Here is a 144,179-nt window from a genome sequence, read left to right on the forward strand (position 1 = left end):
AGCAAATGCAGATTGCACAGCTTTCGCTGAAGCCAGGAGAGCAAGAGGGATCGGTGTGCACTGATCCCTCTTGCTCTCCTGGCTTTGATTTGCTGGAGAGGCACTGCGCAGCTTTCCCTCTCTGCACAGCGCCCCTTCAACAAAGCGGGAGGAGAAATGGAGCCCCTTCCATTTCTCGCTTTGCTGGAGAGGCGCTGCACAGAGAGGGAAAGAATTTTTTTTTCTTGTTCTCCTCCTCTAAAACTAGGTGCGTTTTATGGTTGGGTGCGTTTTATAGAGCGAAAAATATGGTAATGCAGCAGAGGATGCAATGTTGAGATTAGGACATGATTCAGGGCTTTCAGGGCTTTTCGTTGCTTCTGTTCTCTGCTCCCCAAAGTAATTCTGTGTGCCAATTACTGATAGAGGGTGCAGGGAACTGAACAAGGAAGGGTTTTAGATTGTCAAAGGGTAGTGCAGCCATGCTTCTCTGTCCTAGTTGACTCGGGTGCAATCAGATTTTAAAATATATTTTGCACTGGCATGCTCTTTTTCTATTTTTTTTATCTTTTTTAAAAAAATAAACAGCATTACAAAGACAGAGAAAAGCAAAAACAATAAGGACCCATGGGGATAAAGAACAGCACAAATCATATATCTTATTCTGTGGCAAAAACCCAAAACCAATAAAGTTAACTCAAGAGTTCCAGATCTCACAAGGAGCCAGTGTTAAGTTGCTGCTGTTGGTGTTCATTTGAACTCAAGGTTAAAATCCTGCAAGTATCCAGCCTAAAAAAGTACACAGTGTAGTTGTGCCTTGCAATGTTCAAAGATGGAGTGTAACTTTTTCCAGAACAGCAATGTTCCAAACATTATTGCTCCAGAGCAAAAGTTTAGAGAATCAGAAACTGTAGATCTGGAAGGGAGCCCAAGGGTCATCGAGTCCTGTAATATTTTCCATTTGGGCACACAATAAGGGACACAGTTGATGAGGGTAGGGTTTGGGTTGGTTCATATGGATAAAAGCAGTTCTTGGTGTATCATCACCACCATCTCATATGTAAAGCAAAGCAAAAAACTTAATATATAACATATCCTGATAACTTTTCTGTAAATGTCAGATTTATGGATGGGTGCCATTTTTTAAAAGGGGGTAAGGAGCAACAAGTTTTCATCGTTTCATGATATTTCATGATACATGAAGCTGAGACTGCATACACATCACACATTTAATACACCCCCACCCCTCCCTATAAAGAATACCGTGAATTGGACCTCTTACAGAACTACAGTTTCCAGCACTCTTAACAAACTACAGTTTCCAGGATTATTAGAGGGTGTTTTAAATATATGGTGCGTAATAATGAATAGAGTTGGGGCAATAACACAACCCTGTTTAACACCTGATCCCACGTGCTAGGAGGAAGGCACGCTTGGCAAATCCACACCGTGATCAACTCCCGCCTGGAAACCAATGTCCCCACTGTGGAAGGATGTGTGGATCCAGAATTAGCCTCCACAGTCACTTACGGACTCGTTGTTAAAACCGTGTTTATGGAAGACAATCTTACTCAGCTACGAGTGATCATCCAGGAAGAAGAAAGAAAGAAGAATGGTGCATATCTCTATTTCTGGAGGCAAATGTTTCCGATCAGAAAATTGTTAGGTATTCTCTAAGACATTTTTCATCCTATTTTCCCCTCTCTCTCCCCCTTGCAAGATAGCCAAACATAATACAATCCCCAATTCGTGTTGTCTGCATCTGCCATTAGATTTCGTGCAGCCCCTGACCCGAAAGCACTGCCACCTAGCGGCAAGAAAACGCCTTGCTTGCTTTCCTCTCCACAGTGGTAAGGCAAACACGCAAAGAGGATGGGAAGCAACACTCTGGTCATTGGACTACAAGTCCATCACACCTGGCCATTGGTTATGCTGTGTGCAGCGGATGGGAGTTGAAGTCCAACAATATGTGGGAGGCCAGAGATTCCTTCTGCTATAATCTTTGTAGACAGACTTGGAAAGTATTATTTCAGCGGTGTTCTGCGATCAGCTCCTGGTGCTACCAGAATGCTTCTGCACCTGCTATAACCACTCTTGTTACATATAGAAGAAGGGTCTCTGTTTTCATTTACTCTGAAGTAGCCTGAACTCATAAAGGATATTATATAGTCAAAAAAGTTTCAGGGAAAAAGGCAATCAAAATGATCAAGGAGATGGAGCAAGTCCCCTATGAAGAAAGTTTGGGACTTTTTAGCTTAGAAGTAAAATGGTCCCCTGGACAGTTAAGTCCAGTCAAAGGTGACTATGGGGTTGCTTTCAGGCCGAGGGAGCCGGCTCATCTTGCTTTCAGGCCGAGGGAGCCGGCGTTTGTCCACAGACAGCTTTCCAGGTCATGTGGCCAGTACGACTAAACTGCTTCTGACGCAACGGAACACCGTGACAGAAACCAAAGCGCACGGAAACACTATTTACCTTCCCGCCACAGCTGTGCCTATTTATCTACCTGCACTGGTGTGCTTTCGAACTGCTAGGTTGGCAGGAGCTGGGACAGAGCAACGGGAGCTCACCCCGTCGCGGGGATTCAAATCGCTGACCTTCTGATCGGCAAGCCCAAGAGGCTCTGTGGTTTAGACCACTTAGAGAAAAGGCAAGTGACATGATAGATGTTTATAAAATTATGCATGGTGTGCAGAAAATGGATAGAGACACTTTCTCCCTCTACCATAACATTTGGAGGGAGTGGGAGAATTGAGGCTCTTCTTCTCAGCATCCTTAACAAACTCCACTTCCCAGGATTCTTTGGGGTAAGCCATGACCATGGAAGCCAACTCCTAGGGACTGAGGAGTCTTTGCCGCCCCCGCCCCCCAATAAAAGATGGTGGGAATTGCCAGTGCTTTTTTTCTAAAAAAACGTTTAGGAGTACTCTCATTTTGACTCAAGAAAATCACCATTTTATAGTTCAAATTGGGTAAAATAAATACAGTAAATGGACAAAAGTACAACGATTCACAGAATGTTTAGGTGTACGTGTACCCCTGCGTCCCCCCAGAAAAGAAGCACTGCACATTGCCATTCAAATGGTGTGTGTGCACTGCATCATGTGATCAGTTATGCAAAGCGGGGCTTACTTCCCCCCTCCCCAATATTTTAATTCAAGTTGGCAACCCTGGCCATGACTGTTTAAAAGGGTGCAGCTGGTGGGGCGTTGTGAGAGTGGGTGGGGCTCACGTGCCTTGTGTTTGAAGCAGTTTGTTTTAAGAAACTGAAGGTTTGTGGAACAATCCCATCCACCTGCCCGCCCACCTCTTCACCCCCTTTTCATCCTTAAGCATTATGGTATTTATATTTTGTAATGTTCCTTGTTTATTTATGTAGGTGATGATTTATTCACTGCATTTTACACAAGCCACATGGCACTATACAACTAGATAAAATTACAAAAATTGATAAAAACAACACAATGCACAAGAACGAACAACTAACAATTACTAATAGCACAGCAATTCTATCATCTATGTTCCTACTGCAAGTATTCCTATGATGTGTTTTCTCAGAAGCCCTTGTGTGTGGGAAACAAAAACAGACCATTGGGGACTGAGCATCCCCAGAGGCCACAGAATCCTAACTGCCTGTTGGGTGCAAGGAGAAGGAATGAAATGGAGTATCCTGAAAAGGGGCATAGGTGACTGGAACTCCAGACAACAAATCATGAGACTCTCAATCTCAGGGTTGTAGGTTTGAGCCCCACATTGGACAAAAAGATTCCTGCATTGCAGAGGGGTGGACTAGAAGACCTTCGTGGTCCCTTCCATTTCTACAATTCTGTGATTCTATGATACTTAAACATTTTGTTGCAGGTCCTACTTCTACATTGTTGTTTCCCAACTGTGCAGAAATGAAGCTATGAAGTGTATTTTTTTTTAAAAAATGGGGAAATATTTTTAAAATTACAAACAACACCACAGTTTCCATTCTTAGACTCTTTCCTTTTAAATGCTTGTTAAAAGATGACAGCTACATTGTGAAAAGTTCAGGGGCTGAAGAAAGCAAGTACCAGCTTCAAGCACATTGCCACAAGAGAGAATCACAATGGCATGTGGGGGGAATATATATTTTAAAATAATTCATCTTGCATCAGCCACTTAGACTTACAAAAAAATAATGATGATGATTATGTTGATGACAATGACAATTATAATCATCTCCAAATAATTCACTCCATTTGATTTCATACAAATACAAATTAAGATTTCACTTGTTTAATAGGATTGTGCCCATTTTAAGCAATCTTTCCCATTCTTCTCTCTCTTTCTCTCTCTCTATCTCTCCCTCTCTCTCCCTCTCTTTTGAAAGCATGCCTTGAAAAATCTAACTTCTGCAGTAGGGAAGTCTCAGCAGTTCTGTCAAAGTACAAACACTTTGCACAGGAAGAAAAAAAAAACCCCTATCAGATAAATCTCATGCACTTCAAATCAGAAGTCAGCTTCACAGAGCTCAGAGGGACATGCTCTTAAGTAAGCATGCACAAGATGGTAATTTCAATAGAAAAGATGCATTTCTTGAGCCACTCATTCACATTTCACTAACTGCTATGTGAAACATTTCTTTTTTAAAGTCAGGAACAACAGTGACCAAATAATATCCGTGTTTGTGATCACACCTATACCACACATTTAATGCACATGGATTTCCCCAAAGAATCCTGGAGCTAGAATTTACTTCTCGCTGAACTACAGTTCCCAGCACCATTAACAAATTATTGTTCCCAGGAATATTTGGGGGAAGCCATGTACTGGTCTAGACTCACATCAACATCCATACATTTAATGCAACCTTATGCCACTTTTGACGGGGTGAGCTCCCGTTGCTCGGTCCCTGCTCCTGCCAACCTAGCAGTTTGAAAGCATGTCAAAGTGCAAGTAGATAAATAGGTACCACTCCGCCGGGAAGGTAAACGGCGTTTCTGTGCGCTGCTCTGGTTCGCCAGAAGCGGCTTAGTCATGCTGCCCACATGACCCGGAAGCTGTACGCCGGCTCCCTCGGCCAGTAAAGCGAGATGAGCGCCGCAACCCCAGAGTCGGTCACGACTGGACCAAATGGTCAGGGGTCCCTTTACCTTTATCTTTATGCCACTTTAACAGTAACGGCCTCCCCCACAGAATCGAAGGGACTGTGGTTTACTATGGGTCTCATAACAACAACAACAACAACAACAACAACAACAACAACAACAACAACAACAACAACGTCAACGTTATTATTTATATCCCATCCATCCGGCTGGGTTTCCTCAGCCACTCTGGGTGGCTTACAGCACATAAAAAATGGTCAAACATTAGACATTAAAAATTTCCCAATACAGGGTTGCCTTAATGCCTTTCAGCATCCTTAACAAACTTTCCCCCAATACACAGTCCTGATCCAAAGTGGGTCTCCTTCTTCTCCACACACAGCTGCTTCTAACAAAAATGCAGAGCAGCCGTTTCCAACCTGGTGTGCTCCAGACATTTTAGAGTACAACTCCCATCAGCCCCAGCCAGCACTGTGCTTGCTTGGGCTAATGTGAGTTGCTGTCCAAAACATCTGGACAGCAACAGGTTAGCAAAGGCTGATGTAGATAGTTAGGGAGGTCCTACATGGTGAAGAGGAGGGGCAGCTGTTGGGTGCCAGCAAGATGTTCCCATTGCTTTCAATGGGGCTTATCCCCAGGGAAGTTGGTATTAGACTGCAGCCCCCGATCTTCTCTGAGATTTCTAAAGAATAAGTAGAAGACCGTGGAATGGAAGCATGTTAGGCAAACTTGAGTACAAAATCCCTGTGCTTGCAGTCTGCTGTGAACGACCCATGCTCATTTAAACAACCGCTTTTTGCAGAGAAATATGCAGAAGCAGTCCCTGGCAAAGGACCAAACTCCTGTGCAGTGATATAGATAGGCAATGTAAGACTCTGGAATTAATGGTCTTCCTTAAATGGTAGTGTGTATCACATCACTTTTTTTTAGCCGTCCTGTGCATTTTGTTGAGCAGTGCCCAAAGTCCTGTGCTGGTGTCACTTGCATTTTCCACAGGAAAAGCAAAGGCGTTCATGCACCATGCATACAAGGGACAAGTATTTTCAGCCCGCATATCCACACGTCAGTACAAAATCTACTGTTCTGGCTCTAACGTAAGCTTCTTCCCAAGAATCTGAGCTTGCAAGAACCCATTTCTTCTGATGCCTTTATAGCTTTTTGTTTATGGTTTCTCTCTTGAAGCCTAAGTTAAAATACTGCATATGAGAGACATCAATTCACTCAACTTTATGGATCACCTTAAACCTTTTTTAATTGTATGATGATATTTATGGTGCGTTTTCTGAAGGAGCTTTTTAGCAGTTTCATAACTTTTTCAGATTAACAAATTCTCAGCTTTTCTCCTTCAACCCCCTTCCTTGTGTTAGAATTTTCTAAGCAAAAGGTTTTCTTTTCAAGGGCTGGCATTTTACGAGCGGTCTTCTGCTGACACGCAGTTGATGCCTCATAGTTTTTATTCCTAGGTACAACAGTGCAAGAAGAATAAGAATACAGAGTTCCACAACTTAAAATCTGTAGCTTTACACATTTCACACCACAGTTATCATAAATTATACATTAGCCATATACCCCACTCTACACTTAACAAGATGGACCGGCAGTACCAAAACTGTGGGGAATTAAATATATGAATCCTGTGGACCCACATGTGTGGGTGAAAAACAAAGGGAAACAACTGGGTGCCTGGATTCAAATTGAAGGACTTGCACACAGACAGAGTATTAAATGCACAAAAATATGCAGCACAGTGAAGCACTAGGACTATCGGTTGTTAGATCTGTCTTATCCCATTCAGCTGCACACAGCAGTTGACCTCTTTTTACCCCTCTTGCAATGAGCAGATTGCACACTGTTAAGTAAGTTCAAAAGGCTTTACTTACAAATTCAAGGTCTTGGTCACGCATTGTTCCATGGAGCAGCCAGCATAACACAAGCAAAATACAATGGGGTAGAAATTACAGAATATAGTTCCAAACACATGCTGTAAACTTGGGAGAAAGCTTACACATGTCCTGCTTGGTGGATTACAGGATGGAGAGCAAGAGACAGTCAAAGAGAAAGGAAGTAAGCTTCACTTCCTCCCTTTAGAGATGAGAGGGGGCATAACCTAGCTGAGTCTATCTAGCAATACAACTCTGTGATCTTTTACCCCTTCATGCACTAACTAGTTCAATGCTTGCTAGTTTGCCTATACTGTATCCCCAAATTCATCACTCCAGGAGAGGGCATCCCACAGATACCACCCTTTCAGGAGATCCATTCCATATGAGGTAGGAATCAGGGCTTTAGAGTTGCTGCACCTGCTCCCTCCCTTTCTGTATCAGATGGGCACCATCTTTGTAGTCTTTTTGGGTGCTTCCTTTTTCAACAAGCCTTTTAAACTAAAATCTATATGCGAATCTGGATTGGATTTGAAATTGTTTTTACATATTTATTTTGTTTTTATTTAACAACATTTATATACCACTTGATTGTAATAAAACGGCTTACAAGAAATATTAAAATCATCAATAAAAACAGTATCCATAAAACATATGCTTAAAATATTTTTAGGCAAACCTATGTAGACATGCAGAAGTTACATGCGTTTTATCACTTTTTGAAATTTTAAATATCAGTATCAACTGTTTTTTTATCAATACATTTAGTATTTTATTTTATATTTCTGTAAACCACTTAGAGGGTGGTCATTGGGTTTTGGGGTGGGCTTTTTTTTGCAATCACGTGGTATGTAAATCATGTTGAATTAAGAATCAAAGTGTTTAACTGTTTTTATAGATAGAATAGATGGGCTCAGAGGAGTCCATGTTAGAAGCACCAGCACAACCAGAACCTCTCCTTCTCTGTAGGACAAAAGAAGCTGATGGGGAAGGCTGCCCACTACTGAGACAGAGAGGAACAATTGCTGAAGCGGTGTCTGAGCTCTGCAGTCATGCGGTGTGTTAAGTTGTGGGTGAACATATCAGACGACACAGCAATTCTTCAAACAGCTCTTGTTTATTCACAGGCCAGAACAGAACTGAACTGAAGGGTTCAGCCAGCCTGCTTATATAGAGCTCCACTAGAGCGCAACAGTAACCATTTTCTGTAACTATCCAATCACTGAACGTCACTTTCAATCCCTTATTTGCATATGTGGACCTGAGTGAAAACTATCTACAGTATCCCCCTGCTGGCCCAGGGTGAGAACTTCAGTACATAACACAGTGTTTAGTCTGAGCGCTTCACAAAGCTGTTCAGGGTACCCTAGCCTCACCTTTGCTGAGGTCAATACTCACATCGAAAACAGAACCTAAACAAGTAAAGCAGGTTTCCTATTGCAGAAGTTCAGCCCCCAATGTGTGAAGGGCTGTGGGAGTGGTAATGGGGATGTGAGGGAAGGGTGGGGCCCACAAATCATGCTCTTCCCCTTGCGTCATGGCAATAATGTGGGTAGAACTAGTGTCTGGAACATGGGAGCCAACTCCTAAGGGCCAAGGTCCCTTTACCCCCCCCCCAATAAAATATTTGAGGGGGTACCCCTCCAAATTTTTTTTGATTGGCATCGCTATTCAGATGGTGTGCATGTGCACATCTTGTAATCAATTATGCAGGGCAGGGAATAACTCCCTCTCCCAATATTGTATCCAAGTTCGCACCCTGGCTTGGAATGAACTAGTATGGCTCAACAAATTGTATTGAATTGGTTCAAGAATCTCTGATTCACATGAAAGCAGTTCCCACAGTTGCCAAGTAAATTGAACATGAATTAAGTTTGTTTGGTGGGTAGAACTTTGAATGATTTCTGGTTCATCTTCAAGTTCATTCTCCTACATGTGTTTTTTGTTTACTCTTTAGAGTCTTCGAGTCTTTAAGCTTCAATATCATAATGGCTGGGAGAAATAAATTAAACAATTCTCATTCCACTCTCAGTGTTGTTATTTAAGTCTTCTTAAGTATATTTTATACTTCAGCACAGCAGCTAATAACATTCTCACTTGCCAATAATTATTTGGATGAACTTGAACCGAATGTGAACTGAATGAAATGAACTGGAATTAGTTCCGCTTTGGATTATGTTAAATATGATATATAACTAGTTCCTTAAAAAAAATAACTTTCCATGCTTCTCCATCATTATTATAATCATTATTATATCCTCTTTTACACACATGCCTCAAGGTAACATGCAAAATTCAATAAAAACAACAAAGAAAATAATGTCCAATAAAATTTTTTAAAAGAACAAGTAGACAGCCATGGTAGAGACCTATCTCTCCAGCTGAGAAAGCTTGTTGGAACAATTGTCTTCAATTTTGTTTCAGGAAAATGCAGACAGTGAGCACCTGTAGTAGCTTGACAGGAATACTATCCCAGGGAGCACTAAAAGCCTTGTTCTGAAGTACTGTGGATCAGGCTTAGGATAATTTCAGAATCTGAAGGATAATCTGAAGGAGAAGCTCTCTCACAGAGCACCACAGTAACCAGCTGAGTTGATAAGGGCTAAGAATGTCTGAAGAGTGCTGCTGTTTCTTGGCCCTGGAGCAATAAGTTAGGCTTGCCATACGTCAGGAGAACTCCTGGCGTGTCCTGTTTTCAGGTGTGAAAATGGCATGGGGGGGTGGAGTTTTGCCAAATTGACAAAATGGAAAAAGCAGCAGAAACAGCTTAAAATCACTATTTTGGGGAAAATTTCCCTTAAAAAGCTCAACAATTTTGGTGGTTTCCTAAATTTTAGGAATTTTACTTTTTGAAATATGGCAACCCTATGTACCGTATTTTTCGCTCTATAAGACGCACCTAGTTTTTGGAGGAGCAAAACAAGAAAAAAAATATTCTGAATCTCAGAAGCCAGAACAACAAGAGGGATCGCTGCGCAGCCTGCATTCGCTCCATAAGTCACACACACATTTTCCCTTACTTTTTAGGAGGGAAAAAGTGAGTCTTATAGAGCAAAAAATACGGTATTTTATTTTTTAAAATAATTCCCACCATGTTACACTGGTACTCCCAAAGGCCGTCAGATATAGAAGTGATAGGAGAGAAAACACCAATCATTTGTGCTTCCTTTTACCCTGTTTCCAAAACAATTTTCTCTCACAGAAATGTCTCAAGAGCAGCCTGGCCTCTGCCGCCCGCTCTAGCTTACCCCTGTTGCCAGCACCAGTACAACTGATTCGAACAATTCTGAGATATTTCAATCTGTCATTGAAAATGGAATAAAATAGTAGAGTAATACTTATTAATAGTACAGCAATACTTATCCTAATAAATCAAGATCTGTGAATTATCCCTGTTCACAAATCTTGATTTATGGCCCAACTTTTACATGCCCTCTGAAGAACGCCACACTTCTCAGACAATTTCATTTTCTGTCTGTGGCTTCCTTCCCTGCCATTTCTGAAGGGAAATGTCATTGCAAAAACACACTGGCTTCGCGATGAAAAGATGGTGTGGAATAGTAATATGTGGATAAGGTGACTAGTAGGACAGAAAAGGGCCAGGCTGAGCTGTCAATTATACCAAGAGAAACAGAAATATACTGCATAGCCCACAGGTTTGCTGAGATCAGCAGCTGGCCCTGTTGTGAGAAGAGATACATTGAACGAGCCAGTGATGTAAGGCACAAGGTCTCAAACCAGGACCTGTAGTGACCAGTGCCTTGTTTCTTGTGCTACCCTTGCTCTGGCTTTTCAACAAAAAGCTCATGGATCAAGGGTGCCTGCTAGACAGTTTTCTGATTGTCAGCTGACTCTACATGGAATCATGGAGGCTATCAGTAGCTTCTTATCATGATGACTATGTTCTACTTTCAGTGTTGGAGGCAGTAGGTCTCTGAAGATGATTTGCTGGGAATCACAGTTGTGGAAGGTGCTGTTGTGGTTGGGCCCATCTGGACTTCCCAAGACGCATCTGGTTGAACACTCTGAAAACAGGATGTTGGACTAGACGGGCCTTTGGCCTGATCCAGCAGGACCCTTCTTATGTTCTTATGACTCATCAGACCCTATAAATTGCCTTCATCATAGTCAGCTCCTCATTCTGAGCAACCTGTCCCCAGGGGAAGTTGCTGAAAAGGCCCAGCCCTCCCCTCCATGCCTACCTGCCCTGGAACCAGAGCACCAACAAAACTACACAATCTGCCACCTGTAGATGATGATTGAGTTTAATTTTAACTTACTTATTTAAGTGCATGTGTATACTGCTTGGTTGTAAGAAAAACAGTTTACAAAAAAATATATAATAAAACCTTTAAGTTCCCAGTTAAAAATCTGTGAAAACTGACATTTAGAAAACATAAAACCAACAATACCTAGAAAGTGATAAGACGCATGTAAACGTCAGCAAGCCTGGATAGTCTTGTCTAAACAAAATGTTTTAAGCAGGCACCGAAAAGAATACAGTGAAGACACCTGCCTGATGTCAATATGCGAGGAGTTCCAACTGTGGGGTGCTGCTATACTTACAAGTATAGGACGAGTATTATGGAGCACCTGTAACTGTGTCACTTTTGCAGACTGAAGTAGTTGACTGGGCATATACAGTGGTACCTCTAGATACGAACAGGATCCGTTCTGGAGCCCCATTCGTATCTAGAGGTAAACGTAACTAGTGACGGCGCGTCTGCGCACGCACGCGTCGCTTTTCGCCGCTTCTGCGCATGTGCGTGACGTCATTTTGAGCGTCTGCGCATGAGCAAGTGGCGAAACCCAGAAGTAACGCACTCCATTACTTCCGGGTTGACGAGGAGCGCAACTCGAACGCACTCAACTCGAAGCATATTTAACCCGGGTGGTGCTGTGGGTAAAACCTCAGTGCCTAGGACTTGCCGATCGCATGGTCGGCGGTTCGAATCGCCGCGGCGGGGTCAGCTCCCGTCTTTCGGTCCCAGCTCCTGCCCACCTAGCAGTTCGAAAGCACCCCTAAGTGCAAGTAGATAAATAGGTACCGCTTTATAGCGGGAAGGTAAACGGCGTTTCCATGTGCTGCGCTGGTGCCGGCTCGCCAGAGCAGCTTCGTCACGCTGGCCACGTGACCCGGAAGTGTCTGCGGACAGCGCTGGCACCCAGCCTCTTAAGTGAGATGGGCGCACAACCCTAGAGTCAGACACGACTGGCCCGTACGGGCAGGGGTACCTTTACCTTTACTTTACCTATGACTGTACAAGGCAAAACTGGACTCAAGCTATTAAGGGCTTTATATATTAATAGTTGGGACGCGGGTGGCGCTGTGGGTTAAACCACAGAGCCTAGGACTTGCTAGTCAGAAGGTCTGCGGTTCGAATCCCCACGACGGGGTGAGCTCCCGTTGCTCGGTCCCTGCTCCTGCCAACCTAGCAGTTCGAAAGCACGTCAAAGTGCAAGTAGATAAATAGGTACCGCTCTGGCGGGAAGGTAAACGGTGTTTCCGTGCGCTGCTTTGGTTCACCAGAAGTGGCTTAGTCATGCTGGCCACATGACCCGGAAACTGTATGCTGGCTCCCTCGGCCAATAAAGCGAGATAAGCGCCACAACCCCAGAGTCAGCCACAACTGGACCTAATGGTCAGGGGTCCCTTTACCTTTACCTATATTAATAGTAACACACTGAATTTGTCCATTAGTGAATGGGTAACCATTGTAGATCTCTGAGCAGAAGTGTTAGATGCAGAAAGGGTCTCAGTCCTGTCGGTGGCTCTGCTGCTGCATTCTGCGCTAGCTGCAGCTTCCAGCTCAAACACTAGGGAAGCCCCACATAGAATGCATTGCAGTATTCCAATCTAGCCCACAAGCTACAGATCCCTATCCCTCTTCTCTTTCAACATCCTTAAGTATTCTCACCTTCTAAAAAATAAACTTGGTCTGTTTAATATACAGCAGATAGAGGAGAGACTTTGGGATCCAGGATCCTCTTAGCGTTTTCCCAAGTTGTCTTTGCGTGACTGCAGGCCTCAGCCATGCAAAACAAGGCACATCCCAGGCACATCAGTTGTGCTGTCTTTTGTCTGTGCCAATATTAACTAGCTGGTGTGTTTTATATTGTGGTTGAAGACCACCAGCTGATGGGAAGAATAGAGTCATAGTTAGCCCTGTCACCTCGCGCTGTCTCATAAATCATCAGCTAAACTCACAAAGTGAAGAGGGTCATGGTGTTTGCCTGTTTCACACGTCTATTGAAAGTAATAAAGAGGGCTTTCCTTTCATTGAGCAATGAGTGGGATGGGTGTGTTTGCGTGTGTTTCAGCGTGACACTTTTGTGCCGAAGTATCACCTACAGTCTGGAGATTAATTTAAAAGCAAAAACAAAAACCCGCATCAGCCATTAATTGGAATGTTGCAGTCTGATTCATCAACTGGTTGAAAGCAAGAGCACTAACCAACTGGAAGATTTACAACGGGTTGCCAACCCTAAGTTAAATAGTACAATGTGGCCTATGAATTTTAAAGTGTGTGAGTAGGTTTTCCTGCCTTATTGTCTGAGAACAATAGCTGACTTGGTATAGGCTTTTATGTGGGTTATGTTGGTTTTCAAATGTGCATTTAATTATAGTATTTTAATTTTTAAAAAATTAGACTGTAATCCTACACACACACTTGTTAGGAAGTAAGCTGCATTGAACCTAGTTGATCTTATGTCTGAGTAAACAGGATTTCACTGTCAATCTATGTTTGCAACTACCGGTGGGCAACAGTGAAACTGGTGAAGTATTCTCCAAAACTACATTTGCAAAAGTCACCTGAGCCACTGTGCAACTTTTGCCTCATAGTGAAATGGAAGTAAAAATATTCAACTAATTTGAGGCACGGGAATGCTGAGTCCCAAATATTACTTCTTTTTAACAATGGCAACAAACAGATATTTATTAGTGTGAGAACTGGAAGGCTCACCCAAAAAATTGTGTTCTGTGATTTCCCCCTGCCCCTATGATCCCTGTAGTTTGCTCAAAGCCATTGCAGTAATGGGAAATCACTTTTAAAGGGAGCCGCTTCTGAATGTAAGAAGAATTTAAAAAATGGAATACTAAATCCAGATTTGCATGTTTTATTATTTCGCTCCTCACCCCCCTCCTCCATACATATTAATTAATTGCACTTAAACGGCTCATTTGTTAAAATGCCATCCACGGATTACAAATGATTCCCAACTTTTGCCGATTAAAAATGTACAAAAGAAAACAAATTAATTTATTGAATGCAAATGGCTGCATTTTGCATTTAATCTTGCTCATTCCTGAATAGGTTTCGGCAATTGTAATTGACTGGGGTGCTTGTTCAATAAAATATAAGGATATTCTTCAATCACGCCATTGAATGTGCTGTTTAATTATGTCGGTGGGCACTTCTATTTGTTTCTAATGCAGAGGATCTATTGGTAAAATGAATGCCCATTTTGTGGTCTGTTATGCAGAAAATGTTTAATCCAGTGTTTGATTTACTCTGTTAAATCTTCTTTATTGAATGCGCTTATTCAGCCGTGCAGAATTGGGTATGCTGCTTTCTGTTACTATGACATTGCAATTAAATAGCAAAGGGGGGGTGGAACAGTGTATGACATTTTTCTAAAGGGCCATGACATTCCCATAAAAATTATTCATACATTGTGTCTCTCTCACCCCCTGCTTCACACTTTCTATTAGATTTTCACCAGTTGATGCTGATACTACAAGCTAATAGTTTTGCACTGTAGAAGATCAACAAATCCTGCCGTTAAGGAACCTAGATAAACATTTGGCTAACTCAGCCGGTACTAAGAAAGGTTTCTGGTTCAGTGACTAATGACTGTCATCATGAAATAGAATTGCATCGACTGCCATCTTATGAATGAACTTAACAGAAACTCGGGGAAGCAGCCAGCCAATAGCATGTTCCGCTAGGATAAATACTCCGATACTTTGGAAACCAGGATATGCTGACAGCAAAATAATTCTCCCTTTGTATATGTTATAAAATAGCTCTCACTTTAAAAACATGCACACATGCACACAACAAATCTTGATGTTTGCAAGCATTCCAGTTTGGTTGTTCTGCATAAGGTAATAACTGTGTCTGCTCTTAGAAACGTGCAAGGTTATGGTTACTAGAGAGGTAACAAGGGGTGGGATCTGCAACAAAATGTTGCAGTGTATTTTTTTTGCCATCAAAGAGGAAGTGCTGCTGCCCAGCCCTCTGTGCACTGTTGTAGGATACAGTGATACCTCGGGTTACAGACGCTTCAGGTTACATACACTTCAGGTCACAGACTCCACTAACCCAAAAATAGTACCTCGGGTTAAGAACTTTGCTTCAGGATGAGAACAGAAATCATGTGGTGGCAGTGGGAGGCCCCATTAGCTAAAGTGGTAGCTCAGGTTAAGAACAGTTTCAGGTTAAGAACGGACCTCCGGAAAGAATTAAGTACTTAACCCGAGGTACCACTGTACTACATTCTGTCCACACCCCACCCCACTTTTCTCTCCCAACTGCCATTCAAAATTCAGGAGTTGTTGAGCATGATTGGCCCTCATTTGGCTTTTTCTCTTTCAAGGGTTGCCCCCTCAGATTTTGGGATTGTGTGTTGTGTGTAATTTGTATTGCAGCAAACTTTGGGGTTCCCATGGGGATGCTGATACCTCCCTCTTGTGGCTCAGTGGCTGGACTGCAACTCTCATATTCCCCTACCACCCTCCAGATGTTGCTGGACTACAACTCTCATCATCTGTGCTCATTGGCTGACGTCGATGGGAGTTGTTGTCCAACAAGACCTGGAGGGCCAGAGGTTTCCACGCCCTTGCAACAAAAGCTTCTTAATCAATCCTGCTCTTTAGTCTGAGCAACAAAGAGACCAATCTTGTTCTGGCCTCTGCCATTGGCTTGTCTTGTCTCTAGCTCAGGGATGGGAATCAAGCAACATCTAGAGGGCCTCAGGTTCCTCATCCCTGAGGAAGAGGCAAGACATATCAGTGGTGGAGGCCTGGAAAAGATTGACCTCTGCTGCTCAGTCCAAAGAGCAAGGCTTAGGGCAGGGCTGTTACTGAACTCTTTACTCCCATCAACTCCACTCAACATGACCAATGGCTAGGGAGAGGGAAGCTGTACTTCAGCAACATCTGGAGGGCCACAGGTTTTCAACCCCCATTTTAAACAACTGAAATCCTTCTAATGGATATTGGCAGTTTTATTGACTGGCTTTGTTACTTTTACCTTTGTGACCTTACTGCTGTTTTGCTATTGTATTTTTATTGTGGTGCACCATTGAAAGCCGCCTCGAGACCATTCATGGCAAACAGAGGGATTTAAATTCAATATAAAGAAATTACTCTGGTGTTAAAAAAAAGTTACTAGCAGTTTGAGGACCAATTGGTATACTTCTGCCATGTGTGCACATGTGCATGGGTATAGTGAACTAAAGTCAGAATAAAACTCCTTTCGCTCGTTCTCCAGAATGGTAGGCTAGTTGTAATTTAAATAGATAAAAAATCCTCTGTACATTTATTTGAGAGTTAAAGCAGTGGTGCTTGCTTCCAAGGAGAGTGGGGTTCTAGACAGGGTAAAAAAGGAAGCACATTCATCTATATTCCAGATTAATAAATCCATGACACTTCTAGTTCTAAGTAGTGCCCTTGCCTCCACTTGCAAATGCTGTCATGGCAGACCTTGGGGCCTCAAATTTAGCGGTGCCCTGTGCAATGCCAAAATTTGGTACCCCCCCCCTGTCTCTCATCTTCCATTCTACATCATAGTTGCAACTGAACCAGTTGTGCTCCCCTAAATCTGCCTTTGATATTGTCCTTGGCAGATAAGAGGTTGCCCACTCCTGCAATAGGTGATGATGCAAAGAGGCCGCTTATATTTCTTATTATCATTACTATGTGTGTGTGTATTTGTGTGCGCACGTATATATAATACATCCCTGATGCCAAAATAGGCTTCTAATCCAGTGACAACTATAAAGTTCAATTGCACAATCATATTTGTCTAATTCCCTTTCTTAAGTGGTGTTGTGTCAGAGAATTTATTCATTAAATAATATGCTGCTAACTGAGCTCCAACCCTCTGGTCATTTTGGTTGGTTACCCTTTTCTACATTATTCTTATTATTATCAAGATGGAAATCCCCTTGTTTTTTTCTGTCTCTGAGGTTTCTAGCCAGCCTGACAACAGGACTGTGCATTAGCCGTACTGTGCCTAACAGATTCCTAAGGCTGAAGTGGTCTCTGGTTTCCATTAGTGGTTTTGTGTTCTCTTGTGAATAAGCAAGGGGCTTATAACAAGGCGTTAATGGGCTGCCAGTCAGGTTATTACCCCTTATGATGTCGGGTGTTAAGACTTGAGTATTTCCTCACACACATTTCGGAGGCCCAGGCCTGCTAAGCCGCAGCTAGCATAACATCCTGCTACTGGCAAGCAAGGCAAGCCTTCAGTCAGGAAAACTTTCCTGACCGTGAACACTGAAGAACATGGACAGCATGAGATGATTAAACAGGGATCATTTTTGATCTGAGATTCCCATAGGAAAACATAGAAAGGTGCCTTAGACTGAGTCACACCATCTACTGGAATGCAATAAGAGTCCTGCTGGATCAGGCCAAAGGTCCACCTAACCCAGCATCCTGTTCTCACAGCTTGCCACCAATGCAAAAAAACCCTCAAGCGTGATCGGAGTCAAATGGCACTTTCCCAGCCTGTGACTCCCAGCAGCTATTAATTGGCACTAATTGGCACTATCGTTGGCACTAACTGGCAGCAGTTCTTCAGGGTCTTGGATAGGGGATGTTTCCTAGCCCTACCAGGAGACACTGGAAGCTTTTGCATGAAAAGCATGTGTTTTTTCTACCGCTGCGCTGTAGCTTAGCTATTCTGAATGCCATTACATTATGCAATGGTAAAGAAAAGCTGATGTAGCACAGGGGTCAGGAGCGTAAGACTGGAATCCTAAGCATACTCCCTAGTAGGGTCGTGGTGGGTCCTACTTTGCAGAGAATAGTCCTCTATTTCAGCCATGTCGAGCTCTTTAGAGACTGCGATCTACTCCCAGTAGAATAAAACTGGCAGTGATCTACCCATTGTAATTGCCCATAATCATTGACCTTTTTCAGGGGGGGAAGCCAGAGTTGTTGAGTTTTTATTTTTAGATTGCTCACTCTACAGTCCGCACCCATTTCTTCTTCCCCCCAACTCTGCCACAGACAAAGGGAATAAAACCTTTAACAGCCACGCCAATGGCGCCGATAGGATGTAGCGCCAGGGGCAACCGGACGATCTCTTTTTTAACTCCTGTAATTGACCTGGAGAACCCTGGCGATCTACTGGTAGGTTGCGATCGATCTGTTGGACATGCCTTATCTATTTGAAGGAGTCCTTTGCTTGAAGGTGTGTCTAGTCTATTGTTCAGTGTAAAGGTAAAGAACACTGAAAAGGGAGAGCTTCAGAGGCCTTAAAGTTGACCATCTATATTCATTAAGCACATAAGCAGCAGCAGCAGAAGGTGCATAGGTTATCTGGGCACATTCTTCCCCATTTTGATAAGATGTCTCTCTTTCAATTATAGAAATTGGAACATAGAATGTTTAAAACCTGCATCTGTACATATAACTTGGCATACACAGTAGAATATTTCTCCACCTGTGGAATTTATTTATTTTGTTGTTGTTTAGTCGTTGAGTTGTGTCCAACTCTTTGTGACCCCATGGACCAGAGCATGCCAGGCACTCCTGTCTTCCACTGCCTCCTGCAGTTTGGTCAGACTCATGTTTGTCGCTTCGAGAACACTGTCCAACCATCTCGTCCTCTGTCGTCCCCTTCTCCTTGTGCCCTCCATCTTTCCCAACATCAGGGTCTTTTCCAGGGAGTCTTCTCTTCTCATGAGGTGGCCAAAGTACTGGAGCCTCAGCTTCAGGATCTGTCCTTCCAGTGAGCACTCAGGGTTAATTCCCTTCAGAATGGATAGGTTTGATCTTCTTGCAGTCCATGGGACTCTCAAGAGTCTCCTCCAGCACCATAATTCAAAAGCATCAATTATTCGGCAATCAGCCTTCTTTATGGTCCAGCTCTCACTTCCATACATCAGTACTGGGAAAACCATAGCTTTAACTATTCGGACCTTTGTTGGCAAGGTGATGTCTCTGCTTTTTAAGATGCTATTTATTTATTTACTTCTGTATAAAAAAGTATACAGAGCTTGATTATTATTATTTTAATAAAAAACCCTTAAAGCCGTTTATGAAAGATAAAACAATACAATCAGGAAAAATTCACAACCATACTTTAAAACATACAAAAGTTAAAATATTAAGACAGATTAAAATTACTTCAACTTTCTAGGCATCCCTATGCTCTCCACTGGGAGGCTCGCCTGGCGCCATCATTATACAGTGGTACCTCTGGTTGTGCACGGGATCCGTTCTGGAGCTCTGGTTGGATCCCGAGGTTTCCGCAACCAGAGGGACTGCTTCTGTGCATGTGCGTGTGGCGGTACACCGCTTTTGTGCATGCGTGCACAGCGAAACCCAGAAAAATACTTCCGGGTTTGCCGTGTGCGTATCGCGAAGGATACGTAACCAGAGGTAAACAAAATTAGAGGTACCACTGTGTATCTTTAGGCACCCAGCAAAAACTCCCCCCCTCCAGCTTTAGCTTTTAATTATCATTAGCTTTTAATTAACATTAGCTTTTAATTAACATTAGCTTTTAATTATCTGCGGCCTCCTTCAGAGGGTCAGATGCTTTGATCTTGTTTTTTTTGAAATATGAATGTTTTCGGTTTTTATTTGTTTCGCTTTAAGCTGGTTTTAATGTATATTATTTATTTACCTTTATAAGTCACTGTGAATTGTTTTTGTAAAAAAGAAGCAACTAATAACCTTAATAATAATGACAATAGACGGGTTGTAAGGGTGGAGTGGGGGGGGAGCTAGTGGAGTCAGACAATAATGAACTGCATAAAAGTTCTGATAATGGCATTTTGTAAGAACGCAGTTGTTTGGTGTGACAGCACCTACACTTTGGAACTCCCTGCCTATTGATATCAAGCGGGTATCTTCACTGCACTCTTTTCAGTGCCTGCTTAAAATGTTTTTGTTCCACAAGCCTACCTAAATGTTCAGGAAGCTGAAGTAATTTTAATCTTTTTGGCATTTTTACTTTTGCATGATTTTCTTGAATTCTTGCTTTATCTTCTTGAAAACTGCTTTGATGGTGATGTTGTTTTTTTAAAAAAATAATAATAATCAAGCACTGTATAAATTTTATGGAACAAATTAATAAAATCAGTAGGGGGAAGTGGGGCACATTGATGCATGAGGCACGTTGATACACTGACAATATTTCAATATCGAGAAATGTTATTCGAGTCGCGACAGCACTAAAACGTGTCTATACAGGTGTGAGTACAACAGTTGCGACTGCACCACCCGCCAGTTAGCTGTTGGCGTTTGATGAGAGTAGGTGTGTTTTTAGCATGGCCAACTAAAAAATTACATGAAATGTAAAAGTGTTCCAACACTGTTTTACGTCATTTAGTTAAGATTTTTAAATACCAAAGGTAATCAGGATTACACATGATTTTTAAATAAGTTCAGTGGTTTTAGTAATAATTGTTAGTTTTTTAAAAAAATGTCTGTTGGGGCACTTTGATACACTAAGACATGGGGCACATTGATACATATAAAAGTGCCCCGCTAGTGTACAATAGTGCCCCGATATACAAGTTTGTATGAAATCTTTCAACTCATTAAATTTGAAAAGAAAAAACCCTGTTGTTTACTACGTGGCCAAAGTCCCTCTCTGGAAAAACCCAGGATCTTGTGTGTTTGTCTTCCCCATTGTAGAAGATAAGGCAAGTGTTGATTTCAAGGATGTTGTTTTGCCTTTGCCAAAACCAAATTTCCCAAAGGGCACATCTTGAACATCATCTCTTTATACTTTTTCTATTGACTTAAGTGGATATAATGTGCAATAGAAGCTAAACGTCAAGTAATTATCTTCTTTTTTATAAGCTTTTTGTTTAAATTACGGTTTTTTGACTACCTAATGTGAGTTTTTATACTTTTTAAGTTTTTCCCAATTTTTTTTTTTGAAAAAATGGATAGGTGTTTGAGGAAAGATTAATATAAGTTTTGATGTTTTGTTAAGAAAACCTGCCATAAAGTCTATGATATATGTGAAACACTGTTAGTTTTGATACATAATTTAGATTTTAGGTAGCAAATTGTAAGGTTGATGATGATCTCTCACAATAAAAATTGTTTTTCATTATTTTTTTGCAAATAACTACCATTCTCATACAATTTACACTTTGTATCAAAGTCTCCCTCCAATGTATCAAAGTGCCCCATAGGTGGGGCAGAATGATACAAAACCCATTTTTTACTGAAGTCATTATATTCTCATTATCTTCTAACTTTAATGGTTCATTTGATTGCTATTATAATATTGATTAGTTATGTCATGTATCAAGCCAAAAATTTTATTATTTGACTCATTTTTGTTACATAAAATATGAGATTGAATTTTTCTGTATCAATCTGCCCCGCTTCCCCCTAAATTCAGTTAAGAACTGAAATGCACACGAACACACTTGGTAACCCTTTGAAACAGCAGTGATGGGTGATAAAACAGCCCATGATTTGAATAGGCATTAACTTTTTTCGTCTACGTATGCATGTATGGAGAAGGCAAAGAAAGGAAGGAACTTTGCTTCTGGCAATATTATTTTCCCCTATACAGTACCATTGAAGGTAAGGAGCGTCAACAAAAGTTGTGTGGTTTGTGACAATCCAGAAATCTGGTGGCTCTAAGATAAAACATTTTTTAAAAAGCAAAGCAAAATTCCATCCAAGAATTTTGAGCAGCATAGTTTTAGTTTATATTAACCGAAGAGAGGTTCAGTTTTCACGCTTTTTTCACGGGCTGCGAACTGATGGTTATTTATAGAGGTATGTATTGTATGCAAAAAAGTTCCCGCCAGACGTTGCTGGACTACAACTCCCATCATCCCTGCCCATTGACCATCTCGGCTGGGGCTGATGGGATTTGGAGGCCAGAGTATCTGGCGCCACATTAATTCATGACATTTGATAGGGGGTGTGTATGTTATTGTTTTTTGTTTCGTTACATTAGTATTGTGTTGTTTTTATACTGTAAAGTTCCCTGTGCTCTTCAGATGAACATTTACATTTAATAAATAATAGTTCCCTCCTCTCTCCCTCCCTTTACCTGGGAGAGGGTTTTTTTTTTACCAGGTAAAACGGTGTTTCGTGAGGCCTAGGCGGACGACTACATCACCCACAATGCACCGCCACCCCCGCCGACAACCTCCGCTCCATAGCGTCCGGTGCCCGAAGCTAGCTCGCAGCTTCACTTCCGCCAGGAGCTGACACGCAAGCGGGGCGGAGGGGCGGGGCGTTGCCGTATGACAGCGGCCGCTTTCCCCCTCCCAAGATGGCGGATAACCTGCCCTCGGAGTTTGATGTGGTGGTCATAGGAACGGGTAAGGGCGGGGTGGGTAGGGTTGCGCGCGTGTATATGTAACGTGGGAATCAGACGTGGCTGGCGGGTGGCTGGTCTTTGGGAAGTGAGAAGCTGAAGTGTGTATGGAGGAGAGATGGGCTTTAGGGCAGCAGCAATGAGGCGCACAGGGGGAGACCCCGGCCCCATTTTACCTGCCCTCCGTTGCCCCTTGCATTTTCCGTACCTCACGTCCCTTTCCCTACCTCACGTGCAGAAGTAAGGGCAACTAGTGGAGGCTCGCTCCAAGGTAAGTGGGGTTAGGATTGCAGCCCCATCTTCCTAAAAACACAGTAACCTGTTTTAAGAAATGCCTGTTCACAGGATTTTAGAGTTGGAAGGAACTCTGAGGGTCATCCAGTCCAACCCTCCATGACCATCCAACCTCTGCTTGAAAACCTCCAAGGAGAGTCCACCACCTTGTGAGGGGGTCTGCTCTACTGTTCATGTAATCGGCTTTGGTAGATTCAGGGAAAGCCCCTTTCAGTTCATTAAATATAGGACTTCTCAAATACTTCAACTTTCCTGCCTGTTTGATATCATTATTGTTACTTATCCAATTTATGCCCCACCCTTCATCCCAAAGTAACAATCAGATAGGAGTATCTGAGAATAAACCTTGGTTTGTTTTTGGCTTGTGGTCCAGCGTTCGGGTGACATGGCAAGCCATAGTATTGGCTTGTTTGTGAAATTATTAAACTTGTTTAATGAATAAATTTTATTAAATACCACCCTTCATTCGCAGATCTCAGGGCAGTTCACAACATAAAAATGCAGTCGTAGAGCCGCACAGGGAGTCACTCTCACAATTAAACCATAGTTACTGTGTTGTTAAGGCCACGTCATAGAATCATGGCATTGGAAGGGACCTTGGAGTTCTCTAGTCCAACCCCTGCATGATGCAGGCATTTAACTACAGCATCTCTTACAGATGGCCAGCCAGCCTCTGCTTAAACACCTCCAGCAAAAGACAGCCATTGCTTGAGGCAAACCTGCTAACTGTCAAACAGCTCTTACTTGGTATAATTCCTATGTTGAATACAGTATAATTATTAGTAGTAAAAATAATAATTTGCACACCACCTTATGAGTTGTGCAGTGAAGTCCTTGTGTTCACTTTCACAAGGTAATTATTGTTTTTGAGGTTTGGTTGTGGTGGTTGTGTGTCCGTGTGTTTCTAAATAGGGTTTTTTAAAACCTTTTCATGATGCAATAAGGCAAAAAGAAACCAATCTAAATAAAAACCTAGACAGAGAAAAGAAAATGCAGAGTCTTCCCTCAAAAGCAATGCTTAACCTTTGTCTCACACAGAAGGTGGTGTAGCCTCCCAGCTCTCACTTGGAGCTTTTTTTTTCTTCTCCCAGTCTCTCACTCTGGGAGTTCTTTGCTTCCCTCCCTCTCACCCAGGGTACCTCCACCAACCATCTGGGTTTTTGTGGTTGTCTTTACAAAGAGGAAATTGAAGCTGAAAACAAGCTGCTTGCTTCCATGTACCCACACATTCTACAGACAAGCAAGGTTTCGAGCTAGTGTTGTCCACCTCCCTTTTTGCAGGGCCTCCAAGTCTTGTTATGAGCAAAAGCAGGTGAAGCTTTTTCCTAGACTGCAGATGAAGTGATGGAAAAGTCTTTACCAGCTGAAATTCTGATTGTTGTGACATTGCATAGGAGTCATGCCAGAAGTAAAATTGGCAATCCCAGTAGTACATGAGACTCTTAATCTCAGGTTTGTAGATCTGAGCCCCATATTGGGCAAAAAGATTTCTGCATTGCAGGGGGTTGGACTAGATTGCCCTCTTGATGCCTTCCAACTCAACAATTTTATGCTTCTATGAATCCCAGTTAACTCTTGCTGACCATGGCCAGAGGTTGTATATGAAGGATGTAGCTTCACCTAGTGTTCACTTCTCCCCTGGCCTCCTCCCCCATGTGTTTTTTTCTTCTGTATCACAGCTGCTTGTGCATCAGACCCTAACAATCTCCTTCCTCTCACCCTGGCTTCTTATTCATTTAAGATTCTCTGTTGGCTCTTGAGAGAATGCATTGTCCCTTATGTACCCGGTAAGCCACTGCAGTCTTCAGGAGAGCTTCTCCTTCAAGTTTCAAAGATATTGGAAGCCCACTCCACAGTAACATGGAGCAGGGCTTTCACTGTGGTTGCCCTGTTCTGTGGCATGACATTCCTGTTGAGATATGACAGGTGTCTCCCATCTGCACTTTCTGGAAACAATTAAAGACATTTTTGCTCTGACAAGCTTTCTCAGCTGAATGAATAGGTATCTGCTATAGGTGTCCACTTTGTATTGTTTCTTTTTGTTTAATCTTCTGTTATTTTTGGTGCTGTTTTTATTATATTTTTGTGCCTCATAATGTGGAAGGTGATTAATGAGTAGCAACAACAATATTCAGTCCATGAAAGCTAATGCCATAATGAATTGAATTTTGTGTATGTGTGTGTGTGTTTGGATGGAGACGTTCTGTTAATACTTGTGCTCTGTGTATATCAAATAACTGCTGTATGCTGAATGTATTTAAAAATAATGTTCCACAGCAGACTTTTCCTCACCTTCCAAATAGTCCTGTGTGGTTGGTAGGTATGTTGGTCATAATGCTTCCCATTTTATGAATTTGGGCCTGAAGTTGGGAGATAAATGACACAAAAGAGACCTTGCATGCCGTCTAGTCCAGCTCCCTGCTCGGTACAGGAAATCCAGAAGTTAGACAGCTGTTATTTGGGGATGCTCTAGCTTTCCCCGAATATTTCTGTGGGGGAGAACCCACCATTCGCCTAGGTCAGCAGTGGAGAACTTTAGCCTAGGGAAGTGAATGCAGCCTTCCAAACGTTCCTCTGTGACCAGTGGTCAAGTATAATGGGAGTTGTAGTCCAACAACATCTGGAGGACCACAAGTTCCTCATCTCTGGGACAAAACATTGGCATTAGACCAGCGCTTTCTCAGGTGCTTCAGCTGCACTGGTTGTATCCAGTTAAGTTCTACTTGGAGTGAACCCATTGAAAGTAATGGACCAAAGTTAGTCCTGTTCATAAATTTCAGTGTGTCTGCTCTGAGTATGATGAACATTAAATATAACCCCAAGTCGTTTAGGACTTTGTTTACTAATAGCAGCATCACAGTTGAGCTTTGCCTCCTACCCAGTCCTCGGCTCCTGGCAGAAAGTAAACAGTGCCAATGAGAAGCCTCCATCCGGCACCTCCAAGCCTTTCTCTCTGACCCTCAGAACTCTCCCCAGGGAATGCCTCCTTTACATATGGAGAGATGTACATGTAGAAGCCTCTGATTTTTGTGTAGTTGGAATGTAGCCTATAGTGTAAAGATAAGAGTCAGATATGTTGCCTCACCCAGCACTGACATGTGGCCCCCAGAAGGATGCCTGCTAGGAAATGTGGCCCTCTTTACCTTCTTGGTACATTGGTACCACCAAAGTTCTTGTTATTCCAGTTTAAATAAGGATGCTTGTATTAGTACAGACTGGTGAATAAGCTGCCAGAAGTAACTAGCCTGCGAAATACAGTGGTACCTTGGTTTAAGAACAGCTTAGTTTATGAACAACTTGGATTAAGAACGCTGCAAACCTGGAAGTAGGTGTCTTGGTTTGTGAACTTTGCTTTGGAATAAGAACATGTTCCGCTTCTTGTTGTGTGTGTTCCATTTGTAAATTGAGTCCCCCGCTGCTATGGGAAAGCACGCCTTGGTTTAAGAACTCTTTGGTTTAAGAACAGACTTCCGGAACGGATTAAGTTCGTAAACCAAGGTACCACTGTATGTATACACTAGTTTGCTGGGGACTGGTAGAGGATGGATGGAGAATTCTGCCCCCTGGCTGCCCTCTGTGTTTCTTGTTTGTTGCAGAGGTAGTGTTCTACCCCTTCCCTCCCAGCCCTTTCACTCTTATATATGGAATTTCATACAGTTGCCTTCACTCAGTTCCTTGTCGCCTATGGCTTAAATACAAGGTAATATTGTGATCAGTGGGCTGATTAGCTCCAGCTGCATGCTTCTGAAAGTGTTTGTGTTTTTCACTATTGAATGCTACTGTCAGATATTGTAGCTCAGGACTAGGGAACTTTTTTTTCAGCCTGAGAGCCACATTCCCTTTCAGGAGCTGAGTGCTGGGGGTAGGCAGGCCCAGAGACAAAAATGGGCAAAACAATGAATGTGAATTTCCCTATGTACAGAAGGTTAGTTTCTACAAATTCACATATCCCTCCTCTGATCCAAGGATGCATTGTAGCCAGGCAGAAAAATTCAAGGAGAGTGCAAGCCAGGGCTCGTGAAGGTTGTGGCTCAGTGTGTGTGTGGCCTGGGGCAGCACTGGGACCTTAAGACTTGAGGTTCCCCATTCCTGTTCTAGCTCACAACACTAGTTGACTTTGGAACATAAATAGATAATTTGGAAGTGCAGCCTTTTAAGTAGAGTTTGATGGGACTCATTGGGGAGTTAAGTTTGGATTCTGAGAGTGCAAAATTTTTAAACTCTAGGGATGTAGGTTGAAAATGAAAGACTTGTCTTCATTCTGTATTTTCCCTGTTTGGTTTTAGCATTGTTTGTTTCTTGTGGTATTAATAAATCACACAACCCCTTCATGAAATTTTGGGTAGTATTCACCATACCATATGGTGAATCATGAGGTAATATGTGGAAAGGGTGAGAGAATGGCAGCATGTGTGATGGCATTCATTGTTGTGTTACTGCTGAAATTTAAGTAGTGTAAGAGGAACACTTGTGTCCTGGTTCTCACTGAATGAAGAACTTGAACTCAGATTGTAGATATGAATACTGCACATAAATTCCTGATTGCTGAAATTGGTACATAGTAAAAAAGAAGAAGAAGCAAGAGTTAGAAGACACAGTAGGTTCCATGCAAAGCCAGTTAAGCTAAGATGTTGATCCAGTAAGTGACATGTCCCCTGCAATTCCATTATATAGGAATGGGGCAGGCACAACTTGGTGCTGCAAATCAGGCTGTTCCTTGGACTGGGCAAGCAAACAAACACTCCTTGGAGAAGGCTGAGCCTGCATTGTCTGGTCATGCCTACTCTGGCTTCTCCATGACCTAGACGACAGAAGAGGCATTAGCAACACTTCTGGAGCAGATGGGGCAGCAGGCTCCTCTTGGGAAAGTAAGCTGGGGGAAGGCCCTCGTAGTTCTAGAGGTAAAGCCAGATTCGGAGTTGAAGTTGGCTTTGAAGCCGCTGACAAGATGAGCACGAAGCACTGAGGTAGATGACAGGGAGACAGAATGGGGCGTGGAGAAGGCATCCCACTGTATCCCTCCCCAGAGCCCTCCTCCCTTGATGACTCCTTAATATTCTGGGACTATGATATGACCAGCTCTGTTCCTCTGGGTCCATCCCCAGTTGTCCATGGTTACGCCTACCCTTCACGCTGATCCGACTGTCTTCTCCACCACAGGAACCACAGCTTGAAATGAGGACAAGAGTTCTAGCATTATAACCAGTAAAACTAAATCGCAAATCTGTTAAGTTATCAGATAAAACACATTCCCTTCTGAAAAGAGTTTGGGTTCTCTTTCTTTGTGCCCGAGTCAATCTATTCCCCCCCTCTTTTTCTGTCTCTGAAAAAGAAGTTATTCTTAAAAAAAAAGAGTCACTGTAAATTTCCTGGTTCCATGCATTTCCCCCCTCTTTTCTTTTTCTAGTCTTCTCTAGTTATAAATAACACATGAAATGACTTTCAAGGTAGAAAGCAGGGATCCATTTTGAAATATTCTATAAAATAAAGAGTGATTTATGGCTCCATATGATTTTGGCTGAAAGCATTTGGGCTTTGCCCAGTCATCAAAGTTCTGTCAGGGGAATCTATTATTTATTGTTCGATATGCCGGGAGTGGTGGTAGTACTTTATTTTATGTTTATCTTATGTAAGTATAGTGTTAAGAAAAATCAATTCCAGATACTAATACAGTTTTAAAAATCTATTGTGGCAAACTAACCAAAAGATGAGGTACAAAGTGAAACATTGGGGGCGCCGGTTTTAGCTCCCTGCAAAACACACACACTCTCACACACACTTTGTCACACATACACAACCTTAAATATTTTGTTTACCACTGAATATTTAGGTGCATGATCTTCCTCAGTTTCATCATAATGCATTTCCTGCTGTAATGTTTTCATAGTTCAAATTTTTGTAAGCAAGTGGGCTTCGTTTTACGCAAGCAAATATTTAAGCATCTGGCACAGGGTGGGGGGTGGGGAACTCTCAAAACTAGATGGTGTGAACTTGTTTTTCATATTGTCATATAGCTATTTTATTCAATGCCATACAGATTTGTGAGCTTCTGAAGTAGGTTATTGGCTTAAGTTCTAGCTCTCCTTGCTTGTGATACAAGGTTAGCTAAAACTCTGTGGAGATGGTTGGCAGGGGTGAGGAAATCTGTGGCTCTTCATTTGTTGCTGGAATACAACTCCCATCAGCCCCAGCCACTGGCCATCCTGACTGGGGCTGATGCGAGTCCAGCAACATCTGGAGAGCCACAACTTCCCCATCCCTGAGCTAGAATTGAGACACATTAATCCTGGAGGCCTGAAAAAGATTTGCCACTTTGTTGTAGGGCTCACCAGGAAGATTTTATAAAAAAGGGTTGAGGAAGCTGTGGCCCTTCAGATGTTGCTAGGTTCCAGCTCCCTTCAGCCCCCGCCAGCAGCACCAATGATATGGGGGGGGGGATATGAGTTGCATTCCAAAAACATCTGGAGGGCCACAGTTTTGCTAACCCTGTGTTACAGAATAATGGAAATGTCTCTGTGGCGCAGTGGTTCAGTGTGTCTGGCTGTTAAGGTTGGTGGTTTGAGCCCACCCAGGGATGGCTGTGGGCAGGAATTTATAGGGAAAAAGGTGCAATCCCAGGTGCTCTGTTGAATTTTGAGCCCCATGTTGGGCAAAAGATTCCTGCATTGTAGGGGGTTGGACTAGATGACCATAGTGACCCCTGCCAACTCTACTGAACTAGGATTCTACTGAACTAAATCATATTAGAGCAGCAAAGGAGTCAGTTCTCTAAAGTTAGCAGGAATATCTCACCTGCAGAGCCACAGTCAGTGTTTTCTTTTGGGGGGCAAGGGGGGTCCATTGTGTAAACCAGTTTTCTTTTTGGCATACTACCTGTCTGCAGGACCCCTTTCTTAATCTACCTTTTGTAGTGTGGGAGATGCTGCAACTTAATGCCTTTTTGGGCTGTGAAAATAACATCTGATGCCCTGAGGCAGCCCTGGTGTGCACTGAACCTGGCACGGGGGCACCCCATTACAGCTCTGTGGGTCAGGAAGAGTGTTTAGTGCAGTGGCCCCCACATTGCTAGGGTGACAAGACAAGGAGAACTCAGGTGGAAAAGGGCTGAGGTCTTATGAACTGCAGTTTGTTAAGTGTTGGGAATTGTAGCTTTATGAGGGGCCCCTAACCTAACAACTCCCAGCACACTTAACAAACTACAGTTTTCTGGGGAAGTATGGTGTAACAGAGCTTTAACTGGTTGTTAGTTAGTGCTCACATTAGTGTGTAAAGCCCTAAATGACTCACGTCCCAAATACTTGAAAGAGCATCTTCTTCCCTACAGATCCTCTTGGGCACTAAGATCTGCAGAGCGTAGTTTCTCTGCCCTCAGAGGCTCAGGGGGTGGTGACCTGGGAAAGGGCCTTCTATGTGGCAGCCCCTAAGCTGTGGAACTTCTTCCCCACACAGGTGCATCTGTCTCTTTCATTATACAGCTTTCAGTGAATGCTGAAGACACACCTGTTCACCCTGGCTTTTGACACTTGAGATGTGTATTTTTTGGACCCACCTTATTTTTGTTCATACAGTGTTATATTATGCTTTAATATTAATGCTGTGTTTTAATTGTTGTAACCTGCCCTGGGATCTTCTGGTGAAGAGTGGGTAATAAATAGTAGTAGTAGTAATGATGATGATGATGTATGGTGTCAGTGTGACGCCTGACCACAACAGGTGCTTTTTGGTTTTTTTGGTCAGGTTGGAGTTGCAGTACCTTGGATAGCTCCAAGCAGACCTTCTATGCTCCTCTGAGGCTCCACCCACTTCCTGATGAGCAATCCTTCAGCCTAGCTCTCAGTTGCCTCTAAGTCAGCTCCTGCATTGTATTGTCTGTGCTGGCAAGCAGGCACTGGGATGCATGGGGCCTCTGGTGTAAAGGGAGCTGGTTCTTCCGGGAATCCCAGTTTAGGTGTCTCTGGCTCAAGATGCTCCTGACTGGCAGGCTCACTGTGAGTGTTTGGACTCAGCACCTTTGGGGCTTCCATCACTGGTGACATGCTCCAGCATGTTGAGAACCTGGCATGCTAAGTAAAGTCATAGCATCTTCTTGCCCACTCACTATGTGGAAAAGCACTCATTGCCCCTTTTCCACATTCACTGTTTGCTTAATCCTTTTCTGTTCATCTAGAGGCCGTGTCCATGGTGAGCAGCTTGCTGCACCAGCATATGGGCATTTAATAAACTTTGTTTTCAGTACCTTGATCATATGTTTGAGTCATACAGTGTTGGCTGCCATTTTGGTTAGGACAGCCTGGTGGAGTGATGCATAAGACCAATCTGAGGCCTGAATTATCAGTTGTTTAAACAATATACCAGTGATATTATGACTAGCTCTTCTCCTCTTGATCAAACTTTGAATCTGCAACTTCCAAGCTCATCGCTAAATATTTAAAATGCTTCTTGGTAATGTTTTAAGTCAAAGCTCTTTAGACGAACTCAAATTTAGTTGGAAGGTTGCCCCATCCCAAATTGGAAAAGGGTAATTTTGCCTCCTTTTCCTTTACAGTTGCATCCAGCATTCATTTCCTAGATTATAAACTGCTAACATTTTATTAATATTACTTTCAAATCTGACAGCAAAAAGCCTTTTATATTAAACCCGTAAAATAGCTCATAGGGATTTCTGGATGAAAGGTAGCAAATGCAAGGTGGTTGTTACTTGATTACAGATGGTGATTTTGAAATCTTGGTATGCATTGCTTTAAGATTTAAAGGTATTTGAAAAGCTCGTGTAGCCAAACAAGCATAAACTACAGGCGTTGTCTGTTGCAATGCACCATTCCGAGATACCGGCAATGTGTCAACGAAAGTAGCTGGAAGCTTCGCCCAAATAGTGTTTCTTCAATGGAAATCAATATGCTAATTGGCTCATAGAACTGGGGACACTTGTGTAAGTTTGAAACACTGCTAAAGGAAAAAGGATCCTGGCCTGTGGTGTGAAACTCCCAATGCCTTCAGAATTGTCTACTAGGCAAAATAAACTTTCATCTATTCCTAGCATAGCAATCCTTTTTCTCCTCCCCACCCTGGGGTAAAACCCAAGTGTTAAAATGGTGTTCCATCACAACAAAACAGCCATTGATGTTGGGAACTTGCATTGAACCTTCATAACTCCCCCCCTCCCTTTTGCCAGCTGAGATTAAATCTTCCACTATCTGTCAAAAAGGTAGGCCTTAAAAATGACTAAAAAGTTGCTGAAAGTCTGAATTTCTACCTTAAGGGCACCTGAAGATATGAAATAGATTAGAATGCTTCCTGGTTTCATACCGATTTCTGATCTTGTTATGGAGTCATTTTGCTGAACTTGCGTAAAGCTCATCTACAAGGCTTCGGCTTGGTCTTCTTTATGGTCTTACATGATAGACAGCTTTGGTGTCGATTTCCATTACAGTGCAGAAGCAAAAGTAACCCTGTTATGTGCACATAGAACAAGGGTGAGGAACCTTGAGCCCTGGGACCAAATGTAGCCCTCTGGACTGCTTTATATAGCCCTTGGGACTCAACTTCCCCATGCAGCACCCTTCCCCACTCCTGCTCTGTGCTCTTCTTGAGTGCTTTTGCCTGGCTGGAATGTGTGCCTAAAGGTGGGGGAGAAGAGGAAAACAGGGATGGAAAAGAGATCTTTAAAATATTAGACCCCCCCCATTAAAAGCTTCATGATTCCTTCCTCTGAATGTAGGGAGGATGTGCCAGAAGGGGCAGCTCTCAGCTGGTCTGGTATAACAGTGGTGCCCATTTCTCTCTCCCTTACAGGTTTGCCTGAATCTATCATAGCAGCCGCATGTTCAAGAAGCGGCCAGCGGGTTCTCCATGTGGATTCGTAAGTCTTCTACCTAATTGCCATCTTTTGTTACATGTTGTGGGACTTAATGCTTGTCTTTTTGGCATAACAGATTGTGATTTCACCTTGTATTAACTGTAGTATAATATCTTTAGGGACATTTATTTTTGTTGTGGTCACTAAACAACATTATATTATCTGAGACACATTCCCCTGGAATGAGTTTAAATATCCCCCTTTTCTGCAGTTTACACTGGAGCTTTTGGGTGAGATTCCCTCACCCCTTTCAATATCTCATTGCTTATATGGGACCTTGTGATGAATGATGAATAAGAAATACTTTAATAAATAAGTAGGAAAACATGGACTCTCATATGTCAGTTGTTCACCTCTTCCAGGAGTGAGAACATTTGCGGGAGAGTGTGTGAGAGTCTGCAAATCTCTCCTTAGCCATGGTATTAGCCTGTGAGGGAATAACAACTGAATATCACCCTTCTCTGAATTGGGATTGGCAGAGGAATGGTAGGAAGGCTCAGACATAGGCAGGACCTAACACTATTTTACATGTTCTTGAATACACTTAAAATTGCCTTCTGATTTCAAAACTGTGCATGTATTTTCAGTGAATAAATCTATTTATATACTGTTATTCCTAAAGAATATCAGAGTGGTTTACAACAATTATACATATAAAGCCATACAGTAAAAACACTATAAAAGGTTACCGTCAAAAACCGGCTAACTATTGTGGAAATATGATGGCTTAATTGCCTGCATAAGCCTGATGGAATAGAGAGGTTTTCAGCAGGTGTTTAAAAGGTGGCTCAGAAGGTGCCTGTTGAATCCCTGTTGGAAGAATATTTCACAGTACTGGGCCAGTAGCACTACAGGTTCATTTTATTATTGTCAATCGAGCCTCAACAACTCAGTGTACAACCAACAATGCTCCTGCAGTGATTGAGCTGGGATAACGGTTAAATCCAGTCAAACACAACTATGGGGTTGCTGCGGTCATCACACTTTTCAGGCCGAGGGAGCTGGCGTTTGTCCACAGACAGCTTTCTGGGTCATGTGGCCACATGACTAAAATGCTACTGGTGTATGGAGGACTGTGATGAGTACCAGAGTGCATGGAAACACCATTTCCCATTCCAGTTGTACCTTTTTATCTACTTGTACTGGTGCGCTTTCAAACTGCTAGGTTGGCAGGAGCTGGGACAGATCAATGAGAGCTCACCCCATCATGTGGATTCGAACTGCCAACCTTCTGATCAGCAAGTCCAAGAGGCTCAGTCGTTTGGACCACAGCACCACCCGAATCCTTTGATTGAGCTGGGATATAAGGATTCAGGCATAACTTGTTCAGGGCTTTGTAAATTGATACAGGGAACTTGAAGCTGGCTGAGTAGTAGATGGGCAGCCAGTGCAGATGCTTTAACAATAGTGTCACATGTTGTTTGCCAGATGCCTCCATCAGCAATCCATATGCTACATTCTGCTCCAGCTGGAGCTTTCAAACCAGGCTGAAGGGCAGCCCCATGTAAAGTGCATTGCAGCAATCCAACTTTGAGGTTACCACCACACGTACTACAATGATCAGGCTATCCCTGTCCAGGAATAGCCGCAGCTAGTGAACCAGGCTAAGTTGGTAAAATGCACTCATACCCACAGAGAATACTTGGGCCTCTAATGACAAAGATGTATCCAGGAGTACACCCCCCCCAAGCTACACTCTTGCTCCTTCAGAGGTAGTGCAACCCTATCCAGAACAAGTGGTTTTCCAATCTCCCGGTAAATGAGAAATGGACCTGGAAAAATGTATTAAGAATTGTCAACTGTCTAAAGCACTGTCTGAACACTTTGAGTAAGTAAAACGTATCTAATAATTCTCATCTTCTATTGAAATGCAGCTTACAATGGGATGTTTCCCCCTCCCGTTACAGTAGCTATGTGTTCTGAGTCCTTCCAGATCAAATTGCATAAAACACATTTCCCACTTTCATTTATACTGGCTGGACAGCTACCTGTTGCTTCTAAGAGCGTTTGCAAGACAGGGATAGGCCTCCATCAATAAATAAAACTAAAATTTGGAGAAATAAAAGATGAAAACTACCAGTTGGATTTGCTCCTCAAAATTTAAATCCATAAATCCTAAACAATATTCTTGGGTGTTATGGCATACGAGAAGGAGGAATGGAATATTGGTCCCACTTGTAAATCTGATCCTCGCTATGCTGTGTAAACTTTAAATCTCTCCTTTCTGATAGGAGTTAGATAGAAAGCATAATGGGAGGGGGGCAGCGAGAAGCTGTGAGTCAAATGAAACTTTTGAAGTACTTTGTGTGCCAGTGCTGCCTGGATTCATTACCCTGGGTGGATCTTATTACTTTTAATCTCCCGCCACTGTTTTGCGTTTATCATAATATACCGCTTATGTGATGATGGTAGATGGTCTGAAGTGGACCATTATAAACCACTGAGTAGCACCTCTGTTGATTTATAAACACTGTCCAAGCATCCCCCATCAAGAACAGCTAATCTTATTCAAAATAGTCACTTCCATTGCAGCCTGGCCATAAATTCCGGTAGTCATGTTTTAAAACCAAAGTTAGCTTCTGCCAAATTGTAATTGAAGGGGGCTCTATTTCTGGGTGCTAGCTATCCGTCTCAATAAAATGTTTTTGGAAAAAAAATGTGGTTCTTTTTCAGAGAGCTACATTTACTGTAGATATTAATGAGCTGTTGACGTGTGAAATTTCAAGGATAGATGCTAAGTGATTTAGAAAAGTAATTTGCAATTCGGAACGTGAGACTTGGCATTGACTTTAAATTTGAAGTTGTGAAAGTTGAGAATTGAATGCAGTTGTGAAAGCGATTTGTTTATGCATGAAGATCTTTCTTCCTAGTGACCTCCCTCCTCCCCTCCCCCCCTCCCCCAAATGTTCTTGTTTTAGGGGACTTTGCTCTTGTTCGTAAATTCTGGATGCATTGGTGGAATAACCAAAGCAAAGGGAAGGCAGCATATTTCTTCAGGTTGTCTATTTCGTGTCTGACAGTAAAATTTGGTTTATGAGTCTAATCATTTTGTCACAGTACAAAGAAATAAGCTGTTGAACTAGGGATGTAAAACCTCCAGAAAATTTGAAGCTTAGGGTGGGGGATTTCTTCCTAGTTCTTTTTGTGGGGGCGCTGGAGATTTTGGGGAAAATATAAACATATGCAACACTTTCTTTCTTATCAAACTTAAACTTATTACTGCTTTGACAACATAAAATGGTTTCTTCATATCTTAGTTGGCATATAAAATTGTCCTGTTTGGCATATTTATGAAATTTACATAGCAGTCTGCAAAATATTGCACGCTTTGTTTAGTGGAGCTTACTCCCAGCTAAGTGCACAAAGGTTTGTAACCACAAAGTAAAAATTGCTTTGGCTCCAACCCTTTATACACTTACCTAAATCTAGTTGGAAAACTGGGGGCAGGTGGGAATAGATAGATCCTCCCCACTTCCCTTCACTGCTCTCTAGTCAGCTTACTTGTTACATTCATAGAATCATAGAATTCTGGAGTTGGAAGGGACCCTGAGGATCTTCTAGTCCATATTCCTGCAATGCAGGAATAGGCAGCTGTCTCACTTTGCTTTTTTAATCAGTTAAACCATTTGACATAAACGTAAGTTTGGGTATTACCAAAACCTCAGTATAGGTGCCTTAGTGAAATACTAGATATAACAGAATAGTTCCAAGCCAAATTTATCCCTCATTCTTGGAAGGAAAGTCCCTCTTTTTAATATTTTTATTTTCAATTCTTACTTATTCAAACCTTTATTAGGCATTATACAAATAAAACGATAAAAGAAAAAGTAACATATAAAAGCCTTGAGATATATACAGAAAGGCAGCAGTTGGCTACATACATATATATTTATATACATATAAAATCAGTGGTTTTCCTTGTTAACCTGCTCCTTGGAGGACTGCTACCAAAAACTCGGCTACCCCCGCCGTTACCCTTTGGTCAACGTCGGATAGGCAGAATCCCACACATTCACCTTGTTGGGGCTCCAGACCACCCAAAAGAGGGGACAGCACGCGTTGACGGAGCGTACTGTACAATGGGCACTGAAAGAGAATGTGCTCTACCGTGTCCGGGACATTCATAAAACATCTGCAGAATCTCTTGTTTCTAGGGATGTTTTGATATCTTCCCCTGACAAATGCTGAGGGAAAAACATTCAAACGGGCCAGCATAAAAGCCCTACGTTGGGCTGGAATTATTAATTTGGTGACGTAATTGGCTCTGCTATCTAAGATATTTAAATCATAGAATATGGGCGAACAAATTTTGTTTACAGCTGCCATAATATTTTGCCTCTCGACATCCTTTAGTCTAGTTAGGATATTATGGAAAATGTATTGCTCATTAGAATTGTACAGGGGCTCCAGCTCGATGCCTAAAGATTCAATCTTTTTTTCGAGGTACTGATACCATCTTGATTTGTAGGAGTCTTTGAGCAAATCAGCGAGCAGACTTGATGGAGGGCAGCGAAAATGGCAGCGTAACCAGTACTTTATTGAGGTGGACCAGGCCCAATATTCCATTGTGTGTATGCCTATTTCTGCACACATTGTTTCATATTTGGTCACAGCTGGGAGTCCAAGAATACGTCTCAGAAAGCTGGAGTGAATCTTTTTTAAATCACTATTATATGCTTGGACCCATAGCGGTATTCCATAGAATATCTGGGATTGCACTTTTGTTTGGAATATCTGATTGGCCGCAGGAATAAATTGATTGCCTTTCTGATAATAAAAACGGGTAACTGCTGATGAGGTGCACTTTGCCTGTTTTATGGCATTTGTGCGATGATTTGCCCACCCTAAATTGCTCTGGAATAAGATTCCCAGATACCTATAGATTTTCACTTGTTGGATTTCCTGCCCTCTTATTTTCCATTTCTCTAATTTCCAACCATTCGAGAAGACCAAAATTTTTGTCTTCTCGTAATTTATAGAGAGCTTGTTACATTCGCAGTAAAGGATCAGAGAAGATATAAGACGTTTCAGACCCAAGCTCGTTAATGATAGTAGAACAGCATCGTCTGCGTATAATAACAGAGAAACTGGTTTCTGATTAAGTTTAGGGGCATGTGATTCTATTTTTTGAAGGTGATCTGGCAAGTCTGATAAAAATAAATTAAATAGGAAGGGGGCAAGAATACACCCTTGTTTTACCCCTTTCGAGTTTGGGATGTCTGATGAAAGGTGACCTTTGGTGTTAAGTTTGACTTGACAGATATTGGAAGAGTATAAATTTTTTATTAGGATCAATAAGCGCTGATCAATTTTTAATTCTGCGAGTTTCCTCCACAGCTTTGGGCGGTCAATTGAGTCAAATGCACCACGAAAATCTACAAAAGCAGCAAATATCTTAGATTGCCTTTGAGATCTGTATTTTTCAACCAAATGCATAAGTATAAGGCAGTGGTCTAATGTAGAGCAACCTTTGGAGAAACCTATTTGTTCTTTCCCTGGTAAATTTAGATTTTTCATCCAGGTAAGGAGTTTAGATAAAAGGTGCTTAGCGTAGATTTTCCCTATCACTGATAATAGGCTTATCGGTCTATAATTCCTTGGTTCTTTTGGGTCGCCATTTTTAAAGATTGGGATAATTATTGATCTTAACCATATCTCAGGTATGATCCCATATTTATCTATGAGAGTAAACAATTGAGCTAAGGGTTCTGCCCACCAATCTATATAGGTCTTAAATAATTCTATTGGTAGACCGTCTGGCCCAGGAGATTTCCCCGATTTGAAATTTTTAACTATCTCTCTAATTTCCTCTTCTTCTACCCTTGGCCACTCCTGGAGTTTATTGATTTTATTTTTAGTGGTTTCATTTCCTTTAAGTTCACTGTGTAGATTGTTAAATACAGATGTAAAATATTGGGACCATTTGGATTCTGCAATTGGTGGTAGAGTTAGTTGATTTTCGGCTTTCAATCCTCCGTACACTAGGTTCCAGAACGCTTTGTTATTTTTGCTCTGAATTGAGTCAAGTAATTGTAGCCATTTTTGGGTTGCATATTTCTGTTTCTTTTCGGCCAGAATGTAATGATATTTTCTTTTTTCATCAAGATAAGAGGGCTCTAGTTTAGTGCGATTATTTTTAAATGTTTGGCGCAGTTTTCTTTTTAGCTGGAAACATTCATCATCAAACCAAGGGCTAGCGCTATGTTTAAGTACCCAAACTTTAGGTGGAGTACTAAGTTCTACGAACATTTGGAAGATTTCATTATAAATTTTCGGAATATCGCTGTAGGAATTAGTGGTCTTTAAGTTGGATAATACTTGTTTTCTCAGGTTGGCTGTAAGTTTTTGCCCCACTACTGCACTCATTTCCTGGGACCATTTTAATTGGGTCATTTGTTTGTATTGAGAGGGTTCTATAATATTGTGCTTGGTTATTTTGGTTTCATCCTTTAAGTTAATAGACAACAATAATGGCTGGTGGTCGCTTTCAGTACGCGTTCCGATTTTGAGGTCCATGATCGAATTTATAATATTATAAGGGACAAGAATATAGTCGATGACACTGCATCCTCGGGGGGAGAAGTATGTAAACTCCCCGCTTCTATCGCCTTTTGTTGAACCGTTCACAATCTGCAAATTAAAGTTGTTACATAATTCAAGTAGGCGTAAGCCTTCGTTGTTTACAACCCTATCTCTGGAGAATCGTCCTATTTTCAGGGCATGTGCGATATCATTGTCAGTATTCCAATTTAGTTTGCTACATAGTTGTTCATTGTTGGTTCCCACTCTGGCATTAAAATCACCTGCTATTATCAATGAGGCATTTGGGTATTTAGCGGTCAAATTTTCTATATAAAAGGTTAGTTGTGACCAATTTTCACTGTTGCTGTTGTTTTTGGATGGAGGGATATAGACATTTACAAGTAGCAAAGTATCTTCTTTTTGGGTTAAAAGTAGGGCTTGTGCAAGTGGCAAGCATTTTTCTAGCTGCTTGATTTCAAACCCTAAGTTGTCTTTGATCATACAACAGAACCCTGCTTTCGGCCGGCCCTTCGTGTTTGTTTTCAATGCGGGTTTCGTATAGGAGGAGAATCCATTGATTTTAATATCTCTAGTTGACCATGTTTCTTGTAGAAGTATTAATTCAAAATCTTTAAAGAAGTTCATTAGGTCTGGGTCTCCGTCTTTGTTTCCCCACCCTGCAATATTCCAGGACAGCAAGCGTAGAATCCGTTTTTGAGTTGGTGGCTGGTTGACAGCATTTAGTCATTCTAATTCTGTTATTGAGTCCAGCGAGGAATTTTGTCTTGTGCCGATACAGCCATTTGTCACTACTTTCGGTGGGGAACATAATGGTGGATCTTTTAGATTCTTTTTTAAAGTGCGGGAAATTAGAATTTCCTCCCTTTCTTGATTTTCTTCCTTAGCTGTTCCTTGTTCCTGAGAGATTTCTGTGGTTGGTGGACTATTATGGACCGTAGGATTGTTTTCGGTCTCTACTTCCATTTCTTTGGTCTCATTTGATGTTGAGCTCAATGTGTCAGGTCTGTTGGAGGTCATCTTTTGTTCGGGAATGTTAGAATCCTTTGTAGTACTTAAATAAGGGGTACCTATTTCGTTTGGGGCTAGTATTTGATATCTCAGCCAGGAATTTGTGGTCTCATTACTGGAGTTTTTCCTTGTCATTTCATATTTTAAAGGAGGCAATTTTCAATTCATTGTTGTGTTAGTGTACCAGTTGTAACATATGAGGGTGTTTACCCGAATAGCCACCATGCCATGCAAATCCACCTAGTTATCTTTGTGGGAGGCTCAAACTTTATCTTCTCATTTGTTGGGCAGGGATAATCCATAAAATCAGCTCTGATGTATGATCATCCTGATCTACATCGCAAAAGCCATATGTTGGTCATGTAGACCAAATACTAGAAAAACTCATCCTGTTCCAAATTTCTGATCTTGCCCTTTTTGAGTAGAAGCAATCACAAAATGGCTTTTTGGGCACACATTTATTCTTATTTCACTGCCACATTCAATGCCACTTAGATGGCATTAAAGGGGAGAGGGGGTTAGATAGATCTGTCTTCCTAGTATTTATCAGCATCTGTTGACTATGACAGCTACATGGAACCTCCATTTGGCCTTAAATTTCCTCTTCCCTCATGTGTGTGTATGGAAAATCTGAGGAGGTTGGTGGTGAGCTTGCCAGAAGCACCTGATCTTTTCCTCAGTGGCCACAGACTGTTGGACCATTGGTCTGGTCCAACAGGTTGCTTTTACACTAAAGTTGACCCAGTTCTGCTGCTGATGTGTGAAAACAATCAAACATTAGTAATTCATTGTTTCTTTCTTTTTTTCAGTGATACAAAAAGTTTAAAGAAAAATATGAGGTGTACAAAGAAGCTGATTAGCCCTCATACCATTTTGGGATGAGATGGCAATCATCTGCCCTTCAGATCTTGTTGGACTCCAAATCCCATCAGCCAGCATGGCCTGTGACCAGGACTGATGGGAGTTGTAGTCCAACAACAGCAGAAGGGCCACAGGCTCCCTATATCCCTATCTAATAAGTGCTTCAGCCAAGTGATTAGTTGAAATTTAGGATTAGGCCCAGAAGTCCTTTTGCATTCTTGCCTTAAAATCAATTTGACTGGGTCGGTAACAAGAGACAGCTTATTAAGGTGACAGGAGACATGCACACACACTCCAGAGATCAAACGGGAGAGACAAATGCAGGCCGCTCTCTGGAGAAATCACAAAGCAACAGCAACTTCTTCTCAGGCATCAGCAGCTTTGATTTGTTTTCCCAGGACTATTACAGCATTGAGAGGTGTAACTTTCCTAATTGACATTTACAAAAGAATTGTTCTTGCCCCTTCTTGCAAGTCTACTGTTAAATTTGCATCAGTGACACAGTTCTTTTGACCACACAGTTATGAAGGTCTCCTGTCTCTGTCAGACAGAAACGTGCTTCAGGTGTAACACTAAACCATGGTTCACATTATAGAAGCAAGCATGAACAAGATTTGGGCTTGCATGCTTCCCTCTTCTCTTTCCCCAAATAATCCAGGGAACTGTGGTTTACCCTTCACAGAGCCACAGTTCTCAGCTCCCTTAAAGGATAGTTCCCATGATTTTGGGGGGAGGCCATGTGCACTAAATGTACTTTAAATATGTGCATGCATATGCTAAGTGGGATTTCCTGTGAGTTGGATTGGGGTAACCCTTTAGTGCCCTCTGTAACTCCTTGTGCTTCTCTGTGGCAAGCTGTGTACATTTTGCACAGCACACAAATGCACACTTAATTTGAATCCTTTTATCAGGTCATATAACTCAACATTTCTTCGTGCAACCTGCTTTTTTATTGTTAAATGGGGACAAAAAAGCTGTTTGTAGCCAACCTAGTCTGAGTTGCTTCAAGAGGCTCTGTTGAAAATTTAGAAGCCACAGTGCCCATATTTTTCTGTAGTGGCCCTTTCCCTCCAGATGACCAGGGGCTTTCAGCCTTCTGCAGATTAGGTATATGCTAATGACAGAAACTAAATTAAGAGTTGGAAGAAAACCTGGCCCTTCTATTTTCTCAACTAAAGAGCAGCCTTTGATGGTGCTGCTGTTCTTGAATGATGCAGAGGCACTTGACAGTGGCTATGCACAGAAGTGCTAGGAATATCATATCTTATTCTTTTGTTCTACAATTGACTCTCTTTTTTGGGGGGGCATCATTTTTAAGGTGGAAAAATGCAAATGTATTTTCAGAGTCTATGGGTTTTATTAAAAGCAGAAACAAAAAGTCACCCCCACACTCAAAAAACATCCAGCCCAAAACTCTACCAATGTTACATGTATATTAAGTAGAAACTGTAAACTTTGCTTATTTGGGATTGCTATGGTGTGTTTTTGCTTTTCTTTTAACCTCTTCTGTTCCTGTATACACATGGAAGCCTTTTCGGTAGCAGAACTTACTTCATTTTGCCTGTGAACCATAAGATCAGACCCTGTGTTTATTTCCTGTTTTTATGTGCTTTTATACTACTACTTTTACTGACTCTGCATTGTATATTTGCTTTAATGATACTCATTTTTTTCTGTTGTTCACTGCAAAGAGGTTTTTTTTAAAAAATACTAAGTAGTTTGTAAATTATGTTTAAATAATTGCAATAGAATCTTTGCAAAAATGAAAGCTTACTCCATTAGCTATTCTTTTTTTCTTTTCTCTCCCCCTTCCCCTCCCCCATCTCCACAATAGAAGACAATACTATGGAGGAAACTGGGCAAGTTTTAGTTTCTCTGGATTATTGTCTTGGATAAAAGAGAACCAGGTAAGCAGTAGTGATTTTGTATCGTGCTAAATATTCAGCCTTTTGGTTAAAAACTTCAGGGGAAAAAATCATTCAATATCTATTTTAGAATATGTAGGTTTTATCAACCATGCTATACCCCATATGTTTTTATATCCTTACAAAATGTCACCTGCTATATCTGATTTCCAATTTCTTGCTGTGACTAGTCTGGCTGCAGTAATCATTGCTGTTGCAACTTCTATGTTTTCCTTGTTTATTGTGCCTTTCAGATATTTCAATAAACATTTTGGTGTTAAGATTCTATTGCTGCCCAGAATCTCATTTACAGTCCTCTGCAGCTTCTTTTTTAAACTACAGTATGAACATAGGAACCTTCCCAATCAGTTTACTTTGAACTCTCGTTTCATAACCACACACACATATGCAGGATACATAGACAGGAAAAATTCAGTATATAGCAAGGGTCTGGTATAACCCCTACTCCTCACACTGCTAAAGAAAGTGAATTAAATATTTATTTCTCCAACTTCTTAACATTTAAATAAAGCCAAAACATCATTTACTCATTTTTTTAAAAAGTTTAATGAAACACTTCTGTTCTTTTTTGCATATTCTTGAAAGAAAACGGCTGACCCCTGTGAGGGAAACACCCGCTGGGAAGAACTGATCCTTGAAAACGAAGAAGGTATTCCTCTGAACAAGGCAGACCAAACCATTCAGCATGTTGAAGATTTCTGCTATGCCAGGTGAGTGCTTCCTGTCCTGCACATAAATGGTGTATGTGGAGGCACATTTTGAACAGGGAAGCCAATGGGCCAGCTGTGTGAGCTTGCTCCTCCATGGTGAAACCTGCTCCCCCAACTTAGACCCGATAAAGGAAGGTTTGGGGCTCACTGCTGTGGCCACAGCTGGCTTCAGAGATGCCACAAGCAGTTTGTTTTATTTTATTTAGAATAGTTGTAGCATATCCTTCATCTATACAGATACCAAAGTGGGTTGCAGAACATAAATAAAATCATAAAATGTCCAACAATAAAACACACCGTTAAAAAGAAACAGCTAAAAATGTAATTGCAGGCTAAACAATATCAGCTTACAATTCCTGGGCAAACAAAGAAGCTTTAACCTGGTGTCGGAATGAGGGCAATTTCTGTATCTGGCATGTTTGTGAGTGTAGGGCATTCTGTATTTGGGGCATCGCTATAGATAAGGCTGTCTCATTCCACTGCTTGACAAGCTTCCTTCAGTAGTGGAGTGTGGAAAAGAGCCTCCCCAGAAGATCTCAAAGTACAGGCAGGCTTTGATAGGGAGAGGAGATCCTTCAGGTATTTGGATCTGAAACACCTTGAACTGGACTCAGAAGTGAACAGTGAAATCCTGTAAATTCTTTAGACTCGTTGTTTGGCTTCGTATTGTGTCCAGAATTTGGCTGACAGAGTGTCTTGCTTCTGGTAAACCACAAGCTAGAACCAAGGTGTATTCTTGGGTTTATAGTTTGTGGGTTTTTCCTGGAGGCATACATTGAGTTTGGATAATGCACTTAACCAAACTGTAGCATAGCTCATGGCAGCACACCTGCAAGAAGGCCAGAGGAAGAGCACAATTCCTCTGTGGGAACCCTTGTGCATCCATGCTAAAAAATGGTTTGGCTTAGTGTTACATGTGAACCAATTCACTCACTTCCTGGTTGAAGCAAACCATATCCAAGGCATGCAGACCAGCACTGAAGACAGTTTGCCTGTTACATCAGAACAGGCTCTTTGTCTTGAATAAGTGTTATTTGATTTTATGTTATGTATCTAAAAAATTAAAATTGGAAATAAAAAACCCTCTTCCTTTTAATAACTTAATGTTCGAGAGAGAGAGCTGATCACAGCAGTTCTGACGGTTGCCATTGTTGCTTAATTTCCCTGAACTCCTATGAAGTTGCCATTAAACATTTATTTTGAAAGAATAAAAACAGCTGGGCTGCAGTGGTAATATAGTGCACAAAGCCGAAATGAATGGCCACAGAACAAAGTGCATCCATCAAAGTGGAAGAAAACCATCTCCGCAACAAGCGGTATTGAAAAAAAGGCAAATGGTTGAAAAATAAATAGTGAACACCTGTGCTGCATAAATTAACCAGCTGGTTGGCAATTTTTCTTTTGACCTATCGGAAGGGGTGGCTGTTACGAGGCATTAATAAGACACGTTGGCTTTGAGAGATTCTTTTGTTAGTACCATTAATTAATGAATGACACTAGATAATGTTCAGAATTTACACCACAATTTGTGCTGCACATGTATCCTTGTGAATTAGTATTACAGGTTTAAACAAACAAACAAACAAACCTCCATCTGCACATAAGATTTAAACTTGGGTGTCTCTCCCGCCCCCCCCGAGCCCGGTTTTTATAGCCACAGTTCTGTTGAAGAATTAAGTTTTATACAAAAATATTTTGGTTGTTGTCATAAGGTTGCTGGGAATCCTTGAATAGTCACACTGTTAGCACGTTTAAAAGCTGCAGCTAATGTACTTCTGAATGTAGCTGTGTTCACATATTGTTTTAGAAAGTGAGAATTCGGTCAGTTTGCATTAAAATGAGAACCAAACTCCCATATCTGTAGTTGGGAGTAGGAGGTTGTTCCATAGGCTTCCTGGAAACTGTAAGTTTTGAGGATAAACTCCAAAGAAGCCAGGGAGGCGTTCTGAGAACAGCCTCTGTCTCTTCCTTTTCCTCCCCTTGCCCCTCCCCTCTTAGGGCCAATGGCAGCTTTCAGGGGAGGAATGATTTTAATCGTGGAAAATGTAGAGAGGATAAAAATATTTCTCACCTAGTATTGTTTTCCCAATTCAGTTTGCAGCCCACCCCTATCCCTGCAGCTGTGTTAAAAATATATATGACAAAAACCCTGCCTGTCGCTTGTAGCCTAACCCCTCAGCCCTGAGTTGAAAATACATTGTTACTGGCAACAATATTTCTGAAATAATACATTTAGGTGAAGCCCATAAAGCTGACCTGGGCCGAGGGATGTGATGAGTTTTATTTCGGCCCAGCTCACTCGGGGGCTTCTCTTGCAAAAAAAACTAGTGTGGCTGCTAATTAGATCAGAGATAGACATAAGAAGACCTAAAAAATTAAATAGCTTTTACCTCTGGCAACTGGGGAAACTCTGCCTTTTATTGATAAGTACTGAAGTTTTACTGCTGTATCATTTCAGATCACCTTTCAGATTGCAGTTCATTTGTTGACGGCTAGGCTTAAAACATTTACTTGGAGGATTAATGGCTAAGTGGTTGAGATAAAAAGATAATGCAAAATGGTTGCTGAACTCTTCCTCTCCCGCCCCCCACTAATAATGACACTGATTTGATTCATCTCTGCTGGTAGCCTAAACTGAAATCCCAAGTTCAAAAGTGCTAGTTGCTGAGGTAGACTTCATTGAAGTTGAAGATTAAAAAGGAAAATGAGCTTGAAATGTGGAGTGTGGCCTTAGAAGGAGAATGTTAAGGATTTTGCCATTAAGGAAGAAAGGAGGATGCCAAAGACTTGTTGCATCTGCTGACCTTGCTCTTTTGACCTCCTTACCTTTATCATGATAGGCAGCCACAAGATTAATGGTCACAGCAGTAAGATTTAAAGCATACCTTCATTATGTTTCATTAAAGGCCATGGGTGGATCGGTAATAAAGATGAAGATTTTGTTTCCATATGTGTGTGTGCACGCATGTACACATAAGCCACTTTTAATTATGGCTTTGCGCACAATCCATGATGCACAGCTCCTTCTATCCACAGTCCCTGTGGCGTGATATTCTTCCATCCAAGCTGGTCGTTCACTTCCCTCAGCAAAGCTGTATTGTATTTGTTAACATTTTGTTGCTGGCACCTCCCCACTGAGCCCTTTGTGAACATTCTATTACATCACAGCAGTTCAACCAATCAGTGGCTGGGGGTGAGACCTGTGCACATGCACCCTGTTCACACTGTTATTTGGGACTTGTAACAAAATATTGCATTGTGGAATGCTGCTATTCAGAACTCCAGCCGCTTTGCTCCATTACACCATCACTGTCGTCTTCTGTCCCTTCTGCCCAACAACAGTCAGTATCCTTTAGCCAATGAGCATGTTTTATCCTAGTGGGTCTATTTTTCATACTGCTGGGGGCTTTCTCCAAACTGATTGCTACCACTATCTTAATCGGTTGTGCTGTTTCGGTAACATAAGCAATGACACTCGCACTCTGAATGTTAGAAATAGAGGAGATGGTATGTCTTGTCTTGTGTATCTGTGTTGACTAGGCAAAGCAGACATGGCTCTTATAATGTTTCGATCAGTTGGTTGAAATAGCTGTTGTACCCAGAAAGTTGCAAGATAGCTTTGGGGACTGATTTTCATCTGTTCTCTCCCTCTTTCTCCCCTTGAAAAATCAGTCAGGATCTAGCTGAAGATGTGGAAGAAGCTGGTGCACTTCCGAAGGCCCCTGCCTCTGTTGCTTCTGCTTCTAGTGAGGTTATAGAGGAAGTCTCTGGCACCCCAGAGGCTGAGGAAAAGTGCTTTCCTTTGGAGGATCGGCCATCGGGGACCAAAGATGAGGAAACATTGCCTGACAGTGCTGCAGGAAGTGAACCGGAATGTACAGCTGACCACGAAGCTGTTGAAGTGACCTCTCTGGGGGAGAAACCCTGTGACAATGTAACGCCCGGTCAATCAGTACAGGAAGTGGAAAATAACGAAGCTGCATCAATAGTGGAAGCTGCAGCTGAACCAAGGAAAATTACTTATTCCCAAATTGTTAAAGAAGGAAGACGATTTAATATTGATTTAATTTCTAAGGTAGGGAACTCATTGCCTATGTTTTCTTTATTAACCCTGCACCCTATGTTTGCTTCATTGAAAATATTCCTTTGGAAACTTCACAGGCAATGCAAGATAATTATGATGATACTGGGACCTAGTATTCTGCTCTAAAAAACATAGGTCACTTTATAAAATAACATTTTGTGGGGGTTTTAAATAGACACATATGCTCTCTTAAAAAAAAATGAACGAAAGCTAAAGTATCTGCTAAAAGCACGCTTTGCTTTTGGGATAGAACAAACATATTGGGTCTCAAAACAAGACACTTCTTGCACCTTTTACTTTAGGAATGTTGGTCTGCTGATCAGGGATTTGGGTTTTTGTAGGGAGAACTGTACTACATGTTCTCTGAAAGCTATGTGCTTTTTAAGAAACAGTAATTCCAGAAAACAAAAAACAGCTTCTACTGTGCTGTCGTACTATTCTAACTCTCTTCTACCTTGCTGCGAGAAATATTATTGCAGGATGAACCATTGGGGAGAACCAAATGTTATGATTTGGTACTCATGCTTAATTATAGTCATTACTTTTGCCTTATGAAGTCATGTGAAGTTGCAGACATAGTACTTGTGGCAGTGCTAAACAGAGACAGGGTCCAAAGAGTCCCAAAACTAGGTCTGTGGCTTCCAGATGACATTGGATTTGAGTTTCCCAAACAGTCCCCCCACTGCCCCTATAGCTCAGTGGTAGAGCATCTGCTTTGCATGGTAGGAGAAAGTCCCAAGTTCATTCCTCAGCATCGCCCGGTAGGGCTGGAAAAGCCCTCTGCTTAAAAGCCTGGAGAACCACTGCTGCCCATTCCAGACAATACTGAGCTAGATGTACCAATGGTCTGAGCTGGTATAAGGCAGCTTCCTATGTCCCCCACATTCCACCTCTTGTAACTGTTTGCTGGCAAATTAAGTCACTCAGTCAGAGCTCTCGTAGATTCTGCAACTCTGGCCTGTTTTGCCCTATCGTGCCCCTGTGAGCTTCCTTTGGATTTCGTTCTAATCAGGCAACCAGCCTCCCACATCTCTTGCTAGGCCTTACAAAGTTCTCTCCTCGAGACTTTGAGAGTGATGGCATTGCATAAGTAACTTTCTTCAGTGGAGCATTGCTTCTTCTTTTTTTAAAAGTTAAGTCATCCATCTTGCGCTGTGGTTTTTTACATTCATGTCCTTCCCAGAATGTGTAATAAATTTTTAGCTTATATAAAGTGAGCAAAGGTATTAGAAGATTAAGTTTTATGGTTTTAACTTGTAACCGTTGTGAGCACACTGCTTGCTGGGATATTGAGGAAATGAGGACAGTAGTTTAAGCCTCAAAAAGATGGAAATTGAGGGAGAGAAAATGTATAAAGAATGCATGGAAATAATGGCATGAGCTTCATGAACCTGCATGGAATCACTTTACTTGCCCACCCACCCACTTAGCACAACCAGGGGAACAAACCAGGAAGCCACCATTAACTAGAGCTTCCCATCACCCGCAAACGGATAAGTGTAAGGAAGTTGGTTTTCAAAACCTGGCTGGTTTGGAAGCCATTAACCATAGTTACCAATTGACACTTAACAGGACACATTGCAACCTCTTAGTTTGTTTTCCTTGCTTGCACAAAGGGAGGAGCCAAAGAGGTTTTGTACAGGTCAATAAAAGCTAATGCATTGTCTAAATGCAACCAGAATGTATAAGTTTAAAACCTCCAAAAACTGGCAAGTATGTTATGCAGTGGAAATGGGAAGAAGATCTCCAGCTATTTCTTGATGGCATGGATAGCTTTTGGAGAACTCCCATAAGATTCTCTATTTTTATTTATCAGACCTAGGGCGCTTTCTGACTGTCAGTATTTTGGGGTGTGATTCAGTTGCATCCTGGCAAAATTCAGATTGTTCAGTTGATTTCACACTCTTGGGCAACATACCTACTTCCCCAAATAATCAGATTTTATGCTATAAGGAAAGTGAAAACAAAATGCCCTGGGATTACACTTGCTTTAATGCAGCTCCACCTAACCTCCACGCAAATAATTTGAAATGAATGCTCATTAAATAGCCAATGTCATCTGATCTCCCTGCAAATAAATCAGGATGAATGCTCTATAAACAGATTGGTTGGAAGCACCCTGTGTTCCAGGAAGTTTAGTTCCTAAGGATAAGAATCCTGTATAGGAAAAGCCCTGGTGAATCAGGCCAAATCCCCATCTAGTTCAACATCTTCTCACTGAGGCCAACCAAATGCCTATGGGTACTCTCCATTCTGGCAATTCTAGGAACTGGTATTCAGAAGCATATTGTATCCTCTTTGGTTCTGACTTCAGGGAACCTAACAATAAATATGTCACTTCTTTTGAAAGGATATTGGGTCTCGAGTGCTCTTCCTCTTCCATTGTCCTCACCTCCAGGTAGACCAAACTGGCATTGGTTGCTGCCTCCCTTTATTTCTGATTACCAGATGGCTTGCAGCCTGACTGCATCCTTTCTTCTGCTCTTTTCAGTTCCTTGGCTGGGATCACATTCTTTGCATTTACTGTTTTGTTCATGCACAGAGGCTCTTTAGCTCACCGCAAAACTGCCCTTCCTCTGCAGATTAAGGTGGCCTTTTGAAGCAGCGCCCCATGAGGCAGCCCAAAGTAAATACTGCACCCCTGAAAGTGCTTGAAACTCACATATTGGTGGGAGTAAACCATTTGGACCCTAGTTCGTGTGTTGCGGGTCTGGATACCCAGTAACTCACTATATAAAGCAAGTATAGCCACCGTGGTACCCTTCACCCGTTAGATCACAATTTGCATCATTCCTAGCCAGCATGGCTGGGGATCAAGGATGATGAGAATTCATGATGACTATCCTTGATGTAGATGACTTCTTCTGCCAAGATTGCATGAAAGGATTTGTGCCTCTTCTCTGACTTCCCCAAAGTTTTTCTCTTGACTATTTCAGCAAGAACCTATCCTTCATCTCTCTCTCTCTGCTTCTGGACAACAGTCAAAGCAGCCAGAAACTATGTGTGAGAGAATGTGTGAATTATGTGTCTCCTCCTCCTCCTCCTGGATTTAGTCTGTAGTAGATTCTCCCCTCCCTCTTCAGGTATGGCCTGGAAATTTGAAAAGCATGATTCTCCCACTTACTCGGGCACTCAGAGAAAAATCAGAAGCAGCCCTTCCAGGTTTCAACTCTTCGCACTTTACCTTTATTCTCCAACTTTTCTTCACCTTAAAGCCTCTGGCTTTGCTTCAAGTGAGCATAGGAGTGAACTTTTCAGTAAGGTAAAGTCAAATATGCAGCAGTTATTGCCCATGGAGTTATGGAGTGTAGGGGAGCATCCTTATTCCCCTCCACCAAATCTGGAAGAGTATGTGCCTTTTAATTTAAGTCCTGAACCAAGTAGGAATGACCCTGCTAATAGCTTCACATCCACACTGAACCTGGAACTTTTGTAGTATATAGTATTAGTATATAGACAAATTCCAACTGCAACAAAATGTTGTTGTATCCTCCATCCTGAAAGCGATGCTGCTGTTCCAGCCAACCATTCTCTTAAAGCAGGGCATTTCATCTCCTCCTCCTTGTACTCTTTTACAGCTGCATTAGGTGGTTGTTTCATTCTCATTGGGCAGTTTTATTTTGTTTTTGCAGGGTAGTGGCGGTTTGCTCCTTCTACTTTTTCAAGAATAAAGGGGGAAATCTCAAGGCTCCCCCAAGCATGCTGGCATTTACCTCTTGTTTTTCACTTGTCCCACTTTGGCTATAGCTCTGGCAGCATTTACTACTGTTACTCAAAGGCTTAAGATACAGAAGTAGTACTCCCACTGTTATCTTATAAATGACACTTTTAATTTGCAAAAATGTGGAGCCTTGTCAGTGTGTTCCTCTTCAACAATGCTAGAAAGAAAAAAATTAAAATTAAGATTGTCTTCAAATATATATATATGCTTTCTTTTGTGCAGTTACTGTACTCCCGAGGATTGTTGATTGACCTCCTAATTAAGTCAAATGTTAGTCGCTATGCTGAGTTCAAAAATGTCACCCGGATTCTTGCATTTCGAGAAGGCAGAGTGGAACAGGTAGGTACTGAAATGGACCTAACTGCAAAAGCTGAGCTTGCAATTCATTTGAAAGTGCAAATTTGACTAACATAAGTTTTTATGTAGCTATAATTCCTTTCAATCTACCACTTTCTCTGCTATACTGTACGTTCTTTCATTCTTGGATTGGTTTGGATATAATGACTAGACCCTGATCTGGCTCGTCTAAGCAGGAACAGCTGCATGTTTTGAAGTGTCTTGAGTAAGTTGCTGTCATTGGGACCCCCTTTCTGAATGGGCCCATCTACTCCTCACCACTGTCACTGCTACCCACTCACTTGCTTTCTCCCTCTGGTCCCAATCTTCACAACTTCCCAGAGGAAGTGTACAAGTCAAGTGAAGGTCCATGCTGTATCCACATTCCTCCCTCTTATCTCTGCTTGCATGCCCAGTGGCAGTAAGGAAGAGAGAGAAGTGGAGCCAGGAGGCACCTGGGGTTGGCAGCGTGCCCTCAGTAGAAGCATGGGCTTTGGCACATTCCTAGTGATACCAACTGCTGATGCAGGCCTGGGATCAAAGTTTCAAGCTCTCATACACTGTTTCCCCTCTACCCTCTCTCTTCCCCTTGTACATTCAATAGTTGGAAGCTATGGATTTAAATGGCCTTGTAGTTCTGGTTTGGAGGGCAAGTGCAAACTAAAAGTTTACCAATTCAGATAATAATGGTTTGCCCAGCAAAAGGAGTTGGGAAGGGAACTGGAGTGGAGAAGGCTAGAGGAGGGAGCACATGTACCTGAGGTTTGGGAGTATGTTAAGGAATTGGAAAAAGAGAATTAATTTGATTGGTGCTCCAAATCTTCCGTTCTCACCAGTTGACTGTTGATATAATAAATCTAATATTAGCAACAGATTTCCAAATAGTGCAGTTTTCCAAATTCATTATTTGCATTCAGTTGGGAAGCAGGTGCTAGAGTTTATTAGCAGAACTAAGAAAGGAAATGCCTTCTAATGTAACTCTGCAGTCAACAGGATGCTGACCAGAAAATCATATAAACCAAAATCATAGTTTTTGTGAGGACAATTGTGTCCTTGAAGGACATAATTGCCCAGCATTAAAGGTTGTTTAAAATGAAAGACCATCACATGAACCAACATCAAGTGTTTGTCTAGAAGAATAGCATATTAATGGCTTATTATATGGGAGAAGAGAAGTCTAAGAGGCAGCAAACATGAGTTTTTGCAGACATCATGGTGCCCTTGGGCAGAAAAGACAGGAAGTTTGCATTGATCTGAACACAAGTTTATAGGACTAGGAAAGAGCTGCAAGAGATTTCTCAAAAGTTGAGTGATTGCTCAAAAGACAATCCTTAAACTTGTTGAAATAGCACTTTTTTTAATTCATAAAATCAGGCAGTTTCCCTCTGGAAGGAAGGTAGGTTGTGATCCATGCTAATAATCTTCAGAATACTCTGAATTGACTACGCCTGTGTATAATGACTGTTAGAAGGCGTGACTCATAAGGCAGGCGTAAATGTAATGTCCCCATTCTTCTTTACCATGGCTAAGCAATTCGGCTGTGGGATCCCTTCCCTCTCCCTATGTAACCATGATTAATATTAAACCAAGGTTCCCTCTTAATCAGCATTTAAATTTTGAGGAACAAGCCATGGTTCTGAGAGGGCAGGAGGTAATTTGTGCCTGCGAGGCATGGGACCAAGGAAGAGAGTGCAGAATCCCACAGCCCACTCCAGACCTCCTCTTAAGCATGGTTGAGTTATCTGACTATGGTGTTTGCAAGAGATTACATTTTTCACACAGAAAAATCCTGTTTTTAAATTAATACTAAAAGATAATGGTTTAAAAAAAATTGCAGATTTCTCCAGTTCTGTGACACAGATCATTTCCTGGCCCTGACTGTGTTTGGAATGGTGGAAAATGAACCTCCAAATTATATTTCAGGTTCCATGTTCTAGAGCTGACGTCTTCAACAGCAAACAGTTGACCATGGTGGAAAAAAGAATGCTGATGAAATTTCTTACATTTTGTCTGGATTATGAGCAGCACCCTGATGAATATCAAGGTTTGTACCTATTTGTTGAACAGGAGAATCTCACTGGGCATTTTCATTTGATCTTTAAATGTCTGCACCTTTTGGTTCTCAGGTGCTATACAAGATGCTATTACCTCTGATGTGCTGAAGGAAGCCCCATGTGTACAAGCTTTCCATTCACTTTATTGTTGTGGGACACTCTGGGGCATGTGTGTAACCTTCCTGATCATTCGAGCTGATGTTGAAGCCTTTGAGCATGTGGAGCTCTGAGCATTTCTCCCCCCTCCCTTTTATAATATTTTTTATTTGGTTTTACAAATTAAAATTTATATTAAAAATTATAATAAAAAGGTAAATAAACAAAGATTTACCCAAATCTCTGGGCTTTCCCCCACCCTTCCATGGGTTCCGTCGCTAGTGCTTTTTCAGCTGCATATTGTAAGTCACTCCAGTTTTTAAGTATCCCATATATCCCTAGTTCTTGTTACACTACAAGTGTTATTCAAATCCTGCTAAAGAGTGCAAGTATTTACAGTGGTCTCCAAGGTAAATTATAAATTTCCCCCATTCTTTGTGGAAATTCTGGTCTTCCTGGTTTCTGATTTTCCCAGTCATTTTCACCATCTCCACACAGTTCATCAGTTTGGTCTGCCATTCCTTTGTCTTCCTTCCATCTCTGGGCTAAGAGCATCTGTCTAAGTGCATTTCTAATCCAGGCAGTACATGTGGTTCCAAAGCTGTGAGCGATGATTTTGTTTCTTGAGGCAAGAGAGAACAGCAGAAATGGGTTTGTTGTGCTTTAAAAAACGGGTAGGGAGGGGTTGTATCCAAAACAGTGTGAGCCAGTATGGTGTAATGGTTAGTGTCAGACTAAGACCTGAGAGATCAAGTTTCAATTCCCCACTCAGTCATGAAGCCCACTGGGTGACTTTAAGCCAGTCCCTGTTTTTCAGTCTACCTTGCAGGGTTGCTGGGAGGATAAAATGGAGAGGGGGAGAAGAAGTGTGTGTATGACCTTGAACTCCTTGGAGGAATAGTGGGGAACAAATGTAACCAATAAAGAAAAACACAAAACCAGTCCCTAGGCATAGTGTTTGAGTGTTGCCTGGTAGAGTTCGGAGAGATGCCTGAAGCCTAAAAGATGACTAACACAGTATCTGACATAGTACAGTCCTTTTGTGATTGTAGTATGTAGATTGACTGGCTGGTATTTGTTGTTTTGTTGCTGTAGTTGTAAATAATTATCTGGAAAGACTAATGCTTGACTTTTCTTTTATTCCCCAAAACAGGTCACAAGGACTCTAAATTCTCAGACTACTTAAAAACCCAGAAGTTGACTCCCAATCTGCAGCATTTCATATTGCATTCCATTGCAATGGTCTCGGAGGCTGACTGCTACACCATAGATGGCCTGAAGGCGACTCAGAAGTTCCTCCAGTGCCTTGGGCGCTACGGAAACACTCCCTTCTTGTTTCCTTTGTATGGCCAAGGAGAGATCCCACAGTGCTTTTGCCGGTAAGCAACGTTTTATTTCTTTTCTTTTTTTAAAGCCATTCAGTTGGGAATACTAACTAATCTGATTTAATTCCTTTTAGACACTTAGCTGTTTTCATTTCCCTGTGTTTACATGTTTGTGCGTGGAAAATAAAGCCTTTTAAGAATTCAACGCTTCCTTAGGGCTTCCTTTTTTTAGCTGTGAATCATGTGGAAGAACTGAGATGGCAACAGTATATTAAGCTTGTGGCTCCTCCCCTCCCCCCCCATCACAATAGCCTATGAGGGACACCCGCACCCCTGTGGACTGATCCAATCCCTAAAGCTCTAGTACATTGTTTTCTATTATTAATTCATTAACTGGAGCTTTAAAATATGAAACTTTAATTTGGAGCTGTCCCTTGGGAGCAGTTAAATGTGGTGTTGCAAGTCATCTTGTGTCTCTCAATTCAGTTTGCAGCCACCATCTATGTGTTTTCCTTTCCTGCCAGTAAAATTTTCTTTTCCTACCTCTCTCCCATCAAGCCTCAAAGATGCTTTTTGAAGGTTCTCCATAAATATAGAAAGTTGCTATGTGGTGCAGGAATGACAGCCTTATGTTTTGATGTGTGATACTTGTTTCTTACAGTCAATGGGTAGCCTTTGTGAAATTCCTGTTTGTGTCCAGAGGTTCTCAAACTGTGCCCCGTGGTCCACTAGCAGTCCTTGAGCTGCCCTCAGGTGGCTCATAGAAAGGTTGAGGAAAAGCTGAAAATACCCACACCTTGCTCTGAATTTGGTTGGTTTTTTTTCCTGCTGATGGAGATAAACTTCACCAAATGCTGCCTACAAAACCAGACACATATCCATTGCATTAGAACAGCAAGACTACAATCATTTAAGATATGACTTATGTAAGTTCATTGATTTGCATAACAACAAAAGGTGTGTGTGTTTTTAAGTGGTGTGTCAAGACCCATGGCAGCTTTCAAGTGGTCCAGAGGAAAAGTTTGAGAATCACTGGCCTAACCTATTTTAAAGGGTGCTTTGGGAAAGCGGTGCACTCAGAGGTAGAGCATCAGCTTTGCATGCCCAAAGTCCCAGCATCTGCATGTAGGGCTGGAAAAGACTTGTCTGAAAGCCTGAAGTGGTTCTGCCAGCCAATATAGACATCGTTGTGCTATATGGATCCTGAGTATATGGAGCTGCTTTTTAACTAAGTAGGTTCCAGTGGCTGAGAGGCTATACTGCCATTTGGCAACTCCTTGGAGGAAGGGCAAGTAGCTCTAGGCTGAAGGGGGTCCTCTGGTGCATCTCTCATGTCAGCAGGCAGGCAGGCAGGCAGCCAGCCAGCCAGCCCCTGTCCTCCTCCTATTTCTTTCCTCCAGACATGAAGGGTAGGTGAGGTGAGGCCTACTAGAGGACCAGGAGGGTGGCAGCAGTTGTGCTTCTACAATGAATGCTAGGCTGCTGCGGTTCTGATTGCCCATGGTGCACCAGAGTGACATAGCATCAGGGACATGGTAGGCAATCACAATGGTGGCTGCCTGGCACTTATTGGAGGGCCAGAAAAGGGAGACCCAGGCACTACTGGCAGCAGTGATCGGCTCTTGGCAGCTGATTAAGGATGTTGGTGCTGCGTCTGGTAAGAAGGTTAATTGCCTTGCATTAAAAATGAAAAATATTTGTTTAAAATGCTCTCTTAGCGCACGATCAATTAACTTGGAAGGTAGCCGCTTCCTTCCTTAAAGATCTCAACTTGTAATGATTCTGTTTCTTATGTACAGGACCAACTTTTTCCCCAGCTTTTGTTGCTAATTCTTAGCAGCATTTCTAAGACTTCTAGGATTAGTGTTCAGTCAGTCTTCCAAGTGGTAACATCTCTGCCTATACATCATACCCTACAATTTTTATCGCCAGGTTATCAGAATAAGGTGTCACTTGTCCTGTGATTTCTAACCACCTCTTCATATTCTGTTTTAATGTAACCCTCTTAAGCGTTTCTTGCAGTCAGTTACCCTGTGTGTTCTCATCAAGGCTACTGTTATAAATGGCAGGTATGCATATTTATGTGAATGATTCAAAGACATTTGTAAGTCATATCCTTCCATTCTGAATGAATTCTGCATAAACTCTACAAGGCTCACTAGAACTGTGGTAGTCCCTTGAGTGAATAAGATTGGTCCTTATTTCTGAAACTGCTCTAAGTGAATGGGATTCTTTTTCATGCTACAATGTAACTTCCTTATGCAAGGTTCACATTTTTGTTTTCAGAGCTTATCAGAATGAGATTTATGCAATAGAAACTGGATTTGTGATTTTGCTTTTTATCCATGGTTTTACAAATATACCATTACTTTCTGATGAATGGATGTTTGTAAGATCAGTGGGTTGGATTCATAGGCTCCCTTCCTCCATTGGAAAGAGTTTTGATGAGAACCTTTGGATCCAGACTAGGGTTTCTTAATAGAATGATGTGAAAATATGCTCGGTCACAGAAATAAAACTCTTTCAATCCTTTATAACGGGTGCATAATCTTTCATTTTTGCTTTTGTTCAAAACAGCAGCTTTGGACCCCTTCTAACTTGGGTAATTACCAGCCAGTTTTAAATGTTCTATTCTGGTGCTCAAGAGCATTGTAGCAACTCTGCTTCAAAGTCTGCTTGGATAGTGCAATTCCCTTTCAATCAAACTATGGTTTGTTGCCATAGTAAACAACTTGTAATGGAAGACCAACAGTGGTAGAATGAGCCTGTTAATTCTTCTGAATTTATCAGCAGCTTTCAGTACTGTCTACTGTGATATATGGTTTTGATTTGATTGGTTGGTTGTATTGCTATGCTGCTTTCCATTCAAATGAATACTGAAGCTGCTTACAAACAATAGATAACAATAACATCACAAATACAGCATAAATCATATTCTGTAATTAACAAATCATCAATAAAACAAATACAGGTTGGAGGAGTTGCCCGTTGGTGACCAGGGGCCAGGTGGTTGGGACTGGCTGCAATGGAACCACCCAAGGATAGAGCAACAGGCAGATTCAGCAAGCCATCACCCAGGCACTCTGGGCCAGCCTCACCTCCAGATCCAGTGCCACTCCTTGCACTGCTCTTTGCCCATGACCTGGATGACCCTCCAGTCCCCAAAGAGGCACCTGCTGATCAGTCTGACTGAGCTGGCACTGACACCTTCTCCATTGCTTAGGACCTGGAGAGATCCATGCCACTGCAAAGAGACCACTCAGGTTTAGTCCACCCAAAGGCATTCCTGTTTGCTTGCCCAGTCCAAAGAAATGTCCCACTTGCTGCACTGAAGCAGTACCTGTCCTGCTAGTTTATAATAGGAGCCAAGGGTGTGTGTGTGTGTGTGACTTGTTGGATCAATGTTTAGCTTAAACAAAAAAATTTTTTTCCTTCCAGTAGCACCTTAAAGACCAACTAAGTTAGTTCTTGGTATGAGCTTTCGTGTGCATGCACACTTCTTCAGATACACTGAAACAGAAGTTGCCAGATCCTTCTATATAGTGAGAAGGTGGGGAGGGGTATTACTCAGAAGGGTGGTGGGAATGGGTGGTTGGCAGATAGCTGTGATGAGCCTGTTGACGACGCTTAACGACTGCAATAGGTCTTACAGGAAAAAGCAAGGGGTGAGAAGTTGGTCTTTAAGGTGCTACTGGAAGGAAAAAAATTTTTTTGTTTTGACTATGGCAGACCAACACGGCTACCTATCTGTAACTGGAACAATGTTTAGCTTGTTAGGCATGTCTTGCACCTGCTGTGCCTTCGATACCTGTTTTGCTTATGTATTGTTGTGATTTGAGCATTAAAGCTTTTAGTAGAAACATTTGAGTTCTCCATCCAACAGTTATTATGTGGTCCTACCTTGTGTCCCATGCTTTTTAAACATCTGCATGAAACTTCTAGGCTGAAATGTTATCTGTATGGTGATGACACACAGCTCTATCTCTCATTCTCATCTTAAAGGAAGTAGACCTGTAGGCCTGGGTGGTAGAAGCTTGAATGAATATAGATGAGATAGCTGGCTTCATAGCTTGGAATAAAAAGCTCAGACTATCTTGTTTGAAGCTTAAGTGCATGGAAGATGTCAAGGATGGTCATAGATCATTGATAAGATGAATATGTTTGGCATGCAGAAGGTCCCATGTTCAGCCCCCCACATGCACCGTTAAAAGGATCAGGTGGACATAACCTCTGCCTGGAGAGCTGCTGCCAGTCAGAGTAGTCAGTACTGGGTTAGATGGACAAATAGTCTACAATGGCATAAGGTGGTTTCCTATGTTTGCTACTTTCTGAACTTTGCATTGCTTTTTCATTTTTTTTAAGCAGCATGTTTATCGTTAAAAGAAATTGTTTGGTTTCAGCATTTTCTATTCTTAGTTTTGCATTGATGACAGATATAAGGGTGTGGATAGCAGGGTGTGATTGGAGTTGGCTGGTGTGCCCCCCTCCCTTGAGAAGAGAACCTTAGTTTGGGACAAACATCGGTGAGGTGAGATAATCCATCACTTCTGAGCCCTGTTCTCCAGTGATGGATGGATAGATTGGTAAAGTAACTCAATAATCTTCATTTTTTTTTCTTCTCGGGTTATTCACAGATCAGTGAGCGCTGTCGTTAATAAAGCTATGGAATGCTTTTGTGTCCTTGCCCATATTATTTCTCAAGTTTTGACAGGACAAGACTTTTAATTTGAAAATAACCTTTGTGTTGAAACATGCCCTCCTAAGCATACAAAGTCCTTTGTGAGTGTGGCACTCCACGATCTCATGTTGAGCAGTGAAATCCTTCTCGCAAAACATTGTTTGGAATAATTCTAGCATTTAAGAAATAGCTGCTGGCTTGCAGATGTTGAAGCTCTCAGAGCTGAACTGGATGCTTGTTTTGAATATATTGGATAAATGCAGAAGTTGGTGCTATTGATTTCAATGACGCTTGTGCTCATGAAATGAATGCAGGGCAGCTCAAATCCCATTGAAGCTATAGGAGGCTTAACTGCACTGTTTAGAGCATCTCCATTGAAATTCCTTCTATAAAGTTCAATAATTAAGAGAGCCCATGTGGTTAAGGGACTAGGACCAGCGGGAGCGAGGTTCAAACCCTTATTCAGCTTTGAAGCTCCCAGGGTGACCTTGCTCCAGGCTCTTATTTCTCGGCTTCTTTTTATTTATAACATTTATATCTCCCTTCCTCAAAGAAGCTCTGCAGCATACATGGTCTCTGCCCCACCTATCCTCAAAACAGCCCATGAGGTAGATTGGGCTGAGAGAAAATGAGCAGCCCAGGGTCACCTGATGATAAGGTTTTTGAACCCAAGTCTCTTTGGTTGCAATCCAACACTCTAACCACTACACCACACTGGCTCTTGACTTGGTTTGTGGGGATAAATATGAGAGTGGGCCCAGGGACGGAGGAAGGGGGGGTGCAGTGGGGACGGGCCACTCCGGGTGTCACTACTGGGGGGGGGGTTTACAAAATGCTGGGCAGCATTCACTGTGGGGCCTGCAGCGCATCCGAGCCACACATCTCTCCTGGGAGTGATGTGGTGGCTTGGGCGCCCGCAGGCTCCATATTGCCCCATGCTGTAGGGCGGCTTAGTGGGAGGAGGCAGGCAGACTCCTCAGAGGCCCCGCGGAGCATCCTGCCCTGGCTGGCCCCACCCCTGGGAGCAGGGCACGCATGCCATCCCAGGCGTCCGATCAACTTGCTCCGCCACTGCGTGGGGCAAGATAAAATACATATAATGTTGCATACCCCTTGAGGCAATGGTGGGATACAAAATGCATTATTTCCCCCCTATTATTATTATACTGCATAAAATAAATCACGGTGGTTTGCATATGTAAAATACAGCAGCAGCAAACCTATAAACACTTGCATGTTCTTACTTTCAAAATAAAAAACCCATAAATAGATGTTCATTTACATAACCTGTTCTCTGTGGGAGTTGGGTTGCCCCACTGAAGGAGAGGGTAGGTGACGTGAGGAATGGACTGCCTCCCCACCTCTGTTTTGGGTCCCATCCGCAGTTGGCATGTGGGCCCCCAGCAGATTATCCCAACAAAATGTTGTCCTCAGTGCAAAAAAGTTCTCTACCCAGACCTAGGCTTTTGCTGACCTCTATTTAGTTACTTTGTTTCTTTTAATGCTAACTTTATTGGCATTTTATTAGTAGCTGGATCTTCCTTTGTCTTGCTTTAGTTCCTTTTTTTGTTCCTAAGAGGTTATGGTCACATCTGCACCATAAATTTCACACGCTGTTGTACCACTTTAAGAGTAATGGCTTCCCCTAAAGAATACTGGAAACTGAAGTTTGTTAAGGGTGCTGGGAATTGTAGCTCTGTGGGGGGTGGTCTCCTAAGAACCCTCAGCAAATTACAGTTCCCAGGATTCTTTGGGAAAGCCTTGTCTCTTAAAGTGTTACAAAAGTGCTTTAAATGCGTGTTGTGATTGTGATCCGAAATGTGCATTAGTTCAAATCTAATCTCTGCTATGAAGTCGCTGAATGCACATAGGCATGCGATGCTTCCTCATTCTCAGTACCTGTATCTGTAATATTGTTGATAGTAGTTACCGTATTTTTCGCCCTATGGGACGCACTTTCCCCCTCCAAAAATGAAGGGGAAATCTGGGTGCGTCCTAAGGGGCGAATGCAGGCTTTTGCTGAAGCGTGGAGAGCGAGAGGGGTCGGTGCCCACCGACCCCTCTCGCTCTCCAGGCTTCAGGAAGACATCCGCAGCCTAGGCAGCCCTGCGGGAGGTCCCGCAGGGATGTCTAGGCTGCGGATAGCAGCCTGCTTCCCGGAGCGTCGGGCGCTCTGCTTTCAGGGCGCCCGGCGCTTCGGGAACACATCCGCAGCGTGGGGAGCCCTGCAGGAGTTCCCCGCAGGGCTCCCCAATCTGCGGATAGCAGCCTGCCGCCCGGCGGGCGGGGCGCCCTGAAGCAGAGCGCCCCGCGCCCTGGGCATACATCCGCAGCGTGGGGAGCCCTGCAGGATAGCAGCCTGCCGCCCGGAGCCCTGCAGGATAGCAGCGGATAGCAGCCTGCCGCCCGGCGGGCAGGGCGCCCTGAAGCAGAGCGCCCCGCGCGCCGGACAGACATCCGCAGCGTGGGGAGCCCTGCAGGAGTTCCCCGCAGGGCTCCCCACGCTGCGGATAGCAGCCTGCCTCCCGGCGGGCGGGGCGCCCTGAAACAGAGCGCCCCGCGCGCCAGACAGACATCCGCAGTGTGGGGAGCCCTGCAGGAGTTCCCCGCAGGGCTCCCCACGCTGCGGATAGCAGCCTGCCGCCCGGCGGGCAGGGCGCCCTGAAGCAGAGCGCCCCACGCGCCGGACAGACATTGGCCAGCCCCACAAGCTCGGGGGACAGCAGGGAGGCGCAGCGTCGCCATCCCGCTGTTCCTCGACCTTGTTAGGTTTCCCCGACCTGCTTTTGGGGGGGAAATAAAGGAAATTTTTTTTTCTTTATTTCCCCCCCAAAAAACTAGGTGCGTCCTATGGGACGGAGCGTCCTATGGGACGAAAAATACGGTAATAATGACTTACCATGCACAGTTGTTGTAACTAGATAATTCTATGCCTACAACTAGATAATGCGTGTGTGGTGTTTTGTACAATTAAAAGTGCTTTGTTGTTGCTTTCAGCTGCTTTTTGTGAGCGTTTTGGAGATCTTTGCTATAAAAAAGGATATATATATATATATATATATATATATATATATATATATATATATATTCCCACAGGCCACCTATTTGTTATCCAAACAAAGCATGTGTGTTTATGTGTGTGGTGAGTTAAAAATCAAGATGTCAGATACACATCTGCATTCCCCCTCCCCAAATACTCAGGTCCAGGAGTATCACATCACAGTAGCATAGTCCTCCTGTGGCAAAAGATGCAGTAACCCTGAAGCCTCTTTCTTTCCTTGTAACATTAGTGTTTTAATTAAAGAAAACAACCAGTTGGAGGCAGTTACTTTCTGTGAAATGTAATGAAGATTTATTTTAGGGAGTGACCTTCACTGTATTAGCTCCAGCAGTAATCAGTAGAATTAATAGAATAATCAAATTATATACAAACTCATAAATCACTGTGAATGTGCTGTCAAAAGTTCAGCTATTAATGGGGTCTATTGTTTTGCAGCTGTATTTGAAATTGCAGCTGCTGATTCCTTGGCTTGATAGGAATTGAAATGGCATTTAAAGGCTAGAGATGATTGGGGGCGGGGGGCGGGGAATTACTAGGCCAAAATTTTTCGCAACTGTTAATTTAGCTGTAATGCAGTTTGATGTCACCAGGGCAAAGTTGAAACACAGTGCGTAACAGGCGCGATCTTTCAGCAAAACCTGAATTATTGGCTGAGACAGTAGCCAGTTAATTAGAGGAGAATCAGTTTAAACGTCTGTCATTTAGGGTTAATAGTATCAAGAGTTACCTTGTACTTTGGTTCTAGCCAAATCACCCTATTGTAGAATAAGAAATTGACAAGACAGTTTGCTTGATTTTCATATAGATTTCGACTTTTAAAGAGCATTAGAGAATTCCAAATTGTTTCACCTGTCTTATTTCATATATTTACTAAAATTACATACAGTCTTGTTGGCATATAATCAAATAGTTATGGAACAAAGGCAAAAAGGGTGAGATGGGAAGAGGAAAAGAAGCAAATCTGGTACCAGTTCTTACACTATGTTACATAGGAACCAAATAGAAATTGATCCCAACCAAATTAGTAATGAGGGCTTTGGTGTTTCACCTCTCCCTCTGATACAGCTACATCAGTATGCTGGTGTAGTCAATAGATAAGATGGCAAATTGTTCGTTTTCATTACAAACTGAAATGTCATGGCTAGAGCATTGGTCAAGGACTAAGGAGACCCTGGTTGCAATCAATTTTACATCATGCAATTCACCTGGTGATCTGGGATTACCATACTCACCATTTCTCAGCGTAACCCAAATCATAGGACTGTTGCAAGGCTAGGTAGGAGGACAAATTACATGCATGGGACACAGCTGTAACATAAAAATCCAGGAGGTGGAGCTCAACATAGCACTAAGGAAATAGTTCCATCACCTCAGGTATTTGTGCCTGCCTGATGGAATAATTTCCCCCTCCTCCCCCTGCACTCTGTTCTGAGGGTTTCCCCCACTTTTCAGAGCAGATTTGGAGAAGTCACAAAGGCAACATGGGAAGGAGAATGGGGGTGAAAGTTCCACTGAGCTAGCAGGAGTCTTTGTGTTGGCTTCCATTAGCAGCAACATCTTAGTTGCATCCTGCCCAGGATCTCCATGGCTTGTATCTAATTCTAGACCCATGGAAATTAATGAATAGCTTACTCCCATTAATTCCAATGGGTCTACTCTGAATAGGACTTGGTTGAATACAGCCCTATAAGTCTCTAGGAGCCATTGAAATTCCTTGCACTGCAAAATGTTGTTGGCAGGGAGCTGCCCTTGCTATTGAAGTGAACAGGAAATCCTGAACACCAGGGTAGCTTTCCAGATGTTGCTGGAGTACAGTTTCCATCTTTTGTTTTTTTTGTTTTTATAAATTTTTTATTGGTTTTTCAACACATATTAAAAGACAATACAACACAATACATAAACAAACAAACATATAAACACGTATAATTTCTTGACCTTTTTTTCCTTAAACCTTCTTTCAGCAACTTCCCCATACCTCCCCTTTCTGCATCCCTGTTTTAAATCTTTCCAGCAACCCCTAATTTCAATTACTTGTAGCACTTTCTTTAAATCCTTTTTCTCATATCCAATTGTTTGTCACTGCAATTCTATTTTGCATTACCCAAGACATTTTAACACTCATTAATTTTACAACAGTTCTTAAGATAAACTTTAAATTTCTTCCAATCTTCTTCCACCGTCTCTTTCCCTTGGTCACGGATTCTGCCAGTCATCTCAGCCAGTCCCATGTAGTCTATCACCTTGGTCTGCCATTCTTCCAATGTGGGTAGTTCTTGTGTCTTCCAATACTTTGCTAAGAGTACTCTTGCTGCTGTTGTAGCATACATAAAGAACGTCCTATCTTTCCTTGACACCAATTGGCCTACCATGCCCAGGAGGAAGGCTTCTGGTTTCTTCATGAAAGTGCATTTAAGCACCTTTTTCATTTCGTTATAAATCATTTCCCAGAAGACCTTGATCCTTGGGCACGTCCACCAAAGGTGGTAGAAAGTACCTTCAGTTTCCTTACATTTCCAACATTTATTATTGGGCGTATGATAAATTTTTGCAAGCTTGACTGGGGTCATGTACCACCTATAGATCATTTTCATAATGTTCTCTCTTAAGGCATTACATGCCGTAAACTTTATACCGGTAGTCCATAACTGTTCCCAGTCAGCAAACATAATGTCATGACCAATGTCTTGTGCCCATTTAATCATAACTGATTTAACCGTCTCATCCTGTGTATTCCATTTCAACAGCAAGTTATACATTCTTGACAGATTCTTAGTATTGGGTTCCAAAAGCTCTGTTTCTAATTTTGACCTCTCCACCTGGAAGCCAATTTTCCTGTCTTGTTTGAAAACTTCATTTATCTGGTAATAATGAAGCCAGTCTCTTACTTTTGACTTCAATTTCTCATAGCTCTGCAATTTCACTTTTCCCTCCTCATGTTCTATAATTTCCCAATATTTTGGCCATTTGGATTCCATATTAAGTTTTTTCACTTCCTTAGCTTCCATTGGTGACAACCACCTAGGGGTTTTGTTTTCCAACAAATCTTTGTACCGAATCCAAACATTATATAATGCTTTCCTAACAATATGGTTTTTGAAACCTTGGTGGGTTTTAACCTTGTCATACCATATATATGCATGCCAGCCAAATCTGTTATTGAACCCTTCCAAATCCAAAATGTCTGTGTTTTCAAGAAGCAGCCAGCTTTTCAGCCAGCAAAAAGCCGCTGATTCATAATGCAGCTTTAAGTCCGGCAGGGCAAACCCCCCTCTTTCTTTTGCATCAGTTAGTATCTTAAATTTTATTCTGGGCTTTTTGCCCTGCCAGACAAATCTAGATATGTCTTTTTGCCACCTCTTGAAACAATCCATTTTATCCACAATCTGCAATGTTTGAAACAAAAACAACATTCTCGGCAAGACATTCATCTTAATAACAGCAATTCGGCCTAACAAGGAAAGTCTCAAATTTGACCATATTTCTAAATCTTTCTTAACTTCTGTCCAACATTTCTCATAATTATCTTTAAATAAGTTCACATCCTTAGATGTCAAATTAATCCCCAGGTATTTCACCTTCTTTGCTACCATTAAACCAGTTTCACTCTGGAACTTCTCTCTTTCAGCAACTGTTAGATTTTTATCCAGTACTTTCGTTTTCTGTTTGTTCAACTTAAGTCCTGCTACTTGACCAAATACTTGTATTAGCTCTAAAACTCTTCTCGTACTAGTGTCTGGCTCTTGTAAAGTTAATACTAGATCATCTGCAAACGCTCTCAATTTGTATTGTTTAGCTCCGACCTGAATCCCTTTAACTAGCTGGTCCCCTCTGATCATGTTTAATAAAACCTCCAAGACAGATATAAAAAGTAATGGGGATATTGGGCACCCCTGTCGTGTCCCTTTTTCAATAGCAAATTCTTCTGTTACCACATTATTTACAATCAATTTTGCTTTTTGTTCAGAATAAATTGCACCTATACCATTCTCAAAACCTTGGCCTACCCCCATCCCTCAGTTTCCATCTTTTGTAGCCATGGACCATATCGGCTGGAGTCTGAAACATCTGGAGGGCCCCACGTTCCCTGACCTTGCAGTACACATGGGATGTTAAACAAGATTCCCACATATGCTCAAATGCCCATTTGCAGAATTGAAGCAGGCACAGCCCACTTCAAGTGCCCACCCCCTGCCCAGATTCTGTTCACTCCCCATCAGCCCTACACTGCTGGATATTTGTTTTGTGTGTGTGTGTGTGTGTGTGTGTGTGTGTGTGTGTGTGTGATCTCCATTTAATAGATTAGCAGGGAGTTGCCATGCACTACTCAAATCTGTAGAAACCAAATAAAAAGAAGTTATTTTTTAATGAATCGTGTAACTTGTGAGTTTGGACCCATCATGCCAAAAAGTGGATAAAGTCATGTCAAAGTCACATTTTGGTCCACCATATTGAATCAAAATAGCGCCTAACATTGACAGAGACCACTGCACCCACTTTGGGAACCCTTGTGCCAAGTTTGGTGACAATACCTCAGTAGGATACAGACTTATGCCCCAAACCGAGTGAAGTCATGATTTTGGTTCACCATCTTGATTTAAAATGGTGGCTAGTGTCAACAAAGACTTCTCCCTCCACCTGGTAACCCCGTACTGAATTTGATGACAATATCACAAGAGGTGGTCAAACCTATAGAGAACAATTGGACAGGCGGGCAGGCAAACTACTTTCCAAAAATATATAGTAGATTAGATTAAGATACCCACTTTATGTGACCCATCCCAGAGTCTTTTATAATAAGCTGTTTTATGCATAAGTTGTTCACATACTACAGTCATACCTCGAGTTGAATGCGCTTCGGGTTGAGCGCGTTCGAGTTGCGCTCCGTGGCAACCCGGAAGTAATGGAGTGCGTTACTTCCGGGTTTCGCCGCTTGCGCATGCGCAAATGCTCAAAACGATGTCACGCGCATGCGCAGAAGCGGCGAAAAGCGACGCACGTGCGCAGACGTGCCGTTGCTAGTTATGTTTGCTTCTAGATACGAACGGGGCTCCGGAACGGATCCCGTTCATATCCAGAGGTACTACTGTACTTCTCCATTCATTCAATGCTGGTGTCTTATCGTTGTTTAATGGTAAGCCACCTCAAACTCACAGAATTGCAAAGCAGGGTAGATATTTTAAAATAATATATAATATTTGCCCTTGCAATTAACATGAAACCTCTGGATTTGCCAGGTTTGGTATAAATGCTGGGCAATTTGCATTCTGCCCTTCCCTGAAGCTTCATGTTCTTCATTTATGCCCCCCATCCTCCAGCAACTATCTCAGGGCTGCACAGTTGGAAGGGTTCAGTTCAGAGTTCAGTTATTAATAAATAATGTAATATAGTGTAGCATAATATGTGCTATCTGTGTGTGAAACATACACAGACACATGTTTAAATAAATTCCAAGTACAATACTGTGCTGGATATCTGTTCTACATATTGATTCATCTAGATGCTGCGTAAAAACCTCTAGGGCTGATTTAATTGAAAAATTGACCGTGCCTCATTGCTTCTATTAGATCTTCACTCGTTAGTTTACCGTTTTTAGACAAACATTTGTCTAATAAACACACGTTTAGCTGGCTGTGTTGAATTGCCAAACACCCTGTCTCCAGTTATGTGAGCAAACAAATCTAATTGATTTTCCTATGGAAATGTTATTCTTTTTGAATACACACACACACACACACACACACACACACACACACACACTTTTAAAGAAAAAGACCAGGACCTCATTTATTTCTTTGGTGCCTCTTGGTTTCTCCTGAGCATTTTCTTGTGTGTGTTCAGTTTCATAGCTATTTTAACTCCCTTTCCCCCTGTTTTGTGACCTTGCTCTCAACTGAGAGAGAATTGTTTGACTCACTTTTTAAAAGACATCATCCACGTGTCTTGATCACTTACGAATGGATCTGAATTTCATTTTCGTTTATAAAATCAGAAGTGAATGGCCACAGAAATATTAGTATAGGAATGCTGTGTTAGGGTTAGATTTATTCTGGTAGTGCAGAGAGGAGCAAAGTATATGGCAAGTTATCTTGGCCAGCCCGTTTTATTATGGCATGCAAGCAGCTCCATCTGAAATGAACTGCTATTAAAAGGTGCATGGCTAATGGTGATTGGATTGCGGGGGCAGGGTGGGGGAGAGGCAGGGGTTTGGTTGGGTGGCTGGGGAGGTTTGATGGGTTGAGATGGTTATAGTGGATCCTTGCCTGTTTCTTGGGCCTTGCTCAGCTTTGTTTTTAAAAAAATCCATAAACAAATAAAAAATAAAATAAAATAAATGAATAAATGAACTATTAAATAAGCTCTATCTTCCCATCAAGTGATGGTTTCTTAAGAAGTCTAGAAAGATGCAAATTGGCATTTGCACTGCAGTCCTTGACACGTTTTTAGGGACGCGGGTGGCGCTGTGGGTTAAACCACAGAGCCTAGGACTTGCCGATCAGAAGGTCAGCGGTTCGAATCCCCATGACGGGGTGAGCTCCCGTTGCTCGGTCCCTGCTCCTGCCAACCTAGCAGTTCAAAAGCACATCAAAGTGCAAGTAGATAAATAGGTACCGCTCTGGCGGGAAGGTAAACGGCGTTTCCGTGCGCTGCTCTGGTTCGCCAGAAGCAGCTTAGTCATGCTGGCCACATGACCCGGAAGCTGTACGCCGGCTCCCTCGGCCAGTAAAGCGAGATGAGCGCCGCAACCCCAGAGTCGGTCACGACTGGACCTAATGATCAGGGGTCCTTTACCTTTACCTTGACACGTTTACCCAGAAATAAGTCCCACTCTGTTCCATGGAGCTCACTGCTAGGAAAGCATGCATAGGATTGTGGTCTTCATGTGGCTTTAGTTACATAATGTACATCATGAATTGTTTTTAATCATTGCAAGCTACCTTGTTTAGAGAAAATAGAATTCATGCCCGCCAACATTTCTCGGATGAAAATAGGGACGTCCCATTCCATAATGATGATTTTACTATTTATACCCCACACTTCTTACTGGATTGCCCCAGCCACTCTGGGCAGCTTCCAACATATGTAAAAACATAATAAAACATTAAAAATTAAGCTCTACCTTGCTTTCAAATCAGAACCAGTGAAGGCGGTGAAGGTCCTGTGTGAGTGTCTGGAGGCGGTTGAAGGATGGATGACAGCTAACAGATTGGGGTTGAATCCTGACAAGAAAGAAGTACTCATTTTTGGAGGACAGGGGGCGAGCAGGTGTGGGGAACTCCCTGGTCCTGAATGGGATAACTGTGCCCCTGAAAGACCAGGTGCACAGCCTGGGAGTCATTTTGGACTCACAGCTGTCCATGGAGGCGCAGGTCAATTCTGTGTCCAGGGCAACTGTCTACCAGCTCCATCTGGTATGCAGGCTGAAACACTCCCTGCCCACAGTCTGTCTCACCAGAGTAGTACATGCTCTAGTTATCTCCTCCTTGGATTAGTGCAATGCGCTCTACGTGGGGCTACCTTTGAAGGTGACCTGGAAACTACAACTAATCCAGAATGCGGCAACTAGACTGGTGACTGGGAGTGGCCGCCGAGACCATATAACCCCGGTCCTTAAAGACCTACATTGGCACCCAGTATGTTTCCAGGCATCAGTTGGTGCTGACCTTTAAAGCGCTAAACAGCCTTGGCCCAGTATACCTGTAGGAGTGTCTCTACCCCCATCGTCCAGCCCAGACACTGAGGTCCAGCTCCGAGGGCCTTCTGGTGGTTCCCTCAATACGAGAAGTGAGGTTACAGGGAACCAGGCACAGGGCCTTCTCAGTAGTGGTGCCTGCCCTGTGGAATGCCCTCCCATCAGATGTCAAGGAAATAAGCAATTATCGTGACTTTTAGAAGACATCTGAAGGCAGCCCTGTTTAGGGAAGTTTTTAAAGTTTGAAATTTTATTCTGTTTTTAGTCTTCTGTTTGGAGCCGCCCGTAGTGGCTGGGGAAACACAGCCAGATGGGTGGGGTATAAATAATAAAATTATTCCTATTATTGACATTAAAAAAAACCTTCCCTATACAGGATTGCCTTCAGACGGCTCAGGAGTCAGATAACTCTGTATCCTCCAACATTTCTCTAGTGAAAATAGGGATGTTTTAAGGTAAAGCGGGACATTCCAGGATCAAATCAGAAACCAGGATGGCTTCTCTAAATCAGGAACATCCCTAGAAAATAGGGACACTGGGAGGGTCTGGGAATTGAAATTTATTTACATCTCACCCCTCATTTTTTTATTTTATTTCTGATGTTCTTCTAGGATGTGTGCAGTATTTGGCGGTGTCTATTGTCTCCGCCATCCTGTGCAGTGCCTTGTGGTGGACAAAGAAACTAGAAGGTAAGGCTAGCAAGAATTAACCTTTCTCTCCTTTTTATATAAATATATATACACAGAACTGCAAGATGAAAAATGCTGGAGTCAATTTTTTAAAAATGGTTCTTCAAAGATCTTCCTTGGTATTAATAACACATCAACCTTGATTAAAAGTAATTTGTGTATAGGTCCTCCAGAACAAGGAAAGTGGGTTTAGAATATAGAAACTAAATTAATTTCCCTGCGATATTACTGCAGCCTCCTTCCTGATCACCCAAGCTTGGAAGACAAATCATTTCGGTTGCCGGGGGTCTGGTGATGAGTGATGTTAGTTTTCCTTGTGGCCTTACCTACTCTAATTGATTTTCATCAGATGACAACAAAGCCCTCTGTTATTGCATTTTTAAAAATGAAGCTCACCCAAAGACTCATCAGATTAATCTTTGCTGATAATGCATGTCACTCTAAGAGAAAAGGCTTTAATGAGTTTTTAGGTAGATTGTTGTCATAAACTATGCTGCCCTCTTACTGTAGGATGAATTCTTTTTACAATAGTATCGCGCCTCTGGGCAACTTTTTAAAAAGTTGGATCAAAATTGGCTGATTTTTTTTGCTGTGGGAATGGAATTCACTCCTGTGAAAGGGTCTATTAGAAAGAATGTGTTGGATCCAGACTTATTCTGCTTAGAGGAGACCTACCAAAATCAGCGGGACGTCTGCCGTAATGAACATAAAGCCCACTGATCTCAGTAGGTCCACTTTAAGCATAGCTAAGTCTGAATCACACACAGCATCTGCATATGTTGGCTAGACTTGTGACTAAATGCTCATCAGTGTGTGTGTGATGTACTACAAGCTAGGCTTCCCCCAACCCCACTTAATTAAGCAAGAGCAACTCATGCACAATTTGCTTGCTTGACAGCCTGCCAGCTAAATGCAACAACCATCAGTTAAGGAGAGATAGTAGTTCAGTGGTACTACATGCTTTGTGTGTGGCAGGTCCCAGGCAACCAGAGGGTTGCTGAAAATATACTGGAAAAACTGGCAGCTCAGGGAGTAAGGCAATGAAAAGTTCAGTGATCTCTGATGTTCTGCTTAGATAGTCTTCACCTGTAGAAATAGCCTTTGCCAACACTGCCCCCTCCCCCACACTATCTAGTTAAAGGAGATGAGGTTTGCAGGACCAAGAGACATGTCTGCCTAGGACCTTGGGCAACTAATCCCAGCAAGCATTGGCAGTAGTGGCTTAGACAGACCAGTGGTATAAGGACTTTTATGAGCAACTGGTGGAGTAGACATATCCTTTATTCCAAGTAAAGCAAGTTGAGGGGAAGGTTGTATGCCTGTTTTATATATTAAATTCAATTCTTTAAATACCAGAACAAAAAATAGGTAAACAGATTTGCAAAACCACCACATATCTATGTAAGACCCAGTCTCCTCGCATCCCTCAGGAGATGGTGGACTCTCCTTACCTGAAGGTTTATAAGTAGAGGTTGGATGGCCATTTGTCATGGATGCTTAAGTTGATATTTTTGCATTGCATGGGGTTGGACAATATGATTCTCAGGGTCCTTTCTGCGGTTCTATGATTCTGTGTAGATTCAGTCACCCATGCACCCATACAATTAAGATTTCTACAAATGTGATCCACATGGCAGTGACTGGAGTGATTTTGCTAGTTGTTTCCACCTACAACTCAAGAGAAGGACAGTGGAAGAGGGTTGAGACGGCCACCAGTTTAGATGGCTTTTAAAGAGGATTAGACAAATGCATGGGAAATAAGGTTGTCAATGGTTATTATTTAGATTTTTAAAATTTGTTAAATTTCTATCCCAACCTTCCTCTCAAGGGAGCCCCTAATAGCTTTCTTCTACCTCCACTGTTGGAAACAGCACATCCTCCAGTTGGTGAGGATCACAAGTGGGGAGAGTGCTGTTGGACCCTAGTTTTGCTTGTAGGCTTCCCATTGGGTCATCTGGTCAGCTGCTTTGAGAACAGGATGCTGGACTAGATGGGCCTTTGGCCTGATCCAGCAAGCTGTTCTTACACTCTTTTGTCCTATTGAAGATGGGGAAAAGGAAGATTGCTTACTGTTTGCGTCATATATGATGTCGGGTGCAGGGCAGCAAATGTGGGTTCGTAGTCACCACTGATTAGTGGTTCCAGCAACCTCCTTTAAGTGTGCTGTGCTAGGCAAGGCCTTTGCAAGGGCCAGTGATCAGCCGATAGTTAGTACTTGCAAAGTACCCTTGCCTAACAGCATGTCTGAGAAGTCCATTGCTGCGCTTGCAAGCTGATGTTTTTCCTCTCTATTTGCAGGTGTGGTTTGAATGTAAATGGGCTTGAAAGGGGTACTTTGAAGCTGTGCTGTCAATGCTAACTGGCACTGATAGTATGCCTTCAAAGAAGCTAAGTCTCAATTGGCACTGAAAGTTAACCTCTCTGAAGTTGTCCCCTGTCATAATGACATCAGGTGATTGGCAGGTGGATGGCTCCACCCACCTGTCACAGTTGGCCTACAAGGGTTGGGGCAAGATAAGTATCTGGCCAGCTCCCCACATGGAAGCGGGGAGACTGAAAAGAAGAGGAGGATGCCACATCAGCCTCACAGATAAATCCACCCATGTTAGTGGCACGTTTTGTGCAGCAGGGTCTTTTCACAGTGGCCAGCCTGATGCCTGTGGGAAACCTGCAAGCAGGAGTCAAGCAGAAAAGGACTCTCTCCTCCTGCGGTTTCTAGCAACTGGTATTCAAAAACATTGCTGCCTTCAACTGAGGAGACAGAGCATAGCCAACATGGCTAGTAGCCATTGATCACCTTCTCCTCCATGAATTGGTCTAATTCTCTTTTAAAGCCATCAGAGTTGTCTATCCCACTGCCTCCTGTGGGAGCGAGTTCCATAGTTCATCTGTGCACTGCATGGAAAAAAATACTTTCTTTTATCTGTCTATAATCTCCCAGCATTCAGCTTCATTGGACGTCTCTGAGTTCTGGTTTTATGTGTGTGAGACATAAACTTTTCACTATTCACTTTCTCCATGATCCTGGCCCGTCACCATCAGTTCAAACCCCACAAATGCATGCAAAATGAACATGCACCACATTACACTTGTTTTCAGTGAATTGCATTTGCCATTTTACTGCCCATTCACTCGGTTTAGAGTGGTTACTAGCCATGAATACTGTGCTTCCCATTTGTGGCCTATTCACATTCTGAAAGGGGGAAAAAAACTTTTCCCCTAGTGTCTGAAAACTTCCTTACGTGCTAATATAGAGCTAACTGTGTTTAGGCTGCTTTATAGATTGATTTTTTGTGTATATATATTTCTGACCCAGAGGTTCGTTCTTAGGTTTGGGCAGAGCAGATTTGGGTAAGATTAGTCCTTCAATGAGATACTGGGGAAAGGTGGCTTATAGCAAAGGAAATGAAAAAAAAGTTTGTCTGGTTACCTTCAGTGTAACGCTTATTATTTTGAAGCGCAACTTCCATTTTTTTAGAGGATGTCATGTGACAGATTACAGGAACGCTCAGAAAGAATGCTCTTGTCACAAAGATTTAACTCTGTGCAAGGCATGTCCTGCAGTTTCTCTGCCATTAAATCACTGAAGCTGACATAACATGGAAGCAATGGAATGGCACTTCCTGAGATTAAGTAAAGTAATCATAACCTTTTTATATGAACTGCATCATATTGCTTTCATGCAAAATGACAAAAGGTAGAAGGCATCTTGAGGACTAGCGTTAATGGAAGATCAGAATCCCACAAGTATTGTTTCTTTCCTAATTTTCCTGCCATGGGTTGAAAATTTTGGGGGCGTACCAAAGCACACACATGGAGCTCTTTTCAAACTGGGTCATCTCATTCTCAGGAATGATGTTGAGCACTGCATGCTCAAAGGCACACAAGAGCTTTTCCCAGCATGAGAGAGAGAGAGAGAGAGAGAGAGAGAGACTGAAGCTCCATGAACATTCCACCCCCACCCCTAATATTTGAGCTCCATGGGTGTTTCACTGTGAGCATGGAACATCCCACATGTCTGGTCTGCCCCATTAATTTTAATGGCAGGAGTGAATTGCAAATACAAAAGGAAATTGGAACATTTTCTTCCATTGAAGTGAATGTGGAAGCCCTTGCAGACACAAAGAGCCCTAGGAGCGTTAGAGTTCCCATGGCCCTAGGAAATGGCTGTGCAAGGCACATAGCAGATCAGGATTTACAGCAGGTGTGAGGAATCTTTTGTCCTCCAGATGTTGCTGGACCCACTCCCATCAGCCCCAGCAAGCATAGCCAATGGCTAGGGATTGTGGGGGTTGGAGTTCAGCAACATCTGGAGGGCCAGAGGTTCCACACACAAAATTTATAAGTTTAGCAGTACCTGTCTTGTCTCTTAATTATCTCTCCATGCCACAGAGCCCTGGATTATTATAGATTATGTTTATGTGCCCCAATAAGTGAGGATGTGTAACTTTATATCTTAAGCAAGATGCTGAGGAGGGAAATAGGAGAAGAAAGTTTTTTTCATATACAGCATTCTAGTTAAAATAAGGGGGATGGGTTTGTTTCGTTTTGCTAATGCCACTGGATACCCATCAAATTTGTTGCCTGCTTTGCTTGTGAATGAGAATCTCCTCATGACTTTTGCCTTTAGGGGGACGAAAATTGAATTTGCGCTCCCTATAAGCTTCCTTTCCTTTTTAATTTTGTTTCTCAGTTCTTTTATGCTGCATAGATCTTGCTTATGTGGCTCCATTTGATAAGATTTAAGGTATTTTAATTTACGTCTGTATATTTTGAGCAGGCCTTACATTAAAAATAATTGCCCGCATTTTACTTCTAGCACAGTTTTAAGTGCGTTTTCCAATGAAACAATCCCGGCCTCCAACTGAAGAGATGTGACAAATGTAAATTTATATTTCCATAGTAAAAAAAAGATATAGCAAACACTGTAATTTACATATCTTTCCTGAAATATTGCATAGTGGCTTTGTCAGTGCTGGTAAGTCCATTTCAAGGATGTCGCCCTTAGTCCATTAGTTTGGATAATGAGCCCTATAAAGTACATTTATAACTGGTGGCACTTGGCAAGGAGATGGATTCTAATTTTCATCCTTTTATCTAGACACATTGAAGAAGGTCAATGGAGGGTTCTGTATGATTCATTGTCCTAACACATATCAGATGACAAAGACCTGATAATGTCATTGCATAAGTGTTTTCCTTATTTGAACGTGGCACTAGAAAGAATTCTTCTGCTGATCATCCCTTTTGAAGTAGAAACCAGTATTAAAAGATGTGTGCATACACTCTCCCTTCCTACTTTTTGGATAAAACCTTACTGTATGTCCGACTTGTTAAGCATCACTTAATGAAGGAGAAAATGGAAAAAAGTGGGGAAATAAAGAACTAGTGACTTGCTTTTTTGCTTATTTTGAATGCTGCAACATGACATTTAATCAACCTCCACTCTTCCCACTGGAATATTCAGAGAGAGGGGAGAAATTGTTTCATAAACAATAGAATAGCTTATAATTAAATATGAACTGTGCCAGCTTGACCAGACTGTTTGTTAGCAGCATTTAAATGAGCAACTCTAAAGTGATCTTTTTAAAAAGTTAAAATTAAATCAGGGTAACGTTGCAAGCTGAATAGATGATCCTATATGTCTGCCCAATTCGGTTTAAGTTATTTCTTGGTTTTCTGTATTTATATGCCATCCTTCAGCACCACAGTCCCCCAGGGCGCTTTTCCAATGAGATAGTATTTTTCTGCAGTTTTACAATGAACAAATAAAGCTGCCCAATTTAAAATGGCAGGTTGCGCTAAAACTCAGAACTTTAAAAAACTTTTAAAGACCTCAGTGAACAATGAGGTCTCCACATGGCATCTGAAGGATCACAGGACAGTGCCAGGTGAGCGACTCTGGGGATGGGATTCAAGACCAAGAAGGTCTCGTGTTCCCCTACCTCATATTTATTTATTTAGATTATTTCAATTATTTATTTAGAAAGATTTATAAAACACTTGATCACAAAGCTCTCATAGCTGCAGTGGTGAGTAGTACCCATCTGGATTTGTAGAGCAGGAGGCCAACAGTAGGTGGAGCCAGAGCCAACGACAGGCACAGCCAACTCATTCTTGTTTTGTCCCCATCCTCCTTGCTGCTGAGTTCTACAGCACAGATGGAGGAGAAGGAGGAAGCTGCCAGTCAATGTTTTCTCCTGGACAGGTTGTAATTAAGATGGCAAGCAGGTGAAGGCTGCTTGAGGGCAGACTGAGGCTGGTGTGGCAGTGTCCCCTTTACCCCCAATGGAGCTGCCCTCATTGCTAAACAGTGTACATGGTAGAGGTGTTCAAAGGAGAGCCTCTTCCAAAATGATGGGATATGTCATTGTGAAATAATGTATCAATAATAATAATAATCTTTATTGTGGACCAACAACCCATAACAACCCATAACATGGATTCTGAATAAAATACAGATTCATACAGACAACCCCTCAGGGAAGGGAGACCGTGTTATTTGCTTAGACATAGGTATGTTGATCTTTGATTTGTATGACTACTGAAAGAAACTTTGCCATGGCCATGATGTATCAAATGTTCTAATACATTAATTATTTCACTTCAGTAGGTTATGTTTATAACATAGTGATTGGGCAAATTCTGGGAGAAATAGTTAAGCCCATTGAATGGGACTTGCATTTGTTTTATTTATTATTTTATAATAAATAAAACATAAGCTATTGCCTGCCTTTCTTTTCTAAAATCAAATCAAAGTAGCTAAAATAATAATAATAATAATAATAATAATAATAATAATAATAATAATACACAAAGCAGTAAAAACAGCCCAATTTCTAAAATCAATTTCTTACAATAAAACCATTTTACTTTAAAATCAGAAAAGTCAACTTTAACCTATGCTGAAAGTCTGACATGGAAAGGTTGAAAGAGTTAAGTATGTATAGCCTGGAGAAGAGATAACTAAGAGGTGATATGAGAGTCGTTTTCAAATATTTAAAGGGGTGCTGCACAGATGATTTCGATAAAACATTTGGACAAATTCCCAGATGGTCAAACAGTTCAGCTGTGGAACAGATGAAGGCCTCCTCAATTTTCTTTTCATAAATATGCCTGTCAAAAAGAAATGATTTCCTCTCTATCTGTCCATCTTTCTCTTAACAGGTGCAAGGCAGTCATTGATCATTTTGGTCAAAGAATAAGTGCCAGCTATTTTGTTGTGGAAGATAGTTACTTTTCAGAGGAAACCTGTGCAAATGTGTCCTACAGGTACGTATCAAGACAGAAGAGAAGCCTAATAGGTATTTCATGCCCCTTTCTGTGAGCCTTAAACATTACAATCACCCATTCCAGGTCTTCAGTTGTCACATAGTGCTATGTGAACTACTATAAAATGAATGCAAGCTATGTATAGATGTCCTACATATGTCTTCATTTTCTGTTCCACTCCCTAACTCGCTACTCTTGTGCATACATGTACTGGAGACACCCTCCTTCTTAAGAAATTATGTGTAACATGCCCCAAGAGGCACTGCATTCATTCAGGCATAACATCAAACCACGGTGTTAAATGAGACTAGCTCTCATGACCCACCCTCTTACTCCTCCAGCAGAAGGTTCCACTTAAACTGCTCTTTAGCATATTATCTGAACCCTAAACTGTGGTTAATCTTAGCTATGGTTAGCTGAAATAAGGCAGCTTCATAAACTGTGGTTTGAAGTTGTATCGTTTCCACAATCCATTTTAATATTAACTGCAGTTTGGGGTACAGATGACATAGCTAACTGTGGTTAATATAAAATGGAAGTGAAAGCTGCAGAATTCCTCCTTACAATTGTTCTGTGGGTGATTAATGCAAGCCTAATGCAGTACATTATCAGAACACAAAACAATGGTTTATCAAGATCTCCAAACCAAAGGACTATGTGCCAAAATCGGTTTGAAAGCAGGGCTTATAGCATCTCCCAAGGAAACAGATATGTGTAAACTGGTGAAGTGGTGGGTTGGGAAAGGCAGATACTTATATCCGTACCTGTCTTCTTTCCTTGGTGAGGCTATTAGCAGCTGCAGCTTTTACCTAAGTGTTTGATTTCAGACAGGGAAACTCAGAAAGGGAAAGGATTGCACCTCCCTGAGCATTTGTCTTTAAGCTTTGACAAAAAACATGGGAAGATCTGATCTTATGTGTTACGTGTAGCTTGGCCCTCCAACTAAGGGAAAAAACTCTTCTGTATTATATTGCAATTCGCCCTGGCATTTGTGTCCTTGTTCAGGTTCTGGACCAGTTACCCAGGAGAGTAGCTCAGATGCCTCTTGAAGGCACAAAGAATTGAACTTTCCTGCATTTTACACCTATTCCCTCACCCCCTCCCTGACTCTGCTTCATTTATGCCATTAACCTTTGCTGAGGCAATTAGTAGCCAGCTAATGGCTATTTAAGAATGTTAAAAAGCTGCCATAGTGCTCTTGAGGGTCAAGCCAATGGCCTGTTTGATCCAGTCTCCTCTCTCTCTCAATGGCTAATACTGGATGCTTCAGAAGGTATTTAACCAAAACAAGGTAATTAAAGGAGTGATACTTCCCCCCACTTTCCTTCTATGTCAGCTCACTGTCTCTATTTATAAGGAAAGTTTCAATCATTGCTTGAACTTTAGGTCAGCTTCAAACATTACTTTGAAGAGCTGAAACAGGAACCAAGAGTCTAGCTGCTGCTTCGCATGCTTTTGGGGTAGCAAGCAAACATTGGAGTGATAAGGACCTAGGAAGAGCCTTACTCTCTCAGTAATAGCTGATCAGGTGCTTCTGGGAAGCCCACCAGTGGGTTGTGAGGGCAATAGCCCTCACCTGTTGTTGTCTCCCAGGAACTGGTATTCATAGGCATGCTGCCTCTGCATCTGGAGGCACCATGCCTTGTACTAGTTGCTGAGAGGCAGGAATGAGGGAGAGCATCTGGTTGGCCACTATGGAGATGCTGGACTAGGTGGCTCTTTGGTCTGGTGCACCAGGACTCTTTTTGAACGCATTGTGATGTCCAAATAAAAAAAGAGCCCTTTGCTTTCTGAAAACTTAGTCTTTTTTTTAAAAAAAAAACCAATTAAATTTATTGAACCTTGTAGCCATTAAGTTCTTATGGATAAACTCCTGGAGGAAGTCATGCTGGCTGTTTACTATCTCCAGGCAAAATGCCTCTGAATACCAGTTACTGAGGAAAAAAACAGCAGTAGAGGCCTGTTTCACTTACCTCCTGCTTGTGGGCTTCCCCAAAGCATTTGGCTGGCTACTGTGGGAAACAGGATTTCTTACAAATGTGGTACATACACTTCATTCTTCATCCTCGTTGTAGATGAAGATATCCAATAATGTGATAGCCACTATTGATCCGTGCAGAAGTCTCCATTTCCAGTCTGTCATAAGGCTGTTTATTACTCCTCCTTTGCTCACTCCTCCTTTACATGCACTTCAAGTTCAGCCAATTTCAAGTTCATCACATTACATGATTTCCCCCCCTGGGCAGTGGTTTCAGTCTCTTCAGTAAAGAAAACATGGAACTAGATCAGAATTATGGCTTGAAGTCCAAGAATCTTAATTACAGAGGTATACCTTCCCCTTGCCTATGCAGCCCATTATTTTATCAAATAAGGAAGCTTAGTCCGATGTGTCTTTTGAGAAACACCATGTTGATTGCCAAATAATCACAATTCCGCCCTGCCCCCCTTCAGTTATGTTGTGCTGCTTGTTCTTCACTAACATATTGGCAAGATGCTATCCATATACAGTGGTACCTCAGGTTACATATGCTTCAGGTTACATACGCTTCAGGTTACAGACTCTGCTAACAGTGGTACCTCAGGTTACATACGCTTCAGGTTACAGACTCTGCTAACCCGAAATAGTACCTCAGGTTAAGAACTTTGCTTCAGGATGAGAACAGAAATCGTGCAGCGGCAGCAGGAGGCCCCATTTGCTAAAGTGGTGTTTCAGGTTAAGAATAGTTTCAGGTTAAGAACAGACCTCAAGAAGGAATTAAATTCTTAACCCGAGGTACCACTGTACACTTCATTGATGGCAGTGCTGAGGTGAAAGCAGCTGTGTAGTGAGCCCCAGGAACCATAATCATGATCCAGTGAATACTGCTGTTGACCAAGCAAATCTACAGCCTGATTTGGGAGTCTTTCTAGTCATTCCTGGTGAGAGAAAAATGAAGGCTAGCATGGTAGGCAGAGTCACAAGCCCAGGAACTATTCAGGAGGTCCATAGCTCAGTGGTAGAGCATTTGCTTTGCATGCAGAAGGTCCCAAGTTCAATCTCCAGCATCTCCAGGTAGGCTTGGGAATGTCCCCTATGTGAAACCCTGAAGAACTGTTATCAATCAGTGTAAACCCCCTGGAGAACCAATGGCTGTTCAGATGTTGCTGAAATGCGACTCAGATCAGCTGCAGCAAGTGTAGCCAATGACCAGGGGTGATGAGAATTATTCAGCAATATTTGGAAGGTGAAATGTTCCTCGCACCTGGTATAGACAAGTACTGAACTAGAACCAATGGCCTGACTCTATAAGGTAGCTTCCTATGTTCTATGTATCATAGATTTTTTTCTCCTAAAAAGTAAGAGGAAATGTCTGTGCGTGTTATTGAGCGAATGTGTGGTCCCTGGAGCCGACTGGCCCGAGTGCAGGGGCAAAAATCAGGCAAAAATCAAATCACACGTCAGGGAGGAGGGACGCCTGATGAGAGGAAGCTGTTGCTTTCCTGCATTCTGCCTCAGGGTCTTACTGCCCACCCTCTTCTGTTTCGGTTGCTGTTTGCTCAAACGGAAAAAAGAGCAGGGAAATCCCCTCCCCTCCAGGCAAGCAGAGGGGAAAGGAAAGGATCGCGTCCTTCCTTCTAATTCCTCTCTGAGCTCCGGTGCTTCTGTGTCCAGGGAAGCATTTTAGGGACTCGCAGGCAGCCGGAAAACATGCAGGAGGGAGAGACAGAGAGAGAGGGCTGGCTTGGGTGGGTGGGTGGAAACTTTTGCCTTCCTTTCCTCCCTCCCGTTAAACCCCTCTCCTGCATTCTTAGCCAGCTGCTTCTCTGCACACCCCTCTCGTGCTCCTTGTCGCTTCTGTGTTTTTCCTTCCCTCCCCACTTAAAACGTGGTTACAAAGCACGGATCCACATGGATCCTCAGGATCTTTGCATTGGGTCACCCCAAATTCAGCATCAGATCACATAGCATGTCCATGGCTACAGCCTGCACCAAAAAAATCACGCACCCACTGTTGCCTAGGGCCACAATGGTACAAAAACGTGGTTACAAAGCACAGATTCACAGGGATTCTCAGGATTTTTGCATTAGGTCACCCCAAATTCACCATCAGATCACATGTCTGTGGCCACAGCATGAGGCACAAAAATGATACACCCACTGTTTCATTTAGAATTTTCCCCTCCTTGTTTTCCTCCTCTAAAAACGATGTGCGTGTTATGGTCAGGTGCGTGTTATAGAGCGAAAAATACGGTATATCTCAATATAGAACAAAACATGTAACCCTGGTGACTCTCCATGTGGGTCAACAGCACACAGACCCATGACTTCTATCTGCAGCAACTTCTAATAGTAGCAGATTACTCCAGCAGCTTCTTGTGCCCTCCACACACTCTGTTTTGTTCAGTTGGTGGTGGCAGAAGTGCCCTTGGCCTTAGGTTCTCCTACTTTCGTCATTTGGCAGTGGTTCCACATTTATAAATTTTCTTATTCTTTTCATATTTGTAGTGGCAAAGATCCAAATAGCTATTTTAGGTGAACATAAGGGATGAAGAACCTGCTGCTCTCTTGGTGTTGTTGGATGCCAAGACTCATTATCCTTGACTATTGGCCATGTTGGTAGGGGCGGATGGGAGATGGAATGCAGTGACACCTGGATGGCTACAGGTTCCCTTCCTCTGGCCTAGAGGAATTTTAAAAATACATCAGAACCCTACACCTTACTGCAAGCTGCTGTTGAATGTCCCCTTCATTTCAAAGGTAGTTTGCCATGTGGCGTGTTGTGGGAGAAACATAAACCCAAAGCCTCTAGGTGTATTCCCACTAGCTGCACAGCTCTTTGGCTCTCAGTCATTGGCTGTATTGGTTGATGTGTTTGCATATTTCTACACTCTAAAACAATTTGCTATTAGAGTGATTCTGTGATGGGTGAAGTAAACATTATGTTCCATACGGAGTACTGAGTATATTCATTATAACTTGATAAATATTAAGAGTCAGATCTGGCAGCCTTCATATATGCATGCACTTGAGTCATTGTTAATTTCTTAGCTAAGCTGGCCATATGCAAATGTGTCATTAGCAATGTGCAAGCTGGTGGAATGTTAGTTTCTCGTGGTGGTAATAGTTATTTTTGGAGAGAGAGAAACCCTGAATCCATATGGCTGCTTTCTTCTTATGTTTTGGTGATAGACCATAATTGCTTTATTCACTTACAGGCAGATCTCCAGAGCGGTTCTCATTACTGATCGGTCGATTTTGAAGGCAAGCTCAGATCAGCAGGTTAGCACATCCATTAAGCATTGGTAACTTTCTGCCTTGTAAACAGCTGCTTGCTTGTGACTGTATTTTCAATCACAATTTCCATTCATTGTAAAGCCATTTAAGGGCCTTTGTCACCATTAGATGCATTTGCCTGGAAACAGGAGAGTTTTTAAGTTTGAATGCTCAAAACTTGGAAATGGACAAACAAGATCATTGATGCTTGATTAATGAAGTTAATTCTTAAGTATAAGCAAAGGTTATGTGTTGGATCCAGGTTAAGTTAATCACACTTTAGTCCCATTGAAATCAAAGAAACAAGTTGGACACAACAACTTAACCTGGATCTAACCTGCCTAACAGATAGATGGAGCTTATAAACATCAAGTTAGAGATCTGGTCCCACTTCTCTGCACATAATCTATATATCTCATTTATATTTGTACTTCTATTTTATTGCAATTATATTTCCAGCTTTCTTCCAACATTATAGTCTTCAAGCATGTACATTTGGATTCCCAAGCAGTCTCCCATCCAAACACATACCAGGCCCAGACAAACAACAGGTTGCTTGAAACCATGGCCTTCCTTCAAGGGGATTGGTAAACTTGGATGTGATCCCATTGTAGTTTTACAACAACCCTATTGGTAGATTAAACCAAGGCTATGATTGACCTAAATTTGCCAGTGAGCTTCATGGCTGAGTGAGGATTTGGACAAATGTCTTCCGGATTCAAGGTCAACGTTCTACACCCCACTGCATCTCTGTATAACTTCCAAATCTAAAACTATAAACTGTAGGTTGTAACAGGAACAAGTATACAGATCAGCCTTACAGATCAGCTTTGCAAATCAGATAAAACCAGATATCCTTTAAAATAATCCTATTACATAAGTATGCATATAAAGTTGCCTGGTTTAAATTTGGAAAATCTCTGCAGCCAATGTAGATGAAGCTACTTGACTAGGAGGGCGCGATACAAATAAAATTATTATTATTATTATTATTATTATTATTATTTATTTATTTATTTCTAGTCTCACTTTGAATGGGACAATCAATTGTAGAGCAAGGGATATGTTCCACCTCTACAAATACATCCCACGTGAACAAATACAGTGCCTCCAATCACATTTCCATAGTGAGCATTTCCTTAGTGGACATCGTTTATTGCTGAAATCTAAATGCTGCACTTTTCTTAAGCAAAGCATACCACTGAGAAGAGCACAGTGGTTGTGGCTTTCAATAAAATAGGCATAATTAGGCAGCAGGGGCAAACATCCCTCAGTCTCTTTTTGAATAGCGCTTTGGCAGACTTGGGTTTATAATATGCTAAATATGCTGGTGCAAAGGCAAAAGGGCCTTGCATTGTAGCCTGCAAAGAACTACTAGATGGATTCTTTTGGAAGACTTTTTAAAGAGATTCTGTTTTCTTTGCTTTCCAGATTTCCATTTTGACTGTCCCACCTATGGAGCCAGGTCAGCCTGCTGTCTGCCTCATAGAACTATGTTCTTCAACCATGACATGCATGAAAAATACATGTGAGTACATGTTCTGATTTTGTTTTTTGTTATTGTGGCAAGAAAGGAAGTGCCAACTCTCAGTAGGAATGGCAAATACCCTATAAATTTCAGGAACGTAGCCAATACATGCTTGATAGCAGCATGCATATTTGTCCTGACTTACAGTGGTGTGAAAGGGACTTGCAAGTAGTAGTAGTAGATACAGCAGTAGATACACTCCAGGAACCTGTCACCAACAACTGCTCTCTGGCATAGATTCCTCTGTGTGTGTTCTTAGGGATGAGCAAATCTGTTAATTTCAGGTTCTCTCTGTTTCTTTTTTTCTAATTTTAAATTCAGTTTTCCACATTGGTTTGCAAATTCTTTTTTTATATTAAAAAAAGTTCTGAAAATCTATATATACATTTGCAAGCTGTTTTTCCTAATATGGTGCATTTTTGTCTGCTGTTTTCACTTATATACCCTTTTTTGGATCCTTTTTCTAGTATATTTATTTTTGTGCCCATTACTTGGGGTGTTAGGGGAGAAGTAGTACCTCTGGTGGGGGACACACCATGCTCCTTCTGGGGTGGTTTGTCCACCTTTGGTCCCCACCTTGCACTCAGCTCTCGCTTGTGGCTCCTGCAAACAGTCAGCATGTGACAGCAGCCACACACCAGGAACAGCTTTGACCTGCCGGCTAGACCAGGTGAGGGTAGCTGATGGGTCTCAAACCCTCGGTGAGTTAGAGACTTCCCCTGCATGCAAAGACATGCTCTGGTGGATTGAGCAGTCAAGACCGATTGTGGGTTCAGTGGTCAAGAAGACAGATTCTGCACATGCTATGGAGGGGCAGATAGGGCTTGTCAACCCGGGAAGGAAGCCCATCTAGGAGAAGGAAAACTCTTATCCTAAACCTTGTTGGATCCTTCTCTTTTGGGAGTAGAAAAGGCTCAGGAGTAAACCCTACACAAATCTGGAGTGGAGTCCCTAAGATACTTGGATGGCGCCTTGTATGCCTCCTTCTGTCAACTCCTGCAGCCAAGCTGCTGCCAAACATATTGCTCTGCTTTCCTTTGGTACATGTCATCTGGGCATCTCAGGACATCCACACACACTGCCCAGGCTAGCACTCCAGGGAGGTCAGCTTGGTGCTGCTAATGCAGCAGTTTGAATTCACCTCTGGAGGCACACTCGGTTGTCTGTTGAGACAAACAGATGCCAACAAGAACAACTTAGAGAATTGCATTGCAAAATCTGGAGAAATTTGATAGAAGATTCAATATAATATTATCCCATATCCTCAGTATTTCTGCAATCTTCTGTTTGCATCAATCTCCCAAGCCCTTTATCTGCCAGGCCAAAACCCAATATGTAGCCAATTCTGTTACCTATTTAAATGGTTGCAGCTACAAAATGTAGCAGCAGTAAATGAGATTAATATATATGTATTTGCATAAGAATAGCTTAAAGGAAATGGGACCTTGTTAATACAGCAATAAAGTTTTTTGATGATTTCTGTGTTTTAACAGTATATAATATATTGTATAGAAAAGTAATGACATTCCTGAAAAGGGCTTTGTGGCATTTCCTCTAAGAGATCTCCTTATTAGAAAGGTTTTTCAAATAAACTGCATTGAAATGCGGATGTTAAAGGTTGGAACAAATACTTGCCCAGGCAATTTAATTTCCTATCCATTTGCCTTTTCTTGACAACGGAACGTTTACTATTAAAGTTCTACTCTGAACATAATAAACTAAGGGGGTCTAAAACATAACTGTTTCCAGTTGCTTGGGGAATATTTTTTTAAAAAATAGAACTTCTGTATTATCGCTGGTATATTGACCTTGTATGGAGTTCATTTTACAGGTAGAACTATCCTGCTTGCACAGTGGGATGGGGGGTGGAAGTTGGAATAACTAGTGAGAGAGGAGAGACCTTTCTCATACCCAGTTGCTTACAGTGTGGGGGGGATACAGGGCAAGTATCACTTAAGGACCTTTCCCAGGTAGTGTGTCATCAGCTGCTGTCTTAAAATGCCACAAGCTCACACCAAACTTGCTCACTGTGTGTCCTAAAAAACTGAACGTACATTTAGTTAAAGAACTCAGTGCCAGCATAGGTGAGACACCCACTTCCTCTACTTTCCAAGATTAATAAATTGCAAACAATGAAAACTAAGGAAGTTCTGCACTAGTTTGAGAAGTAGCTGTTCTTATGATCTGCCTATAGACTTTGTGTGTTTTCCCCACTACCACCTTTTGTTATTAAAAATCACTTTAATAAGCTTTTATTAAAAAGTCTATAATTATGTATTTACACTTCAGGTCAATTGGACTGCTAATGCTCATTCATTAAAATGACAGGTGGTTAGCTAATTTTTATATATATATATAAAACTCTATTATAGCACACCACAGGAAGCCCATATCTGCAAGGCATTAGCACTTAGCTTATCTTCTCTAGTCAATGAGTTTACAACTGTATTGCCAAATGGAGGGTAAACACCCATCACATTCCTCTGCCCTGCTTGCCCCATCTGGTTATGGCTGTTCTCAAACATTTTTAAAGTGTTCCTTTAGCTTCAATGGGTGCAGTTCCCCCTCCCCCCAAGTTAGCATATATGCTTTTTTCCATTTTGCAAACTGTTTGCTATTGTCATTGTGCTGTCATGAATATAGCTTTCAGCTTGGACATTGAGTTCCATGTTCAAATCTCTACCTGGCTATTATTTATTTATATATTTACCACGTAGTTTTCTAAGCAGTTTACAAGTATATAATTACACAAGCATATGAAAATACAAACATTTATAATTAAGAAATGCAATGAAACAATCTGAGTTGGCCAGATGTGTATGAAGACATGGTCATGATCTAATTGTGTCTGGATTTTGGACAAAGCATAAAGAATATTTCCCTTTTCCATTTATTTTTTTGGGTGTTTGCTGTTAATGGTTATTAACATGGTTGATCTCTTCCACTGATTTATGCAAGATAAGCATGCAGATACACCTGACCTTGGGTCACATGGTGCAGAAGACAGGCATGTAATTGATGTTGCCCGCTGAGTGGAACCAAACTCCCTTCTTTGTGCCCTAAGTACTGAGAGCACTTTCCAACACTAGTCATATTCAGAGTTGACCCATTGAAATCAATGGGCCAGTGTGGTGTAGTGGTTAAGAGTAGTAGACTCGTAATCTGGCGAACCGTGTTTGATTCCCCGCTCTTCCACATGCCGCTGCTGGGTGACCTTGAGCTAGTCATACTTCTCTGAGGTCTCTCAGCCTCACTCACCTCATAGAGTATTTGTTGTGGGGGAGGAAGGGAAAGGAGATTGTTAGCCGCTTTGAGACTCCTTAGGGTAGTGATAAAGTGGGATATCAAATCCAAACTACTACTACTACTACTACTACTACTACTACTACTCTTCTTCTTCTTCTTCTTCTTCTTCTTCTTCTTCTTCTTCTTCTTCTTCTTCTTCTTCTGTCCATTGATTTCAGTGGGTATACCCAGAGTATGACTGATGTAGGATTTCCCTTAGGCCAGTTGTTCCCAACTGGTAGTCCATGGACCCCAGGATGTCCACGTAACCCATCCAGGGGGGCCTTGGCACCATTCACATAACAAAAAGTACAGTAGAAATATCAAAATGGGGGGCCCATGGCTTGGCTTTTGAAAATCAGGGGGTCCACAATACATAGCTAATTGGAAACCACTGCCTTAGGCTATACAGACAGGGTGCCCTCCCCAGCCCTAAATGAATTACTCAAAGACCAGCAGTGGCACACTGTATAACTAATTTAGTTAAACCCAATTACATCAGAGACACACTGCCAAGGCGGGGGGGGGGGGGCGGGCATGCTGGTGGCTCATAGCAGTAACATCACATGTGATCAGATAATTATATAGTAAATTAAAGTGAACTTCAATTATCGTGGTTTTAATAGAAAAAAAAAGATTTTATGGCAAACGTTCTACAAAATAGCAAACGCTTCAGTTTTCTCTGCATTTGCTTATTTATTTATTTTTAAAATTATATCACTCCTTTTTATTATTTAAGAATTCTGAAGGCATATGGGATGAATAGATTAAACAATAATAAAAGTTAAGCATCAAAATGTAGATTCCAAAAAGTCAAATGATAAAACAAGCAAAGCAAATAATCAAGATAAAACTCAAATTTAGAGTGTGGACAGGTGTGGGGTTTTTTTAACCTAAAAAATGATTAGAATGCTCTGGGGGAGCATCTACAGAGGTGCAGCAACCAGCCACAGTGGCTGTAGTTCTCCCTCCAATTGTCACAGTATGACTCTGAATGCCAGTTGCTGGAAGAAATTGCAGGTGAGGAGTGTGTGTTATGCAGGTTCCACTTGCAGTTTTCTTTTAGACATCTGGCTGGCCACTTTGAGAACAGAGTGCTGGATCAGATAGGCCTTTGGCCTGATGCAGCAAGGTTCTTCTTCTGCTGTCTATAGAGCCTTCTTATTTGTGATGATCACTTCTGGAGACCCTGCTCTTGGAAACCTTGGAAGGGAATCTAGACGATGCAACTGTCCATCACAAGATGGTAGAGGAACTGGATGCTATTGGGGCATGCAATGGCAGTGGCCAGACTCAGCATCCGAAACTTCTCTGTTGCTCATATTCAAAATTCAAGCTTTTTCTTTGAAATTTTTAGGGAGAGGTTGTTGTTGGGTTGTTGTTGGTTTTTTTTTTTTAAAGGCTTATCCAGTTATTTTAGAAAGCGGGGAGGGACAAAGATTGATTTTTGCATATTAATAGCTGAAATAGTGTTTAAGGTATTTTACTCATGACTTGATTTCAGTTGGTGGTGCTTGCTTCTTCTTCTTTTTAATTGTTGTCACCTGGGTTGGAAATTATTTTAAATTGCAAAGCTATGTGCAATTTTAAATGCAGTTCAGGGTGGATTCACATGACCACGTTTTAGTGCAATGAGGAAGTTTACCATGCCATATCACTGCCATTGAATGTTGTTGTCCCAAGAAAGTTGCAGCTTCTTCGCCCCAGAAGAAGACTGACCTGATAAACGCTGCACTGTCTCCACGTGATACAGCCCAGTTCCAAGCTGACCTACACTTTTAACACTAATAGTCAAAATTGTGAATGCCAGGCTGTGGAGGATCCTAAAAGTGCCTTTCTATCCCATTCCAACAGATTTGGTGCATTTAACTTGTTCGTCCATTAAAACTGCTAAAGAAGATTTGGAGCCTGTTGTAGGCCAGTTGTTCAGTGAAAGTACAGAAACAGGTAAATGCTTTGTTTTGTTTTACTTTAAAACAAAAGTCATGCTTTACAATCTTCTCTCTCAGCCCAAGTTGATTGACAGCCATTCCACCACTTAGGTATCAGGAGTCACGTCAAAAGCCTTGCTGATTATGTGTGTGCATCTTTTTATTTACTTTATGTTTTATCAGACAAAATAAGAAGCTAGTTCTATGTCCATCTCTGGATGTGCCATGGTCCTCCTACGGTGACTGTCCAGGTTCAGTATTGTTTGGGGAGGCACTTGCTTTGGAGTGCCATGGGACTTAATCATGCAGAATAACAACAAATCACACTATAAATTTCTAGGGCTATTTATTTATTTATTTATGCAGGTATTACTTTTTCAACTCCTATTAGCAGACCAGAGAGACGGTTCATATAAACACTGCAAATCCATTTTCTATTGCTCCCAATTCATCTCCCGTAATTTAACTTAAAGAGAAAAAAAAAACCTGAAACCAAACCAGCATTGTACAGATCTGAAAAAAACACACCTCGGAATACGAAAAAGTGGTTAGATTGCCACTTAGCATCATCTTGTCCTTTCCCTCCTGCCTCCTTCTTAACATTAATCTTAATGCTTAAAGTGATCTGGTTTTGAAGTGATGTATTGTTTAGAAGCTGGCTGAAATTCTTTTGGAGGAACTCTGTGATCAGGAGGGTCCTCAGGTGCACTGAGGCACTGAGAAGCTAGTTTTCACTGACACATAGGCCTTTTTATCATCAAGATGAGGTAGTGGTCATATTTTAATTAAAATGTCAGAACAAATACTGTTGGAGTTATTGAAAATGAATCACCAGATAAAGTGAGCACTGGGCCATGGCGGGTCAGAGAAGCAAAGTCACCTGAAGAAGAGGACTCTATTCATTTTCTTGCCTAAATGAGGAAGAAGTAACTTCTTTTTTTTTAAGAGTACTAGGAACTTTTAATAATATTTTTAAAAGAATGCACTGCGTCAGGCTTTATGCTGGTTGACTATCCCTTCCAAATAGATTGAAAAAAGTAAACTGCTTTCTCCTTGAGAACAGTCATTATACATCTGTTTAAAACACACACGAGACACACACACACACACACAGAGAGAGAGAGAGAGAGAGAGAGGGAGAGAGATTAGTTGTCCTGTGCTTGCCTTTTAAAAATACCTTCAAACCTCTGTTCTTATCCATTATGAAAGGCTTCTCTCTTTCTAAGCAATGTGAGCATAGCATTTGTTTTAAATTTTATTTCAGGGGTGTGTGTGTTTCCCCCTCTTCCCTGCCTTAAAAGCCTCAGGGTTGGTTACCGCTTCTTTCCCAGTCGTGTACACATAATTAAAATGCAGAGCAGCAAGACTTAATATTCCCAAACAGAAAGCCAACAACAAATCCTGGTTGACTGCTCATGGTCTCTGTGTGTGGGAAATGAAACAAGAGCCCAAGTTCAGATGATACAGGTGTGCTTGTGTTGTCTGTGACATGGCAGAGCAGGGGAGATGTGCCACAGGAAATTTTGAGCAGGGTGTACCAGCACACTGCTTGTTCATGTTAAACTATAGTTTGTTATAACCTGTGGTTTAATATGATGTGCAATTAGGGCCATAGCAACTGACCGCAAGTTGCCTAGTGAGCTTCATGTCTAAGTGTGGATTTGAAGCCATATCTTCTCAGTCCAACATACTACCCTCATTGCTACAGAATTATATATACACACATCTGAACAGGGCCCCTGAAAAGCTATCTGTGTGTGGAAGATACCACCTAAGTAAGATCCTGTGTATGAGGTCAGCCACTGCTTCCTGAGGCAGTAGAGGCTGGTATCCTCCATTCTTTTGAAGGCGTACTAGTCTGTGGCTTGCTGTATATAACAGCCTGTGTTGCCTTGGTTCCATTTTGAGCCCTAAAACCCATACTGGAGTGCTTAAGCAGTGGGCTCATCCTCCTTAGTTGATCTTAGTGCCCATGAACACTCTCTGCTCTGAGTGAAACCCCTTCTAGGAGATGCTCTAAATCTCCTTGAATATGGTTTTCTACCTGGTTTGAGGTTCAAAACTTTCTCAAGGAACTCTATGATTCCCATGGGCCCCTGAATTAATCAGTCTGATGCTTTGTTCACTGTATGCAGCTGTAAGTAACCACATTAAGGTTCCTTTTTGCAAAGCCATCTTTAATAACCAGAAGCGGGGGGGGGGCTCTCAGATGCTTTCAGATATCCATTTCAGAGAGACTTATTCCACAATCAGGGTACCAGCAACAAAAGGGCCTCATCCATAATCCCCGAAGGTGGGAGAATCTAGAGAACAACCTCCAATAATTTGCCTTTCCAACATTTTGTTGTACTGTATAAGTCTTGCTGCATTTTAATTCTGGTGAGTAAAGTCTTCCCACTGTTGTTCCAGAAAGTGAAGGCGCAGGAGAAGGGCAAAAGCCTCAGATTCTCTGGTCGGTATATTTCAACATGAGAGACTCCTCTGGTGTAGACAGGACATCCTATGCCCATTTGCCTCCCAACATCTATGTTTGTTCTGGGCCAGACAACGCATTGGGAAATGACTGTGCTGTCAAACAGGTAAGGGAGGTGTCCCACGTTTTTCAGCTTTTGACTGAGGAACATTCAGGGTGATGGTATACTGCAGGGTTGTAATACCTATTTTGTTTTGTGGGCCAGTCAAGAAATAGAGGCAAGTGGGGTTTCTGCAACAAAATGTGCATGTGTTGGCTTATGTAGACCACTTAGAGGTTATGGATGATTAAACCACATATAAATCCTGTTAATTAAAATTAAGTAAGTTAGATGTGACTCAGGGGGCTAAAAAAAGAACAAGCTAGCATCAAAGACAGGAGTCCTATTTACTTTTAGAACTGCAACCAATGTCTGTTGCAAGTACCAGTGGAGCACAAGGCTTCTGCATGCAATTGAGTGCTGGACTTGGCCTGGGAGGAGGTCTGAGAGCAGTAAACTGCCTTTTGCTGCAACCTGAGAGAGGCAGAGGGATTGACTGAGACTCTAGACCCGTGGTTCCCAATGTGGGGCACACGCCCCATGAGGGGCAATTTGATTTTTAAGGGGAGGCAATCCGAGAATGAGTTATTAGCAGTGAATGGCCTTTTAGGCTTCCTCCATGTGAATAGGAGTTCACTTTTTGAATAATAAGAATTACATGTCGGGGGGGGGGGGGAGGCATCGGGATTCTAGAGATGCTTAGGTGGGGCATGGCCAAAACAAAAAAAAAAAAAAGGTTGGAAACCACTTCTCTAGACCAATCTAGTGAAACGTACCAGAAGAATAAGAAATCAAGATAACAAACTTTTAATAAAAGAATGGAAATGGTTTATTGAATATTTACAGATACATTGCAAACAGATAAAAACATTAGCAGGATTATTGTAATAACCTGCAGTTTCATAAGAATATGTATTTAAAGTAGATAATTTAGTGAGCAAATTAAATGAATTTGGATATGCAGAAGATATTAAAAAATAAATTTCAGGAACTGAAGAAAGAGGCAGAAGGAAGTCAAACTTTGAAATGTTAAATTGATTGTAAAACTAATGAAATGCATAAATTTGAAAAGCATAAAAACTTAAAAAACAAGAGACTCTAGATTTGTCTCAGCCCCTCCTTTGACCTACAGTGTGCACAGTGTATTGTATTGTATTGTATTGCAGTGCTGCCTTAAACTACTCTCTCCCTCTCCCACTTTCTGCTCATATAACAGTGAACTACACTGCAAGGTTGTTGCATGCTACTCTCACAGCCCAACCTGCTAAATGGGGATAGGAGAAATAAGGAACACTTTAGGATTGTTATAAACCGTTCAGTATTGTTATGAACAAGTCTGACCTGCAGTATTCAATGTTAAATACACCATGGGGCTGTCTTAAGCCACTCTCTCTAGCTCTAGGCCCTTCCAGCCTGCCATATGGAAACATTAAACTGCATTTGCTTTGGAATTTCTATTAGCAGGGCTGTTAGTTAAATTCTTCACACAGTAAGAGCTAAGTTACAGAGAGTGAGGAGTCTTCTCTATTGGGTTTGGAGGGGGCTATGTGTCTCTTGGATATATCAATTGATTGTCTATGGGCAGCTCTCACTTCCATACCCAGGGACATTTAATTATAGTTTCTTAATGTGAACTGGGAAAGGACCTACCCCGACAATGGGGTGGTTTCATCGGCCCTTTTTATATGCACAAATATTTTCCCACACCCTCTTCTGCTGGCTCATATGGGTTTGAGGAATTAGGGGTGGGAGGAGGGAAGAAATGGAGCAAAGGTAGACAGCAGAAGAGAAGGTTATATAGAATAGACAGCCTCCTCTCTCTTTGTCTGTGCTGTTTCCTTTCTTCCACCCTAGTTCCATTATGATGGAGACAGTTAGTGTGTTGTAGGAAGACAGGTGGGTAGAGGTGATTTCTCCAAGCCTTCAAATTGCACCCCCCAAAAAAAATATTAAACAACCTTTCTTGGTCTTTTGGAAGCAGGGAGGAAGCTTGGGCGTTTCCCCCAAAATTAATCTAAGAAGATTTTGCTAGAGTTCACCAACAGTATCTTTTTTATAAAAAAAAGGAGGGAGGAAAAGATAATTTATTAATATTATCACAGAAGCCTTCTGCTTCCAATATAAGTCTTTGATCTTCATCTTTTATCCTCTTACCAGTCAAATTATTGCCTTGTAAAACAAAATTAAGGCTACTATTAGCCTTTGAATATACAGATCAGATGTGAGCATTCAGGCTGTGTCAGCTGTTCTGTTAAAAAGCCCATTGATAACGGCCATAGGGAGGGCAACTGCAGCTGCTTAAAATTTCTTGCATATATTCTCACTTGGCCTGAGTCATTTAAAAATTAATGGTTGCTATAGCCTTGTGAGTGTAAGAAGTTGTGCATGTTATCCTTGGACAGACATGGCTAAAAATGTTTCTATGTAGTCCTATCTGGATATCAGAATGTGAAACTATATGCTGCTCACTTAGCTCTCTTCCACTTGAAATCAGTGGGACTTAGAAGTGTTCAGCCATGACAGTATTGTGGCCACAATTTATTTATTTATATATATTTATTTTTATATATATATATATATATATATATATATATATATATATCTTAATCTTTAACTCGGTGGTAGGTGAAATGATGCCTTTGCTATCTTCCCCCTGGCACTTATGAAGCCTTTGAGTCCCACCTCTCTGCCCTTCTTGGTCTTGAGATGGTAAGGGTGGCAACCTTTTTCTACCTTGAAAAATACATACAGTGGAAGGAGGAAGTTGGAAGAGTGACACTCTTTCCCACTTCCTCTTTCAGCTCTGTGTGCTTTTCAAGGCTCAAATGAATTCTACAGCTTTTCCAAGGGATCTGAGTAAAGTCCAAGCGTGTGCATGCACACATTTTCTCCTTTTTCTGTTTCTTAGGGGGACATGAGTATGAATGAATAAAGGAAGTACTTGGGTATCTCTTAGGAGCAGTATTGTGAACAAGCACGTGGTGAGGCAGATGTGAAATATTGTTTTGTTGCTTGTGGACACACCACAATATGCATGTGGACTGGTTTGTAATCTCAACCAGTAAAGAGGTTAACTAAACGTTTGCTTCCTTCCAAATAGGCTGAGGCCATATTTCAAGAGATGTTTCCCAGTGAGGAATTCTGCCCACCACCCCCAAATCCAGAAGATATAATCTACGATGGAGACGGTACTCAGCCAGAAGATCCTGGGTTTGGTAATCCATCTGAGGCCAATCCAGAGACTTTGCCTGAGAAAAGCACTGAAGAGAGTGAAAGACCCTCTGAAGAGTGAATGGATGGCAAGGCCAAGACTGAACTCATTTCACCATGGTGTCTGGGGAAGCTTGACCCAGTCCAAAGTGCAACCAACCAACCAGTTTGTCATACACAAAATGTAACCCCAGCAATCCTAGCGGGACTTTACAGAGTTGCTTAATAGCTTGATTTGAGTTGGCACAGGAGAGTCTTGTCCAAAGCTATGTCCTGAAACATAACTCCATTCTTGACTCATTTTTCCTGGAAATACAGTTTATCAGTTTGTAAATAAGGCATTCCGTCATTCCACAGAATTGCAGTTTTGCCAAAGTCAGCAGCAGCACAACATATGGAACTCAGTTTGCTCTACAGGAAGTGTGGGGGAAAATTTCATTAACTGAAAACAGCTCTTGGGGTAGACTAGTAGGTGCTAGACCAGGAGTAGCCACTGTGGTTCCCTTCAGTTGTTGCAAGACTATAGTTCCCACCATCCCTGACCATTAGACATGTTGGTTGGGGCTGATGGAGCTGGAGCCTGAAGTCTAGAGGGAAACACACTTGCTACTCCTGCACTAGACTGAACATTCAGTTGTTAGTGATCTAGCAGAAGCTCACCAAAAGGAAAAGATCCAAGTGTTTTCTGTTTGTTTGTTTGTTTGTTTGTTTGTTTGTTTGTTTGACTGGCTGTGCAGAATATCACAGAAGTGGTTTTTAAGCTTTTCCGTCATATACTCAGTAGAAATGCAAAATAAATACATCTTTTAATAGATTTCTTGGAAATGGTTGTTTGGTAGCACTTGGGTGCCAGCTCACTGGATCACTTTCAAGAACTGAGCTGTATTTCTCACCATCTATTTGTTTTTGTTTTTTTCCAAAGACAGCACAAGTTTACTTGGTTGCTGCTCAAAAGTACTGAGCCAAAAGTATTGGTTGAAAAGTACTTCTCTGAAGCAGGGCTTGTTTTTGCAAGTGCCCTCTGAGAGACCCCATAGCCACTAATATTCTTTCTTAGTTATGCTAGAGTGGGAATGGGAAATCTGTCACACACAATATTGTTGGGCTCCCAACTCTCATCAGCCCAAGCCAGCATGGCCAATCAACTGGGGTGATGACGGTGGTAGCCCCAACAGCATCTAGGAGGCCACATGTTCCTCATCCTTGAGAGACAGTTGGAAACTGGCCTTTGTAAATATATAAGACAATCTGTCTGAGAATCCAATACAGGAGAAAAGGACAAGAGGTGATTCTGTGCTGTTGAATCTAAAAAGCCAACTAATAAGTCAGAATTAGTAACCATTTGCACAGCACTTACATTATGCAAAAATGTTTTACATTCTTGTTGGTTTTTCCAGTGGTGCTATCTTGCTATTCCCATTTTACAAGTGAGAGCCTGAGGCCCAGGATGAAGCAACAGATATATTTACAGTTAATATTTGTAAGAAGAGACAGGCTGTGGTAGACAAACTCAGGTAGCAGAGCTTAAATTGGGTTGCGTAAAGCCCAGGTAGCATTTCAGCTACTGTGTAGCTCACTGCACTGACGTTTTAAAATTCAGCTCCTTAATAAAGGCCACAAATGCCCCTCATGATCAATATGCAGTTTGGGTGGGAGATAGCTAGGTCATTGGTCCGTGATACAGCCCTTCAGTGCTTGAGCCTATGTGATTGCTTTGTGCCACAAAAGTAAGTTTATTCCATAAACATAACAATTACGTTCAGCACAGTAAAGCAAGATGCAGCTATCAATGACACACAGCCTTTCTGTACAAAAACGGTGGCTCAAATTCATTTCATTCGCTAGGTAGTTCTTGTGGCGTTTGCAATTAAGCTGTTATTTATGCTGGGTAAGAGAGAGAGTCTGCCTATTTTTCCTTCGCCATTGCTGTTCCTATGCATAAATCAGAAAGCATGAATGTAGCCCAATTATATTTGAACGTTTACAAATCAATACGGGAGCCAAAATGAGGGCTTGCTCCCAAGAGCTTTCAAGAACGAAGTTCCTACAGAAAATTTCTTTTCTTTTTTTAATTTGGAAATGAACTTTAGTATAAGAAATTAAAGGTTTGCTTGCAAGCGTGTTTCCATGTTTCATTATGGTTGTGAATATTAATGCAAAATGGTGTGTCACTTTATTTTGTTATTGTTTTGTGTAGATGTTCTGTTCAAATTGTTTCATGGAACTCCTTGCCATCTACAAAAACAGCAGCTATCTTCTTGCTTTTTTTTGGTGGGAGGGCAGATAATTTTGTTGAATTTTTCAGGGGGCAGAAGGTTGGTGCTTAACTAAATATGGCCATGGGGTTTTTTCTTTTATACCTTTTCCTTTAAATAAAAAGAAAAGCCTCTCACACTCTGCCATCTCCACAGGCTCCCCGTCCATCTGCCCTTCCTGGATTGCCTATGGGAGAATGTTAGATCATTGTGTTCTTCTACTGAGACTCCAGGTATGGCCAAGGAAGCTGCACAGATGCAGAGTAGAGAGAGGCTTTAAAAAATGGGGGGGGGGGTAGGAAGTAAAAGGAAGAATGGTCCCAGGTCACATCGTAATGGGTTGTATCCTGTGCTAGCCCTACAAAGAGCAGACCTGTTGAAATTAATTGACGTGACTACTGGTCTGAGTAGAACTTAGTTGGGTACAATCCAAAGTTATTAAGGTTGATCCCAACACTTATAAACTTCACAAAGATTCTCCTACTCCTCCCCAGTTTTCAGGGACAATTTCTACATACACAGCTGACAAAAGCCACTACTGAAAAGATAGCGGCCTTCAATCTTGCTTATAGGCTGCCCTAAGGAATCCAGTTGGCCAGTGTGAGAAGCAGGATGCTAGATATGTTTTAGGCTGGGGAAGAGAACATTCATAGGAGATGTGACATCTGTCATGCAGAAGATGGAGCAGACTAGTTCTAATGGGTGAAATGGTGAGGAATCATATTAACTAACCATTAAGAGAAATTTCGTCAATGGTGAGAGCTATTCAACAGGGAAGATGGGAGTTGCATCCAGCTTTGTAGATGTAGAGGTCCAGAGAAGATCACTTCCGCAGTCCTGTCCAATGTGAATCTGACTACTCAGCCTGAATCTGATTACTCAGCCTGATGAGAGGAGAGGAATCAGTAGTCCTGATTTTGTTGGACGCCAACTACCCCCCAGCCTCAGCCAACGTGATGGAAGCTGGACCATCTAATCTAACAGGTTTTCCCTTAACATGATCCAGGTGGGGCACAAAGGGCCTGTTGGAACACAGGGAGATACCAGCAGGTTCGTATCCAGGTTCAGTCTTGCTTCTATAGCCACATCCTTGGATTCAAGCAGAAATCAAGCACAGCTCTCACTCTCTGGCTTCTGCCTGCTTCTAGCCCAGCTCACTTACATACCCAAGTCTGCCACAAGCTAACACTCCACCCCACAGTGCAGATCAGGGGTTAGAACAGCTATTCCCATTGCAATAGGGCATAGGATCAGAAACAAGGGGCTAATGGAAGCCTTGGAGCCAGGGCTCATCAGCGTGGCATCCATCTGCCCTCACAGAGGCCTTTCCTGGCACTCACATGGTCCCCTTCCCCACACCCAGCTGAAATTAGGCTTGAAAGAAGCATTCTACTGTAGCTGATAAAATGGGCTGCAGTGTTGTAATTGGTGGTGGTGGGGCGCAGCAACTTATTTGGTTTGCAGATGGGCCCCCACAGTGCTTTTCTTCCAGAAAAGAAAAGGTGCCAGTACTGTGTACCCTTGAGTACCCCCGGGGGGGGGAGCACTGGGTCCCCAGGCCCCAAAAGGTTGACATGGAAGCAAGTCTCTCACACAAATTTCCCACTTGGGAGTCCAGAACCAGATAAAAGGCACTGCCTGCTCCAACTTTTGATGGTGCGTTAAAACAAATTAGACAGAAGGCAAACCTCAGAACCCTCCTTCCTCTTTCCTCTCTATGTTGAAGGGGGTCCCTGCCCCTTCAGAGGAAGGGCCGTAGCTCAGTAGCAGACCATCTGCTTTCCATGCAGAAGTTCTCAGGTTCAGTCTCCAGCATCTCCTGCTACTACTGGAAATTTTCCCCAGAGACCCTGACAACGTAGTCAGCACTGAGGCAGATAGACTGATGGTCTGACTCAGGCATAATGCAGTTTTGGTCTACCCCATTCCCAAGTTGCTCATCTATCCCTGACTCTGATTTGCATCAAGAATGTCATGGCTCTCTAACCAGAAATGAGATGCATAGTAAAAAATAAGAATGCATGAGGGGAAAAATGTTTTGCTTGTTCTAGTGGCTGTGATGTCTTTTTTTTAAAAAAAACACACGTTTAAATGCTCAGCTTTTGCCTTTCAGAGCAAATTAAAGACTGCAGATGTTCTCAGGCTTTGATTTTACACTACACTGGATGTGTACAAACTATTTTCATGACTTGTTCACATGGCAGATGTGCATTTTGAATGAGTTTGCTGGGGTAGTTGAGTACCCAATGGTTTGCTATGCAAGTATCGGCTGCGCTTTCATTTCCCCAGGAATAATGTGTTGAAACACTTGCTCTGAATTTCATAAATTAAGCATTGCAAAAGAAGAGTTAGACTTGCCCAGGGTAGGTGGAATAAAATAAGGCTGCAATCCTACATTCACTTACTTGAGAGTAAGTTCCACTGCACTCAATGGGACTTCTGAGTAGATAGCATAGGATTGCACTATTAGGTTTGTTAGTTTCAGAGTATATTCAAAAGATAATACAGCTTTTTTTAAAGTGATTTATCTGTAGGATTATTAATCAAGTTTGAGAAAGATAAGGTTAATTGAATTTTTAAACGAGTGGCTGTGTTATCCTTCAAGCACCTTGGAGCTCATTCAATATTCACGCCTTTTTATCCCATTTGGAAGTGATAGGTTAGGTTTGAATTCTTCCTTTAAAAAAATAAGTAACACATATAAAATAAAACTTGTGATTATTGGACTATTGATCATTGCACTATTGGTCTAGTGGGTTAGAATCACAGCTGGAGATGGGGCACACCAACTCTACTTCCCCAATGGTTTGTTTTGTTTTTAAGCAGAAGAAGGCAGGGCAGAGCTGGACTTACTATAGCTGGAACTAAGTTAAAGAAATCCAGACATGTCTGTTCAGATCTTTCCAAATTATTCCAAATTGGTATTTCCAAATTATTAAGATGTGCACACACCATATATTTAAAGCATCCCCCCAATAAGACGAAGAAGAAGAGCAGTTTACTTATAACAAAGCTACAGTTCCCAGAACCCTTAGGAATTTACCATCCCTTGGATTTGGTAGGGGATGCTTTAAATGTATGGTGTGGACAGCCTTAGCTGAAATGGCCTGTTAAAAAACGTTAAACAAAGCAATGAAATTGGTTTCAGTTTTTTGGGGGGTCTCCTGTCTGATTTAATCAGGAACACTTTTTTAAATAGCTCAAAACAATGGATTAATCAAACTAAACAGGTGGCATTCAACTAACTTTACACCCAGAATAGATCCATTGAAATTAACTTAAACATGTTCATTAATTTCAGTGGGTCTATGTTTAAAACTCAGTTGAATATCACCCAGTGTTTCAGCTCTAGGGCTTGTGCAATCAACTACAAACCCTATTCAGACATGCAGGCTTAAACTGTGGAGATGATGGCGGGGGTACACACAATCCCAAGCCTCAGCATCCCCACTCATACCGAGTCCATTTCAGACCTTTCAATGTGAAGGTGATTCCCTTCCCATCGTTGGGAATCCAGCACCATGGAGTTTTGCTAACACATTTAAGAAGCTCTCTCACTATATCAGGCTAAAGAAGGTCTGAAAAACATGCGCACATCCTGTCCCCAGCTTATGCTCATCTGCATTCACCTGAACAGTGTGCATCCTTCTTGAGAGTTACTCCCAAGAAGGTGTGTAAGGCAGACATGGGGGTCCTCAGGCCAGGGGCCTGAATGCAGCCCTTCATTTCTGCCTGGCCCCCATAGATCTCTCTGGGTCACTGACTTTCCATTGCATCCTGGGTGTTTTCACTTAGCTGGAATGAGTCCTCAAAATCTGAGAACACCTCTTGTTTGAATGGATGGAGGACAGAGAGGGGTGTGTGAATGAGTGTAGAGGTGACCGAAAAGGAAATGTGGTCTTTAGGCTGCAAAAGGTTCCCATGTCTGCCCTCTAGGAGGGTATTGCAGTCTAAAACTGAATCCTATATTACAGGCTGCTTTTCAGGGCTGCAATCAGACACAGACCAGCATGAAAGAAGCATGACTCCATTGTCAGTGAAGTTAGCTCTTTATTCAAGGAAACAGCATACAACTTAGCAACACTTCCCCGTAGGTCTTGCCCCTATGGAGCAGGTGCCAGGACTGAAGGTCCCTGCCTTCCAGCCTCCTCTTCTCCCAGATGTTTCCCAAGCAGTCTCAGACTGTGGGTGTGCACCTCTGGCCTCTGTTCTGCTCTTCTCATTACTCTGCAAGTTCTAGGAGACCAGGGGGGGACTCCCAGGATTCTTCTGCAGTCTCTTGACCAACCTCCTCTGCTCCATCCTCAGAGTCTGAACTGCTCTGTCACAGGTTCTTCCCTTCTCACTAAACCCTGTAGCCCCTTACAGCACCAAGCCCCTTCTCCCAATCTTTTGCGTCTGACCTCTCCTCAGTTTCCCACCACCAACTCCCTGGCTCTGAGCCTTCCTCCTCTGGGGTTTCCCTTGCAGGTTCACCACCTGGTGCCTCCCAGTACTCCTCATCATCCAGCCAGTCCCTGACACTGGTGAATCCGAGGTTTGTAATTGTTTTACTACTGTTGTATCAGTCAAGTTTTGTCAGTTTAAATCCAGATTTGGATGCTGTTATCATTCTTCTGCTGCCTGTAATTGATCCTCTATCTCTTGGAAGCCTTCTTAGCCAGCAAATGGCTACATTTGCTCTTGTCTCTCTCTCTCCCCCACCCCACCAGCCTCCTCAAATGATTGTGCTTTGGGCCATTTGACAGGTAATCATTAGAACTTGAATGCCTGAAGACTAACTGGACCTTTTCCTCCTATTATTGCAAGGGGGGATTTATGTAGGTAACTCCCATTAATGCTAATGGGACTTGCATGTGTAAATTCTCCTTGTGTCAATGACAGACTTGACCCCTGAAAGAAATCCACGTGGCTGTGGGTGGGTTGATTCGGAAACTGTCTGGGAATCACAATGAAATTTTCTTTCCCTGAAGATGACCAATGCTGGTTTTTCTCTTATTATCAGGTTCTTAGTTCACAAAGGAGAACAAATAATCGCTGAAGAAGTAGAAAAATTATCTCCTTATCTTCCTGTGGGAAGAAAAAATTGGGGGAAGCATGACCCCTCCCCAGTGTCAAATACAGAAGTGGCTGGAGAGGAATTGGTGCCTCACCACTGGACGCGGGCAGAGAGAGCTCTGCAAGGACTTATCCTTATTTACCCTGCAAGGGCTGCCTATCAAACTCAGCTTATGCTTTGTGTTTAGAAAGCCCCAGGTTTGATCCCTGACATCTCCAGGTAAGGCTGGGAATGTCAAAAGAAAATAGGAAGAGTTCCACTGGATCAGGCCAAAATATTCTCACTGTGGGATCTGCTGTTTTATACATGTATGAGAATGGGAATTTTAGGTCCCTGGTTTATTTTTGTTTTTATACTTGCTTTAAAGCCACATCCACACTATACCTTTATTATTCCACTTTGAAAAGTCACAGCTTCCCCCAAAGAATCCTGGGGACTGTAGTTTGTTAAGGGTGCTGAGAGTTGTTAAGAGGCCCCTATTCCCATCACAGACCTACAATTCCCAGAGTTCCCTTGGAAGAGGCCTAGATTGTTAGACTACTCTGGGAATCATATTGTTGCCTGTGTTGTTATTTTATGCTCATTTCGACTTGCAAGAGCACCTCATTTCAGTTCCACCATTTCCCAGACACATTCTAGGCTGTCCCTCAAAAACTATTGTCAGCCTCTGGAATGATGGGAGTCTGGAGTCAGATCTATCAATAAAGCACTAGGTGGGAGCACAGCTTGTTAGCAATTCCACCATTATCTTTATTTACAGGCTGGCAGTTGCTGCTTATCAGAATGTGGATGGGAAGCCGTGCAGGAATGTTGTAAATCTTCATAGCACTTGAGATTTAGAAAGTTGACAGTGACTCATCAAGGAGAAGCTGCTGCTGTTGGCTGCATGGGAGGTCTGATCAAAGGAGACTTTAATAGAAAATGCTTCTCTTGTCATAACTCTCACAGACAATAAATTCCATGCCAGTTGCATACATTGGCAAGACAAAGATGGGATGTATGCACAATGCATTACCAAACCCAGCTGTGCGTACTCGAGCAAACTCCGAAAAGTTGTGCCTGAAAGTGCTTAGAGAAGGGATGTTCCCCCAAACTCTGCCTGATCTCTCTGATCATGGTGGCTGGTTTTCTGAATGCTCCAACAGACAAGATGTGTCTCTTCTGCAATTCCAACATGCAGTGTACAAACATGGAGTTGGGGATATGGGATGAATTTAAGCCTCTTAGGAAACTTAGCTTTCATTCATAGAGAAAGAGATATCAGATTATATTCCTAAGGATATAGAGGTAGGTCAGAAAGGACCTTTTTAGCACATTTACAAGCTGGAGAAACTGTTGAGGACATTCCATGCACTCTAGAACCACCCAGCACAAATGATTACCGTATTTTTCGCCCCATAGGGCGCACCGGCCCATAGGGCGCACCTAGTTTTTTTGGGGGGGGGAGAAATAAAGGGGAAAAATATTTTTCCCCCAGGCGCGGGGCTGGGGCGGGGGAAGTCCGAGCTTCCCCTGACCCCAGCCCCCAGAACAGGCTGCTATACGCAAGCCTAGGGAGCCCGGAGCGAAGTCGCGCCGGGCTCCCAAGGGTTGCGGAGAGCTGCCCGAAGTCCGGGGCGTGCTCCGCTGCGCTCCCCAGGTTTCGGGCTGCAGGCTGCTGTCCGCAAGCCTTGGGAGCCCAGCGGGAACTCCCGCGGGCTCCCAAGGCTTGCAGATAGCTTCCTGAAGCCTGGAGAGCGAGAGGGGTCGGTTTCGCTTCAGCGAAAGCCTGCATTCAACCCCTAGGACGCACACACATTTCCCCTTCATTTTTTGGAGGGGAAGAACTGCGTCCTATAGGGCGAAAAATACGGTATATTGACTGCAAGCCTAATTTTTAGCATGGGAAAGAGGGGAGACATTGTTGACACCAGGGAAGACTTCCATAGGCACAATGACAACCATGGGCACTATGTTAGTGTGTCCCTTGGTGTAGTGAAATTTCAGAGGCTGGTAGAGATTAGCCAGCAGGGTTGAGCCTATGGAAAGCCCATTGCTATTCTCAATAAGATGGCATGTGCCACTCCCTTAATTTTGAAGAAGTGTTAATTTTGGCCAAGAGTCTTGGAATAATAATAATAATAATACTAATAATTTATTACTTGTACCCCGCCCCACCCAGGGTTGCTCCAGCTCCTTTGGGCAGCTTCCAACAGAACACACAATATATCAAACGTTAAAAGCTTCCTGATACAGGGCTGCCTTCAGTTGTTTACAGAAGGTCGTATAATTGTTTATCTCCTTGACATCTAATGGGAGGGCATTCCACAGGGCAGGTACAACACGAAGGCCCTCTACCTGGTTCCCTGTAAGTCCACTTCTCTCAATGACCCTCGCATCTGAACCTCAGCGTCCAGACTGAACAATGGAGGAAGAGGTGCTCCTTCAGGTATTTATTTAAATTGCAGTAATTATTTCTAAATTTGTATCCATACATATTATTTAGCACATGCAAATTATATGCAAATTTGTGCCCTCTTGTGTCTTCTTTCCACCCCATGATGCATTGCATAAGTGGCCACTCTAACACACAGCTTTTATTGACAGTGTAATGCTTGAAGACAGGGATAGAGAGCTCCTAGCAAGACTTGTTCTGATCTTGCAAACTCCATTATAATGGTTGCGGAAGTTAATACCTCTTTAATGAGGCATTATTTCACAAGCAAAATGCCGAAGTCAAGTCCTGATCTAGATCCACCTAAGATATGAGATGTACATTCAATACTCATTACTCTGTGGGTTCAGCCTGGACAGCTAATAAAATCCGGACTCCAGGGGTTTCCTTAGCATTGCAATAGACACCTCTTGACCCGCCTTAAGAGGAAATGGCCACTCTGTGTAAAAGACACAGGATGCTTATGGTTTATGCATTTCCAAACAACAGCTCTTCTGTCCAGCTACAGCATGTGGCATAGCTTAATTACCTTCTGACATAGCAATGGCATTCATCCTTCATCCTTATCTTCCTCTTGCTTACATGCTGCTTTGTCCTTTTCTCATGGTTCTCTTGCAAACAAACCTTCACATTCCAACCTTCTCTTGCTCAACCCTTCTTACGCACATTTCAGTTTTCATTCCATATTTTCAATAATTTATGTGACAATGCAACCTTCTGCTCAGAGAAGTATCTGGCCCCCCCAAAAGCAATGTAGGCAATGCACTCATTCCTTTAAAGTGTGGTATTACTGAAATGTTCTCTGGGCTGGGAATGATAGGAAAGATATCTTTATTAACTTCTTTCTTTGGCTAGTCCTTTGAGATAGTGGTACATATATTAAGTCAGTCCCCACCGTCCTGATGCTCTCCAGATGTTTTGAGCTGCAACTCTCAGCGTACTGGTTGGGGTTGATAGGAGTTGTGGTCCAAAACCTCTGGAGAGCTCTAGGTTGGCAAAGACTCTATTAAGGAATGGGCTCAGGGGAAAAAACCAAGTCAATGATAATAAGAAATTGGTCATTAATGTATTTTGTGGGGAAATCTTTAGAAAGGTTCCACTATGGATTAAACACTCAGTGTTACTGAGACAATTTAAAAATATATATATATGAATTCTTCTTTGCTGATGTGGGGTATTTTGGGGGAATCTTACTCCTTAAGTGAGCACATTAATTTTACTGTGATCGCTCTTCCAACTGGGAGTGCTATGATTTAACAAATTCAAATGGCTGAAAAATAATAAATTATATGGAAAATGTGTACTGAGTCCTTTACTCCACAAATAAACTGGTATTTTATGCATAGATAGATAGGTATATAGATAAAGATATCAATATAACAGTAAACGGATTTTAAACCCAGAAATCCTATACTCATCCTCTGCCAGATCTGGATATATGTTTGTGATTAACCACTAAATCCAAATCTTATGCCCTGGGTATGGGGAAAGAGAAATGCGACTGGTACCCCACAGCATCCCTGGAAACACCACTATAGAGACTATAACTGCAATAATGATGCAACTTGTGCATTATTTCCTTATTTCTGTTCTTGCATGTTGTTTGTATTGGAGATGCCAGAAGAGGTCTCTCAAAACAGGCTCAGATTCAGATCTGAGCCAGAGAAAAACTGCTAGCTTCCCTGGCATTTCACATCATTTCTATTGAATTCAATGAAATGATGTTGCTTCCTTATATTCAATGCATGTACATGTGTGAATAATACACTGGCAGTTGTGAAAACCAGGGGTGTGAGGAGGAACTCATCTCAAGGGGTCCTGTGCCTGGGTTGGGCTTCCTATTTCCCACCCTCAGCTTTTCCCCCTGCAACAGGTGGCACCATCTGGACAATACTTTGGGGCAGACATCAAGGGCCCCGTTCCGCAGAAGGAACCATTGGCCTTCAAACAAAGGAGAGCCAGCTTATATTATTGTTGTGAGGTTGTTCACTACCCTATTTCTGCTGAGCAGTGCACAAAGGGGTTCCAGGCGCTCACTCAGAATCATATTCCCATTCAGAAGCAATGCTTCCCCCCAGGGGGTACTCAAGGGTATGCAGTACTGGCCTCTCTTCTTTTGTTGTTAAAAAGTATGGCACTTACTATAACAACTTCATGGTGAGTACCTATTTTTCTAGGAGTGGGGGACTGTTGAGAAGCAAGACACAGCAGAGGCTGTGGTGTCTACAAAATATGGCTTAATTACACATATCTATACCTGAGTTTAAATGATGGGGCTGCAGATCTTCCAGGATTACCATCTCAAGAGCAGCTTGCTTTTCACATCAGCCCAGCTCTGCAGACAGAGCACCACCACCTTGTTCCTGCTTCCCAGCCAGCTCTAACGACTTCTGCCCTTCTGCCCCCATATGGTGTTCTCCCTTTCTCCTCCTTTCCAAAACACCTAGTCAAACACAGCACATCCTCTTCTCTAAACCTTGAGTAAAAAAGGGAAATTTTTTAATTTATGGCATCAGACCCCTCCCTGTCACCTTAGCAACACCTTACAGCACAGACCCAAACACCTTCTTTGACGTGTAGCTCTGTGTGGCCATTGTTTCATTGTTGTCATCATCATCATCATCCAAATTCATTTACCACCCTTCACCTGCAGATCTCAGGGTGGTTCACAATATAAACATACAATATAAAAGCACAAAATGTAATGGCTTACGTTCAACCAAACCAGCCAAGCTAGTTTTCAACGGCTAGATCCTGGAATTTCCGTGTTTGGCACAGTTCAGGGGAACTGCTGCAGCCTGTATCTTCCCTTCAATTTTGCAAATATTACCCAAATGCTACCATTTATTCATTCCTAATATTAACCAGCAGACTCTGGCGCCCCAGCTATAACATTATTCTGATCTAAGTGAAGTAATACACATTACCACCCCAACAAAGGACCCTGCAATCTGTTTAGTCCAGAGCCTAAAGTTGCCTAACTACCACTGCAACTTTCCGGATTCAAGAAGTCTCCAACATGGCTCCATGAAGCCTCTGAGCTCCCACACTCACTGGTTATGTGATGGTGAGGGTGGTTATCCTTTCCTGCAGTGAAAAGTACATACAGGTGAGGAAGGAAGCTGAGAGAATGAATAGCTCTAGGTGCTATTCAAGGCTCAGACCAATTCTGCTGGATGTGGCTTTCAACCAGATACCTTGGGAAAGCAGTGTGTGGTGCCCTTTCTCTTTCAGTGTCCCTGAGGACTGGGGTGGAGGCTGATCCAAGAGTGTGGTCAGGATAAAAGTTAGCAGAGGCAGGGTCCAGCACCCATGGCACAAGCTCAAAAGTTCAAATGTACCCACAGACCTCTAAAGAGGTTGGCAAGCCCTGCTCTGTTCAATGTTTCATTGCATAAAACCAGGGAAAGATTTAAGAGGGTGAGGGGTGTGTCATTTTCTTTATTCAGGTCTTATATTGGCTTGGGAAAGATGGTTGGAGCAGGAGGGGATGAAGAAGCTTAGGTCATCACCAAATTTAGCCAGGGTGAACCAGCCCATCTCTAGGGGTGCGTGTTACACGGGGCTCACTATAAAAACCAAAAGGAATCATTAAAAATTGCCTACTCACTGCGAGGTCCACCATATTTACCCACCACCTGGCTGTTTTCTGACACACCACGTAGCAGCACCAATTCAATGGTGTGAAGTGTTTGTTTGAAAGCAAAAACAAACAGAAAGTGTTAATGATACACTGTATGCTAGAATAAGCTGAGGACAGGTGCAAACAATTTTCAGGCTGGAAAATCAAATTTAACTGTAATGATACATGATAGCAGATGTTTGGTAGACCACATTCTCCGCCCCGCCCCCCTGCCGAATCACACATCAATTCCACATTGTTATTGGATTAAAAAAAACACGGTATTTATTTGAGCATCAGAATATTTCATTTTTGTCAGTACTTTCAGAGAAGGAGAAGGAAATGAAAGTTATTGAAATCTAACGTAAAATGGTGTTTTATTGAAATGCGTCTCACTTGGGTATATGTTCCACCGAGATGTCATAATTTATGTATTACTTCATTGTTTAATTGGGACTTAATGCCAGTGTCATTAACATTCTGTGTGTTAATCTGCAAAGTTGGCTATTTATGGGCAGATAATGATGGCAGTCATAATTTTTTGCAGCAGAGGACTTCTGACTGTGCAATTTAATTAAAAATAATTTTTGAAGTAACTGGAACCAGATATTCATTTTTGGCTTTATTAAGGATCCAGCTTGTTTAAGAAAATTATTACCATATGCACGAAGCAGTGTTTGTTTTTTAACCGCTTTTGCTCAGTACAAAATTGGGTTGCTTATTTATATTGCCTATCATTATAGTTTTCCTCTTCCAGGAAGAGCCTGAGAATGAGAGTTATTTTGGAGACCTTGTTCACATTACACAGGCAGTCAGCCCTCAGAGCCATTGTATGCCCAAAGCATTGTGGGAAATTGAAACGGCCTCCTGGCTTTGATCACACACTTGCTGCCCACTGTTGCCACCCCCAGATAAGCCCCCAATAGAGTAGGCTCACCAGAGAAAGATTTGCTGACTGTCGAAGAGCCAGTTCACACTGCACACATTATAATATTTCTGTACCATACCTTCCAACATTTCTCCGATGAAAATAAGGATGACCTATTCAATAATAGTAATAATTTTATTACTTATACCCTGCCCAACTGACTGGGTTGCCCAGCTTCCAACATATATAAAAACATATTAAAACATTAAACAAGTTACCTATATAGGGCTGCCTTCAGATGTCTTCTAAAGGTTGTATAGTGACTTTTCCCCTTTGCTCAGGGGTCACATAACTCAATACCCTCTTATGAAAACAGGGACTTCCTAAGGAAAAGCAGGACATTCCAAGATCAAATCAGAAACTGGGACAGCTTCTGAAAATCTGGGACTGTCCCTGGAAAATAAGGACTCTTGGAGGGTCAGCTGTACTTCTGGGTAGCACAGTAATGGGGAAACAGCCACTCTCCATATGTTACTTATTTCAGTTGTTTAATTTCATTCATGGATCACTTCCCATTCGGAAGTGATTAACAATGAAAACATCCTAAGACCATCAACAGCAAAAAGCACATATGAAAACAATTTCCAAAACAGAACTGAGATAGCAATCTCTACTCAAAAGGCTTGTTGAAAAAGGAAGATCTTGAATAGGTGCCCAAAAGCCAGTGGAGATGATACCGGTTTGATATGTTACGAGAGGATGTTCCAAAGGGCAAGAGTTGTTGCACAAAAAGCCCTACAGAACAGGCCTCCTGTTGAGGCAACATCTGGAGGAGGCCTTATCCTGCAGAACACAGTGATCAGTTGCAGAAATAATGGGTGAGACTATTTTATGCAGATCCTGCTCCCAACCTGCATAGGGTTTTAATGCTGGACTCCAAGCCCCATCTGTCCCAGTCAGCATGGCCAATGGTCAAGGATGATGGGAGTTATGGTCCAGCAAATATCTGGAGGACCACAGGTTCTCCACCTGTGGCATAGAAGTTAGCATTTTGCAATGCAATTTTCCAAGCCCAGTGATACGTATAAATGTGCACATACTAGGTTAAAAAGTGCACACCAGCACATGTTAACATACAAAAGTGGATTATATTTTGCTTTGCAAAATGCAAGTGTCCCTATTTTCCAGGGACAGTTCCAGATTTTCAGAAGCCGTCTCGGTTTCTGCTTTGATCCCGGAATGTCCCACTTTTCCTTAGGATGCCCCTATTTTCATCAGAGAAAATGCATCCTCTCAGATCTCTCTGTCTGGCCCTTGGGACTGTCCCCGAGCCACGACCCCTCACCAGGTCTCACCCCTCATCAGCACTGCTCTGTGCATTTCTTAAGTGCTTTTGCCTTGCTAGAAATTGTCCCTCAATTGTGATAGTACCTATTGCTTCTCTGGTTGGAGGTGTTTGTATATGTGCAAACCTCTGATTTTTTTATAGCTGGAATGTCCGTCCCACTTTCTCCCTTGGCTCCTGCCCACCACTGGACTGTGGCCCTTGGAAGGTTATCAATGTGGGCAATGTGGCCCTTGGCCTATAAAGGGTTCTGTATCCCGATCTACAATGTGGTTTCATGTTTTCCCCCCACCCCCAATGTAGAAGCAAGATTACCATTTAGGGAGGGCTTCTCTCTGTCTTGGTTACACACTCTCGCTCTCTTTTTCACTGCTTCCCCCGATAGTTTCAGGAAATCCTTGCTTAGCCTCTTATCATTTGAAGCCCATTGAAAAGTTGTTAAAGTGAAATTTTGCATCCACGTTATGTCTTTTCATTTATTTTCATGAAAATTGAATTACGGTAGCATACCTGTCTTGGGCATATTAACAAAACAATTCATGTATAGAGATGGCTTAGGAACATGTGGTTCTTCCGTGCTAGGAATATCATTTTTTAAAAAGCATAAGCAGGAAGGATTTTTCAGAGATGAGTATATCTCTCAGTGTAATGTTGCATACAGACTGGAGATTGCCTCTCCTATTGAATTGTATAATGAAAAATCAATCAGTTTAATGGTTGACAAACTTTGACATTCAAATAAAAATGTTCCTGGTATTTTCATCAAAGACCTGTAGGCAAAAACTAGATTCAGTGACTTTAATTTATGCAACAGTGAATGTCTGCCAAAACATTGTACAAATGACTGTATAATGAGGCAATAATAACTACAAAGGGAGGGGGAGGGGGGAAATACAACTAAAGGCCAAGCTTCCTTAGTTTTTAAGTGATTATATAAATTCACCAAGCTCTACAGTATGAAAAATCATATTTTCCCTACTGCTTTCTTTACAACTCCAATCTTATTTTGAGAGCAATTTCTCCAAGTCATCAGACATATATAATGTGATAGACTGTGCCGAATTATAGCAAGTTGTGATATTATATGGAGATTTCTGAACACCTTGCAATAATCCAATAGAACATCTTCCGTTTTACACTGAATTATGTAAACAGAAGGGAAATTCAGGATCATTAAGCACTGAAGACCCAGACCAAAGCCAGTGCAGGCTCCCTATGGCTAACCTGCATAGAGTTCCTCACTTCCGTGGGGGGAATAATTTGACAAACACCAACACCTACAATTTAATGAACGAAATTGTTAGGTACAGACCAAATCAAAAGAAGTACATCTTCATGAAAAACATCAGGATTCATTGTCCTGGTTTGCACATAGTGTTAAAGCATGGTTAGCATTAAACCAGGCGATTGTCACTAAATATTAGGAAGGCTATTTCCAAAAGCTGTTTGGCAGTGGAAAAAACAGCTTTGGAAGGTACAGTATATGTACGTATATAGTTTTAATTTTATCAACATTTAATTGTTTGTTTGTTTTTCATGATTGTGTTTCCTATGTTTTTAGTAGTTCTTATTTTTATCTGTAAGCTGCCTTGAGTCCTGTCAGGGGGAAAGGTGGGGTATAAATATATAATTAATAATAGTCAAAGTAATGATAGAACTCAGCAGGGAGGAGTATGGGGACAAAACTAGAACTAATTGGCTCTGCCTATTAATGGATCTGGCTCCTCCTATCACTGGCTTGGGCTCCACCTGCTCTTAGCTTTTCAGCCTTTTGCCCCACCGATCCCAGTGGGCTCCAGCCACCACTGCTCAGGTAATGCCAGTGATTGGGAGGAGAGAGGGTTATTACCTTCACATTCTGCTTGTGATCTTCCCAGAAGCATCTTGTTGGCCAGTGTGAGACAGTGGATGTTGGAACCAGATGGACCTTGGGCTTGATCTACAAGAACACTTACATCCTTTTCTGTTTAGTGTTGATTGATGATACTTCATCACATGAAGGGAAAATGCCTGGAGGAACCAGACATGCTGACTGAGGATTTGCCTGAATAAAAGAAGATTTTAAAAGCCACCACATTCCAGCCCCTGAAAGCTTGCTGCCTGACATTTGCTGTTTGGTCTCCTCCTTCTGCCATTCACTCATGCATTGGTAAACCAATTCCATGGGACGTCACCCACAGCTGTCTGTTGGATGTGCCAAGTGCATATGATATGACAGGTCTGGTTCACTGCTACATAGTGCCAAATCATTCAGAAATAAAGTGCATAATTCTGTACATGGTTGCTTTGTTGACTCACAAAGGAACCTCTAAAATTAATGTGCTGGTGATGTCTTTGTTAGGTTGATTAGAGTGTGTGTGTTGAATGTCATAGGAAAAGACGGGCAGTTGACTTAAGTACACACACAAACAAACCCGCTGCCCTGGATTGCTTCAGCGTTGATCCTGATTTGTCTGCACAAAGTTTGCAGGATGTTGGACAGTGCTAGCTATTTGCTGAGCATTCATTCTAGTTGGTTTTGGGACAGGGTATATGACATTGTATCAAGTGCTATCCCACACTTTGCAGCACATTTCCTCATCACCAGATTTCTAATTCTTTTGGTGTTGGTGAGGAGCAGGTTTGTTGCAGGAGACTGAAAATCAACTTTAATTGTGCAACCTGAATTTGTCAGTGTGTGACTGAATCCTAACTAAAAATAATGAATCTCTGGATCCCCAGAGCTCAGTCCTGCTCTTGGGAATGTCATTCACCAACTGTAATTGTTTGTCCTGAATCCTCCTAATTTCAGATCAGCTTTCATATTTTATACATCTTTTGCAGAATACTTGATATGAATTTTCTAGATATGACTGTGTGCATGTGTCTCAACACTGAGTAAATGTGTCCACCATATATATATATATACACATACACACACATCTAAATCTTAAACTAGATTGATTTGATTATTTAATTTCTATACTGCTCAATATATTAAATACAGTGCTTTCCCCCCTAAAAAAAACATTTAGGGGTACTTTCATTTTCCTACTCATATTGAAATACTGCCCCGCAATGAAGTCAAACTTAGATTCACAAAATGTTTAGGGGGTACGCGTACCCCTGCATACCCCCAGAAAAAAGCACTGATTAAATATATATCCAGGTGGTGTGCAGAAAACTGAAGCAACCACTGGTTTAGCATTCATACCCTCTTCTTTGGGAACAATGCTTTTGTGAAGATCATTATAGAATTTTAGCAAACTCCCCAAACCACAGTTCCCATGATTCTTTGGGAGAAAGCCATAATTGTTAAATTGGTGTGAAAGCAAAATATGTTTGTAATGTATTATACCAGGCGTGGGGGACCTGTGGCCCTCCAGATATCACTGGACTCCATCTCGCATGAGCCCTAGCCAGCAGGGCCAATACTCAGGAATGGTGGGAGCTGTTGCCCAAGAACATCTGGAAGACCAAATGCTCTCCACCTCTGGTGCAGACAGGATTGAGTTGGATGGACCAATAGTGTCACTTGATAGAAGGTAACTTCTTAGGACTATCTCTGGCCCTTAGCAGAAGCCCAGAGGTTCACCCTAAATCTTGTTGTGAAAATGAGAGGATGGTGGAACTTCAGGCTAACATACTTGAAACAGAGTGACTTACAGTGCAGGCCTATGCATGTCTATTCTGATGTAAGCACCACTGAAAAGATGAGAACTTATTCCCAGGTATAGGGTTGCAGTCTTAAAAAGTGTGTGTGTGTGTGTGTGTGTGTGTGTGTGTGTGTGTGTGTGTGGGCTGTGTGTGAAAAAGCAAGAGCTCAGGCTTCTGCCATTCCTTCCAGGCTCCAAAGCATGCTTTCTCAGCAGCAAAACTCAAAACTGCTTGCTAACCTCCCCTTGTGTCAGCAACACAATTGGACAAATTTTCTGTCACCTGCACCGCTGTCAGCAGAACAGGGGAGGAAAAAAAGCACCCTCAAAAAGTACAGAAACATAATTTCAGCACTAACATAAGTATCAAAATGATTTACCTGTCTGTTCTGCTTCACTTTCATCTCGGCTTTCAGGGCCTTCATTCATCAATGTTTTATTTACACGCGTATATCTCATTTTTACACAGTCGCTTTCTCTTTCTCCCCCTCCCTCTCTCCTACCAGATAGCTGTGTTTCGTCCGTGTGGTTCTTCATCCCAGGGACAAGAACAATCCAAGGTTTGCAGATGGGACTTAGCTGCATTCTGTTGGAATTTTGTTATGGGAAGAACAAAGGCCTTCAATCAGCCTTTGCCAACCTGGTGCCCTCCAGTTTCTTTGGCCTACAACTCCCACCAGGCCATCAGTCGTAGTCCAAAATCATATAGAGGGCACCAGGTGGGTGATGCCTGCCTTATATTCTGTAAGAAAGGAGGGAAAGGGTCAACTATGGACATCTTGCGACTCAGCGAAAGAGAAGGTGTTACTTAGACTTTATTCCCACATCTCACCAGCTCCTGCTTCTCCTCTCACCAGAGAGAGAGAGAGAGACTCAGAACACCTTGTTTTGTCTTAGCTAAGTAGCACAGCACATGCGTTGCAACCAGAAGGTTCCAGGTTCAGTCCCTGGTATCTCAAGTTTCAAGGAACAAGTAACAGTAAATTGGGAAGGAGAGCTCTGCTGGAAACCCTGGAGAGCTACCATCAGTCAAAGTGTATAATACCGTCCTGGATTAGCCTTCTTCAACCTTGAGTCCCCAGATGTTGTTGGACTACAACTCCCACCATCCCATTGACTAAGCTCATTAAGCATGATGGGAGATGTAGTCCAAATGACATCTGAGGACCCAAGTTTGAAGAACTCTGTGGTGGACAGAAAAATAGCCTGATGTAGTATAAGGCATCTACCAAAGTTCCTCCCATCCTCCACTTTTAAACTCCAACTTTCCAGCCACACTGGATTCTTTGCTCTGCTCTTGGGGATTCACGTGGAAGATGGAGCAAGCTTGTTTTCTGCTGTTCCAGAGGGGAGGATCTGAACCAATGGTTTCAAGTTACAGGAAAGGAGATTCCAACTAAACCTCAGAAATAGCTGTTCGACGGTGGAACGGACTCCCTCAGAAGGTGGTGGACTCTCCTTCATTGGAGGTTTTAAAGCAGAGGTTGAGTGGTTATCTGTCATGGATGCTTTAGTTGAGATGCCTGCATTGCAGGGGGTTGGACTAGATGACCCTCAGGGTCCCTTCCAACACAAAAATTCTATGAATGCTATTCTAAGTATTCTGTCCTAGTACCTGCTAGCAATATGGAACTGTGGCTCTTTAATCAATATACTACCAACTTGCACTAAATCTTACAGGACAAAATTGGAAAGATACCACCCCAAATTTCATCATCTGAGCAGCAGTGGTACGATCATGAAAACCGTGGGAATGTTACAATGCAAACTATAGTGATTTTCCAAGTTAACAGGGTTGTAAATGATTCCCCCCTCCCCTCCCAGAAATAATTCAGACATTAACGAGTGATAAACTTCTGCCAGATTTGCATGCTATTAAAAAAGATACTTGCAAGCTGAAATGGAAAGGTGGATAACTAAACTGAAGACAGGAGAACTGAACTGAGAGAAAATGAAACTGACTGATTTGCCCTAATCCCTAACTATAGGGACGCAGGTGGTGCTGTGGGTTAAACCACAGAGCCTAGGACCTGCCGATCAGAAGGTCAGCGGTTCGAATCCCCACAATGGGGTGAGCTCCCGTTGCTCGGTCCCAGCTCCTGCCCACCTAGCAGTTCGAAAGCACGTCAAAGTGCAAGTAGATAAATAGGTACCACTCTGGTGGGAAGGTAAACGGCGTTTCCGTGCGCTGCTCTGGTTTGCCAGAAGCGGCTTAGTCATGCTGGTCACATGACCCAGAAGCTGTACGCCGGCTCCCTCGGCCAGTAAATCAAGATGAGCGCTACAACCCCAGAGTCATGACTGGACCTAATGGTCAGGGGTCCCTTTACCTTTACCTTTACTGGTGTCTTTGTGGAACCAGAATTGTTTAGGGAGCATTAGCTGCCTTGTTCTTCCCTGGCTCAAGACCAGATAGAAGCTCCTACCTACATCCTCCACTGCAAACATCCATCCATCCATCCTTCCAAAATTTTATTTGCATGCCATCTTTCCACAATTCAAACCATGCTCAGGGCAGCTTACAACATGAAAAAAATACAAAACTGCAACATAACAAAAGTAGTCATGAACAATAAATAAAACATTTAAAAACACACAACCAAATGGAACGATTTCCACATAAATAACAAGATCTAAGATAAAGATTTTTTTTAAAGTATCTAGAACAGCAACACCTCCACCCCCGGGAAATAACCCTCCAGCCCAAAAGCCTAAGCCTATCCAGCCATATAGAATGTTTACATGTGTTTTAATCTGGTCTTTCGCTTATTGTTGATCTTATTTTTTTTTTAAAGCGTAGGGTTAAACATGATAAGTGCTGTTTTATGTGCAGGACTTAAGAGATGTGTTGTTGTTGTTGTTGTTGTTGTTGTTCTAGATAAATAAAAGAAAAAAAAATAAGGGCCTAGAGATTGTCAATTATCCCAATGCCTTTGCTTCACAGGGGTGGCGAACTCATTGCCCCCTCAAATGTTGGACTCCAACTCCTATCAACCTTAATGAACTAGGTTGATGGTGAGGCAGCTTTTGTCCAGCAACATCTAGAGGGCTGCAGGATCCCCATCTCTGCTTTACAGTCAACATTGAGAAGACCAAAAGGCGATAGGTTTAATTTTGTGGAAAACCAGGTAAAATACAATGAGCATGCTTTTCTTTACTTTTCTAGGGGAGGGGAGCATTTTTTAAAAAAAAACCAACATATTAAATACTAATGCTGAATATTCAGGGAATGATCCTGGCATACCCATAAGATGGTCAGACTCTAAGGATGGGGAATAAATCCAGTGTGATTTGCATTTTAATAAGAATCTACCTTATTCATTCTTTCAGAAACAATATGTGAAATGAAACACAGGCATCCTTTTAAGTTCACTCTCCTCCAAATTTTGCAAGGTAGTATGCATGCCAAAAAAATATGTACAGGAATGCTGATATTAAGTGAAAGTATTCATAAAAATGCACATATTAGGGAAGATGACATACAGAAATGCATATATTGGGAAGACATGATTTGCCTCAGGAGCTTTTGGCATTACACCAGGGAAGAACAAGGCAGCTAATTCTGCAGGAACTATCATGGTTTCACATGGATACACCATACAATTTCTACCCTTGTATTAGATGTTGAAAATACAGTGGTACCTCAGGTTAAGTACTTAATTCGTTCTGGAGGTCCGTTCTTAACCTGAAACTGTTCTTAACCTGAAGCACCACTTTAGCTAATGGAGCTTCCTGCTGCCACTGTGCCACCACCGTGCAATTTCTGTTCTCATCCTGAAGCAAAGTTCTTAACCTGAGGTACTATTTCTGGGTTAGCAGAGTCTGTAACCTGAAGCGTCTGTAACCTGAAGCGTCTGTAACCCAAGGTACCACTGTATTTTGTAATCTGCTTTGGGAGCCTCTTGTGGCTGCAAAGTGGATATAAGTATGAGAGAGAAAGAGAGAGAGAGAGAGAGAGAGAGAGAGAGAGAGAGAGAGAGAGAGAGAATGAATATTTAATACCATCCAATTACTTTTTAACATAAGAACATAAGAAGCTTCCTTATACTGAGTCAGACCATTTGGTCCACCTAGCTCAGTACACTGACTAAAAGTGGTTCTTCAGGGTTTAGCAGGCAATGGTTCTCTCCCAGCTCTCCTGGAGATGCCAGGAATTTAACCTGGGACATTTTGCATGCAAAGTGGATGCTCTAGCACTGAGCTGAAGCCCTTTGGGCTCTCTACATTTAGGCTCTGGCTGTTCTGCATTGTTTCTCCCACTCCCAGATGTACCTTTAGCCCCTTCTCATAGCAGAATTCTTGAAGCTATGCACAATGCTGCCTCAGGCTCAAGAGATGAAACTATCAGTGGATTGTGCTCATAAACCATTCATCCATCGGCAGGAGCAGCTGATGACAGCGGACAAGTTAAAAATCCAAAGTTGAAGGTATTAAGAGCTCCTGGACACATTTTCCCGGAGCATTCTAATAGGATATGAAGACAGTTGGGCATCACTTATATGAGGCCTGGAGAGCCATGATTTCCTTGATGGAGTGTCCTCACCAGGTCATCTGTGGCTTCACTTATGGTCTCTGCAGAGAAAAACTACCTCGCCGAAGCTATGAACATTCCAAGAAATGAATATGAGCTCTCGCAGCATAGAAATGAGGGAGTTCAATTTCTGCAGCACCATTTTTCTCTGTCCCACAAGAGAGGAGCTGCTGTGATAGATGTTGGTTGCAAAGCCAATGCTTGTTCCTCAGATTCTGTGTATGCCGACAGAATGCTGGAGCTGCTGCGTTGCCCTCGGGGTGCAATCTCCACCAGGTGGTGCAGGTATATTATTTCCTGCTATCCTCTTTGTTATGCAATGCATTTTGGAAGCATACCAAAACAATGGTATGGTATATGTGTGCGCTTAAGTTTAGCATAAAAAACCCACTACTGTAGATAATTCCCTGCCCTCAGTTTATGAGTAGGATTAGGTAATTTCTTGAAGCATAAGGTTATGAATGACCATTAAACACAATTGCTATGTTCTACCTCTACTGTTGGGATGCAGGTGGCACTGTGGTCTAAACCACAGAGCCTAGGGCTTGCCGATCAGAAGGTCGGCGGTTCGAATCCCCGCGACAGGGTGAGCTCCCGTTGCTTAGTCCCTGCTCCTGCCAACCTAGCAATTCGAAAGCACGTCAAAGTGCAAGTAGATAAATAGGTACCGCTCTGGTGGGAAGGTAAACGGCATTTCCGTGCACTGCTCTGGTTTGCCAGAAGCGGCTTAGTCATGCTGGCCACATGACCCGGAAGTTGTAAGCTGGCTCCCTTGGCCAGTAAAGCAAGATGAGCACTGCAACCCCAGAGTCGTCCGCGACTGGACCTAATGGTCAGGGGTCCCTTTACCTTTACCTTTACCTTTACTGTTGGAAGCAGCATGCCTCTGAACGCCAGTTTCTGGGAATCACAGGGGGGTGCTGTTGTGCTTTAGTTTTGCAGGCTTCCCATCGGGACATATTATCGGCCACGTTGAGAGCAGAATGCTAAATTAGATAGGCTATTGGCCTGATCTAGTAGAGCCCTTCCTATGTTTTTATGTTAGGATTCATACTTACCAATTTAAAAATAAGGAATAATCACATCCAAACTTGGGCAAAGTCCTTGCCAGGATGTGTAACTATCACTTTACAGACCTGATCCTCATTATGTTTTCTTAATTCCCAAATCCATGTAATGACCACTGCAACCCCTCTGTTACATAATTATGAGAAGTACTTTGTCTGGGTTAACACAGAAGACTGAGTCACCAGGCGATCTAATTCACTTGAGTACCAAGGAGCCGGTGCAATGATAATAATCCATTAATGGTACACATTGCAATTATTATAGGAGATTCCTTCCTTAAGCAGTCGTTACAACTGCATGATTGCCAAACAAATTGATTCTGATCGCTGCTTTTCAGATGGGTACCATTAAGATGTCATCATCATTTGACTCTAGTCGTGTAGGCAATGGAAGGTGTTCTTTTTTTAATGCATTAAAATGTTAAATATATTTAGGACTGCAGCCCTTGACTAGACTTTTGTGGATACTTGCAAGACAGCAAGTCCTCCTGAATCCAATTAGATAGTATTGTAGTATTTGGTAACGTAATGCATTTAAAAATAATACTAATATGCAAAAGGTCTTATCTATTATGACCTATTAAGGTTGGAATGTGTGAAAAGTAAGCAATTACAAGTAGATGCAAAATGAATGATAAAATCTAGCACTGTGGAGTGTTACCTTTTATGTTACCCTACATTCATTTTCTTCCCCGCTTCCCGTGCCAGTTTTCAATCCCACCACCATCAATTGTCAGTCCGTAGTTCATGGCCACTGAGTAAAATAAGCTCATTTTGGCTTTTAGTTAAGATTTTCCATTGCTGCTGTTTTACCATATCAGCCCCTCCAAGTGTCCCCATTTTCCAGGGATGTTCCTGATTTAGAGAAGCCGTCCTGGTTTCTGATTTGATCCCGGAATGTCCTGCTTTTCCTTAGGATGTACCTATTTTCATTGGAGGAATGTCGGAGGGGATGGAGTTATCCAACCCCAGAGCTGTCTGAAGGTAATCTTGTATAGGGAAGTTTTTTAAATGTCTGATGTTTTATTATGTTTTAATATATGTTAGAGTGGCTCAAACACAGGACGAAAGGGAGAAACGTGCTAAGAGGAAGGCACGCTTGGCAAATCCTCACCGTGATCAACTCCCACCCAGAAACCTATGTCCCCACTGTGGAAGGACGTGTGGATCCAGAATTGGCCTCCACAGTCACTTACGGACTCACTGTTAAGACAGTGTTCATGGCAGACAATCTTACTTGGCTATGAGTAATTACCAAAGAAGAAGAAAGAAGAAAAGTGGCTGGAGCAACCCAATAAGATGTGTTGGGTATAAATAGTAAAATTATCATTATGGAATGGGGTGTCCCTATTGTCATTAGAGAACTGTTGGAGGGTATGCAATATTAGTTTTATTCTGCTAGGGCTACATTGCTTTTTTATCTTTCGTTGGGCTATATACCATAATAATCTGTGGTCTTTACTGTTGCCTTTGCTTCCATTACTGAAATTTGTCAGTTGTACCCAAGTAAGTTCACCTCAGAGTAGAACTTAATGGAATTAAGTTAGTTGTGTCGATGCATTTCAATGGTCTACTCCAGAGCTTTCCAAACTGTTTTGTTGCAACACATTAGTGTGTTGGCTGCAGTGCGTAGGTGTGTCACACAAATGCTCCTCACACTCCTTCTGGGACTAGAAAGGGGTTAGTTTAACCTCTGGTTTGCTAGTAAAACTGAATTACTGTGTCGCGAAATGATGCATCTCTAAAAAGTGTGTCACCAGCATGATAAGTTTGTAAAACTCTGGTCTACTCAATTGCTGAATACAGCCCTGTAGAATTGTAATTTTATAAATTGCTCTGAGGGGACAGGGTGGGGATTTTGGGTTCCTGTAGATGCGGTTTGACTCCAGCTCCCATCAGCCCCAGGAAAGCATTGGGGATGATGTGAGTTGTAGTCCAGCAACACCCATGTCCTAAGGCATGGTCTCAAGATCTATTAAATTAAAAAAATGAGCCTAAACCAAAATTGCTACTGGGACAAAGCAAGCATAGGTATATGTAAAAAGAAGATGCATTTATAAAAGAAGACATAGGGTATGGATGCCATTCAAAGAGTCATCGGGCACAGTATCAGTCTGTTTTAGAACTCCTGGATTCATAAATTGCCTCTGAGTTCTCAGTTTCCTCATCTGTTAAATATGATTGAAAAGAATGTTGTGTCTGGGCAGGGGGGAAGTTCTGAAGATGAACTCATTAATGCAGGAGACATTCAGACACCATGGTGATGACGAGGAACATTCAAACAGCAACAAGGAAATGAATGGTTCTGTAGCCTGTGCGGGGATTGGATGATAAGGCATGGGGAGCTGCACATTGAATGATGAAGATGAAAAGAACTATTGAATAGCTGCCTCATTCACTGAGCATCATCCATCCTCGGTACTGACGGGCAGCCAAGCTAGCACCGAGACATAAAAATAGGACGTTGTCATGCAATTAAGTATGGCTTCTTGTAATATATACAGATGGAAACAATGGTCAGCTTCCAAATGCCACGTCAATTCTTGCAATGACGGTCACCATTTGAGAAGAGGACTTTGCAACCCCAGTTGCTCTTGCTTCCGAGATACACACTTGGTTAATTTGGTTAACTGTTGTGCTTCTTGGTTATACTGGCAAACAAGTTGGGTGCGATCCAGCCAAAATTAAGTACTTTGTGCTCTCCCGAAGATATCAGCAGCATGTAAAAGCGCTTCACTTTTGCGGCATTGTGCTCAACAGATTTAATTCTGCCATTCCCAGAATGCAGAGAACCAAAAGGTTTAAAGTGTGTGTGGGGGGGGGGGACTTTCTGATAGCCGAAATAAAATTTTATACCACTTGGAGAAATTTCCACTTCTGGCTTGAATCTCAAATATATATTTTTTGTTTAAAAGTTTGATATTGTTTTGATAATTGTTTTTTGATTGTTGATGAAGTTCTAGGCAACAAATGTGAAATATCAATTTATCAGGGATTCTTTGAGGACTTTGGTCTTTGTGAATGTGGAGTGGCCTGATCTCCTCAGCTGATGCGCGTGTCTGAATATAGCTATCCAGTGGGCTTCACACATCTCCGAAAAGCACAAAGGATGTAGTTTGCTTATGATTGACTGGCGTCACATCCACAGCATACATTTAAAGCAATCTTGAACCACTTTAACAGTGATGGCTTCCCCCAAAGAAACTTGGGAGCTGTAGTTTGTTAAGGGTGCTGGTATTGCAGCTACATGAGCTGAATAAAGTCTCTCAGCACATTTAATAAACTACACACAAGTCCTGCTATCCACACACTTACTATCCAAAAATTCACTTCTCTGCACATAAAAAATTATGCCCAAACCTCACTACAGTGGTACCTTGGGTTACATACACTTCAGGTTACATGCGCTTCAGGTTATAGACTCCGCTAACCCAGAAATGTGGGACGTGGGTGGTGCTGTGGGTAAAACCTCAGTGCCTAGGACTTGCTGATCGTAAGGTCGGCGGTTCGAATCCCCGCGGCGGGGTGAACTCCCGTTGTTCGGTCCCAGCTCCTGCCCACCTAGCAGTTCGAAAGCACCCCTAAGTGCAAGTAGATAAATAGGTACCGCTTTATAGCGGGAAGGTAAACGGCGTTTCTGTGTGCGGCACTGGTGCTGGCTCTCCAGTTGCAGGTTCGTCACGCTGGCCACGTGACCCGGAAGTGTCTTCGGACGGCGACGGCTCCTGGCCTCTTGAGCAAGATGAGCGCACAACCCTAGAGTCGGTCACGACTGGCCCACACGGGCAGGGGTACCTTTACCTAACCCAGAAATAGTACCTCAGGTTAAGAACTTTGCTTCAGGATGAGAACAGAAATCGTGCTCAAGTGGTGCAGCGGCAGCAGGAGGCCCCATTAGCTAAAGTGGTGCTTCAGGTTAAGAACAGTTTCAGGTTAAGAACAGACCTCCGGAACAAATTAAGTACTTAACCCAAGGTACCACTGTACATGCACTGCAGATTCACTTATCCAAATAACAGAATTGTTTCCTTTTTGGTTTACCCATGCTTAGATGGTCAGCAGCAGCTATTTTCAGGCAGCAACCATGGGGAGAGGGAGAGAGAAGCAAGACTAGATGAATCAGGGAGTAGGAATGTTCAGACAAATAAGTTTTTTTCCCTTTGTCTCTTTGTTGATGGCTACAGCCATTTCAGGAAGAAGCCATGGAGCGAGAGGGGAGGGAGATCAGGCAAATCCCACCTGAGAAATATTTCCATAGGAAATAGCAGAAATCATGGACTTGTTATGTGAACACTCACCTAACGAACAGCTTTAACGGAACACATTGCATTCAGTAAGCAGGAACTGTGTGCCAGGATTTGAGGGGTGGAGGGAACATGACCGCTAAAGTGGTACAAAAGTGCTTTAAATGTATGGTGTGGGCATAGCTAATTTTCCAGTTGCTGTATGTGGTCAAGTTACAGAGTCTGCTCCTGGACTCAACACTGATATTTAAAAGGTTTTGTATATATCTTGCTAAGAATGTCTTTTTCCACATTTGGCTAATCTGTTTTGCAAGGCTGGTTGGCTGCCAGGAGGGATGTCTCAGAGTTGGTACAATATCTACTTCAAAAAGATGACAGGTAAGGCTTTAAAACAGGGGTGGGAAACCCATGGTCTTCCACATGTTTTGGGGCTCCATCTCCCATCAGCCCCAGCCTGGATGGTTGATGTTCAGGAATGAGAGGTTGCTATAGTTTAGCAATACCTGGAGTACCACAGGTTCCCCACTCATCCTTCAAAAGCAACCAAGCAAGCAAGCAAACAAGCAAACAAACAAATAAGCAAACTGAATGCAAGATTGTTTTAGTAGCAGCTTGCCAATTTGCGCCTCACCCAGTTACTATTCCATTCTTAAATATGTATTTATCTTCCTTTGCAAACACTGAATTTGAACTGGTGCTTCCTATCTAAAGTCTCTTAAACCAATCCTGCTACATACTGACCCCTGCTGGGAAAAACAAAAATATTTGCATTTTTCTTTTTTACTGACTAACTTTCGTTTCTCTCAATTTCTCTCTTTTTTTGCAATCTCAGTTCACTTCCTCACATTTCCAGATCAGTTTGCAATTTTATTAAAAGTCCGCATGAAAATTCACCAGATTTCAGTGTGCATTTTTCCTAATACGCATATGTTTGTGTACAGTTTTGTTTGACATATACATTTTTGCAAGCAATTTTTGCCTAACAGAATGCATTTTTTGCATGTTATTTTCACTAAGGCTCATTCCCCCCTAATATACACAATGAATAGAAAATACAATTTAAAAACCAATAAAAATCACTGCAACATTGAAACATGTGAAACTGTTTCAGAATGGAACACCACAATGTAAATTCAACAACAACAAAAAAACCACACACACAGACACACACACATACACACACACACACACACAAAACACAAAGCACCTTAATTCCTAAATACCAAGTTAAAGAGGTGCATCTTCAGTATATGGTGAAAATTGTACAATGACAATGCTACATGCATCTCTATGGGCAGGGAGTTCCACAGTTTTGGTCTGCTACAAAGAAAGTTCTTTCATGGAGAAACTGTGCTTAATGCCCAAGCAGGCTTCTAGGTAGTTTCCTCATGTAAAAACCAATTATACAAACATTGAAATATAAGCACCCATAATTAAAATACAGTGGTACCTTGGGTTACATATGCTTCAGGTTACAGACTCCACTAACCCAGAAATATTACCTTGGGTTAAGAACTTTGCTTCAGGATGAGAACAGAAATCGTGCTCTGGCGGTGCGGCGGCAGCGGGAGGTCCCATTAGCTAAAGTGGTACCTCAGGTTAAGAACAGTTTCAGGTTAAGAACGGACCTCCGGAACGAATTAAGTACGTAACCAGGGGTACCACTATATGTAACAACACAGTTCAATTAAATCATTTAATATTTTAAATTTAATCCTTTGCATGACCTCACATACACATAGTATCCAAATCAAACCTTGTTCCAGTGAACACATTTGAAGGGTGATTAAGGGCTTGTCCACACTTATGCTTGTCCCATGCTTAGGAAGCAGGGGGCTGAGCAGTTTTCTTCCTAGGCACGAGTGTGAGAGGTTGCCACCTTGCCCCACTCCTTTCCAGTGCCGGATTCCCGTATAAGCTAAACAAGCTATACTTAGGGCTCCACTTTCTTGGGGGCTCTCAAAAAATTTAAAGGGAAAAAAAGCCTGGATGTACATTTCCAAAATACAAGATAAAAAACAAATAAAATAAAACCTACATACAGTTAGAGCTTAATAATTATTTTGCTATTAAAATACTCTTAATTGTATTTCACTATTAATATACTTAAGGGACGCAGGTGGCGCTGTGGGTTAAACCACAGAGCCTAGGACTTGCTGATCAGAAGGTCGGCGGTTCAAATCCCCGCGACGGGGTGAGCTCCCGTTGCTCAGTCCCTGCTCCTGCCAACCTAGCAGTTCGAAAGCACGTCAAAGTGCAAGTAGATAAATAGGTACCACTCGGGCAGGAAGGTAAACGGCATTTCTGTGCACTGCTCTGGTTTGCCAGAAGCGGCTTAGTCATGCTGGCCACATGACCCAGAAGCTGTATGCCGGCTCCCTTGGCCAATAAAGCGAGATGAGTGCCACAACCCCAGAGTTAGCCACGACTGGACCTAATGGTCAGGGGTCCCTTTACCTTTACTATTAATATACTTCTTCTTAATTGTATTTCAGTTCATCAATTACTTTGATAAAATACATGTTTTGGTATGTGCAAATGGCTTTAGGTACCTATTAGGTCCATAAATTACCATATAGCATACATTCAACACAAAAAACAGCAACAATTTGTTGTTGACAAAGGACAGCTGCACATATAAAGGGCACCATTACATTCAGTAGCCTCATCAAACCTAAATCCGGCCCTGCTCTTTTCCCAGGGAAAACCTGCTCTTTCCTGCTAAATTGGAGCAAACATTACTCTGGAGAAATACAATGGCGTGGTGGGCGGTGGGGAGTGATCCCGTGAAATCTTCTTTTTAAAAAGTGTAAGAAAGGGAACAAATAACTGCTTAAACAGCCCGGCAGAGGGAGCTATTTTCTTAGTTTTCACTTGAGACAGTACCTTGTCTTGCATACCCAAATTACTGTACTGATTCTCAGCATGTTAAGTTAAATTGGGGGTTATCCCCCTGTTAGCTGACTCTTTAAGATTTTGTAATATCTGGGCATTACTTAAAATTAGCACTCCTTTGTAGAGTAGTTGCAAAGGATCTAGTAGTATATTTCTTAAATATGCCCATGTGTGCAAAATCAAACATCATATTCAGTTTTTATCCCACCCCCTTAAAGCATTACAATTTAGGCTGCTGACCTAAGAGTCTACTCAGAGTTAAGTCCTACTGAGTTCAATGAGGCTTACTTCCAAGTAAGGAGGGGTTTAGGGCTGCAGCCCAATTTTGTTTTTATACATTATCTTTTAATCTGGTATTTTATTTGGTTGCTTTCTTTGTGTTGTGTTCAAATTGTAACTATCCTAAATACCAGTGGAAAAAATCACTATTCATGTATGTAAATGCACACGTAATCAGCACTGTTCATTCAAGGATGGAGAAGAATATTTTTAAGCAAACTGAAATATTTTATACCTCCCAGACTAATTCATGGATTGGAGATATCCTTCTGATTTTGCACTTCTTCAAATTTGACGTTAGAGATGGGGGAGAAATTTGATTCAGTTCATGTTTAAAGGTAAGCCAGCCTGAACCATACTTTTCAAAACAATACATATACTGAAAGGCATTAACCCTTCAAAGTTTGCCCTTCTCTGAATTTTGTGTTGTCATTCTCCAGCCAACCAAAATTTACAAAGGTTTGCATTTTGTTAAGGGAAAGTGTGCTTAAAATGCACATATTGGTGAAAATAACATACAAAAATGCATTCTGTTAGGAGAGATTGCAGATTATGTACATCAGTGAAAACTGCATACGAAAAGGTATGAAAATGTAGGAGAATTTCTGGGGAATTTTCATGAAGAGTTAAAAAAAATTCACAAAAATTCACAGACCAGTGTGAAAACTGGAGGAAACAGACTTATGAATCAACACATGTAAAACTAGCATAGAGTAGAAAGCGACTGATCCATCCACCCCTATAGTTCACAGATCTGTTGCCTCTCTCCATTTAAATGAACGAGTCAGGTGGCTCTTGCGATCCCTCACCTGTATTTGAGAGTGCCAAAAGCAATGGTTCTTTTGCTGGATCTGAATGCACTGATCAAAGCAATGCTATTTTAAATTTGCTTCTATCTGTTCTTATACAATAGAATTTATGTTGCATGGCTCTTCCTGCTGTTCTATTGGGGGTTGTCTGTGGATTTCTTTTTATAAAAGCAACCATCAGTTTTAATACATTTTTAATTGCAATGTATTCTTTTTGTATTCATGTTTTATGTCCTTTGCAAAAATTGTGAGTTGCTTGGAGACCTTTTTATGTGCTGCATGTGACTAATAACTGCAATCAGTAATAATGATGGCAAATCAGCCCCAGGACGATGGGTCACAGGAAATGCTTCCACTTACAGTTCCCAATGCCCTTTACTCAGGCCCTGAGTTTTTGCATTATTCAATCTGATTTTCTTCTTCCTGTATGCAAGAAGCATAATTACTGAATGAATGAATGAATGAATGAATCTTTATTTGCATCAGTCATCAGCCATAGCAATAAAACAACAATACGATATGCAAAGAATAGAAATAAAAAGTCAATTATATAAAATACATTTTAGGGTTTTGAATCAATAGTCAAATAGTGGGTCTTATTCTGATTGCCCCAGCTAAAAACCTTGCAACCTTTGCTGTCACCTGCTCATCTTGATCTGCCAAGAGAAAGGACACTGTGGCAGTGGTTGGGCAACCTGGATTGGACAATAAAAGAGGAGTGATAATCTCATTCCTCAAGTCTTTATAAAGAGTGGAAGCCAGAAGGGCATGCACCACTGATTTGATACTGCCATCTCTGAATGTTTCAGTGTATTAACACGTGCCTTGTGTTACATTTCTTCTCCCATTGGGTTTATGCACATAAATGTATTAAAATACATGCTTGTCTATAATTAGTGCATATTTCACCTAGGATTACAAGTAGAGAATGCCATGGACACTTGTAAGTGGCATGCAGTTGTCAAGGATTATGACTTCCAAATGTCCACAGCCGTCCTTGCTTGTAATCCTTACAGCAGCCCTATATAGCAGGTATGGAGAACCAGTAGCCTTCCAGAAGTTGTCGGGTTCTGCCATGGACTGGCTGGATGATAGTGGGAGGCACCCACTGGGGAACCCCCAAGAGATCCCCAGGGAAAGAAGGCTCAGAGCCAGGGGACTGGTGGTGGGATGACAATGAGTGGTCAGAGGGAGAAGAGGGAACAGACTGCAGGGAGGAAGTGTCAGAAGCTGAAGAAGTTATAGGATTTAGTGAACAGGAAGAGGTTGGGGCAGAGTGCAGTCCAGAATCAGAGGCACAAGAAGAGGCTAGAGAGGAAGGGGCCAAAATGAAGAGATCAGACAGGCTCCTACTGAAGCCAGGGAGTCTCCCCCTCCTGCTGCAATGGGCAGCTCCTCTCTTCCCTGGTCTCCCAGAACCCAAAGAGGTATGAAGAGGGCAGAGAAAAGACAAGCAAAATGAAGACGCCTCAGATTGCTTCCGGAAGAATGGGGGGGGAGAGACATAGGGAGCTGTGCATACGTTTTCAGTCTTCACAACTGCCTCACTGGGGTAGCAGGATCTACCGGGAAGAGTTTCTGTGCTCGCTAAGCCTGACCTCCTGAGCTGTTTCATTTCTTTGAATAAAGAGTTAACTTCTCTGACACCATATCACCTGTTTCTGACACCCGCACTGACAGGCCCCAACCCCTTCCCCAAACAGCATGCTCAGTGGGCAAAGCAGGTAGGAGTTGTAGTCTAGCAATATTGTGAGGGCCACAGGTTCCTTGGCCTGCCCCTCTTTCTGGCTGCACCGGCTCTTTCATATGTTGTTTCAACAATATAAGCTCATATGTGGGGATAGAAAGGTGTATGGCGGGGGTGGGGGAACACATTTCAGCCCAAGGTCCAAATGCCCTTCTGGACAACCATCTGGGAGCCACATGCCAGTGGTGAGCAGGGCCAAAAGCAAAAGTGGGCAGAGCAAGAAATGTGGCTGTTGCATTTGTTCTATAGGCTAGTTTCTATGCACACACCCTATATCCGTCCAGTCAAGCAAGAGCCATTATCAGAGCTTAAGGACACAACCTAGCCGGGTGAAAACACCCAAGGAAGGGTGCATAGGAGATCTGGTGCAAGGTGTGGTTCAGGAGGGTGTGTGGCCTGAGATGAGTCCTGAATGACGGATTAAGAGGTCCATTTAGCTCTCGTGCACAATGTTCCCTATCCTGATGAAGGGTTCCATCACTGAATGTGGACATTCTTCAGGTCCATGGATGGCTGTGTGTGGACAAAACGTGATCAGTGTGTGGTTGAGTTTTGAAAATCTGTGGTGTGGAGGAGGCCTTGTGGGAACAGGTCCTTCAAGCTCACTGTTTGATGTTACCGCACAAGCTGATTTTTTTCCATGTGCACTGAGGCTCTGCCTTGCCCTTTTGATTCTGCTGCTGCAGTTGTTTGAAGCATGCAGATATTTATCATTGCGTTCTCCCAGCTAGCCCTAATTTCCATTATACACACCCTGTGGCCCATTTTCTTCGTGCTAAAGTGCAAACACACACACCTTAGGGATTGGCACATAACAGAGCATATCATGTAACTCTTGGACCACCAAGTTGCCATACAGATTTATCAAGGCTACCGATGGTAGCACAGTCTTTTTTCTAAAAAAAAAAGGTTTACTAAGTGTTCCAAAATTCCACTCGTACATTTCAATACATAATAAAGACTCCCCCCCTCAACTTCGCACCAGCTTTCCCACGGTGCTTCTGTTTCTTTCTCTGGTGCACCCTATCTTCTATCTCTTAAACCTTAACAAAACTATTGCAATCTTTAATCCCTTCTGTTGCTCATTGTTCAAATCCTGGACGCGTGCTCATCATATGATACTATTTCTTTAAATCTGAGGAGAGTTTCCATTCTTCCACAAAACCTTCATCCTTAGGTTCTCTTAAGGTAAAGGTAAAGGGACCCCTGACCATCAGGTCCATTCATGGCTGACTCTGGGGTTACAGTGCTCATCTCACTTTATTGGCCGAGGGAGCCGGCATACAGCTTCCGGGTCATGTGGCCAGCATGACTAAGCCGCTTCTGGCGAACGAGAGCAGCGCACGGAAATGCCGTTTACCTTCCCGTCGGAGCGGTACCTATTTATCTACTTGCACTTTGACATGCTTTCGAACTGCTAGGTTGGCAGGAGCAGGGACCGAGCAACGGGAGCTTACCCCGTCGCGGGGATTCGAACCACTGACCTTCCGATCGGCATGCCCTAGTCTCTGTGGTTTAACCCACAGCGCCACCCGCGTCCCTAGGTTCTCTTACTTTAGCTGTTAACTTTGCCAGTTTTGTGTAGTCCATCACCTTGCTTATCCATTCTTCTCTAGTGGGCATTTCTGCTGCTTTCCACTTTTGTGCGTAAAGAGAATCCCTTCTGCAGTTGTAACATATGGCAGCAGAGTCTCAGGGAGACGTGAAAATGGTAGAAATACGGGATCAAAATCAGGCTGCAAACACACCATGCATTTAAACAGTGCTTTTTTCTGGTGCGGGGCTGAGTGCCAGAACTCACTGTTAGTTCTTGAGTCCACCCCACCCCAACCATGACAAGCACCACCAGCAAGATGACCAGGGTACACATGGCCAGCAGGAGAGTGCAGTGCACAGTGGGGGAGAAGCACATCTCATGCTGCACCACCAACTCTTGCGTTCCTCGGGGAGCAGGGTTTGTGTGTTTCGGCCAGTCCCAGGGGGTGGTTGTGGCAGCTGGGCCCTGGTGGGGCTTTGCTCAATCCCCATGTGATTGAGGATCTCTTGGAAAACTAGGTGTCAGTACTGTGTAATGGTGAGTACCGCCAGAAAAAAAACACTGCATTTAAAGCACATTGAAAGCACATCCCCCAAGAATTCTCGGATCTGTAGTTTACTCCCCACACTACAGTTCCTAGCTCCCTTTAACAAACTACAGTTCCCAGGATTATTGCGGGGTTTCATGTTTTTAATGTGTTTTCAATGTATGGTGTGTCTGCAGTCATAGGTGAAATGTGTGTCCCTGTGCACATTTAATTCTCCATTTGTAGGTTCACATATTAGGTGCAAGATTTGGAGACATTTAGCTCCCTTTTTGTTTTGCTTTTACAGAAAAAATGTCTGGTTTTCACAGACCATATAATATAGATACGTGTTCGGAAATGCACTAGTAAGGGTTTACCTTTTAAAAAAAGAGTTACCATTAAAATTTGAAATATTTGATAAATCCAGAACAAAACCATTACGTTGGTTTTGCTAATCGTACTGGATTTCTAGCTTATCCTGTCTTTGGAATCAGGTGAATTCCAGTGTAATTATGTAAAGCTTGTTATATATTTAATGTTGCCCTGTTTGTTATCTTAAGCTTAGCCGCCGCCACCCAGAAATATAGGTGCAAAACAATGAATGAACGGGTTCCTTCTAGAATCCACACTCCTGCCCATCCACACCCAGTTTCACAACACAATTGAGAGCCAGTGTGACACACTCAAGTGTTTTTATTTTGACTTGTTGGGGGGGGGAGATAATCTGTGCCTTAAAGGAGGGTTTGGGGAACCTGTGTCCCTCTAGGCGCTGCTGTACTACAATTCCCTTCATCCCTTACCACTAGGCATGCTAGCTAGGGCTGATGAAGTCCAACAACAACTGGAGGGCCACAGGTTCCCCATCTCTGGTTTAAAAGATGGCAACAGGGGGTTTACATTGCTGAACTAGTTTCACCAGGAGACCCCGGTTCAAATCCCCCACTCATACAGGAAGTTCACTGAGTGGCCCTGGGTCAATCATTGTCTCTCAGCCTAATATTCCTTATAGGACTACAGTGGTACCTCGGGTTACATACGCTTCAGGTTACAGATGCTTCAGGTTACAGACTCCGCTAACCCAGAAATAGTACCTCGGGTTAAGAACTTTGCTTCAGGATGAGAACAGAAATCATGCAGTGGCCGTGCAGTGGCAGCAGGAGGCCCCATTAGCTAAAGTGGTGCTTCAGGTGAAGAACAGTTTCAGGTTAAGAACAGACCTCCAGAATGAATTAAGTTCTTAACCCGAGGTAGCACTGTACTATGAGGAGCAGTGATAAAAAAAACTATGCATTTTACCCTGAGCTCATTGGAGGAAGGGGCAATATATAAATAAATTAACTCATGTGGACTGCTGGGATTTATTTTGACACGGCAGGTAACTTTGCTTAAGAGGAAAGCCTCAGCTCTGTATCCAAAAAAGGGGGGAAGGCTTGCCTCTTTGTCAGTTGGAACTGCAGTAGGGAGCACTTCAGATGAAGCTCGTCTAAAATAAATTATCTGGATTTCAGGCAGTATGCTTTAAAAACTATAAACTCAAAGGGTAGTATTAGTGTCCTGACCAAAGAAGTAATATCATCATTAACACTAATTAAAAATAATGCTGTTGCCAATCATTTCCTTTCCTTTCCTTTTTTTAGTTTAAAGTCAGTAGAGGCCCAATGGCTACCCTCAGGATACAAAAATAAGAATAAAAAAATGCAACATTGAGCCGAACAGTCATAAGGATGTGTGAGGGTTCAATTAAAAGCTATATTTATATGACAACAGGATGTAATAGCGCTGATTAACAACCTGTTTTATAAGATATTTCAGCAACAATTTAAGCCGGCAAGTATTGAAGCTGTCATACAGCATGACAGGACAAGGGTTCATAACATTAAGCCCTAAACCATCAGTCCCAACTATGGACGGGTGAGCAATTTGATTCAGCTCACGTTTAAAGGCAAACATGCCTCATTCACACTTCAAAAAACAACACATAGCCAACCTTCAATATTTTAAGTTTTCTGAATTTTGCAATGTGGCTCTCTAGCAAAGCAATTTGTACAAAAGGTATAGACTAGGATAAAGCAAACAGAGTGTTGTGAGTTGGGGGTGGGGGTAGGCTGTATGCCTGAGTCCCTTCCAATTCCTAGATACAACAAGGATTCAATTGCTAGAATAGCCAAGGAAGCTTCTTGGTAATGGTCTAAGCATGGGTTGTTAAGGTAACAAAGGAAGTGGTTCTGTGCACCGAATGGGTTGACCTCCTCCCTCAACTGCCTGTTAGTTTGAAAGACAAAGGCCAGAGTTGAGAATGATGTGTGTAAGCTAGAAGTTATAGCAGACTGCAGGCTGGGCACCTGAGAGACAGAGCCATGCCTGATTTCTGCTGGAATCCAAGGCTATGGCTATCGGAGAAGCAGTGCCTTCATGGGGTATTAATGCCGTGAGCCCTTCCATCACAGGCTCAGGTTGTACATATGTGTCAATAAACCATATATCCTAAGGACATCACAATTTTTGCTGTCCTCATTCTTAGGAAACTGAACCCTTGGTAAGCATCTGGAAACCCTGGAATCTCACACCGTTCAGAGATTGGAATGGTGTGCAACAGTATAAATGTGTATATTCTTAAAAACTCACATGCTCAATGAAAATGCTGCAACAACAATGGCAGGGCATGAGGGGAGGGAGGGAGGAGAGGGTGTAAGAGGCTGTACTGTTTGTAATAATGTGAAAACCCTAATAAAATATAAATTAAAAAATGTTGCAAAATAGTTATATAAGTGTTATCAAAATTTACTTTTGGGAAAGCCAGGTTGTCCTCTGAATATAATTCACCCAGTGAGTGCATGGCAGTTGTAAGAGGTTTCCAAATCAGTACAGTTTTGATAAGTTCATGTCACCAACTTTATTCCAAATGGTATATGAAGATATCCAAATGTAGACCAAAACCTGCACCCCGATCTGAGTTGCATCATGCCAAATTTGATGATGATTATCTTAAAAGGTGACCAAATCAGTGCAGTTTGTGATGCTTCGGTCTGCCATATTGATTCAAAATGGCATCCAATTGTAGACAAAAACCAGCTCCTTCATCTCAGAAATCACTGTGCCAAATTTGGTGGCAATACATTCAGAGATGCCCAAATGCACAGAGAATGGATAGACAGACGGACAACTTTTCAATCTAAAATATGTAGTAGAAAATGTAGCTACTATTTTTAGAAGGGCACAGGGGCTGTAAGTTGGCTTGCAGTTCAGGTGTGCACTGACCCTATCTGCATTCTTCTGCTGGAATTACTGAATTTCATTTCATTGCATGATCAGATCAGATAAAGAGTGTTGGAGGTGTTGGGATTTTTGTTTCTGTAAACTATGTCCTAAAAAGAAGTCTTTGGAGAAAATAGAAAGTAGTGCTTGAGTTGACTAAGAATTAAATATATGCTTCTGCTTCCATGGGAAATGTGTGTGTGTATGTAAGGAGTGTGGTTGTGTGTGGGTTTGGCCTTGCCTATTTTTGAACTTGGCTCAGCCCAGTGCTGAAATGCAGCACCTAACAGTTTTCCTCCAGGGTAACGTGGACCTCAGCCTGAAAGTTCCCAGCTCCTGAGCTAAAGTATCTCAGTTAGCAGGGCTGTGAAAGACCATTCTGTACCTCAGACCCCCAAAAGCCATTGCCAGTCAGATTTGACTAATATGGAGCTAGCTGGACGAGTGGTTTGACTCAGTGCAAGGCAGCTACATTTATTGTCCTCTGTGAGGAGCTGAACTGGCATCCTGGTGTGGTTGGCTTGCTTTTTCATGACCTCCTCCAGTGCAGTAATAACAAGCCTTGCTCCTGGCTAAGATAATGCTAAACCTGTTCTATGAAAGTGTCTTCTTCTCTAATCGAGAGATCTGGATAAAACGGCACACCTTGAGATGTGTTGCGTCTTTCTGTTAATAGCAGGCGGACAAAAGGTAATTGTGCTTGGAGAACGTTTTTCGAGGGGAGGAAACGTTGGGAATTGAAACTATGAATTGACTTTAACAGCCACATAGCTCTAGCAGTTGTGCAGTTTTATCACCGTCTCACGATCAGTCAAGAAGAAGTAGAAAAGGAGGCCTAGATCCCCAAACTCCCTTGAGCCTTGGGTGGGGAAGACAATTAATCATGCTCATCTGTCATCCTTCAGACGAGGTTGCCTCCTCTCCCTTCCCTCCTTGCCTGCCAACATGGCAGGGCATTTATTATCAGTTAAGCGAGTCACCTTCTCCCCATCTCCACCTACAACCAATCTCTTGCTTTCCATTAGAATCCCTTAAAATTTGCTTCACTCTTCCAACAGCAGGGCCAGACTGAAGCAGCTGCCTCAGGCGGCAGAATCCCATAGGCCAGCAGCCCTCACAGGCACCACAGCTGTCCCTGCTGCTGCAGCCATGCTACCATAATAAAAGAGGCTTCGGAGGAACAGGGGCGGCATCTTTCTGTTTTGTGTCAGGTGGTGAAATAGGACAGGATGGCCCTGTTCAGGGGTTGGCAATTGGTAGCCAAATGTGACCCATAATGATTTGCTGCTTGGCCCAACAAGAGCAGATTGCTCCTTCCTTCCTGGGGTGTGCCACTACCTCCTACACCCATTGTCTCCTCCACCTACCATGGGCTAGCCGTTTGTCTGTGCCATGTGCAACCTGTTCTTCTTTTTCCACCCTCCATTATTGGTGGTGGAGCAGTGCAATTTGCCTAACCCAAACCACTCAGGAAATTTGGTTATGCATTGACTACTGGCCATTCCATGGACTAGGTAAGTGCCTAGCAATTCCAGTGATTATGGGGCATCTTCCTCTTCCTTACTCCACCCAGGGATTACCTCGCCAGGTTAAGACATAAGAATAAAATAAGAGCTCTGATACATTCAGCATCCTGTTTTTCACAGTGCCTCCAGGAAGCCCTCCAGATGCCTCCAGGAAGCCCTCAAGCAGGACCCGAGGACAATACCTATCTGCTGCTGTTTGCATTCAGGCACATGCTGACTCCAAACCTGGAAGTAGCACATAGCCACAATGACGAGTATCCACTGATAGCCCTATCCTCCACAGGTTTTGTCCAGTCCAGGAATCACCAACCTTTTGGGGCCAGTGGGCACCCTTGGAATTTTGAGAAACTACCATAGGCACCAGTCCAAAATTGGCTGCTATGGGGGCATAGCATAGCACAAACTATTTTCAGTTGGCGTAACAAACTTTGGCTGCTGTGAGAGAATGATATATAATGCAAAATGCCTGCCAAAATGCTGCTTCCATGCCCCTATATTCAAAAAGGCCCTGGACATCTGCCACCACACTACACTCACAGAGAGAATCTCCTTGCACCTCTCTATTCAGAAAAGATGATGCCTTGTCCTGGCATCCAATGTTGCAAGGATATGTTTAGGGCAGTGTGTTCAATGTAGGAGAATCTGAGACAGTGCAAACAGGAAGAGCAAACTGTCTTCCATTCATTTTTGGAGGGGATATTACTGACACCTGTGGGTGTCATAGGATATACCACACTGGGCTCAGTGGTGCCTTAAGGCATCATGTTGACAACTCCAAAACCATCTAAATTGGTGGCTATGACTGTATCATATAGATGAGTTCCAACTTCAGATCGGGCAAAGAAAGTCACGTACCACCAGGAACTGGGTGTGCTTTGGCAGTGACTGGACTGTAGGAAGAGAAGATGAAAGACCACGGTGTGGGGAAGACCAAGAATGGCTCAGGCAAAAAGTCACACATGGCCTAGTGTGGGGGTTGTATGCAATCATGAAGGATAAGGTCACCGGTATCTCTTAGGCCTCCCCTGTCAAAGGCAGTGGCTTCTGAATTGCTTGAATCTGCAGGAGGAGAGGGAGTGCTGTACTGCTCAGGTCATGCTTGTGGGCTTCCTTCCCATAGGCATCTAGTTGGCCATTGTGAAAACAGCATGCTAGACTCGATGGACCACAGGCCTGATCCAGGAGGGCTCTTCTTATGAATGTTTTAGACAGCTTCACACATGTCCCATTGAAAGCCCAGCCAGATCTCTAGCTGAGGGTCCCCAGTCTAATTGCCTAACCACAGGAAACATTTATGTGTTGAAAAATATGGCATATGGTTGTGCTTTTCTTGAAATATAGCTCTCTGCATTTGGCAGCAAACACAGTTGCTTCCAGCAGGCACAGAGGGTGTTTGTTGTTCGTCCCCCCGCACTCTCAGCAGGAGGCTTCCCCCTCATCAGATGGAACTAGGAGGATTACTGGCACACTCCTAGGGAAATGCCAGTTAGTAAAAACAACTGAATGTTCGAAGTGGGTATCCTTTCTTATTATTCTTTTTATCTGCACAAAGCTCACTCGGGGGGGGGGGGCAATACCGCTTTGGGGTGGCTTAAAGGAAATAAGATTTCACTGGCAATTTGACTAATGAGATCAATGGAATAAGGCTCAGTTCATAGCAGTCATGGCTTGTAGCTCCATAGCAAAGCACAGGATTTGTGTCCAAAAAGTTGCAGGTTAAATCCCTGGGAGTTCCAGGTAGGCCTGGAAGAGACCACGGCCTTGGAGCCCTTGGGAGCCACTGTCAATCACCATAGACAATACTGGGCTGAGCCAATAAAAGGCAGATTCCTGTGTTCTTTTCTCTGCTATTAATGCTATTCCCCCTTCTTTCTATTTTATTATTAATGCTTTATTTTGCTATTTTCCTGTTTTTGGGAGAGCAAATTGGGACACCCCCCCATCCCACTGACACCATTGCTTGCCCCCTCGCCCTTCCCTTCCCCCTCCTCCATTTGCCCACTGGCCTCTTCCTCCTCCACAGCCTCCTCCTCCTCAGCCACTGGAAGCTGCACTGGTCTGCGTGGCATTGGGAGACACTGTGCCAATCGGCGCGGCCTCTTCCTCCACCATCATCGGCACCACAGACAGAAGGAGGAAGAAGAGTAGTACTGTGTGAGTCAAGGTAAGTTTTCCTTCTGCTTTTTGGTACTGCACTCTGGTGTTGAGCGGCCAGAGCACAGGAGTCAAAATGAGACACCCAGGACTGTGATCAGCTTCTGAGAATTCAGGATGTCCCACTTAAAATGGGACACTTGGAGGGTATGGTATTTCCTCTCCCCTTAAAATTCCATAGACCATTTTCTGGTTTAGTAAATTTCAGGACTTGTTTCATGAACCTGTTGTGGTCTCAGCCTTGCCAAAATATTGACCCAGGGATCTGGAGGCAGCTGGGGATTTCAAAGGGCAAGAATGGGGTGCATAGAGGGGTTCACTCTGTGTTAGCTGGGAGCACGTTCCCGTCAAACAGCACATGACCAGGATAGCTGGGAGGCAGCCATCACAGATACCGATGCAAAAATGGAATAATAGCATGCAAAAGATACTTTGCTCCAGATGATGCACCTATACCCAATGGTTTGATTCCTTAATAAAGGTATTACTGTCATGACCCCTGACATGACCCATTTTCATTTTTCAATTTTACTTTGTATGAAATTGTAAGGCATTTGTATACTGCCTTTCTATATTGCTATACACAAGGAGGTTTACGACAACAAAATATACAACAAAGATCACAACCTTATAATAATCTGACTCAATATAAAAAAATCACAGTTACAACATAACTTTAAAATAAACTTATATCAAATAAAGTAATATTCAACAATCCATTAGAATTAACAGTATACAACAAAACTAACTCTCGAAATATTGGCAAATAAGAATTAAACAGAAATTCATTCGTAACCATTACAATAAATCATTACCAAACTATAATTTATTTAAAAAAATAACAGCAAGTCACAATGCATAAAATACTTCAATACATACAGAAGCATGTGAAAGGATCACACTGAGAAACAAAGACACACAATTCATAATAAACAGTATGTAATACATGCAAAATAGTAGTTGTAGCAGTTCAGGGCCTTTTGGGTGGTAGTTCCCCATTTATGGAATGCACTCCTCCAATGGCATAGCATGGGTTGTGAGCATCGAGGGCCATGCGGAGTGGGTGGGAGGGAAATGGACAGAGTATGCATTTGTATTCAACTGTCTAACAGTGTCCACATTACCCAGGAGACAGCAGTTGCAGAGATAAGAAGAGAAGGGTCATTCTGTTGTCTGGAGATCTCACTTCTTGGTTCGCATGGAGAAGCTGTTTTTTCCCCCCAACAGTTCCCAGTGACAGAAGTGCTCAGCTGTATTGAGGGAGCACCAGGTGTTTCCCACCCCTAACAATTATGTGCCTGGGGCAATTGCCCCTGTGCCCCCACCATGCTATGGCCCTCCCCTCCCCTGTGAAGTGCATCTCTCTTCTATTGACATTTAGAGAAACATTTAGACTCATGAACTTGAGATTCAGAGGCTCATGCTCTACCAACTGAGCTATCCCAGCATCTAAAAAAAAATTACCCCAGATGGGACTTGAACCCAGAATCTGTGGCTTAGGAGGCCATAGGTGATTGGGGCTCCACAAGCTGTGACGATGTCTGATTTTATTTTTTGAAAAAACACTTTTCTAAATTTTTTGTGTTGTTGAGCTGTTTTGTTATCTGCTGCTCAAGGCTCTTTTAGGAGGAAGGATGGCATAGAAATTTAATACATGAATGAATGAATGAGCTGTTTTGCAAAAAAAGGGGGAAAAACACCAAACAAACCGCCAGCCCACTTTTTCGCCTTAATTAAGAGGGAATGATAACTGTGAATGAGATTCTTCCTCTGTGGAGACAGTTAAGTGCAGATTTGTTTAAGAAAATGTTAATATCAACACAACACTTAGAACATCAAAGAGTGCAATAAGCTGAAACTTGCCTAGGAATGTACCTAGCTTCACCCTTTGATTTGCACTATTAAAGGAAGCTAATTGAATGATGTGAGTCACACATTTACATAGAGGGAATGGCATCCTACAAACGGCAGTTCCCAGCTTTCTTCGATCCAGGAATTTTGGAGCTCCGGGTTGTTGTCCAACCTCCAACCCCACCCTGGGTTTGGGAAGCCCTTGAGGCCCAGTGCTCTCTTGGCCCATCCAACTTGGCTCCATCTCTTGTTGAATCCTGATGGAGCCTCCTTCTCTTCCCCCCATCATTCCCACAGCTGCTCATACAGGCACTGCCCTGAGGGGCTGGTGTCAGGAATGTGATCTCATTTGAATAGCTCTCCACTTTATTTCGATAATGTTGTATTTTATAACAAACACAGCTGACTGCTACCTCACTCGGTTTACTCCCTGTCCCCACTGTGGTCCAGCTTGGGTCCCATCCACATTGTACATTTAAAGCACATGGCTTTCCCCAAAGAATCCTGGAACTGTACCCTACCCCTCACAAATCTACAATTCCCAGCACCTTTAACAAATTTAAGTTCCCAGGATTCTTTGGGGGAAGGGATATGTTTTAAATCAGGCTTCCTCAACCTCGACCCTCCAGATGTTTTGAGACTACAATTTCCATCATCCCTGACCACTGGTCCTGCTAGCTAGGGATCATGCGAGTTGTAGGCCAAAAACATCTGGAGGGCCGAGGTTGAGGAAGCCTGTTTTAAATGCATATGGTATCGATGTGACCATACATGCTCATCCTACTCAGAGCAGTCCTGTTGATATTAATTGACTTAACTAACATAGATCTATTTATTTCAAGGAATCTACTCTGAGTTGGATTTGGTTGGATACAACCCATAGTCCAGCACTGGATCCAGCAGCACTGCCAATTGGAGTCCAGGTAGCTTCAGGGGACAAGGAGTGCCTATTGCCAGTTATGACCAGTTCACAAGCTTTGGCTTTTCCTGGATTGGGATAGCCTTACCCAATGCTTTTGCAACCTTGTGATGAGATTGCTATAGTGCACTTTATGTGGACCTTCCCCTAAAGATGGTCTGGAAACTGCAGCTAGTGCCAATCACTGTAGTCAGAGTATCGACAGGTGCTTGGGCACGTAGCCGTATTACACTTATTCTGTGGAATCTGCACTGACTGCCCAGTTGCACCAACAGGAAGTATGTGGCAGTGGCTACACCCATCACAAAGAAGTGACCAATTTGGCACATTGTCATTGTACCATGGAGCTATGGTGCATCAGAGGTGGCAGTTAAAAACAACAACACTACAGCATCTTCTGTATGAAAAGTTTGCTGGAAGCTGTGGACCATACAAGGATTGCTACATACATATGCCACATGAACATCTTAAATTTTTCGAGGACTCAATTCAAATTGAATGCAGGAGTGCTTGTGATCACCCTGATACCTGTTCTTCAGTGTACAATACAACGTACATCTGGAGAGGTCCCACATATACAAGAACAGTAAAAACAAATCACACATCTAAAAGCAATTTCAGAACCAGTTTAGATACTGGCTGGGATAAAACTCTCCACTCAAAAGGTTTGTTGAAAGAGGAACAACTTCAGCAGGTGCCCAAAGGACAACAGCAAGGGCACTTTTTTGATATGTAAGGAGAAGGAATTTCAACATTGCGCAGAACAGACCTCCTGCTAAGATGAGATCTACAGGATGTCATCTCCCACGGAGTGCAGTGATTGGTTGAGCATTTAAGGGAGGAGACAATCTTTTGGATACCCTGTTCCCAAGTTGTGTAGAGCTTTGTATTCTGGTACCAACACCTTGAACTTAGCCCAGTGGCTAACTGGCAGCCAGTGCAATTCTTGCAGCAGCAGCAGCATAATATAATGGTGATACTCTGCCTCCGTGAGCAGTCAACCTGCTGTATTCTGCACTAGCCGCAGCTTCCTAGTCAAACGTGAGGGTAGACCCATCACAGTGGACAGGGCCCTCTTTCTTGTTGTGCCTTTCTTGTGGTATGGAATTCACTTTCCCAGGAGGCATGGCTGTTGCAGTTCCACTGTCATGGAAAAAAAGAACATGGCTGTTCTCATCCAAAGGAAAGGAAAGCTGAATGAGGCTACATGGGCTTTCATGCCTACTT

At 42.4% G+C, this 144,179-nt stretch overlaps 2 protein-coding genes and 1 long non-coding RNA gene across 3 annotated transcripts in view; 1 reads left to right on the plus strand and 2 right to left on the minus strand.

Annotated features, from left to right (window-relative positions):
* The window catches only part of DACH2 (dachshund family transcription factor 2), a 333,515-nt gene extending 326,425 nt beyond the window's left edge, over positions 1 to 7,090 (minus strand). Inside the window, exon 1 of the mRNA XM_083595933.1 lies at positions 6,932 to 7,090. Coding sequence (XP_083452059.1) covers positions 6,932 to 6,963 — 32 coding nt within the window. The 5' untranslated portion in view covers positions 6,964 to 7,090. The remainder of the gene's footprint in view (positions 1 to 6,931) is intronic.
* A 15,234-nt stretch (positions 7,091 to 22,324) lies between these two features.
* CHM (CHM Rab escort protein) lies at positions 22,325 to 98,511 on the plus strand. Its single transcript, XM_083595967.1, has 15 exons — positions 22,325 to 22,474; positions 32,557 to 32,623; positions 42,867 to 42,939; positions 43,543 to 43,667; positions 47,340 to 47,742; positions 51,695 to 51,811; positions 53,732 to 53,852; positions 55,112 to 55,337; positions 71,324 to 71,401; positions 78,569 to 78,673; positions 83,870 to 83,933; positions 85,359 to 85,455; positions 90,595 to 90,687; positions 93,081 to 93,250; positions 96,285 to 98,511. The coding sequence occupies exons 1-15, from the start codon at positions 22,426 to 22,428 to the stop codon at positions 96,474 to 96,476; spliced, it is 1,980 nt and encodes a 659-aa protein (XP_083452093.1). The 5' UTR covers positions 22,325 to 22,425; the 3' UTR covers positions 96,477 to 98,511.
* On the minus strand, positions 68,744 to 71,315 carry LOC310754381. The gene is made up of 2 exons (XR_014543782.1): positions 69,818 to 71,315; positions 68,744 to 69,450 (listed from the first exon to the last, which is right to left on the minus strand). It is a non-coding gene; the product is annotated as an uncharacterized lncRNA (long non-coding RNA).
* Positions 98,512 to 144,179: the final 45,668 nt, after the last annotated feature.

This window comes from Podarcis filfolensis, assembly GCF_964270895.1.
Source record: "Podarcis filfolensis genome assembly, chromosome: Z".
Lineage (NCBI taxonomy): Eukaryota > Metazoa > Chordata > Lepidosauria > Squamata > Lacertidae > Podarcis > Podarcis filfolensis.

Bases quoted from the DNA above. Each gene is read 5' to 3' on its own strand.
- CHM (XM_083595967.1), top strand. From the start codon at position 22,426: ATGGCGGATAACCTGCCCTCGGAGTTTGATGTGGTGGTCATAGGAACG. The intron at 22,475-32,556 runs GTAAGGGCGGGG...TCTCCCTTACAG, and splicing joins TGTGGTGGTCATAGGAACGG to GTTTGCCTGAATCTATCATA. The intron at 85,456-90,594 runs GTGAGTACATGT...CCATTCCAACAG, and splicing joins GACATGCATGAAAAATACAT to ATTTGGTGCATTTAACTTGT.